The sequence below is a fragment of the Hippopotamus amphibius genome, chromosome 4 (genome assembly GCF_030028045.1).
Source record: "Hippopotamus amphibius kiboko isolate mHipAmp2 chromosome 4, mHipAmp2.hap2, whole genome shotgun sequence".
Taxonomy (NCBI): domain Eukaryota; kingdom Metazoa; phylum Chordata; class Mammalia; order Artiodactyla; family Hippopotamidae; genus Hippopotamus; species Hippopotamus amphibius.
Genome location: NC_080189.1, coordinates 176,548,200 through 176,692,378, shown reverse-complemented (window position 1 = coordinate 176,692,378; position 144,179 = coordinate 176,548,200). Strand labels below are relative to the sequence as shown.

Here is a 144,179-nt window from a genome sequence, read left to right as displayed (position 1 = left end):
GCTCCTCCCCTTGTAAGATGCAGTCATGTAACTGTGCCCAGCAGTCATCCCTTGAGGGAATTTTAATTTTAAACTAAGATCACTGGGTTTGGGGGAGCAATTAAAATGATGATTCTAAAACTCTTTTATTTAGCCTTGAATAAAATTAAAATTCCAATCAGAAGCCATTGTTAATAGCAACTTAAGAAAAAGGGACATTTTGAACTATGAATGCAAGTATTTCAAAATACAAAGCACTGCGCCAGCCATTATATTTAGTTATCTAAATAAAGGTGAAAATTGTTGGATGCTTGCGTAAAAAAAAAAAAAAGAACAAATATCAAGAAAAGGTGTTTCTGAGTAACCCAAGATAGTCTATGGACAACAAAGAAGCTGCCCATTATGATACACACAGTAGCCAAGTTTCATGAACGCTGGTGAAAATGTTCATAAAATGTTAGTGATTTGGCTGTTTAGGATGTATACACAACTGGACTGTGTCACCTCAGTGACTGACACATTGGTCTGGCTAAGCAAGCTGATCATCCTAGGCTCTTGTTCATTCCCAAAAACAGGTCCCCAAGAGAAGCTCCAAGCTTCAAAGATCGCTGATGACGTTAAGAATGATACTCAAGAGCTAATTTCAAGTGAAAAATTGGAATCATTCTGAAAGAAAATATGGATATAATAAAAATTTCTGAGAAGATGACAAACATTTTGTGTGAATAAAAGAAAACAATGATTAATTCAGAAATTTCTGGGAGGCTGGACGCTTTGATAAAGAAAACAATAATTGAATTTTTTTTTAAAGCAGTATTCTGGATAACCCAGAAACAAAGTAACAAACTATGTTACTCTCTCTTGGCCTGCTTTACTAACCCTGCTATTTGTCATCAATTAAACCTTCTACTGCCCCATTGAGAAAGTATAATATTATTAATGGGAATGGACTCAGGAGTTAGATAGCCTGGGTTTGAATTCCAGCTCTGCCTGGGGTGACCTTGAACAAGTTACTTCACTATGTCTCAATTTCCTCACCTGCAAAATGCACAGAACGTAGCTATATCAAACGCTGTTGTCAGGATTAAATGAACGCATGTAAAGAATCTAGAACAGAAAAAACTATAATTCACACAGATACATGCACCCCTATGTTCATAGCAGCACTATTTTATAATAGGCAAGAAATGGAAACAAGAAATGTCCATCGGCAGAGGAAAGGATAAAGAAGACGTAGTATATATACGTAAAATGGACTATCACTCAGCCATTAAAAAGAATGAAATAATGCCATTTGCAGCAACATGGATGGACCTAGAGATTATCATACTGAGCAAAGTAAGTCAGAAAGAGAAAGACAAATAACATATGATATCACTTATACGTGGAATCTAAAATATGATACAAATGAACATATCTACAAAACAAAAACAGGCTCACATATAGAGAACAGACTTGTGGTTGCTAAGTAGCAGGGTGGAGAGGGAAGGATTGGGAGTTTGGGATTAGCAGATGCAAATTATTATATATAGGATGGATAAACAACAAGGTCCTACTGTATAACACAGGGAACTATATTCAATATCCTATGATAAACTATAATGAAAAAGAATATATATAAGAATATATAGTACAGTGGCTGAGTTATATATAACTCAGCCACTGTACTATACAGCAGAAATTAAACACAATATTGTAAATCAACTATACTCCAATAAGATTAAAAAAAAAAAAAGAATTTAGAACAATCCCTGGCATGTGTTAAATGACATGAGAATCTAGAATAATCCCTGGCATAATGAGTGTTTGCTTTTGTTAGCATTACTGCCCAAGCCACTCAAATGCACTCATTCCATTAAGATTAGTTCTGACTGTTTTAAACCCTTCAAAGCCTGAAATCATCCATATTATTGATACCCTAATTATCAACCTAGGCTCTTACAACTTCAACCTCCTAACTTGTCCATTGAGCTAATTCGCTAACCTGAACCATGTCCATTATCCAGTTTCTGCACCCCAACAGATGGCCTGATTTACTGCTTCAAAGAAACAAATAGGAACTCCCTCACCTTTCCTTCTCTTTGTCTCCACCAATCTGTATCAACCTTTCTCTTTCTTTTCTTCTATTTCAGAAGTAGTGCCTGTCTATATTGCCAAGTGAAAGTGCCCTTTTCTTCTTAATCTATGCCTCTAATTATAAATGCTCCCATTAATTGCCCTCTCTTTCCAGCATTTTAAGTCTCTGTCTTTTCAATGGATTATTCCATTCTGCTCACAAACATGAATAAATTTTCCATCCTGGAAAAGCTCTACTTGTCATCACACTGAATAAGTGATCTCCATTTCTCTACCTACTGCCTCCATTTCCTCACCATCCTACCTATTATCATCTCCTTGCTGAAATAGCTTCTTTCAATAGTCACTAATAATTTCCTAATAGTCAATTACAATTATCTTATCTCTTGCTGACTAATTCCACATTTCAAATATCTCCCTATTCATTTTTTAAACTCCCTCTTCCCTTAAGTTCAATGCTATAATGTTCTGAAAAATCTTCTCCAAACTTTTTGGTGTTTGTATTGTATTTCCAACATACAAATATTAAAATAATGTCATAAACACTAATTTTGGGGGAGAGAGGAAATGAGGAAGGATTTCTGAACAACAGTGGAGAGTTCCTCTTTAACAACCAGCTTGAATCGATAGGCATCCCACAGTTTCACAGTCCAGTTGGGTCACCACTTAAGTCAATACAGGCCACATTAACACCTTCTGCTATGAAATCTTCCCCTCAGATTCCTCATAAAACATACAGCAGCATTCTGAAACATCTGAACTAAAACACTCAGCAGACATTTCTTTTTGTATTCTTCATGAAATGTGTTTTGTCTTTTTTATTACTAGTGTTTAAGTCATTTTTTTTTACTTGAATCAGATGGTGTCATTTAGAAAGGATTTTTTTCTTGGTTTTTAAAATCCAGAATTTTTTTCTACACGTGAGATGGTTTTCATTTTAACTGGCATGTCTTTTGCACACAGAAGTAAAGAATAGAGCAAAATAATGCAATGCAGGAGGAGACAAAAGAAATGCACTAAGACAAGTAAAAAACATTCTCTCATAGAACAGTGATCTGTTTTACAGGAAACAAAAATCTTGCCCTGATATTTACACAGTGAGACTGTACATAATTGCATGAAAATATCTATTTTTTGCCTAAAACATTTTTCATTCATGAGTATTTTCAAGTTTTTCATACTGTACACATTTCTTAAAAACACATGATACCAGCAGCAACTGAAAATGAATGCCGAATTTGGTACACATGTGTTATCTACCTCAAGGTAACAAAAGTATGTGGCGAAACATATACCACCCATAGTGCTTCACAATATGCACTTCTATTTAGCCAGCATTTATTGTAGTAAACTATTCTTAATAAGATTCACTCACTGTTTATAAATGTTCTGGTATGCATTCTTTATAGTGAAGTGTTACTACATCACATCTTATTTATTTTAGCAAATCAGTATATTTTCTGTATTTAATTATAAAAAGTTAACTTAGTTTTTGAAATTTATTTGCAGATACACTTTTTCCATTTGGCACTATGGTTTGTTGCCTACTTAGCTGAGATATAATGTCATCTTATCCTAAGGCTGTCCACGTACTTAATTTACTTAAGTATTCATTTTAAGTAAAGCACTCACTGTGTATAGGAATTTGTATTTTGGAGGTGCTTGATCTATCTACAAAGAAAAATTAGGAATTACTTTATTATACAATGCTCCTAGAAGTCTTAATTGTGTTTATTTTAAAAAAAAAACTGTAATGTTAGACTTGTGTGCATGGAAGTAATTAAGGTACATCATTATTGTAGTTTAAAAGTTGTACATGATAAGACATATTTTGTTTTTACTGTATGTTTTTACTGAATGATCTGTTCCCCATCCCAAGGCAAGCATGAATAAAATTAGGTTAAATGTTTAAAAAAAAAAAAAAAAACACTAATTTTGCCTCTAATCAGTGCCATCAGATCTTGATACTTTGTCATATTTACAACAGATACTTTAAGAAATAAAACATCTTAGATTCACTAGAAGCCCCCAAAAAACTTACCTAATTTGTAGTTAATCAAACCCTGATATTTTTATACTTTTATTTATTCATTCAGCAAATACTTATTGAGTACCTATTATATGCCAAACACTGTTCTAGGCACTGGGGATACTGTCGCGAACAAAGAAGACACAAATCTCTGTTTTTCATGTCTTCTAATGGGGAAGACAATCCAAAAAAAATTAAACAAGTTAAACATACAGTACATTAAGTACTGGTAATTACATAAAAGAAAAAATACTAAACCAGGGAAAAGAGATAGGAAATGTTGAAAGAGGTTGCGATTTTGGATAGGGTACATTTTAAACAGGGTAGATATATACACTATATATATCTATATCCAAAACAATATGTATTGTTTCACATATTATGTAACTTTATATAATTAATACTATACATATATTTCTGAAACAAATTTTTTAATTCAACACTGCATTTTGGCTTAATCATATTGATACATATATCACTAACTTATTCATCTTTACTACTGTATAGTATTTCATTTTATAAATATCTCACTGTCTATTTACCTACTGTCTTGTTGATGAATATTTAGGTTATTTGAAATTTTTCCCTAGTACAAAAAAATGGCCGTGATCATTCTTATACATTTGTACTTCTGCAAAAAATTCTCTAAGATAGTCTCAACTTCAACTTTTACTAGATATTGCCAAGTTCCTTACCGAAATGATTGTTATCAACTTCTATTCCCTCCAGTTTCCACTTCCAATGTGGCCAAATAATACTTGGAAGAAGTGAATGGCATAGGAATATGTTTCCACTTTTTATGGCTTTTAGCTTGAGGGATGGTTTTAGTTGGTGCTGCACAGGGTGGCTAAAACTCCAATAGCATACTCACAGCCTTTTTGGTCTGAATTACCAAAACACATAGTTTAGAACCACCATATCTACTGGAAAGGGAAAGGGTGACTTCTAGAAAGAGAGAGCCTGAAAGAAGGAAATGTAAATTATGTGTTTCTGCACCATCTCTAGCTGATCCCTGAACCATACATATGCAGGGTATGTGCAAACAACAATCTAGCTAGGGATAAAAGAACTAAATTCAGATTTAAGTTACCACCCAAGAGTTAGTTTGTAGTTTAAATAGAATTAAATTAGTTATCTGCTAAAATAAAAAAATCAACACCTTTCAGAGGAAAACATCAAAATTCAGAGTCTTTACAACATAACATTCACAATGTCCAAAATACAATTCAAACTTATGTGACACATGAAGAAATATCACCTATTTTTAAGAAAAAAGACAATCAACAGAAAAAAACTCAAGATGACCCAGATGTTGGAATTAACAGACGAGCATTTTTTTTAATAAATTTATTTATTTAGTCATTTATTTATTTATTTATTGGTTGCGTTGGGTCTTTGTTGCTGCACGCGGGCTTTCTCTAGTTGTGGTGAGTGGGGCCTACTCTTCATTGCAGTGCACAGGCTTCTCATTGCGGTGGCTTCTCTTGTTGTGGAGTACAGGCTCTAGGTGTGTGGGCTTGAGTAGTTGCAGCACACAGGCTCAATAGTTGTGGCTCATGGGCTTAAAGTGCACGCTCAGTAGTTGTGGCACACAGGCTTAGCTGCTCCACGGCATGGGGGATCTTCCTGGAGCAGGGATCAAACCTGTGTCTCCTGCATTGGCAGACAGATTCTTAACCACTGCACCACCGGGGAAGTCTCCAGACAAGGATTTTAAAGCTTAATTCTGCTCATTTTGGTAAAAGAAAATATGGTCATAATGAGTGAAAAGATAGGCAGGTCAGCAGAAAATAGAAAGTATTTTTTTTTAAAGCCAACTGGAAATTTTAGAACATAAAAATACAGTATTTTAAATTAAACATTCACTGGATGGACTTAATAGAAGAAATAGTAAAGTTGGATATAAATCCATGGAAATTATCCAAAATGAAGAATGGTGGAGGCAGGGGAACTTGGAACAAATTCCAAAGCCTTAGGCCTGAGAGTCAAATAGCACAAGGTCTAACATATACGTGATGTTAGTCACAGAAGGAAAGGATAGAAAAAAAAAGATAGAAAAAAATTTTAAGAAATAATGGCTGAAAAAATCCCAAATTTGGTGAAATAAAATTTACAGATTTAAGAAGCCCTGCAAACCTCTAAGCAGGAGAAATACAAAGAAAATCACGTCCAGACACATCAGATTCCAACTGCTAAAAAAAAAAAAAAAGATAAAAAAAGAAATCTTAGGAGCAACCAGAGAAAAATGACAAATTACATACAAGGGAATATCAATTCTCAGCCACTAATAATGGAGATCAGAAGATAATGAATCAACATCTTTAAAGTGCTGAAAGGAAAACGAAAACTGTCAGTGAAGTATATCTATAGCCAGCAAAAATATCCATCAGAATGAAAACAACATAAAAACATTTCAGAAGAAAATGAAGAGAATTTGTCACCAGCAGACTTGCACTGTAAGAAATGCTAAACAGAATCTTCAGGCTGAAGGACAATGACGCCAAATGAAAACTCATATGTTCACCCAAGCTCTAGTTTGTTTTTTTCTCTTTCTTTTTAAAGTTTTTATTGAACAGAAGTTTTAAAGTGTAAATGTAACCAAATTTATCAACATTTTGCTTTATAATTTGTGCTTTCTATATTTTAACAAATTCTTTCCTGTCCTCAAGGTTGTAAAGATAATCTTATATTTCATTCTAAAAGTTACACGGTTTTACTTTTTATATTTAAGTGTAAATAAAATTAATTTTTGTGTATAGTGTGAGGTAGGGTTTACTTTTTCCCATATGGATAAGTATCATCCTAAACCATTTATTAAATTCTTCTCCAACAATTTCTAATACCATGCCAACTTTGTCATAAAACAACATTTTATATATGCTTGGGGCTGTTTGCTAACAGTTTTCTCCTTTACTCCCATACAATTTTTTTTTCACTTTAAGGTTTTTTTTAACTTTAAAATTTAAAACATTCTCTGAGGTAATGCATCTTTTCTTTAACTTTTTATTTCATATTGGAGTATAATTGATTAACCATGTTGTGTTAGTTTCAGTTGTACAGCAAAGTGATTCAGTTATACATACATATGAATCTATTCTTTTTCAAATTCTTTTCCCATTTAGGTTGTTACATAATATTGAGCAGAGTTCCCTGTGTTATACAGTAGGTCCTTGTTGGTTATCCATTTTAAATACAACAGTGTATACATGTCAATCCCAAACTCCCTAACTATCCCTTCCCTCCACCCTTCCTCTCTGGAAACCATAAGTTCATTCTCTAAGTCTGTGAGTCTGTTTCTGCCACATAAATAAGTTCATCTGTATCATTTTTTTTAGATTCCACATATAAGTGATATCATATGATATTTCTCTTTCTCTGTCTGACTTACTTCACTCAGTATGACAATCTCTAGGTCCATCCATGTTGCTGCAAATGGCATTGTTTCATTCTTTTTAATGGCTGAGTAATATTATACTGTATATATGAACCACATCTTCTTTATCCATTCCTAAATGTTGATGGACATTTAGGTTGCTTCCATGTCTTAGCTACTGTAAATACTGCTGCATGAACATTGGAGTGCATGTATCCTTTTGGACCATGTTTTTCTCTGGATATATGCCCAGGAGTGGGATTGCAGGATCACATGGTAGCTCTATTTTTGGTTTTTTTAAGGAAGCTCCATACTGTTCTCCAACAGTGGCTGTACCAATTTACATTCCCACCAACAGTGTAGGAGGGTTTCCTTCTCCCCACACCCTCTCCAGCATATATCATTTGTGGATTTTTTGATGATAGCCATTCTGACTGGTGTGAGGTGATATTTCATTGTAGTCTTGATTTGCATTTCTCTAATAATTAACGATGTTGAATATCTTTTCACGTGTCTCTTAGCCATCTATATGTCTTCTTTGGAGAAATGTCTATTTAGGTCTTCTGCCCATTTTTTGATTGGGTTGTTTGTTTAGACGATATTAAGCCACATGAGCTGTTTGTAAATTTTGGAGACTAATCCCTTGTCAGTCACATCATTTGTAAATATTTTCTCCCATTCTGTGGGTTGTCTTCTCATTTTGTCTATGGTTTCTTATGCTGTACAAAAGCTTTTGAGTTTTATCAGGTCCCATTTGTTTATTTTTGCTTTTATTTCCATTACTCTGGGAAATGGATCGAAAAAGATCCTGCAATATATGTCAGAGAGTTCTCTCCCTTTGTTTTCCTCTAAGAGTTTTATAGTGTTCAGTCTCACATTTAGGTCTTTAATCCATTTTATTTTTGAGTATAGTGCTAAAAAATGTTCTAATTTCATTTTTTCACATGTAGCTGTCCAGTTTTCCCAGCACCATTTATTGAAGAGTCTTTCCTCCATTGTATAGTCTTGCCTCCCTTGTCGTAGATTAATTGAGCATAGGTGCGTGGGTTTAAATTTCAGGGCTTTCTATCCTGTTCCATTGACCTATATTTCTATTTTTGTGCCAGTACCATACTGTTTTGGTGATATAGCTTTGTAGTATAGTCTGAAGTCAGGAAGCCTGATTCCTCCAGCTTCATTTTTCTTTCTCAAGATTGTTTGGTTAAAAAATATATTACTAAGTCATCTTTGAAATACAAAAAAAAAAGAAAAAAGAAAGAAAGAAAAAGAAAAGAAAAAAAGAAAAAGATTGGTTATTCAGGGTGCTTTGTGTCTCCATACAAATTTGAAGGTTTTTTTGTTCCAGTTTGTGAAAAATGCCACTGGTAATTTGATAGGGATTGCATTGAATCTGTAGATTGCCTTGGGTAGTATAGTCATTTTCACAAAATTCTTCCTGGCCTAGAACATGGTATATGTTTCCATCTATTTATGTTGTCTTCAATTTCTTTCATCACCATCTTACAGTTTTCAGCATTCAGGTCTTTTTTCTCCTTAGGTAGGTTTACTCCTAGGTATTTTATTCTTTTTGATGTGATGGTAAATGGGATTGTTTCTTGAGTTTCTCTTTCTGATCTTTCATTGTTGATGTGTAGAAACACAACAGATTTCTGTGTACTAATTTCATAACCTGCAACTTTACCAAATTCACTGATTAGCTCTAGTAGTTTTCTGGTGGCATCTTTAGGATTTTCTACATATAGTATCATGTCATCTGCAAATAATGACAGTTTGACTTTTTTTCCAATTTGGATTCCTTTTATTTCTTTTTCTTCTCTGATTGCCATGGCTAGGACTTTCAAAACTATGTTGAATAAAATTGGTGAGAGTGGATATCCTTGTCTTGTTCCTGATTTTAGAGGAAATGCTTTCAGCTTTTCACCATTCAGTATGATGTTAGCTGTAGGTTTGTCATATGTCACCTTTATTATGTTGAGGTATGTTCCCTCTATGCCCACTTTCTAGAGAGTTTTTATCATAAATGGGTGTTGAATTTTGTCAAAACGTTTTCTGCATCTATTGAGATGATTATATGGTTTTTATTCTTCAATCTGTTGATGTGGTGTATCACACTGATTGATTTGCAGATATTGAAAAATCCTTGCATCCCTGGGATAAAGCCCACTTGATCATGGTGTATGATCTTTTTAATGTATTGTTGGATTCAGATTGCGTGTATTTTGTTGAGGATTTTTGCATCTATGTTCATCAGTGATATTGGCCTGTAATTTTCTTTTTTGTGGTATCTTTGTCTGGTTTTGGTATCAGAGTGATGGTGGCCTCATAGAATGAATTTGGGAATTCTCCCTCCTCTGCAATTTTTTGGAAGAGTTTCAGAACAATTGTTGATAGCTCTTCTCTAAATGTTTGACAGAATTTGCCTGCAAAGCCATCTGGTCCTGGACTTTTGTTTGTTGGGAGTTTTTTCATCACAGTTTCAATTTCAGTCTGTTCATATTTTCTATTTCTTCCTGGTTCAGTCTTGAGAGAGTGTACCTTTCTAAGAATTTGTCCATTTCTTCCAGGTTGTCTATTTTATTGGCATACAGTTGCTTGTAGTAGTCTCTTATGACCCTTTGTATTTCTGCAGTGTCAGTTGTAACTTCTCCTTTCTCATTTCTAATTTTATTGAGTCCTCTCCCTTTTTTTCTTGATGAAGCTGGTTAAAGATTTGTCAATTTTGTCTTCTCAAAGAACTAACTTTCAGTTTCATTGATCTTTGCTATTGTTTTCTTCATCTCTATTTCATTTATTTTTTCTCTGATCTTTATGATTTCTTTCCTTCTACTAACTTTAGGTTTTGCTTGTTCTTCTTTCTCTAGTTGCTTTAAGTATAAGGTTGGGTTGTTTATTTGAGATTTTTCTTGTTTCCTGAGGTAAGATTGTATTGCTATAAACCACCCTCTTTGCTGCATTCCATAGGTTTTGGATCGTTGTGCTTTCATTGCCATTTGTTTCTAGGTATTTTTTTATTTCCTCTTTGATTTCTTCAGCGATCCGTTGGTTGTTCAGTAGCATATTGTTTAGCCTCCACATATTTGTTTTTCACAGTTTTTTTTCCCTTGTAGTTGATTTCTAATCTCATAGTGTTGTTGTCAGAAAAGATGCTTGATATGATATCAATTTTCTTAAATTTACCAAGGCTCGCTTTGTGGCCCAGCACATGGTCAATCCTGGAGAATGTTCCACATGCACATAAGAATGTGTATTCTGCTGCTTTTTTGATGGAATGCTCTATAAATATCAATTAAGTCCATCTGATCTAATGTGTCATTTAAGACCTGTGTTTCTTTACTGATTTTCTGTTTGGAAAATCTGTCCACTGGTGAAAGTGGGGTGTTAAAGTTCCCCACTATTATTGTGTTACTGTCAATTTCTCCCTTTATGGCTGTTAGTATTTGCCTTATATATTGAGGTGCTCCAATGTTGGATGCATATATATTTACAATTGTTACATCTTCCTGGATTGATCCCTTGATTACCATGCAGTGTCCTTCTTTGTCTCTTACAACAGTCCTTATTTTAAAGCTTATTTTGTCTCATATAAGTATTGCTACTCCATCTTTCTTTTGATTTCCATTTGCATGGAATACCTTTTTCAATCCCCTCACTTTCAGTCTCTATGTGTCCCTAGGTCTGAAGTGGGTCTCTTGTAAACAGCACACATATGGGTCTTGTTTTTGTATCCATTCAGCCAGTCTATGTCTTTTGGTTGGTGCATTTAATTAATTGTCGTTTGATGACCATCTTTAGTGTTGTGTTTCAGTTGCTTTTTCTTTTCTGTGTGTGTACCTATTGTAGTTTTGGGGTTTGCTGTTCCCATGAAGTTTTGATATAGCAGTCTATATATGTACAAGGTTGTTTTGAGTCGCTGGTCCTTTAACATCTGTTGCAAAGCTGGTCTGGTTGTGCTGAATTCTCTTAGCTTTTCTTCATCTGTAAAGCTTTTGATTTCTCCATCAAATATGAATGAGAGCCTTGCTGGGTTGAGTATTCTTAGTTGTAGGTTTTTCCCTTTGATCACTTTAGATATATTGTGCCACTCCTTTCTGGCCTGAAGAATTTCTGCTGAGAAATCAGCTGAGAACCTTATAGGAGTTCTCTTGTATGTTGTCATTTTCCCTTGCTGCTTTTAATATTTTTTCTGTTTTTAATTTTTGTCAGTTTGATTACTATGTGTCTTGGCATGTTCCTCCTTAGGTTTATCCTGTTAGGACTCTCTGTGCTTTCTGGACTTTTGTGACTGTTTTTCTTTCCCATGTTAGGGAAGTTTACAGCAGTTCTCTCTTCAAATATTTTCTCAGGTCCTTTCTCTCTTCTCCTTCTGGGACCCCTATAATGCAAATGTTGGTGCATTTGATGTTGTCCCAGAGGTCTTTTAGACTGTCTTCATTTCTTTTCACTCTTTTTTCTTTATTGTTTCTGCAGCAGTGATTTCCACCGTTTTGTCTTCTATCTGTCCTTCTGCCTCAGTTATTCTGCTATTGATTCCTTGTAGTGTATTTTTCATTTCAGTTATTGTATTGTTCATCTCTGTTTGATTGTTCTTTAGTTCTTCTAGGTCTTTGTTAAACATTTCTTGCATCTTCTTGATCCTTGTCTCCATTCTTTTTCTTATATCCTGGATCATCTTCACTATCATTATTCTGAATTCTTTTCCTGGAAGGTTGCCTATCTCCACTTCACTTAGTTGTTTTTCTGGGATTTTATTTTGTCCCTTCATCTGGGACATATTCCTCTGCCATTTCTTTTTGTCTAACTTTCTGTGATTGTGGTTTTCATTCTGCAGGCTGCAGGATTATAGTTCTTGTTTCTGCTGTCTGCCCTCTTGGTGGATGAGGCCAACTAAGAGGTTTGTGCAAGCTTCCTGATGAAAGGAACTGGTGGTGGGTGAAGCTGGGACTTTTCCCTCTGGTGGGCAGGTCTATGCTCAATAAAACTTTAATCTGCTTGTCTTCTGATGGGTATGGCTGTGTTCCCACTCTGTTGGTTGTTTGGCCATGCTCCCACCCTTTTGGTTGTTTGGACTGAGGTGACCCAGGGTGAAAACACAACTATCAGCAGAGCTTCATTACCTCATGGGAACGTGCTGCCCTTGGTGATGCCAAGGTTTGGCTTTTAATAGCTGGAAAGAGCATAAATGAACAACATGGAGACAGGTTCTTGGGGAAGGAAAGCTACACTCAGAACTGTGGCTGGGGTCACAAGAGAGAAGGAGCTCAGGAAAAAGGCCAGTGCAGCCCTTTCATGTGCTAACCAAGAGCAACACCTCAGCTTTCCCCTCATACACAGCAGAGCCCCCTGTGCCATCTCCTCCTGCATGGCTCAGCCTGGGCATCCTCCTCAGACAGAGCATCCATCCTGCTGTCTCCTCACAGAACAGCAACCTGATTCTCATACATGGAACTGCTGTTCATTGACTTCCTCCTCATACATTGTGCAATCCCTGGACATTTTCCTCATGGAACATCCTCTCACAAGTAAAACATCTCAAGAAATTGAAACAACACTGAAAGATATAACATGGTTTCACACTTTCTCACATGAATTCTTTAAAAGCCAAATCCATAGATGGAAAAAAACAAAAACCTACAGGCTGTCTGGTGGGGCTAATGGAGGCCTCCTGGAGGGGCTCACACCAATGAGTACTTCCCAGAACTGCTGCTGCCAGTGTCCTTGTCCCTGCAGTTAGCCACAGCCACCCCCATATCTGCAGGAGACCCTCCAATACTGGCAGGTAGGTCTGCCCCTGTCTCTTATGGGGTCACTGCTTTTTTCCCCTGGGTCCTGGTGCTCATGACACTGCACCCTCAAAGAGTGGAGTTTCTTCCCCCCCCCCCCACCCCAGTCCTGTGGAAGTCCTCTGACCAAATCCCATTTGTCTTCAAAGCCAGATTCTCTGGGGACTCCTCCTCCCATTGCCAGACCCCCAGGCTAGGAAGCCCAACATGGGGCTCAGAACTTTCACTCCTATGGGATAAACTCTGTGGTACAATTGTTCTCCAGTTTGTGGGTTGCCCACCTGGCAGGTATGAGATTTGATTCGATTGCAGTTGCACCCCTCCTACCATCTCATTGTGCCTTCCTCTTTGTCTTTGGATGTAGGGTATCCCTTTTTGGTAGGTTTCAGCATTTTTTTGTTGATGGGCATTCAGCAAGAAGGGAGTGAGTTCATGTCCTTCTACTCTGCCATCTTGAGCTTCCCATATTACTTTAATAAAAAAAATTTCTGTAATTCTCTTTTTCCCTCTGCTTATTTGAAAGATATAGATTGTGTTTCTAGTCTTCACTGATTACTTTTGCAGATTTTTAAGTAAAATGTTTAATTATGAATTTTTCTAACAAATTCAAACTATTCAGTATTTCTATCCTCCTTGCAATTGGACATGATTCCCTATTTTGTTATTGTTGTCTAGAGTTTCAGTTTGCCTTTACAAATAAAGCATCATTCACTGCATCAATAATTAAGTAAGTTTAACAATATATTTTGTCCATTTCTGTGTTCACAATTATTTCTTGTATATCATACCTTTCCCTTCTGGGTTCACTTTTCTTTCTTACTGAAGTACATCCTCTATTATTTCTTCTAGAAAAGCTATGTAAGTGGAGAATTCTCATATGCTGAAATGTTTCTATTTTGCCCCAGACTGTCATGTGGTAGTTAGCTGAGTGTAAGATTCTAGTCCAAAATCATTTTCCACTCAATATTTTGAAGATACAATTTCATTGTCTTCTGGAATCCTTTATTGATAAGAAGTATGATATCACTCTAATTGCCTTTTATTAAGTAATACATTTTTTCTTCTCTGGTAGCATTGAAGACATTATTTTGATCATCAGTGTGCTGCAGATCCATGATGATGTATCTACATGTAGACTTATTTTATCCTGTTTGATATTGAGAGTGTACTTTCTATCTAAGAAGTCATGACATTTCTTAATTATGGAAAACTGTCTGCATTTTCTCTTAAATATTCCTTTTCTACCATCTCTTCCCTTTTCTTGTTGTGGAACTTCTATTTGCTATTTCATAACCTCTCATTCTATTCATATCTCTTAACTGCTTATTCATTTTGCTTAGCTTTTTACCTCTCACAGTATATTCTGAGTGAATTCCTCAGAGTTGTCTTTTAATTCACTGATTCTCTTTGTGTTCAATCTGGTGTGTGTCTCAACAATTGAATTTTTATTTCAAAGATGTAAATATTTCATTTTCATATATCTAGTTGCATTATTCATTTCCTACTGTTCTCATTTCATGTATGCTTGATTTTTGTTCATAGTTTTTTCCTCTTTATGGATTTCATTCCTTCATTCAATCCCAAACATCTTGTTTTAAGATTTTTGACAGCTTGTTCCATAAAAACTAATTTTATTTATGTTGAATTCACATTATCATAATTTATTTCCCTGGCCATGTTTCTTGTGGATTCTTTGTTTGGATGCATCTTGTATAAAAGGCTTTTGTTCTTATCTTTACTTTTCTCTGCCTTCTTTTCCTCTGTATTCAACCCTCTCTATCTAGCAATTTGTGATTTGTTTGTTTGTTTCTACTTAACTCCCTGGAGAGTGAGTCCTAACCAGATTCTATTCTATGAGCAGATTAAGACTGTTAAATAGAGGTGTCACAAATCTGGTCAGAAGTCTTTGGGCAGTTTGATTCAGTCTCAAGTCTCAAGGCTATATCAATATCTTTCTGAATCTCTAGGCTTACAGCATGCCCTAAACTGTATGTATCCCAAGTAAGAGCCGACAATTTTTTTCAGACTCTTTTCTGGAGATGGAGTAGGGCTAGGGAAAGCATGAGACTTTAAGCAGTACGTGTGGTTCTACTTCCTGTCTTACATGGCACACTTTAACCCCTACTACCCTGTAGGAGCTAAATTCAAAATACCATTGCTTACTTTCAGCCTGGAGTCAAGCAGGCTTGTGACATCAACACTACTCAAAAATTTGCATTTCTATTCAGTTTCCAGTATGAATTGATATTTATCTTGTTTTGAACTTAGCCACATTCTACCTGCCATTACTATGAGTTTAAGCCCAATACATGTACATACTACCATCTTGGACAAGTAGTTATCTGTCTACTCCATTTGACCCTTCCTTCATTTCTGATTCTACTCCCCCAAAATATGAGTTGTTTCTCAAAGCTTTGGCCTTGGAATTCTTATCTTTTCTCTAAGTCTCTCTTCTTGGGATATGCTATTTATTCTCATGCTTCAACTACAACTCACACATCAAAGATTCTCAAATCTTTAATTTTTTTGTAGCAACCAGTCTACCAAGATTCAAGCTCATATTTTTAACTATTTGATAGATGTTTATTTCTGGATGTCCCATTAGTACTTTAAACTCAATATACATAAATCATGTACTGTTTTCCTACCCCCACAACATCTCTTCCTGAAGCCATTATTCTCACTGTTACCCAGACTTGAAATCTCAATGTTGTCTTACTCTTCACTATATCTTATCTATATAATCTAATCACAGGCTTTGCTACAGACTGGACTGTGTCTCCTTCCGTCCCCATATGCATATGCTGAAGCCCTAACCCCCAATATGATGGTATTGGGAAGTGGGGCCTTTGGGAGATAACTGGGATTAGATGAGGCCATAAGGCAGAGGCTCTTATAACGGTATTATTAGTGTCCTTACAAGAACAGGAAGAGAGACCAGAGCTCATACTCTCTTTCACTCTTGCTCTCACACTCTCTGTCTCCCCCATGTAAGGACATCGTGAGAAGGTGGCCCAGGAAGAGAGCCCTCACCAGGGAAATGAATCTGCCAGCACCTTGATCTTGGACTTCCCAGCCTCTGGAACTGTAAGAAATAAACACCTGTTGTTTAAGGCACCCTATTTATGGTATTCTATAATATTAGCAGACTAATATGAGCTTCAAATCTCACCATTCCTCTTTCAGAATTGTCCTTGAATTCAATTCTTTCTTTCCATATTTTTTGCCAGAACACTAATTCATTTCTTCTTGATCACACATCTGAATTATTGGAACTCCTTCCTTAGTAGTTCCCCTAGTGTTAATCTCACTCCACTCTAATCTATCCTTCATGCTGCTCCCAGATTAATCATCCTAAAGCAGGTTGTACCATAAATTCCAGTACCCTACCCTATAGTCAGAATTTATCCTCGCAACCTCCTCGTCATCAAGCCTTTACTTATGTCATTCCTTTTGCCTGAAATTCATTTCCCTACATTCCCACCTTTAAAAATCTACCTTTCTTCTGCTCAATTGTTACTTCAGTCATGAATCCTCAGCATTCAATGAGGAGAAATTTCTCCTTCATCTGACTCCCAGAACGCTCTGCCTGTATCATTCACATGGCACTTATCAGCTAACTTATACCACATTTATCTACTTACTGTCAGCTCCTTGTGAACAGGGGTTATTTACATAGCCACATCAAGCCTAAAACAAAGTTTTGCCCACAGGAACAGTAAAAAAGAATATAACCTTTGAGACAGATTGTCATTCAAATCCTGGCTCTGCCACTGCTTGACCTTGGGCATACTAAATTTCTCTAAGTATTAAACCTGTCAAATACTGTGCCTGATACTCCCACAGTTTCTTCTCAGTTAAATTGACCCAAAACAGCCCCTGCTGAAAGAGTATAAGAAGTTCCTCCCCAAAAGCTCTCCCCTCACAGAAATGTAAATAAGAAAGTAAAAGAATCAGCCAGTTAGTCATAAGAAGAGAAGAGCAAAGATACATTAAATAGGCAAGTAGGGCTACCTGAGTTAGATCAATGATAGACAACCACACAAAGACTCACAGACTGCTTCTAAGGTCCCTAAAACTCCCAAGGACTACGAATGACCTCACTCCAGGCTCCATCTCAGCCTGTCATGGTTCCCATTCTTCCTGAGGACTACTAATTCAGCTTTTCCCAGATAACCATTAAGGATAACCGCTTTACCATGATTCCTGTTTCCTACACACACACACACACACACACACATACTTCCTCTATTTAATGTAATAATATTTGCACATCTTGAAATATGTGTGTAAATATTATTACAATATACTATACTATTATTAATATCATTACTAATATTAACATCATACTGTACTACTAACATTAATATATTATGTCATAATATGTTATTATATTTTATTTCAAAAACTGGAGACAAAACTTCTCTTAGAAGGTCCATTCTATTGCTCTGGTAAATATGCTGACAAGTGCTTGGGGAAAGAAGGTCCTATAAATTTGGATATGGAGAGAACTATTCTGCCAAGGATAAGGAAAATTTTCCTGTTATTCCTGATAAATAGAGGGAAAGGAGAATAAAAAGATAGAGACAGAAAAATGATAGAGGTTTGTCCAGTGTTTGACCTGACCCCTTTCTGTCCTTCCTTAAATCTTCAAGAAAATTATCTAAATGATAAAAGTCTTGGTGCAAGTGGATATTTTGTGGAAAGAAGAGTCTGGGCTTTGCGCCCATGATGATATGAGGTGGAACCAAGATAATATCAGAGATGTGGGAGTAGAGACAATGAGAAACATGATAAAATATGCCAAAGAAACTAGTGATATCAAAGAAAGTAATAACTTTCTTTTAAACTACTAATATTAAATCCCATGTATAAATAGGATTTGGGCAATTTAACCAAATCTTTAATGCAAAGAAAGACTCTAATATCTGTGTGACCCTCACAATAAGCCCACTACTTCTTGTGGTGAATTTTGGTTCCACAGAAACAAGAAGGCCCAGCCAAAATACCAAATTTCTTTTCTGTATAAAATGGAGTAAGTGATGACTACCTCAAAAGTTCAGATGTGAGGATTAAATGAAATACACACATAAAGTGCTCAGCAATGGATATCAGGTACACAGAGCTCTGGTCCAGTCTGCTACTCATAGTCTTAGTCTTGAACTAATCACCTGGGCCTGCTTATGTGATTAGGCTCTATTAATTACTCAATACATTCTTCTACTTCTACTCACATTTCCAAGTTTATGTGCAAAATTTATGTGCCCTCCCAAATTTATGTGCAATATTATCACCCAGGCTCCAACTCTGGCTCTTCCCCATAATGTTGCTGCTCCTCTATCCTGGGTGCCTTACCTCAAATTGTCTTCACTTACAGCCCTCCTGGTTACATTCAGTCTGTGCCCAGCACAACATCCCACCTGACTGGCTTACCTTGATCCTGTAGATAGGGTCAAATCACAAGATTCTTGTGGCACAAAAAATAATCCCTTATGCTTCTAAATGCCCACATTATGTAAAACAAAGCAGCTAAGCTCCTAACAGTTACTGAGATATCAATGAAAAGGGAGAGTAAGGACTTCTGAAAATTATTCTCCACAAAAGCAAAGAGAAAACTGGCAAAAATTACCAGAATCAACTTTTTCCAAACTCTGGAAATTAACTAAAGTCTTGCAGCAACCCAGGAAGCATTAACTAAAAAAATAAAAGCAAAAACAAAAAAACTGAACCTCAAAAGATCAGAAAGCTTTATAGCATTTTAATTTGCCCTAGTGCCATCCCCCACTCTCCTCCTCTGAAGCAGCCTTAAAAACTAACAGACTACATTTGCAGCAAAAACTAGCAGCTGGCAGCCAATGGATGTGGCAGAAATAGGTTGAGGTTTCTTCAACACTCTGTTCTCAAAGGATTTTCATTATTTCATCTGTCAGATGGTTTCCTACAAGATCCTACTTACAAGGTTGTCTGTATTTGACCTGACTGGGAGCTTGCCCCAGTGCAAATTTGAAAAGGCTTTTCCTGAGGCATTTGTCAAAAACAATTGCAGGCATCACACATGCCTGCAGGGGTGGATAACAGTTGGGACAAACAGTAGACTAATCAAAAAGCTTAAAAGGAGAAGATAGAGAATGAGATATCGCAGGGGCTTGGCAAAGCTCCAACATATTCCTAGGAATCCAGAAGACTATCCACACATATAGGACTGTGCACATGCCTGACGTATGCACATTCTCAGGAAAAACCCAAGAAGGCCCTAAGCTCTCACCTCTGGCTGACCTTAAGACATGGTGTAGGAAGTGAAGGCTAAGACAGAGTTGTCCACTGCTCAGCTGAGAATTGAAGGCATACCCCCAAGGCACACAGACACACACAGACACACACACACACACCCAGCAAAGACTGGGAGACTTATTGGTTCTAGGCAGTTAAGAAAATCTCCACCCAATAATTAGCTGAACACTAAGCTAACTAAGTACAGATGTCAATGGCCACACACAACAAAGAATATAGACTTTATGTAATTAATTCAGAAAACTCACTAAACAAACAAATTATAAAAAACAACAATTAACCCCAGGGAAGGAGCAAAATCTGATTTCCAGAGTTACATTATATTAAATGTCCAGTTTTCAACAAAAATCTATGATACAAGAAAGTATCTCACACACACACACACACAGAGAGAGAGAGAGAGAGAGAGAGAGAGAGATGGAAAAAAGCAACCAATAGAAACTGGCCATGAGAAAGCCAGAAAAAAAGAAAGTAAGAAAGGCTTTCTTACTGGAGAAAAACAAATCAGCTATTTTAAATATATTCAAAGAACTAAAGGAAACCATACCTAAAGGATAAAGGAAAGTATGAGAGCAGTATCTCACTAATTAGAAAACAGCAATAAAAAGACTGAAAATTTTTAAAGTACCAAAGAGAAATTCTGGAGTTGAAAATGACAATAACTGAAATGAAACATTCAGTAGACAGTCTTAAACAGAAGATTCAAGCAGACAGAAGAAAAACATCAGTGAACATGAAGACAAGTTCATTGAGAGTGTCCAAGTCTGAGGAACCAAAATAAAATTTTTTAAGTGAACAGAACCACAGAGACACGTGAGACATCATCAAGCACATCAACATGTGTATAATGGAAGTCCCAAAAGGAGAGGAGAGAAAGGTACAGAAATATCTAATGAAATAATGGCTGAAAACTTCCCAAATAGGATGTAAAACATTAATCTACCTATCCAAGAAGCTCAACAAACTCCTAGTGGAATAAACTCAAAAAGATCCACACAGATACATAACAATCAAACTGTCAAAAGCCAAAGATAAAGAGAATCTTGAAAGTACTAAAAGAGAAGCAACTCATCACTCATATGTGAAACTCAGCAAGTTTAACAGCTGATTTCCCAACAGAAACCATGGATACCAGAAAAAGTGGGATGATATATTCAAAGTGCTGAAAGAAAAATAACCTATCAACCAAGAATTCTACACCCAGAAGAGCTATCTTCAAAATGAAGGTGAAATTAAGATATTCACAGATAAACAAAAACCTAGAGAATTTATTACTAGCAGATCATCCTTAAAAGAAGTATTAAAGAGAGTCCTTGAGAATGAAATAAAAGTACTCAAATCCACAAGAAGTACAGGACATTGAAAAGGTAATTACACAGATAAATATAAAAGACACTAAAAATGTATTTTTTTGTTTTTAACTCCTTTTTCCCCTCTACAATTTAAAAATACAACTGCATAAAACAACAGTTGAAAATCTGTATTGCTGTGAGGGTAAAATGAGTTAATACAAATGAAAGTCTTAGAAAAGTTCCTGGCACCTAGTAAGTACTTAATATTGTAAGGTATCATTATCATTATTTATTATTCCAATGTGTGTGAAACTTCAGTGGAGATAACCACTTAGCAAAATAAGGCAAAACAAACCTGATGATAAATGGGATAGTAGATTTCACAGCCAATCAATGGGATAATAGACTTCATGGCCAAACAGCCTTAATTTCCCCTTTAAAGCATGGCAGAACTAACTACTGATAGAAACTGTGAGTTTAAGAGAAGTTAGTCATGGGTTCCAAGAATTCTGCTAGATGTTTAGCTTGAAGTAATGGTGCATCATTCAAACATCCTAAAGGAATCTACCAAAATTGGACTGAAGTTTCAGTAGGAGATAAAGCCTGGAAATTATCATCATAAAAGTGATGGTTGAAGTAAAAGGACAACAGTAGCTCCCTAAATGAAATAACATACATAGAGAATAGCAGAGGACCAAGGACTGATACTTTAAAGAAAACAGAAGAATGGGGGAAAGGCCAATCAAAATATAAATATTTTCTAGGGGAAAAATAGCCAATCATACAACTAGGGAAAAAAAAGAATTATTTAATTTCTGATAATAATGTGACTTTAAAAAATTGGTTCAACTTGTTTCTATAAAAAGAATTTTCTAAGGAAAATGCAAAAATAAAGGATTCTATCCAGTCTACCCAGAAGAGTTTATGCATACATATTTCATGTGACTGCTCCTGAAATGTAATTTCACCTAGAAAAAATAGCAAGCATACTTAAGTAATGCTTTAATGTCTTTATCTCTAAATTACTCTAGTCAGCTAAAAATTTTGGAAATAAGCCTATGTCATTTGGCTCACTTTGATAAAGAAGAGAATCCTATTTCCTATGTTAATTATGAAGAACTATAACCTTTATTCTCAACAAAACATTAATGGAGGAACAGTTTCTGAAAAAAATCCCATTTAATGAGTGACTCCTGGGTTAATTCAAGAAATATTTACTGAATCCTACTATATGCAATAGATTCTGCTCCTCATTCTCTGGAAGATCAAAGACTTTGTCTGCTATCCCATATGTAGATATCTAACCACAAGCTGCTATGCTACTTATTATCTTTCTTCAAAGAATGCTCATATTTCAAGAATACCAACCATTCTACCTCTTTACCCTTGATGAAACTCATTCTAATAAATCAAATTTGCCAAAGGTCTAGAGGACCAATCTAATTTGTATCTAAGAAGGTAACATATAAAAATAAACTACAATTATTTTCTCCCAGGTTATTTAAGGCCATTTATATTGTGAAAAAATGCACATACAGGAAAGTATGTAAAACATAAATGTGCTGCTTAATGAACTGTTATATAAACAAACACCCATTTAATCACCACCTAGGTCAAGAAACAGGATATTGCCAACATTACAAAAGCCTTTAACTTGCGCCTCTCACTCAGAACTCTCTCTCCCACCCCAAAAGGTTACATTAATTACCTGCCTTTTGGGATAACTGCCTTTGCAATCCTTATACAGGATAATTTTAAAGGAATAAAAAACTACCAAAATTTTATTTAGTATATATATATTTAGTGTATATATATATATATACTTACTATATATATTTACTACACATATATGAACATATAGTCAAAACCAATTTTTAAAGGAATTATCACAATATTTTTTATAATTTTACTAATCTTCAAAATTATCCCCGCAACATATATCAATCCTGAGGTCTAATTTATCCCAAACCCTTTGTAGCCTATCACCAGTGACGAAATGGTAGCCATAATGCAGTGCTTCATTTCTCTGGGGATTTGAGTAATAGGTGGTACAAACACAAAATTCTCAGTATATCCCAAGAGATTAGGGTGATCATTCATCCACATTCAATTTTTCAAACAAAACACTCAATTCCAATCCAAGGAAGATGCTTATTAAGGAACGTGTGATGGAAATGAAGTAGAAAATGAAGTTGTTAGAGACTTCCTGGGCTACGGGGGGAAAAACTCACTTCCTTAGCTTTTTGAATATGGGATCACTGTCATTATAGTTTCCATAAAAAAGAATGGGCTGAAGATTCATCATGGTCAGCCCTCTGTATCCACAGGTTCCATATCCAAGGATTCAACCAACCACTGACCATAATTTTTTTTTAATTCCAGAAAGAAAACTTGAATTTGCCGTGCACTGGTAACTATTTATGAGGGTGAGTCAAAAACTATCCGTACTCTGGCTGTAGAATTTATTTCAATTAACTTTTAGAAAAGACAAATACATCATTTTTTGACATAATCTCCTTGCTTTTCAATACACTTTGTCCACCGGTCAACTTTCACGTTCCCTCATTAAAAAAATGTTTTAGGCTGAGCTGCGAGCCACGAATGCACCACTGTCTTTACTTCTTCATCAGAAGTGAATCTTCATCCTTGTAGGGCTACTTTTAGCAGACCAAACAGGTGGAAGTCCGATGGAGCAAAATCAGGACTATAGGTGAACTTCTTTGTGACAAAACATACTGTGCACAAAGTCTTTGATAAATAATGGCACCAGGTACACCCTCAGACCACAAAAAATGAATTACTGCACTCTGCTCTTCTTTTGTGCAAATCACAAGTGAGGCATCCATTTTTGCTCACACCACAGTTACAAATAAACTGATGTAACACATTCACATGTGCACAGTAGTGACTGGGGAGACAGTAGCCTTGAACGGAAAGTGCTGATAAGACAGTGAGGCCAACAGAAGTTTTAATATAACCAGAGTGTGGATAATTTTTGACTCACTCTGTACACAGCATTTACATTGTGTTAGGATATCCACTTGTCCATACAATTTATTGGAAAAAACTATCCTTAATCCACCACTATGCAGTAGCACCATTGCCTAATCAAGTGTCTATGTATTGACAGCTCTATTTCTCAACTCTATCTTGTTGTGTCAATTTATTGTCTCTTCTTGTGCAGAGAACAGTTACTTTCCCATGGTCAGAGGTGGAAGTTTACCTTTAATTTTATTTTTGTCACCTCAACCAACTTGTTTTAGCTTCCTCAGTATCTTTCCCAATTTTTTTTTAGTTACAGCACCTTGATTTTAATTTGGGGAGGCAACCTATCCCTCTTTTCATGTAGTCTTACTGGGACTGTTAATTGAGGTGCTCACCCTTTCCTGATAAAGAAACAATCACATAACTCAAAATGTTTTTCAGACTCTCTCTCTACTGAGAATCTGAATCATAAGCTCAGCGATACAAGGATAAAAAGCCTGAGCTGATTCATTCCAAACCATTCCTAAAGAGCTTATCCATTAGTCCTTATACCCCACAAATATTAGCCAGTGAATTTTATTAGAAAACGCCAATCTGGACACGCTGAAACACAAAATAATTGATCAAGTCTTCTCTGAATTTAAGATGTAAAGATATATTATCTCCAACAGCCCACTAAAAAGCTGTAGATGAAAAAGGAAGAAGATCAGGTTCCTTTTAAGAAAGAAGATTAAGATTTCTTCAATATTTTTCAAACGAAGTGCAGCCATCTAGGTACTAGGATGCAATACTGGAAAAGGAAAAAAAGACTGCTTTACTTAGGAGGTAGTCTCAATCTGAAAGTGTTCACCCATCAAACTGGCAAAAAAACCAAAACCAAAACCAAAAACAAAAAAAACTTTTTAAGCAGTGCTATCCATTGTTGATGAAGGTACAGAATAATGTGCATTTTCATGCATTGCTGATTGGAATATGAACTTCTGCAACCCCTTTTGGAAACTAATCAGGTAATACCTACTAAGATTAAAAATACATATTCTCTCCACCAGAAATCCTCTGTTGGAGAAATGTATCCTTTAGAATATAAGCACCACTATATAAAAGCCACATATACAAAGATGTTCCTTTCAGCTTTGTCTGAAGTAACCAAATAGAGAAGTAAAGAAGGAAGGAAGAGAGGGAAGAAGGGGGGGAGGTAAGGAAGAATGATGGAAGGAAGGATCTGCATGTCTATCAAAAGGAGAATGATTGAATATATTGTGGTATATTTATGCTATGGAATAGTAGCTTTTAAATAGAATAAGTTGACACTACTGAACTGTACACTTAAAATGGTTAAGATGGTAAAATTTGCATTACGTGGTTTTTAACATTAAAAGGAAAGAAAAAAAAAAAAAGAATGAGTCATATCCACATATAATGATCTAGAGAAATGGTTAGTTGACCTGGAAGCATAGAAAAAGGAGTACCACATCACTAGCAGAACCCTAGCCCTGGGACTCAAACTTCCTGGTCTTAGTGAATCCTTTTATGGAAGCAGCTATATCAGATTATCTCAGCTTGATGGCAGCAAGCATTCCAATTACATGATACTGCCCAATGTTTTTATTTTTATGGTTACCAAAAAAAAAACCAAAACCAAAAAAACCCACTTCTTTTTATAACTTGCCTATAAATGTTGTGGCCAAAGGATGCCAATATTCAATTCCTTTGACAGCCATATTTCTCACTATAAATTAATAAATTGGCTTTTTTGGTTTTAAAACAAATACCAAAAAATGGACTCTGTCTAAAGGCAGAGTTTCCTCCCCACCAACCCTCCCCAATCATCACCCATACATAACCCCCACAGATCTTCCTGCTTTCTCCTTCTCAACATTCTAAAACTCCTCATAAACCTTCTAAAATTCAGATTCTTCTCATGTGTGGCGGAAGAACTTGGAATTGCGCAAGGCAGAAAGAGAATCCTTTGTAACAAAGCAAACACATGAAACTGGTCAGTACTAATTTAAAAGAGAAAAAGACAATTTGGGACTCAGATCAGAACCTTGATTTCTGCTCTTTCTACAATGAATTAAAAATCAGCTCTTTGGCCTCGGCTGCCCACATGCCATCCAGACTAAGGAAGACCTGGAAACTTAGGGGCCACGTGAGCCGGGGCCACGTGAGCCACCGCCAGGGCCGCACCGGCAAACACCGGAAGCACCCGGGAGGCCTTGGTAATGCTGGTGGCATGCATCACCACAGGATACACTTCGACAAATATCACCCAGGATACTTTGGGAAAGTTGGTGTGAGGCATTACCACTTAAAGGGGGACCAAAGCTTCTGCCCAACTGTCAACCTTGATAAATTGTGGACCTTGGTCAGTAAGCAGCCATGGGTAAATGCTGCCAAGAATAAGACTGGAGCTGCTCCTATCATTGATGTGGTGCGATCGGGTTACTACAAAGTTCTGCGGAAGGGAAAGCTCCCAAAGCAGCCTGTCATTGTGAAGGCCAAATTCTTTAGAGAAGAGCTACAGAGAAGATTAAGGGTGTAGGTGGGGTTTCTGTCCTGGTAGCTTGAAGCCACGTGGTAGGAGATTCATTAAATAACAAGTGCTTTAAAAAAAAATCAATTATGTTAGACATTTTCTACCCTACTTACCTACACACAACTATTTCCCTCAACAATCCCACCTCTCCCCATCCTCTCACAGAAGAAAGGAAACTGAAACTACATTTCAGAAGCAAAGTAGACAATGGTGAATGCTAAGCCTAGAAGGAAATTATTATAGTTAATTCTCCCCTTTACATCATACAATATAAGCAAGACCTCACTGGTTGAGCCTTCTTCAGAATGTATCCTACGTAATCACTCCTATTCTGCGACTCTTGTCTTCTCTCCAACACTTTCCCTCTTCCCCTTGCACCTGTGCTTTTTAAGTCCTCATCCTTCAGTATACCTACCACCTCATCTGTGCAACAACTGTGCTCACCCCACTCCTTTCTTGCATCTTGCAAACTCCACTGCCTCAGCTACAGCGAATGTCAATGGAGTCTCTACTTAGTCCTGTATGGATCCCACAAACAGAAATGGAAAGCTCTCATTATTTGTATGCTCACTCGTGTGTGTATGTGATTGCATGAGAGAAAGGTAGAGAAAATGAGAGGGAACAAAAATAGTAGCAGTTGAAGAAGGAGGAAGAGGAGGAGGAAGAGGAGGAAGAAGAGAGAGAGAGAGGTCGATCTTGAGTTCAAACTGTCTCCACCATCCAAGGCTGCTGGGCCTGGGGTTTGTTCTAAACAATCAAACATAAATATATCTAAATGCAATGTGGTACCCTGGATTGGATCCTAGACCAGAAAAAGGTCTTTATTAAAAAAACAAAAACAAAAAAACCCTGCTGAAATCCAAAAAAATTTAGAGTTCAGTTAATAGTAATGTACCAATTTTTATCTGTTAGTTTTGACAAGTGTCCCATGGTTATATAAGGTATTACCATGAAGGAAAACTGGGTAAGAGTACATGGAAACTCTCTGCATCATCTTTGCAACTTTTCTGTAAATCGAAAATAACTCTAAACTAAAAGTTTACTTAAATATATATACACATATATATGTATATATAACATACACATATCGCTATACATGTACATATAAGATTAGATAGATAAACATTGTGAGAATTTTTTTTTCCTTCAGCAAACCAACTCTAGTTCACTCCAGAATGTGTTAGTGAATTATGACAATTTCCCAGAAGATTGTGAGGAAAGATGAGGAAAAGATTTTACATCATGACACAGCACATGAAAAAACTTAAATCTCTGTAAGATTATTCTGTACTTCCCCCAGAATCTCTCTAGCTGCCTCAATACTCTTTTTTTCCTAATACTATTAAGTGTTCTGGTTATCATTACTGCAAAACAAACTACCCTAAAACTTAATGACTTAAACAGTCAATTATTATAACTCACAATTTTGTTGGTCAGGAATACAGGCAGAACTCAGCTGGGTGATTTTTTCTGTTCCACGGCATTAACTGAGATCACTGGGTCTCTCAGCTAGCAGCTGGAATGGTATGGAGGGTCCAAGATGGCATCCCAAACATGCCTGGCACCTTGGCAGGAATGACTAGAAGGCAGGGCACAGCTTTGGTTTTGAACTCATGTGCATACACATACCCTCTCCACCAGGGTGGCCTCCAAGTAGTTGGACTTTTTACATGGCAACTGAGGTATCCTAGAATGTTCCAAAAATTGGAAGTGTAAACTGCCAGTCTCTTAAGACCTGTACCAAGAAGCTAGCATAGCATCACTTCTGCCATAGTGTAATCATCACTGTAGTCACAGAATCTGCCGAGATTCAAAAGGAAGAGGCATAGACTGCCCCTCTCAATGGAAGGAGTGTCAAAGAATTTGTGGCTGTCCTTAATCTGCCACACTAAGCATTCAATACACATTTAGACTTATTTTTCTAATGAATGGGAAAATTAAAAGTCTCTACCTTCTGGGCTTCCTAGGTAGCACAGTGGTTGAGAATCTGCCTGCCAATGCAGGGGACACGGGTTCAATTCCTGCTCCAGGAAGATCCCACATGCCGCGGAGCAACTAAGCCCGTGCGCCACAACTATGGAGCCTGCGCTTTAGAGCCCGTGAGCCACAACTACTGAGCCCATGTGCTGCAACTACTGAAGCCCACGCACATAGAGCTCGTGCTTGGCAACAAGAGAAGCCACGGTAATGAGGAGCCTGCGCACCACAACAAACAGTAGCCCCCACTCACCGCAACTTAAAAAAAGAAAACCCACACGCAGCAAAAAAGACCCAACACAGCCAATAAAATAAATAATAAATAAATTAAAAAAAAAAAAGTCTCTACCTTCAAAAAGCTAGTTCAGTATGTAGGCCAAATGGCAGAGTATAGATAATTACTAAGTTACAGAGATACATTTTATTGCATGAAAGTGATTGTTTTTTGTTTTCATTTCCTGGGAATGATTAAAAATAGAATTATCATTGACTTGTGGGAGTTTATCTCATTCTTTCATTCAAGTTGGAATATTGTTTCAATTTGAAAACATTTTCTAAATTAGCACTAGTAAATTAAAATAAGGTAGTTTTTTTCTTTTTAAGAGTTAAGATGATAGGTTAAAAGGTACTGAGTGTGGGACTTCCCTGGTGGCACAGGGGTTACGAATCTGCCTGCCAATGCAGGGGACACGGGTTCGAACCCTGGTCTGGGAAGATCCAACATGCCTTGGAGCAACTAAGCCCATATGCCACAACTACTGAGCCTGTGCTCTAGAGTCCTTGAGCCACAACTACTGAGCCTGAGTGCCACAACTACTGAAGCCTGTGTGCCTAGAGCCCACACTCCGCAACAAGAGAAGTCACTGCAATGAGAAGCCCTCGCACCACGCAGAAGAGTAGCCCCCGCTCGCTGCAACTAGCCAAAGCCCATCTGCAGCAATGAAGACCCAATGCAGCCAAAAAGAAAGAAATTTATTTAAAAAAAAAAAAGGTACTGAGTGTGCCAAATTTTCTTTCAAAGGATATATGAACATCTATTAAAATGGCAAAAAAAAAATTAAATAACAAGTCCTGACAAGGATACAGAGCAACTGGAACATTCATACATTACTGGTGGGAATACAAATGGTACAGACAGTCTGGAAAAACAGTTGAGAAGTGTCTTATAAAGTTAAACAAACACCAGCAAACTCTCACTCCTAGAGCAGAGGTTGGCAAACTATTTCTGTAAAGGCCAGGTAGGAAATATTATAGGTTTTGTGAGACAAACAGTCTCTGTTGCAAGTACTCAATTTTGTCATTGCAGCATGAAAGTCACCACTGACAATTTGTAAATGAATGAGCATGGCTGTGTTTCAATAAAACTCTATTTACAAAAACAGGGAGTGGGCTGGATTTAGCCCTTGGGCCTAGAGAAATTAAAATATATTCACACAAAAAATTGCACACAAATGTTTACAGCAGCTCTTTTCATAACTGACAAAAACTGGAAACAACCCAAATGTCCTTCAATAGATTAATACATAAACAAAATGTGGTACATCCATAAAATGGAATTCTACTCAACAATTAAAATGAACTATTGATACACACAACAAAATAGATGAATCTCAAAGGCATTACGTTAAGTGAAAGAAGCCAGTCTCAAAAGGCTGTTTACCAGTATGAGTCTATTTATATGAAATTCTAAAAAATACAAAACCATAGGGACAGAGAGCAGGTTAGTGATTGACAAGGGTTAGGAGTAGGGGAGAAATGTACCTACAAAGGGACAGCACAGGGAGTTTTTTGAGGTAAAAGAATAGTTATGTATTCTGATTGTGGAAACGGTTACACAAATTTATACATGTGTTAAAATTAAGAACTGTCACACCTCCCAAAAAATTAATTTTAACATGTTTTAAATTCATCAAACAAAAAGACTATTTCTGTAAACAGAGAACTGGAGTGAAGAGATTATGATTGGAATCATATTTAAATTGCCATTCAAATTTTTAAATAATTTATAATAATATAACAAATATAATTATATAATACTATATATAATATAAAAGAGTTTATTTATATGTGCCTTGCTTTTTTCTGCCTTTATCCTTGAAGTTCAGAAACTTCTCAACTATCTTAGCTACTATATGCCTGAATGTATTTTCAGCAGTGTCTACTTTCTGTTGCTTCTCATGTGGTTCTCTTTTCATCATTTTACATTCTTCTTTCATTTCTTCACTGTACTCTTCCAGCCCATTTCTCACCTCCTTCTGTTGACTTTCTTTGAGACTTTTGTTAAATCTCTTCTCCCCATAAAGAAATGGGGAACAGGTTTTCTGTAATTTTTTTGAAAGTATGTAGAACAACTGTCTAAACTCTTCCTGTTTTCCCATGCTTCCTTTGAGGCATTTTCTTAATCTGTCTTTTGTTGGGGTTCTTTTCTGAACACCTCCTGCAAAGAGTTTAGTTAATTCGAAGTCAACAAGCACAGCCCACATCAGACTGTCCTCACTTCTGACACCCTGCAAGTTCGGAGGGTTCCCAAAACCACCCTTAGTCCCAATGATGGAGGAGGAAGACTCACAGAACTCACCGAAAGCTGTTATACTCATAGTTATGGTTTATTACAGCTAAAGGCTACAGATTAAAATCAGCCAAGGGACAGAGACCAAGAGGGCTCCAAATACAGGTATTCCAGTTGACCCTTCCCCCATGGAGCCATGCAGTCAGGATGGCATTACTCTCCTGGCACTGATGTGTAACAATATACAAAGAATACTGCCAACCAGGAAAGTTCACATAAACCCCAATGTTCGTAGTTTTTACTGAGGTCCTATCACATAGGTATAATTGGTTGCTCACATCTCAGTCTCCAGTCCCCAGCCTCTTCAAGAGGTGAGCTGATACTGCATGATACAAAGCCCCCACCATAAATCACATTATTATCTGGTGTGGCCAGCCTCTAACCTAAGATTATGCAGTGTGGCAAGCCCCCACCCTAATCACATTAACTATCTAGTGCGATCCAAGGCCCCATGCAAATAAGACACTCATATTAGACATGATTTTCCAAAGGCTTAGATACCTTTCCAAGCTGTGGACAAAGGTCAGACCTCTTTGGGGGTAAGGTTAAATTCTTTACTATACAGCCTCCAATATATTTTAATTTTTAGGAAAGGTTTCATGTACAGTCTAGTCTTCAAAGTGGGCTAAGTACATGTTGAAGAAAAGTATAAGTAGGAGTAATGGGAATCAAGCTGGAGAATTTCATACAGATTTGATGTCTGCTGCAACCTTCCATGTAACTTACTTTCTTTGCTGCCACCAGTTTTTTGCAGAGGATCACAGCAACATCCTTTGGGCTAAGGTATTCTGTGCTGTGACTTACTGATCACTGCTTCCTCTCCTTCCTCTACTTCACTTCACTTCTAGCAATCTCCTCTTTAGTAGGAGGCAAGATCATAGAAATATCAAGTAAACTAATACCCCTGCAATCATCAGTTTTCTAACGAGATATTTGTCAGTTCTCCTGTGACTCATTCCAAGCAGCTCTAATTAAAGAATCAATGCATATTTACATGTCAAAACTTTTAATGAGATTTCAATTCTGCTTAGAGAATAAAAAGACAGCTCCCTTGTTTCAGTCTTTGTTTCAGGATCCCTTGTTGGTAAGGTACGCTATTTTATAGTTTGTGTCTTAAGGTTATGTATTTTATAATTTATCAAAAATGGCACTTTTTCTCTACATTCTCGTGTTTGTCATTTTCAATGAGTTTCAAAGAAGAGAGATTTTTTACATCATCTTTTGCATAAGACCTATCACTTATTTTCAGTTTTGGGGGGGTGTGTCTCTAGTAATATAGGTGGATTAAAAAAAAAATCTGAATACTCTAATAGAGGAATTTGATTCATTAAAATTTTGACTTGGTGAGTAAAATAAAATATAAATGTCTCAGTGTATCAGAAACACTTATCCTTGAGCAGAATGCACATATAAATGAAAAATTATCAAAGAAAAATGTGGATATAATGTAAAGGTAATATCTAACTCATTTTATGACTGCAAAATGAACAAAACTAGAAGAATGGACCTAAAGTGATTCCAGGGTGAGTGGTACAGTAGAATCACTCTGATAAAGTATTAAACAGAAACAAAGGAGGGAGTCTGGATATTGCATAAATACGTAAATCCAAACCTGTGTCAGGAATGCTGTGTCCCTACTGCTTTTCATATTGACTCTGATCAGGGCGTTGTAATAAATCATGTAGCTATTGTGTTCAAATTAATTTCTTTAATTATTTCCATCCCTGGAAGAAATCATAGACTAGAAAAACACAAATGGTCACTCTTCTGCTGCTGTGAGTAAGAGCTGACTAGGGCAAATTGTGCAGCCTGATACTTAGATTGGTCTGCCTACCCTTCCCACCCACAGGACAGCTGAGCTTACCCAACAAGGGACTAACGCAGAGAGTCAACACATTTATTGTAACTACTAATATTTTTAAACTTATTTCTGCCCTCTTATGCCATTTTTCCAATTTGTCATTCTTAATTGTTGTTGTTTTCTCTTTCTTACCTCTATTCAGATTCATTTTCTTTTCCATTTTATCCTCTAGAACTTTGGGAAATATATAGCCTATTTCTATTCTTTTTATAACTACCCTTAAATTTTGAAAGAATAAACTTTCATTTAAATATTACCGCCATGGCCAATATAATTCTCCATCAGTTTCAGTATCTAGAGCCTTCCCTGCTGGTCACCATCACCCTTACCCCAACACATACCCTAGCATCTAAGGCAATCACCTGAGGGTCCAGTTGCAGATTATTAAGTTTTTTAACTTTACAAATAAAAAATTACTAGACTTACCTATTTTGTTCGACTGGTCTTTTTCAGCACTATTTTATCAACCCATCTCTTCCTCTTACCAGGATTCATTTTGCAGGAATAAAGCTTCTAATAACTATTTCATAGGAGAAAGTTGGAGAAATGGATTCAAAATAGTCTTCAAATCAAAATCAGTATGAAAGGCACCCTGGTTAAGAGTCAGGTTAAGAGTCAGAGGTGAGGGCTATAGAAAAAAAAAAGATTTCAATGAAACGAGAGGCTCAGGAACACTGGACACCAGCTGGAGAGAAGCCCAAACCAGGAGCAGTCAAGATGGGGGTCACCCTTCCTCTCACTGCCTCCCCCAAGGGCCTATGGGGGCCATGGAAGGGGACGCAGTTAGCAGGGGTGGAGGAAAGGGAGAAGGACATTAGGCTTGGGCTTTCCCCTCCTGAATAAACCACTGATCACTCAAAAACAAAAACAAAAACCACTTTCTCTTCCCAGAGGAAGAAGCATCTTTGGTAATGCTGTCTTTTGATTAAGAATCAAGAGAGAAGAGTATTTGTTCCCACTAATGGAAGCATACACATTAAGTTATATCTGAATGGTGACCTCAGTCCCAGGTACAAATGGGCAAAAGCATACCAAGACTTTGGTTTCCCAGATCCAAAAATACATTTTTCTGCCTAAACATCATCTCCAGCACCTACACATCCCATTAAGATTCTGAGGGCCATGAAAAGATGAAATAAGATATGCTATATCTGATCTGCTCTGTGCCATCACCTCATTTGTAATAATATATTATATCCTTAGTTAATTAAATCAGAAACAAAAAAATATATATTTTCATGGGCAAGAAAGACAAGGATCATTTTCCACAATCCACCTGAAATACCCCAAACAGTAAACTTTGAGGCCTTGAACATCTAAAAATTATCTTTATTTTTCTCTTCCACTGAAATGCCTCTTTGGCTAGGTACAGTAGTCTAATCGGTTAAAGAAAATCATTTTCCCTCCTATCTTTGAAAGTGTTGTTTCATTGCCTTCAAATATTGCATTACAATAAGAAATCTGATTCTTTTTTGTAGACAACTTTTTTCTGTCTCAAAGCTTTTTAGAAATTCTCTTTATCCTTTGTCTTCTCAGATTTTACCATAATGTATCTAGGTATAGGCCTTTTATAATCTATCCTGTTATTTGTTTATTTAGGCTTTATTTATTTGAGTTTTTCTCCAGATTTATTTGGAGGTGGAACATGTGTGATGTGTACCATGTCCACCTTCTTCATCAAATCTCACCCCACATACAATAAATCTATTAAGATAAAACTTAACTTACAATATGGATAAATCTCATATACGTAACATCATTGGGCCAAAGGTAATTATACATTCTCTACTATTCCATTTACATAAAGTTCAAACAGGCAAAACTCATCTATGCTGTTAGAAGTCAGAATAAGGGTTATGTTTCGGTCGCTAATGACTGGACGGGGGCACAAGATGGGCTTCTTGGACCTTGGTAATATTCTGTTTCTTTGTCTGGGTGCTGGTTACATAGCTGTATTAACTTTGTGAAATTAATTGAGCCACATACTTATGACTTACACAATTTTATGTATGCTGTACCTCAATTAAAAGTTTTTTTAAAAAGCGGATTTAGATTATTTTGAATTCTCCATTTTTATATAACTTTTCACTTGCTTTAATCATAATTTTTAAAACAGATTAATAAATATGTCAAAATCTGGAGAATTAGGTTACTTAGTTGTATACGGCAAAGTACATGCTAGGGACTTCCACCTCTAGAATCAGCAGAACAGTAGGTCAGACCAATTTTTCTGCTAAACAACTTGACAAGTGGAACGAAACAAAAAAAACATCTGCTTTAAGGTACTGAAGAACCCATAAGACATTGAAGACTTACCAGGCCAGAAACAGAGAAATATAAAGGTTAAGAGAGGTAAGCCTTGCATTTGCCAACTCAGAAAGAAGTAGTTGAGAAGTGATTTTGACAGCCTCTCAGAGCTAGGGGGATAGGGACTGAAGTTCAGAGTCAACTAACTTGGCGGAATGCAGAAGGAGGAAAAGAATCAGGTGAGTGGGTAAACCTTCCTTGACTTGGTTTGGGACCTCAAAGGACTGCAACCTAGAAGTAAGACTGAACCAAAAGTAGACAGGTTCATAAAGAGACTGTATCTTTTTTAACAGTAAGCTGAGGATGTCATAGGAACATGGAAGCTGCACAAGTTTCCCAAAGGACACATTAAATCTGAGACTTGAAAAAGAAAGAGAAGTGAGTAAAAATTTTCCAAGCCAAAATGGAAATTGGAAAAGTAAAGGTTAGAAGAAGGGGGAAAGCATTCTATAGAGAGTAGCTGTCTATGCAAAGGCTGGAGACAATCTGAAAACTCATGTATTGGTGGGATAGGGATATGAAAATACGGGCAGTTGAATATAACTAGAACACAGTTAAGACAGAGTTGTTAAGAGGTGAAGCTGGAGCTGGATGAAAAGAAGGTCAAATGTAAGAAAAGTTAAAAATGTACAGTTAGTAAGACTTTGTAAGATTAGAACTATAGTAAAGAAAAAGACTGTCAAGGAGGGTTCCTACATTTACTTCTAGGCAGCTGAAAGATGGACCAAAGTACTCACTTTTCAGATTAAAGGCAAACGTTCACTTCTTATTACATTTACTTTCATAAGCCTAAATTGCTTGTGTTATCTTCCTAAAACCAGTTCCTATCACTTTCCTGGTCAAAACACTTTTTTTTTAATACCTTTAATACCTTTCCTGTACATATGGTAAAAAAAATTTTTTTAATTCAAACATGGTCTATAATGCCATCTATGATGTGGCTCCCACCTACTTTCTCATTTTCTAACAACAATTTCCTTCTCACCTACAGCACTTAGAACTATATAGCTTTCCTCAGTTCTATAAAATATCAAAATCTTGGTCTCCTCAGGGTCTCATACATGACTTCCATCTAAATTTTTAATTTCCTTCCCCACTCTTCACCTCTTTATCTTTAGGTATCAGCTTAAACATCATTCCAGCAAACACACCATCAATGACTCCCCTTCCCCCAACTTAAGTTAGGTCCCTTGGTTATTCTTCATATCCTATTTGTGATTATGTATTTAAGTTTACATGTTTGTCTACCTCCCCCTCTGGACTAAGTTACAGCAGCAACTTTATCTATTTGATTCTCCTGTATACCTCCAGTACCTAGCACAGTGTACAGTGGTATACAGGAAGTGTTCAAACACTGAATAAATGAATGCACACAGGATGAACAGCAGACTAGAGGGGAGAAAGATTTCAGGTTTGTGTATTTTTAATCGGAAATGTCTATGCACTATCAAAGAGGAAATAACTACCTGGATTTCAGGAGAAAGATACAGGACAGAAAGACTGATTTGGGAGTAATCAACAAGTAGCTGAAGCCATCCAAAGGCTAAGAATATACAGAGAGAAGAAATTTTAAACAGAAGGGGAAGGAGGTTAAGACTAAGAAAGCATAATCAAATTGATGAGAGAGAAATAAGAAGTTTGTGATACTGTAAGTGTGATACCATTGAAGATATTATTTCAAAACCAGAGTACATGATGCCAAATACTGCAAAAAGGACTAAAAACTACTAGTTTTAGTGACAAAGCTACTGATGACCTTGGATATCACATCAATGGAACCATGAGTAGAAATAAGTATTCAGTTAATTGAAAAAATTAGTGGGGCAGAAGTTGAGAAAACTACCAAAAACTTGGATGCTTATGTTAGAGATGGAAAGGCTTTTTTCCCTTTTTTAAAGAATGAAAGCTGAGCATACTTAAATTATCATGAAATGGAATCAATAAAGAGAAATCTAAGACAATTGCTAGAGCTTTGTATCCCACAGGGTAAAAAGATGTAGGACCCAGAGCACAGAAAAGGGGAACAGCTTTAGAATGGTAATTCGTTTCACTGCAGTTAAAAGGAAAGATGGGTTGGATTCAGTTACGTTTGTAGATGGGGGGCAATAATTAAGGAATAGTTTCAACTTTCTCTGTGAAGTAGGAGATAAGGTAGTCTGCTAAGATTAAGTAGAGGGCTTATATAATAAATCAAGATAACAGAATTAAAATGGCCACTATCACGAAAAGTAAAGGAAAAGAGAAAGGAATTTCAAGAAGCACTGCAGGCTTATGAGTTTGGAGATGAATTTCTTTTTTTTTTTTTTGGGCACACGGGCTTAGTTGCTCCGCGGCATGTGGGATCTTCCTGGAGCTGGGATCGAACCCGTGACCTCTGCATTGGCAGGCGGATTCTTAACCACTGCGCCACCTAGGAAGCCCTGGAGATGAATTTCTAATAGCAGTAATAGTGTGATTCTTTGATTTCCTTTGCAGCTCTTGCCCAAGCCAAAATCAGGGGACTAAGACTGATACAGGGTTTGTATTTTGAAGGGCACATGAACAAAAAGATAAAAGGGCAAAGAGGTTAAAGGTATTGGCAATAGAACACTTAAACGCGAGTGGGTAAGGTAGAAAAGCTGGATGAAGAAAAAAGGAAAAACAGCAGGTTCCTCACAAAACAGAATGGAGAAGCCCAAATGATGCCAAGCAAAGATGTGGTAAGAACAAATGAGTAATAAAGCCAAGAGAAGTGTAGGCTGACAAAATGAATATTACATTAGAGTAGTGATTTTCCCCATGATGGGCCTACCCAAGTATCATATTGAATGTATATGTGTATGCATATGTGCATTAAATTATAGGATCAATTTTAATCAGTACTTGATTTATAAACTTTAATTCTGACTAACTTCAGGCTACTGTTTACAAAAAATTTTTAATGCCCTGCTTACCCGGTAGGCCACAAAATCTTTCAGTGATGACATACTGATCTGAATAAAGCAAGAAGTTAAAAATCACTGGTCTAGGTCAACCTGCTCATTTTACAGAAAAGTAAACAGCCTCCCAGAAGTAAAGTGATTTGTCCAAATTCAGTAACCTGCCATAGCAACAGAACTTTAAAAATAAATGGAACTTTGAAGAAAAATTTTTTCTGCATTGAAAAATGGCTTACCCCTGATATTTCTAAATAAAAGTATTTCATAATTATCAACCTTTCTTAAAATCTTTGCCACAAATACTGTATTTATCGTGCTTACAAATTAAATACTGCATTCATCATGCTTATAACTCAAACGTTACAAATGATTTATAAGTCCTTGTCTAAAGACCTGAATTTATGATTTCTATAAATTTCTTTGCCAAAAATTATCAAGGAAACATTGACAAGTTTAGTCAATATAAATGCTACACTTTATTCATACTGTTGATTAAAATTATTCCATTTCTTCTATAATCTTCCTCAACACAGCATTACCACAGCCACTACTAGAAAAGACTGAAATTGGCAAGAGATGAACCCTATGTGTCTTATCAGCAGTTTAACCACTCAAGATATATTTTTAAAAAAAAAAGCTCAAAATATGTACCAGACATTGAGATAAATGTCAGAAAAACAATAAGATAGGAACTATCTGTTTACCCATCTACAGACCACATAATAGAGGCTCACTAAATGCTTGTTCATATGAAGAAGCAATTTCAGTCTTATGATCAAAGAGTAAATACTTTATCTACTATGCTACACCTAAGGGTTAAAAAATTATCATACCTCACAGTTCCTGAAGGAATTTTAAATCTGGCTATGGAGATGCGATAGATTGGCATTATATCTACATGCTGAGGATTACCTGTTTTATCAGATACCAGAACTTTATACCCACTGGATGTTGGCCAATAAAGTACTCATCCAGGAATTAGTGAAAGTTCTACCAATGATATCACTGTCAAAATATTTTATAATTGGCAGTTTCACCAAGAAAATCATTAGTTTATTGTCAGATCTCACTTTTAAACCAAGAGTTAAACTACTTCATTTATTCCCCAAAGTCAAATTCACATTTTAAAACTATTCCACAAAAATTTAACCTGAAGAAATAAGTCTCTACACACTAACTCTTCCCCAAAGAACATCCTGTAAATTCTTAAGATTTCAAAATAAAAACTCCCAAAACGCCTCACAAATAAGAGCAAGACCTCCTCCAAGAAATTCCACTTGATCCTCATTATTTGTAGAGCCCATATTTACAAATTCTCCTACTTACTAAAATTGATTTGCAATCACCAAATCAATACTCACACCACTTTCACAGCATTCACAGACATGCAGGGGTGGTAGAAACATTTGAATTGCCCAATGCTATGGTCAAACAAGGCTATGTTCTGCCTTCTTGTTTCAGTTCCCATACCCTAAACAAGTGTGCTTTCCATGGTCTATTTAGTGTCACATTTTTTACATTTTTATACTTTTTGTTAGAGATTTCACTGTTTAAAATGGCCCCCAAGCAAACTACTGTATACAGAATGGATAAACAACAAGGTCCTACTGTACAGCACAGGGAACTACATTCAATATTCTGTGATAAACCACAATGGAAATGAATATGAAAAAGAATGTATATATGTATAACTGAGTCACTTTGCTGTACAGCAGAAATTAACACATTGTAGATCAACTATACTTGAATAAAATAAACTTTAAAAAATAAAATTGAATTAAAATTAAAGAATAAAGGACTTCCCTGGTGGTCCCGTGGTTAAGACTCTGTGCTCCCAATGCAGGGGGCTCGGGTTCAATACCTGATCAGGGAACTGGATACCATATGCCACAACTACAAGTTCACATGCCACAACTAAGGAGACCAAGTGCCACAACTAAGATCTGCCACAACCAAATAAACTTAAAAAATAAAAATAAATTTTAAAAAATTAAAGAATAAAATGGCCCCCAAGCATAGTGCTAAAGTGCTGTCTACAGTATCTAAGCACAAGACTGTGATGTGCCTTAGAGAGAAAATATACATATTAGATAAGCTTCAATCAGACACGAGTTATAGTGCTTTAGGCCACAGTACAATACTAATGAATCAATAATGCATAATAAATAAGGCGTCCTTAAACAGAAACACACATAAAAAAGGCTATATATTGGTAGGTTGAGAAATATACTGTAACCAGAGACTCACAGGAACCTAAGCCTATATTTCCCTTAAGAACAGTGGTTCAGTATTTACTAATCAAGCATTCCCAGTGACTACAGAATAAAACTACCCCAAATAACAAGAATCAACTGTATTTGAAAGTGACACCTTTATGCATGGAAAATTAACTAACAAGACAGGGCAACAGAGTTTGTTCACCAAAATGAGCTACCATTTCCCAACATATAGCATTATTCCATAAGACTACTCAGTAAATATGTCAAGTAAATGGTTCAGAAAATTAAGTGCTCCAATTTTGTGGAAAAGACTCCTATACTTCAATATTCTTTCCGAGCCAGCACAAAGGTAGACCAGTCCTTTGTCATTAGTTGGAACACATGGCGGCAGACATTAGCAGCTTAAGCACACAATCACCAGAGTCAGAGAAGAAAAAGTTCAGTAAGTCTGATCTCTCACTGCAGTTCTCACTATTGTACAACTGACCCCTGAACAACAGAGGTTCACTTACACGGGGATTTTTTTTCAATAAATATGTACTACAAGATCCGAGGTTGGTTGACTCCTTGGATGTGTAAGCTCAGATACTGGAGGGAAGCCTGTGAAATTACACACGGAATTTCAACTGCAGGGAGAGTCAGCACTCCTAATTTCGGCGCTCCCTTCCGCCCCCAGGCCCCCACCCTCCCAGCCCGCACCTCCCCACCTTTCAAGGGTCAACTGTGTATTTTCATCAGTAGATTCCACCAGCTTTCATGACGTTTAGAAAATAACCTGTGATCACACTTAATACCAAGCATGAACAAGTGCCTCAACTTTATTAAACATTTTTAAATGAGTATACAACTCTTCACATAATGCACGATACTAAAAAAAAGTGCAAAATGTTTACCATAAGCATATGGTTATGAAAGCGAATACCCACAATGGTTGCGTCATCAACCCAACTAAGCATTTTAATTCATTTAAAGAAGCCACAGCATTTTCTGAAAATCTGTTGGACGTTAACAGCTGCTCTGCATCTTCTTCCACTACTCTCTTCTGAAGTGGTTCAGATTGGTCACCACATACCCACTGGGGGTTAAGAAGGCGGTAAAAAACACCACGAGTGCAATAGCCACCTCCTGGAAGAGAAGATGAAAAGCGCTGTTAGCGAGTGCGGCTTCCTGGGACAGTCACTCGTTGCCTAACGAAAACCTCCCTAAACGTTTGGTTTTTGGTTTTAATTTTTTTTAAGCTCTTTATTGGAGTGCTTTACACTGTTGTGCCCGTTTTTGCTGTACCACGTTTTGAGGAGTATGGCTGCTGTCCTTGAAAGCCGGCCCTGGTGAAACCTAAAAGGCGGCAACTCCCTGCCCAGGCGACCCAATCGAAAGTTCTGAGGAAAACTCACTTTCCTTCTCATGGTTCTGACCTTTGAACTCTGGAATCTAGCCGCTGCCCACGATTTCCAACGTTTTAGGGAAAAATGCTAGGTCTCTGGCAACTCAGAGGGCGACCGAAAGCGGCAGATATTCTGAGGTGTAAGGACGGCTCTTCGCGCCCATAAAGGCTACCGACGCCGGCGGCCCGGCCCTCAGGCCCGCGCGCTCCTCCGGGTCCCCGCTTCCCGCCGCCTCGGGCCCAACCCCGCCGCCCTCCCCGCTAGCGGCCCCCGGGCCCGCCAACCGCGGCCCGACCACCGAAGCCTCGCACCCGGGCGGCGGCCGCGTCCTCCCCGCCTCCCTCCACCCGTCGGGGTGCCCCGGCCTCGGCCACGCGCTCCCGCCTGCCGCGTCCCGCCCGCGCCTCCCCGGCCGGTGCGACCCAACTCACTATGGTCGACACGGGGCGCTGGCGCGGAGGCTCCGAGTGGGCCAGGCGCTGGGCAGGCTGCAGGACCAGCAGGGTCACGCGGCGGCGGGGCAGCAGGCAGAGAAGCGGCAGGCGCGGCATGACTCGTCGGATGAGGCGAAGCGAGGCGAAACCCCAGGCGAAGACGCTAGGCGCAGCGAGAAGAAGACACGAGGCCAGGCGCGGTGAGGCGAAGCACGATGAGGCGAAGCACGATGAGGCGAGGCGCGGCGTGGTGAAGTGACGCGAGGCGAGATTTGAGGGCGCGACCTCTAGAGCTGGGCGGGCAACTGATCTGCGCAGGCGCCGGGACAACAGGGCTGGGGGTCCTGCTCCCCTTACCCCAGCTAAGCCCCGCCCCTGTCACGCCCCTTCCGCTCAGCACCCTGCTATGCCCCGCCCTCACACACGTGCTGTCACACGCGTACCCCCACGCCCAATCCTCACGCACTTCTTCTCAGGCCTCACCTGAAGTAACCGCAGCTCTGTGCCCCAGACACTGCTTCCTACAGCGCCGGCACTGTCCTCTCCCCTACCCGACCTGCCCAGCCCACCCAACCCTAAGCATACAGTATTTTGATTTTTTTTAATTAATTAATTTATTTATTTATATTATTGGCTGTGTTGGGTCTTTTTTTTTTTGCTGTGTGCGGGCTTTCTTTTTAGTTGCGGTGAGTGAGGGCTACTCTTCGTTGTGGTGCATGGGCTCCTCATTGCCATGGCTTCTCTTTTTGCGGAGCATGGGCTCTAGGTGCATGGGCTTCAGTAGTTGCAGCACATGGGCTCAATAGTTGTGGCTCACGGGCTCTAAAGCGCAGGCTCAATAGTTGTGGTTCACGGGCTTAGTTGCTCTGCGGCATGTGGGCTCTTCCTGGAGCAGGGATGGAACCTGTGTCCCCTGCATTGGCAGGTGGATTCTCAACCACTGTGCCACCTAGGAAGCCCCCAGTATTTCGATTTTGTGCCACTTAAGATGAGGTACCAAATACCCCTATACTTGCTTCCTTTTATCTTTCATTCTTCCCTACCTATACCTCTCAAAGTGCCATTACTTGTGTTGGTGGAATGTTAATTACATTTTCCATACATTGCCTATGATTTAATTCCCAACATCGAAAACCAAGAACAAGTACCTGCTGTGTGGTGATGATATAAAAAAATATTCATGACAGGATCAGATAGAGTGTTTGCATGTGGTAAAGAAGATGATGTGATTATGTGTCACGAGACTTGAAGCTCTTGAAGGAAAAATGGAGTATATTGTGATTTTCAAAGTTAATACTATAATAAGCCTTTACTCTCTAAGATGATGTAGTTTCTTCAGACTATTTCATATTTAGGCTTATTGCACAACTAGCATACTAGGAGGTTTTTTGTTTTGTTTTGTTTTTAATTGCTTTGTGTCTACTATATGATATCATCCTCTTTTGGCTTCCTATTTCATTTTGCTGTAGTACATCCTTAAATAGTTCTTTTAGGAAGGGTCTGCAGGTGATAAATTTCCTCTGTCCTTGGAAGTCAAAAAAATATTTTGCTCCACTCTTAAATGCTAATTTGGCTAGGTACAGCTCAAAATCATTTTCCTTCAGGAATTTTAAAGGCGTTAGTTCCCTGTTTTCTAGCAGGTAGTGTAACTGATAAGAAGTGTGATCCAATATAATTCTCATTTCTTTGATGTAGCCTCTGTTTTTTTTCTTCTTGGAATATTTTTGTGTTTGGACTTGTGAAGTTTCTTGAAGTTATGGCTAAGTATGGTTCTTCATTCATACAGTTCAGCAGTGGGTGAGACTTCAATTTAAAGACTTAGGTCTTTCTTTAGCTCTGGGAGATCTTTGTATTATAGATGTCCTTCCCTCTATTTTCTCTAGTCTGTCTTCTCCTTGTGTCCTCACATGGGGTGGGAAGGAGCAAGGGAGCTCTCTGTGGTCTCTTTTATAAGACAGCAATACCATTCACCAGGGCTCTACTCTTGACCTAATCATTTCCCAGAGGCTATACCTCCTAATACCATCACATTGGGAGTTAGGATTTCAACATGTGAGTCTGGAGGAAACATAAACATTCAGTCCATTGCATTTAGTAAGAAAAAAAGAATGAAACATCTCATTAATAAAGTTTTAGTTCTTAAAAATTATCATTATAAGAAAAAAAGATTTTGAAACTGTGTATGGTAGCAGATGTTAACTAGAAAATCATTTCTCAATATGAAACCACACACCTCAGATGTGACTCAAACCCACAATCTTCCAACTGAAACCATACAACTTGTCTCAGGATTTACTGAAGCTCAGGTTATGTCTCGGCACAGAAGGAATGCAGCGAGAGGCAGAGTGATAAGTGAGAAGTAGATTTATTAATATCTTTTTTAAAGAGGTTGCAGGAAAATGGGGTGTGAGAGGATGGTCATGTCCCAGGTCTCAGGCAAGTTCCTGGTTCAGGCCACCAGGTGAGGGTCCTTGGCTTCCTGCAGGAAAGAATTCAAGAGTGAGCCATAGTAAAGTGAAAGCATAGATACATATTCCTTAGACAGAACACTGTCTGTCTCAGAAGGTGAGAGCAGCCCTGGTAGATACACACTCCATAGACAGTGTGTGGACCATCTCAGAAGATGAGAGCAGCCTTGAAATATGGGGTGGTTAGTTTGTATGGGCTGGCAAATTTCATGGACTGATGGGTGGAAGGATTATTCTAACTATTTCAGGGGAAAGGGCGGGAATTTCCAGGAACTGGGCCACCGCGCATTCTTTGGCCGTTTATGGTCTGCCTCAGAACTGTCATGGCAACTGTGAGTGTGCCATTTACCATGGTAATTTTTTTTTTTTTATTGGCTGTGTTGGGTCTTCATTGTTGCATGCGGGCTTCCTGTAGTTGCGGAGAGCAGGGGCTACTCTATTGCAGTGCAGAGGCTTCTTATTGCAGTGGCTTCTCTTTTTGTTGGAGCATAGGCTCTAGGCGCGTGGGCTTCAGTAGTTGTGGCTCGCGGGCTAAACAGACCGCAGGCTCAGCTGTGTCGCACGGGCTTAGTTGCTGCATGGCATGTAGGATCTTCCCTGACCAGGCCTCGAACCTGAGTCCCCTGCATTGGTAGGTGGATTCTTTACCCCTGCGCCACCAGAGAAGCCCTATGCTAATATATTACAGTGAGCGTATAATGAGGCTCAAGGTCTACTGGAAGCTGAATCTTCTGCCATCTTGAACCTAGTAGGTTCTAACCAGCTTTTGTTGTGTCCTCAATGGCTATGTCATTCTTTAATGGTTGTGCCCTGCCCCCTTCCCTCCTGTCTCATACACCTGAAACTCCTTCTGTCTTATACACTGCCTGTCTCATATACCTCCTGTCTTATACACTTGAAACGAAAATAGTTATATGTCAATTATACCTTATATAATTTTTTTTAAATTTTTACTTATTTTTTTATTGAGGTATACTTGATTTATAATATTAGCTTCAGGTATACGATATACTGATTCAAAATTTTTATAGGTTATACTCCATTTAAAGTTATTATAAAATATTGACCATATTCCCTGTGCCGTATAATATATCCTTGTAGCTTATTTATTTTATACATAGTGGTTTGTACCCCTTAATCCCCTAACCCCATTTTGCCCCTCCCCCTTTCCCTCTCCCCAATAGTAGATGCTAGTTTGTTCTCCATATCTGTGAGTCTGTTTCTGTTTTGTTATATTCACTAGTTTGTTTTTTGTTTAGATTCCACATGTACGTGATAGCATACAGAATTTGCCTTTCTCTATCTAACTTATTTCACTTAGCATAATACCCTCCAAGTCCATCCATGTTTTTGCAAATGGCAAAATTTCATTCTTTTGTATGGCTGAGTAGTATTCCATTACACACACACACACACACATATATATATATGCCATATCTTCTTTATCCATTCATCTGTTGATGGACACGTAGGTTGCTTCCACATCTTGGCAATTGTAAACAATGCTGCTGTGAATATTGGGGTGCATGTATCATTTTTAATTTAGTGTTTTCATTTTTGTTAGATATATACCCAGAAGTGGAATTGCTGGGTCACATGCTAGTTCTATTTTTAGTTTTTGAGAAACCTCTATACAGTTTTTCACAGTGGCTGCACCAATGTACACTCCCACCAACAGTATAAAAAGTTCCCTTTTCTCCATATCCTTCCCAACATTTGTTATTTGTGGTCTTTTTGTTGATAGCCTTTCTGACAGCTGTGAGGTAATATCTCTTTGTGGTTTTAATTTGCATTTCTCTAATGATTAGTGATGTTGAGCATTTTCTCACATGCCTGTTGGCCATCCATATGTCTTCTTAGGAAAAATGTCTGTTGAGATCTTCTGCCCATTTTTTAGTTTGTTTTTTGATGTTGAGTGGTATGAGCTATTTATATATAATATTTTGGATATTAATTCCTTAATGATCATATCATTTGCAAATATTTTCTCCCGTACAACAGGTTGTCCTTTGGTTTGGTTGATGGTTTCCTTCGCTATGCAAAAGCTTTTAAGTTTGATTAGCTCCCATTTGTTTATTTTTGCTTTTGTGTCCTTTGCCTTAGGAGACAGATCCAAAAAATGTTACTATGTCAAGGGGTGTTATGTCTGTGTTTTCTTCTAGGAGTTTTATGGTTTTCAGTCTTATATTTAGGTCTTTAATTCTTTTTGAGTTTATTTTTGTGTGTGTTGTGAGAAAATGTTCTAATTTCATTCTTTTACATGCAGATATCCAGTTTTCCCAGCACAACTTATTGAATGGACTTTTTCTCCATTGTATGTTTTTGCCTTCTTTGTCATAGATTAATTGACCATAAGTATGTGGGTTTATTTCTGGGCTCTCTATTCTGTTCCATTGATATATGTGTTTGTTTTTGTGCCAGTACCATATTGTTTTGATCACTGTAGCTCTGTAGTATAGTCTGAAGTCAAGGAGCATGATATCTCCAGCTCTATTCTTCTTCCTCAAGATTGTTTTGGCAAATTATACCTTGATTAAAAAATAAAATAAAATAAAAAAAAATAAAATAAAAAAAAAAAGAATATCTACTTCCTTAGTCTAGGAGACAGCAAACTATGGCCCACAGTCTGGTTTATTGAAACACACACAGTTTTTATATTGATTGCATATTAAAATGATACAATTTCAGTATATCTGGTTAAAAACAATACAGTATAAAAATTAATTGTACCCATTCCTTTTTAGTTCTTTTAACATAGTGATAGAAAGGTTTAAATTACACATATGGTTAATATTAACATTTCTCTTGGACAGTTCTGCTCTAGAATCTTATCCTGACCAATCAGATCCTGTATGAATGTGCCTAGCTACCTTCCTAACCCCATCTCCTTGTCTCCATTCTCCACTTTGTTCATCATGCTGAGTCACACCAGTATCTTGAATCCACCTGGTTTCATTCTGTCTCACTTTCTAGTCCCTGCCTGAGAAATCTCCTCTGGACATTCCCACAGCTCAGTCCGTTACATCATTCCGTTCTTGTACTACCCTGCAAAAATACAGCCCTCGCCCCATTCCCCCTTGCTCTCTTTTCCCTTGTCTGCATTATTTTCTTCATGGCTCTTAAGGACCATGTGAACATGGTAATTATGTGTTTCCTCACTAGGAGGAGAGCATTGCAAGAGCAGGAGTCTTGTCTGCCTTGTTCACCCTGAAGCACCGCAAGAAGCACCTCGTAGGTCACCTAATAAATATTTGTTAAATGAATGGATAATGAAGGCTCATATCTCTGTGCTCTCTTTTCCTTCCCAACTAAAGACACTGTCTGGAGAGAATACTCTCCCCGAAACAGCAGAAACTGACAACATAGGCAAGGGAGGTACACTAGATTGTGAAGAGAGGGAATGAATGCACAGTGGCACATTTAAATATTGGTCACCTGTTTGTAGCCATGAGATTATGGAAGAGCACAGCTGGACAAAAGGTATTAATGTATAATTGTTCCCAGACGTTTCTCTCCCTCTGTGGGCCAAAGAGTACTGAGCTTTGCCTATTCAGTTTCTTTCTCTCCCTCATCCTTCAAGATAAGGGAAGAGGGGTGTCAGAACTATCCCTTTGAACTCTTGTAATGCAGAATCAAGAGGAAACAGAAGGGGCAAAGAACAAGAAGCTCAAGATACCATTGGGTGCAATTTTCTAAAGAGTTGAAAAAAAAGAATTGCAAAGAATTGCACTGTGTGAGTAAAGCTGAAGGAAAAATGAAGGGAAATTTTTAGAAGGGTTGCTGTAGTCTATGCATGCCCTTTAGGATATCTGAAAAATTGGAATAAAAACTTGAAATTTTGAAACTGTTTGGGGGTGACAAACTATGTATCTCAATTGATATATCTGAGCCTGGACTACATGGTTGATGACTGTATGTTTAGACCACTTATGTTAAATGTAAGTAAATGTGAGTAATAAAAGGCAAATTTTGTCATATTAGATTTTTTTTAAGATCCAACTATATACTGCCTAAAGGAAAACCACTTAAAGATAAAGATGTAATAGACTAAAAGTAAAAAGATGGGGAAAAAATACATGCATATATTAACTACAGAAAGCTAGATTCACTATACTCTCAAAGTAAATGTCCTCACAAAGAATTTTCGTACAGATGAAGAGAGACATCATAATGATTAAGAGGTCAATTAGAGGACATTAAATTCCTAAGTGTTTATGCACTTAATAACAAAGCTTCAAAATACTTGAAGAAGAAACTGATAGAAGCAAAAAAAAAAAAATAAACAAATCTAAAATTATAGTTGGAGGATTTAAAACTCCTTTTTCAATAATGTTTGTTTTCAGTAAAACAAGTAGGCAGAAAATCAGTAAGGATATGGAAGATTTGAACACCATCACATTGAACTAATTGATGTTTATAGAATATTCTATTAACAATACCCAGCACACATTCTTTCCAAGTATGCACGCAATATTTACCAAGATAGAATATATTCTGTGCTAAAAAACAAGTCACAATAATTTGAAAGTATTGAACTCATACACAGTATATCCTTTGACAACAGTGGAATTAAATTAGAAATCAAAACCAGAAAGATATCTGAAAAAAAAAATCCTTGAGTATTTGGAATTTGAACAACACACTTCTAAGTAACCCATGGGTCAAAGAAATCACAAGGGAAATTAGAAAATATTTTCAACTGAATGAAAATTAAAACACAACACATCAAATTTTGTGGGATGCAGCTCTAGCAGTACTCAGAGGGAAATTTTTGGCATTAAACACATGTATTAGAAAAAAGGAGAGGTGTAATTAAGTCTTTCATCTCTAATTGTGAAATGAGAGACTTTGTTTATCATTAAAGACTTTCTTTCTTTCTCTCTAGATAGGAGACCAGAAGGAATGCTGGAAAGATGTTGGACTTCAAAATCCTACAAATCTAGGTTCAATTCCTGGCTTTGTTATTTTTTAACTGTGTCACATTGGGCCACTTATATCCTCTCTCAGCCTTAGTATCCTCACTTGTGAATTGAACTTATAACACCTATAGTTCAGGAATATTTTGAGGGTTAAATGTGCCTTTGGTACATAGAGGGTCACACATGATATCATGCTTTCCCATGCATCACCAACAGGGGAGGGCAAATTGTGGGTTGGGGCACAACAAAAAGTCAAAGTGGACCTAAAGAACCATGTACAATATAGGGGTAGAGGAGTAAGAGGTACAAACTAGTAGGTATAAAATAAGCTTCAAGGATATAAAGTACAACATGGGGAATATAGCCAATATTTTATTTATTTATTTATTGGCTATGTTGGGTCTTCATTGCTGCATATGGGCTTACTCTAGTTGCAGGAGCGGGGCTACTCTTTGTTGTGGTGCACGGGCTCCTCATTGCGGTGACTTCTCTTGTTGTGGTGCATCGGCCCTAGGCCTGTGGGCTTCAGTAGTTGCAGCACACGGGCTCAATAGTTGTGGCTCATGGGCTTAAAGTGCAGGCTCAATAGTTGTGGCACACGGGCTTAGTTGCTCCACGGCATGTGGGATCTTCCTGGAACAGGGAGCGAACCCGTGTCCCCTGCATTGGCAGGCGGATTCTTAACCACTGCGCCACTAGGAAGCCCAGCCAATATTTTATAATAACTATAAATGGAGTATAACCTTTAAAAATTGTGAATCACTGTATTATACACCTGTAACTTATATAATAGTGTACATCAACTACACTTCAATAAAAATTAAAAATTTTTTGAAAATAAAAAAAAAGGAGAACCATGTAGGAAAGTTGCTAACCCTGAGACACAGAATCAGCTATCATATTGTTAGAGAAACTCAAGCTACAGAATGACCTAAATCAAGATATATAAAGCTCAAGTAATGAGATAATTTCTACCCTTGCACTTTTTGTGTAGTACCTGCCTTAACATAAAGTCCTAGACATTTTCATACAGTTTTCTCTGATTGGTTATTTTTCTATTCCAGTATTGTTGACATCTGGCATAGTCTGTGAACGTCTCTTTTCTGGGAACTGCTTCTCCCTGATCTACATGATGGTGGTGGTAGTTGTTATTATTATAAGTAGTAGTTGTAGGTGTATATAATCCTTCTAAAGCACCTATTATGTGCCTGGAACTGCTCTAAGCACTTCCCAAAGTATTAACTCTCTTAATCCTCCCATACCCTTATAAGGTAGGCACTGGTATTATGCCCATTTACAGATGAAGAAACTGAGGCATGGAAAAATCAAGCAGGTGGCCCATAGTTATATTAGTCATTCAGAAACTTTTTTAATCTCAGAACTCCTTAGAGATTATGGATGCCTCTAAAGACCTTTTGTTTACGTAGGTTATAACTATTAATATTTACTATATTAGAAATACTTAAAATATTTATTTATTAATTCACTTAAAAATAACAGTAACAAACCCATCACATACTAACATAAATAAAATTTCTATGAAATATAAACATATTTTTTTAAATAGTGAGATGAGTGGCATTGTTTTACCTTTTTAAATCTCTTTACTGTCAGGTTTAATAGAAGATTAAACTACCTGAAAAAAATAAAAAATAAAAATAAACTACTTGGATTCCACATCTGTTTTTGTGTTCAATCTGTTGTGATGTCTCATGTCATGCAACCTCTGGAAAATTCCACCATACGCTCTCCAGAGAATGAGTGAAAAAGTCAAAAGTCAAATATCTTACTGTTACTATGAAAAGAGTTTTTATTTGAGTATTTTTAATGAAAATAACTGTGACATTGTGGGGCCCCTAAAAGGGTGTAGAGGACTCCTAAATGCCCATAGTTTGAGCTCTTGTGGGTTGCATGATTTCCGCAGGAACTGATTTAATACAGCTTATCCCCATTTCCTGGCCACTGTTGATGGAAGTTTCACTCCTGACTCAAATACTGGGCCAAAGCACCCCTCTCCAGGGATGTTATGCTTGGGATCAGCAGGCTGAAGCTCAGACTCTTTTATGCAATAAATGGTCTAACTTGGGAGCCATGTTTTTTTTCTACCCATGGAGAAAGCCCTTCCACAATGAATTAATAATGAAGCCAAGCTGTGGAAAGAAGCAGAGAGAAGTGACAGAGGAACATCCTGACCATGTTCAAATCCCTGGTTCCCACTGTTCCTAAAGCTCTGATACTTTCCTGTCCTTGAGTTCTGGACCACTCTTTATTTTCTTTATGATAAATCCTGCCTTTGGCTTTAACTAGTTGGAGCTGGATTTCTATCACTTGCGACCAAAAGAGTCTTAACGAAGACTATGTCAGGCAAGTCTTTTTTCCCTCAGGTTTTCCCCCACTTTTTAATAAAAAAAGGTAACAAAATGCTGAAGTAAATTAAGAAAGAGCTCTGTAAGAGACAAGCCTGGCTGAACTAATCTGAATTGTGAAAAGTTCAGACTGGTGTGCAGCTGATGTGAGAATCAAGCATTTTAGGTCTTTCTCTGTGACAAAAAACTTAAACTACTTTTGACAGTGTCAGTAAATCTGACTCCAAATTCAGCCACAACACCATTAAGCTCCCAGCCGCCCACCCCTACCCCAGGAGATGACACTTTTTGCTTCTCAAATTACAGGTACAAACAACCTTCCTCCATTTAATATCTCCAAGTCAAAAAAACTAACACTGTTAACTCAAACCTCTCCAATTTTCTATAAAGGGCTTAGTGGGCCCCAGATTCAATATATTCTCAGTGACCTACAATGCGGAACCTTCCTGCTACAGTTATATAAAAGGGAATAATTAGAGCTATAGCCTAGAGATCAGGTTTTTGAGCTCTATGTATACAATGAAAAAGAGGCATACTCGCCCACTTCTTTTTAATGTGATTTTTATAAGTGTTCGTGCTCTAAATAAACTGGTGTTAGGGTTCTAGAAAATTGTATAATGTACTAAGACTGCAGTACCTCAGGCTCAAACATCTTCAATTCTCTCCTCTCTAGAAAACACTTTTAATTGCTGTTCAAGGACCGAAGGTCTTTGAGGAATGCAGTGACTCTCTCTGGGTCTATTTGTGTCTATCTTTACAATTCCATGACCTCAAAGGGAGAAACTCAAGATAAGAAAGCAGTAAGAGCAAAGAGTTGCAAAGGTGGAAAAAACACTCAGTTATGCAACTGGTAACATCAGTAACACACTTTTGAACTGAAAGCACAACGCTAATATAAGAACAAAAAGCTGCCATCCATTATTACAAAGAATCCTGAAAAATAATTGCCCTTCTGCAGTTCAAAAGATAATCTTGATGTTCCAAGTTCACTTTTTAAAAATTGTACGTTATTTTTTGTCTTTCTTCAAAAAACAAAATATAGGCGATGAAAGCAGTTTTAGTTTTCTTAGATCACTTTTTCATTTTTAAATTTGACATTCCTCTTCCTCTCCTGAACTACTGCCAGATATTCTTCAATGGATTTCTTTTATGGTGGAGTGAAGAGAGATTGGCTTTTGGAGCCAACAGATCAAAGGTCAGACCTCAGCACTATCCTTTACTAGCTGCAGAGCTGTAGACAAGTAGAGTAAGTATAATATTTCTCTTAGAATGCTGATATAGAGACTAAATGAGATAGTATATGTATGCTTTAAGATTACTTTGGATAAACGTTCCTCATTCAATGTTACAGAAAACATAATAAATGAAATTGATTGGGTCACATAATTGGAAAGGCCAGAGGTAGAACTGATTTCAGGGGAAGCTTGATTAAACATCTCTAATAATACCACCAGGGACTCATTTTTTCTTAGGGTACAAGTTAGCTGTACCCTAAGGCAGGATCCCCTCTGGTAGCAAGATGGTTGCCAAGAGCTTCTGGGGCTACATCCTTTTTTGGTCATGTTTAATAGAAGAGGAGACTCTTCCAGCATCTTCTGCAGGAGAGATTTTCTTTTCCAATAGTGCTAGCAAATATTTTACCACATCCTGGCTCTTGATGGGGTTATGTATCTTCCCCTGAAGCAATCTTTAAAGCCAGGGGAGTAGCATTTGTTGAAAATCTTAATCAAATCAGGCAATCAGTTGTAAAATGTGGGATCCATCCCACCCAAACCACTTGATTGGGAAAGTGAGGAATTATGAGGACAAAGGAAAAAGGAAAATGGCTGAGGGACCATAACAGTGTGTGAGCATGAAGTCGGTGCTGTGTAAATGGAGTTGAATTTCATCTCTAGGTTTTGTGGAGGAAACATATCCTTCCAAAGGATTAAGGATTGGCTGGTACCCTTGCCAATTAGACCTCCAGAACATTCCATAGCATCTTAAATACTTAAGATTATATCACCATTACTTATCCTTGCTTTTCTATACAGTTTAGGGATTATATATCTGTAAAGCAAATGGTTTAGCTTTGCATGTTTTTGTATTTTGTAGAATTGAAGATGTCATTATTTGATGTCTCACTAGGAAAGAAAAAAAACATCTATTAACTAAATCATGACCCAATATTAAGAGGTCACCAACTGTCAGACAACAAAGGAAGAAATACAATACATGGAATGATCTTGTATGTTACTTTTGTGTCTTGCTTCTTTGGCCTAACATTGTGTTTATAAGATTCATCCATGTTTTTTTATAGCTCAAGTTCACTTAATGCATGAGTATACCTCATTTTTTATCCATACTATTGTCAATATTTGGGTTGTTATTGGTTGACTCATATAAACAATGCTGCTATGAACCTTTTTATTCATATCTCCTGGTGCACATGGGCATAAGTTTATATAGCCAATAGTGGATTTGCGCTGAGCTGTAGGACAAGCCAATTTTCATCTTTCCTAGGTGATGTAAAACTGCTTTCCCAAATGGTTCTTCCTATTTTTACCCCCAGGAGCCGTGTAGAGAGTTCCTATTAATCCACATCTTCATTAACACTTGGAATTGCCTCTTTATTTTTACCAATGAGATGAGTTAGTATTACTATCTTATGGTGACTCTATAATTTGTGCTTTCATTATAGTAACCTGGTTAAGCACTTTTAATTTGTCATACTGTATTTGGATTTCCTCGTTTGTTCACCTCTTTTGAAAGTTATTTTACAAATATCTTTACCCAATGTGTGGCCTTTTTTTTCTAATTAATTTTTATTGGAGTATTGTCACTTTACAATGTTGGCTTAGTTTCTGCTATTATAGCAAAGTGAATCAGTTATACATATACATATATCCCCTCTTTTTTAGATTTGCTTCCCATTTAGGTCACCTCAGAGCACTGAGTCGAGTTCCTACTGCTATACAGTAGGTTCTCATTAGTTATCTATTTTATATATAGTAGTGTGTATATGTCAATCCCAACCTCCCAATTCATTCCACTCCTCCTCCCCCCTTGGTACCCATAAATTTATTCTCTACATCTGTGTCTCTATTTCTGCTTTGCAAATAAGTTCATCTGTAGCATTTTTCTAGATTCCACATATAAGCGATTTTACATGATATTTTTTCTCATGGCTTGTCTTTTCACTCTCCTTATTGTGTATTTTGATGAACTGAAGTTCATGTTTTAAATGTAGTTGAATCCATGTCTAGGGGAGGCAAAACTTTTACCTCTACCCTCTTAGGGTCCCTGGCTGGGACTGAGAAGTCAGTTGACATAAACAGATTAACAAGGAAAGGCATACAGATTTTTACATATGCATGGGAGCCCCTGTTGGAAAGCAAAGACCCAAAGAAGCAGTTAGAGCTGAATGCTTATACACTAAGTTGCACAGAGTAGTAAATTGACAAGACAAAAGGGCTTGGGCCAGAGTAGTTAATAGTGAAGAAGTGATTAGGAAGATAAGGGTTAACAAGGTGTGTTTGTATAAATTCTCCTCATCCTTGATTCCTGTCTCTGGTGATGAGAATATCTGTTTCTTCCTGTCATAGGGAAGACATCTTTCACATCTTTCAAGATCACAGTCCTGGGCACACTGACACATGTGTTTTCATTCCTCGTCACTCTTTAGACTTCAGGAGATGCAGAAAAATGTTTAGAAACAGTTTCATTATTGCAAAGCATAGGAGGAAGTAGAATTTTCCTTTTCTTCACGATTTCAACAACTCAGCTTCTATACTGTATTTCCAGAAAGATGAGCCTAGGGAGGGGCTTTGGTGGATGGTTATGTGTGGTAGAAAAATCAAGGATCAGATTGGAGTAATACAAAATGGAATACACAGTTAAAGTAGGAAAGGATTCAGGTTTTCAGCTTAAGTGACCAGGTGGATGGGGTGACACTCACTGATGGAGGAAGCAGGGAGAGGAAGAACAGAACACTTGATTGCAAGTGACAGAAATGTACTGCTTTTATCCACCTCCAACCACTTTAAGATGAAAAAAGGGGAATTAGGGCAACTTAATAGCTCATAAAAACTAAAAGACCAGGGATGGATTGGTTTAGGGCACAGCTATGTCCAGGAATTCAAACAATGTCAGGGCTTCCCTTTTCCTCAATTTCTCTGCTTCTCTCTGCTTGTGGTCTCCATTCTGTCCTACGGCTTGTCTTTCTCCTTATAGCTAAGGAAGACAATTTACATTGTCCTTTAAGGTCATAAGTCCAGAGAAATAGATTAAGAAGAAACATCTCCTAGGATAGCTTGGCAGAAATTTCCAGAATAGGTTCTGATTACCTGACTTATGTCACATGCCCACCCAGATCTGTTTGACTCTAGAATCCATACTCTTCACCACTACTGAATATTGTCTTAGCACTATTTTTTTTAGCTTTAAAAATTTAACAATTATCCCTTATATCAAATATCCAGTCATAATTCAAATTTTCCTAATAGTCTCATGATTTGTTTCTAGTTTTTTAAAAAATCAGCTACAAATAAGGGGCACACTTATGGTGTCTTCTGATGAACAGAAGTTCTTAATTTAATGAAGTCCAATTTTAGCACTTAAAAAAAATTATTTTTTAGTTTGTCTTCCTATTAGAGTCTGAGCTCCTCAAGGGCAAAGAATCATTCATTTTTTACCCCAAGCATCTAGCACTGTGTTTGCCACATGGTATTGGATGCTTTACAAAAATGTGTGTAGGACTGAACTGAAATAGACAAATCTAAACTCAAACTTGGTGTAAACCAAGTTAATTCTGTATCTCATAAGTACAGCTAAACGATATGATAAGAAAACACAAGGTAGATGAATCAAAGGGTGGAAAAAAATCATGGAACACTTACACATGGTTTCTGTAAAAGTAAATCATACCCAACCAGTCTACTAGAGTTCTCCAAATGTGCAGATAGACAAAAGGTCGAGGTGAAATCAGCAGACCTTATCTGGCTTTTCAAAAAGCCTTTGATAGATTTCCACATCAAAAGCTTTTAGAAAAACAGCATTACTCTGGGATTTTAGAATGCTATTGTTGGTATTGCTTTCATTTTGTTTGTTACACTGTGTCTAGGAAACAGAATCAAAATCAAGCTATGAGGGTTAGGAATAAATGAGAAAATGTAAATAGTGGGGACTGATCTTGTTTAATGTTTCATTAATTATCAAGAGATGCTTTGGACAATGGAATTTTTAGTTTGCATATAATAGCTCTTTCAGTTAATGCAACATTTAGCTGAAGACGAAGGCAAGATAATAGAAAATAATGGTAGGTGTCTTGAATTTAGATAAGATTCAATTTTGCATTTAGGGGAAGTATAACAGTATATGGGAATAGGAGGTGGGCACCCAGAGCCAAACCTTTGCTTCAACTAGATGGGCCTATTTCCCTGTATTTTCTCACTTTTCCATGCACTTTTTGTCTCCTCTCCATGTGTGTGCTCAGTTAAAGAGACCCTTACCAGCTAGAAGGAATCCTCTTTTTGGACAAGAGAATACTGCAATCTCTACTACAATCTCTGCTACAATCTCCAGACCTTCGTGTATTGGGGTTGAGGGGAGATGTATGGGGTGAAAGGGGAAAAAATGAAATAATACAAATCGGAAAGATATATCTTTCCATGGAAGAAGGAATGAGCACAAGAAAGATACACCAAATCTGAAGGAAGTCCAGAAAAAAGCAACGATCATATTCAAAGAGATAAAATCCTTCCATTGAAGGATGAAAAAAAAAAAAGAGAGAGAAACTTAAATCTTCCAACCAAACTCAAAATGTATAAAATAATAAAGGTCCAAGGGATGGTTAAAAACATCACAAAATTGGAAACTGCTCTTAGTCTTTTCAGCTTAGAGGTGGTTTGAGAACAACGAAAAGACTTGGCGACATTACTCAGAAATCTTGCTTCTCAAAGGGTGGGTAGAGATTGAAAAGGCAAATGCTTTAAAGAGGGTTTTAAAAAAATTCCCAGAGGACAAATACATGCTGTATTGCTAAGGCCTGTCAGAGAACTGTGAGTGATAATGTGCCTGATGACCAGGGTCAGCATGTCTGGGTTCTAGTCTCGGCTTGCCTATTTACTACTTACTTGGCTTGCCCCGAGGCAAACGACTTAGTATTTTTGAGCCTATTTCCTTAGCTGTAAAAAGGCGATAATAATACCTGTCCCGACTACCTCAAAGGGCGGTTTGGGTGTTCAAAGGAAGCCAAATATTTACCAGTGTTCTGCGAACTGTAAGGTGCTCCATAAATATAAGTTTTTGTTCTTGCATCACTGAAATTACTGCAAACTCCCAGACAAGGGGCATGCAGAGAGAGCGATTTGGCTCTCCCACGTGGCATCTGCGTGTCCTCATTGATTCTTATCCCACGTTTATGGGGGTATCTTGCTGAGGAAAACTTTTCAGTGTCTGATTAAAAAAAAAAATCCACTATACAACTAGCAAGGCGGTGTCTGTAAAAGTACCATACAGACAGGGCATAAGATAAATTGCCCAGAAGCCACCGAAACGCCAAGACTGTCAAAAAAGGACTTTTCCGCGGAACCGCAGTCTTCGCTTTGAGAAAGATGCATCGCGAGCGATAGATCAGGATGCCGGCTGCCGAATAGAAACGTGAATTGGTACAATCGGTCGTCCGGTAACGTAGTTATTATAATTCCACTCTGACAGATTCAACGATGTGCCACAGTTCCCCGGAAAAAGCAGGATGCCGCCACGCGCTTCAAACTCCGAGCGGAGAGCCGGAATAATGCGCGCGCACTCGGCTCCGACCGCTCCCGGGCCCCGTGCACGCGCATCCCCGGCTAGCCGGGGCGCGCGCGCGCGCGCGCCGCCGGCGGCCCACGTGACCCCAGGCGCGGCGACGGCGGGGATGGGCGGGGGCTCGGGCCGGCTCTGCAGCGCCGCGCAGGCGCCCCAGGCCCGCGCCGAGCCGAGCCCCTCCTGCTCACTCCAGGCGTCAAAATGGCGGCGAGGGGAACCTGGAGAAGACCCGGAGCCTGAGCCAGTGACAGGAGCGGAGAGGGGGGCGGCGGCGGCGGCGACGGCAGGAGGAGGATGGCCGGGGGCGCTGGCGCCGGTGCGGACGGCGGTGCTGGTGGCGGCGGCGGGGGCGACGGCCGCGGTCCCAGCGGCGGCAGCAGCAGCAGCAGCAGCAGCGGCGGGAGGAGCCTCCGGGGTGAGTGTCCCTCGGTGTGTCTGAGGCTGTGAGCCGAAGCTGTGCCCGGCGCGGCGCTGGGCGTCCCGGTGAGGAAGGGGCTGTGTGGGGGCGGCGGGGGCGCAGGGCTGGGGCCCGGCCGCCGCGGGAGGCGCGGGGCCGCGGGCGGGGAAGGGGCACTGGTCGGTCTGACGCTGAGGCGGCGGCGGCGGCGGCGGGAGCAGACTGACCGGTCCCGGTGCGCTCCGAGGGGCAGGCTGGGCTGTGCGCCGCCGTCCCGGGGGCAGAGGCTCGAGGTGTGGCGCTCGGGGCGGGGAGAGCGGCCCGAGGTGGCGGTGGCGGCGGCCGGGCCGGCTCCCGGCTCGGGGCTCCGAGGGGCGGGACCCGCCGCTCCCGGGACGCCGGGAAACCGCTCCCGGGACTCGGGCGCGCTTTTACGCGGCTGTGAGGCTGCTGCCGCCCCGGGGTGGGCGTGAGAGCGGCCGGCTGGAATCGGGGGTCGGCGGGGGGAAGCAGGCCTGCGGACTGCTGGTTCCAGGGGGAGAAGTTAGATTGTCCGGGTAAGTTACTGTTGCGGGATCAGACTGGAATTGCGCTTTGACAGGTTGGGAGAGAGACAATGCCGAGTGTTTGTTAAAGGAGTCTGTGCTTGGAGTACTTGAAGGGCTAAAAGCGTGCCTTTTTCAGTGTCTCATCATTTGCAGAGCTGTTTACTAGCCTTACCCCGAAGATGAGAACTTTCTCACGGTTTGGGGGGAAGAAGCTCTGAGGAGTGGTGCCTCTGCTTTGAACTACAATAGCAAGTCTTCACATACCAGCACAGATACTAAGTACTCTGGATTAGGCCTAATTTGCAGAAGCAGTCTTGCTTTTACCAGAGAACTGTTCCCTCTGCTAAAACATCTTAACTATAATGAGGAAATGGGCATTTTTACAGAATTACTTCGTTTTTTCAAGTAACAGAATCTTTTGTCTCTGAATAGCATCCATTTCTTTTAGATTGTTGAAATCAATTACTTTCTTCCGGAAGAAGGATTTGAAATTGCAAGAATCATACGTGTTAATGGCAGCTGTGATTAAACTTGTCCTGGAATTTTGAAGTCAAAACCTTTAGCGATCTGGTGTGACTTGTTTTAGAGCCGGGAAACTAGGCCCGGGGAAATGAGTGACTAGCTGTGGGTCCTACAGCTGGCCAGGGATTGGACCAAAACTAGGATCTGGGCCTCTCTCCGCCCCATTTAGAGAGCTCTGTTCACTACACTCCTGAGCCTCGTATTCCTCACTGGTTGCAGGCTTCACCACCGTCTTCATCCCTGGATCTTTGTGCAGTAAAGTTGAAAGGAGAAATCAGAGAGAGCATCTCACTTGGATTCTTGATAGTTACAGTCAGTTACTACAGGTAACTGATAGAGGTTTTTTTTTTTACCCGACCTGAGTTTAATAAAAACCAACTGGCATGTCATTTAAGAGTTTTCAAAGGCCTGTGACTATATTTCTGTCCAATTATAGTATTGCTCATTTTTGCACGCATTCTGTAAAAGCAACGTCAATATTCTGTCCCACAAAACCTAATTATTATACTATGTTTGGTGCCTCAGTACCAGCATTTAAACAGGTTCTTTGTATCAGATGCTAGTTTTAGGATTTTAAACCCCTGTGTTCTGTTTGCAAGGTTATACCACCTCGTTTCCACATAGACTTGAGTCACAGCAATTTTCTGTGTTGTGTGTCACAGGTTAACCTTCAGAAATACAATCCTGTCAAATGATTCTGATTTCATATTTAGTCATGGAAACTCACACACCAAAGTTGTACCTTGTGTTCAGTTACACAGGTGATTATTGAAGATCTGCTTTGTATTTTGCAATACTAGGTGCTGCAAGAGAAAGAAACAAGTGTAATATATAGACTGCCCTCAGAAAAGATAAGATGTACCCCTCTGAGTCTAAAAAAACAATCTAGTAAGTTCTGTCAGTACAAAGAATGCTGTACGTATTCTTGTTAGAGGGAGATGAGTGAGGCCTTAGGAGGCTAAATAACTTCCTGGAACACTTGGGACTTCAGCTAGCTTCTGTGAGGGTTTAGATTTACAGAAAGATTGGAGCAGTTACTTAGCTAGGGAAAAGCAAGAGTATAATGTGGAGATTAGCTTTGGGGGAGGGGAATAGAAAGGGAAACTAGGATGAGCTGACAACTGAATTTCCTGGGGAAGACACTAGACAGTTGAAAGGATATCTGTTTGTAGAAGGGTTTGGGTACTGGATTGAGGAGATTTGGATTTTTATCCTCTTGTGTAAGATATGGGGAGCCTTTGAAAGTTTGGAGGCCACACATTAATGTGATAAAACTGCCAAGATGCACCTGTCAGTGATCTGTTGATTGAGTTACAATGAGGAGAGAGTGGAAGGAACCAGGGACAATAGTAGCTGTCGCAGTTACCTGGGTATGAAGAGATGAGATCCCACAGTGAGTCACTAGGAAAGATGCATAGCAGGTATTGTTTTTTTGTTGCTGTTTTTATTGTGATAAAATATACATAATATAAAGTTTGCCTTTTAAACCAGTTTTAAGTGTACAGTTCTGTGCCATTAGGTGTATTCACATTGTTGTGCAGCCATTACCACCATCCATCTCCAGAACTCTATCCATCTTCCCCAACTGAAACTCTGTACCCGGTAAACACAAACTCCCCACTTCTCTTTACTCCCAGCCCTTGACAACCACTATTCTGCTTTCTGTCTCTATGAATTTGTTTACTCTAGGTATTTCATGTAAGTAGAATCATACAATATTTGTCCTTTGGTGACTGGCTTATTTCACTTAGCATGTGTTCATCCTTGTAGCATTTGTCAGAATTTCCTTCATTTTTAAGGCTGAATAATACTCCGTTGTATGTACATACTGCATTTTGTTCATCCATTTATCTGTCAGTTGATACTTCCTATGCTTCCACTTTTTGGCTATTGGAATAATGTTGCCATGAACATAGGTGTGCAGATATCTGTTTGAGTCCCTGCTTTCGTTTCATTTGAGTATATATCCAGAAAATTTTACATTCCCACCATCATGCGTCAGGGTTCCAATGTCTCCACATCCTTACCAACACTTGTTATTTTTATTATTTTGATTACAGCCATGCTGATGGGTAGGAAGTGATAGCTCATTGTGGTTTTCACTTGCATTTCTCTAAGGATCAGTGATGTCAGCATCTCTTATGCTTATCAACCTTTTGTATATCTTCTTTGGAGAAATAATCTATTTGAGTTCTTTGCCTTTTTTTAATTGTTTGTTTTTTGTTGTTGAGTTGTAGGAGCTCTTTATACACTCTGGATACCAATCCCTTATCAGATACATGATTTGCAAATATTTTTGCCGTCCTATGCATTGCCTTTTCACTCTGTCGAGTGTACTTTGAGGCACAAAAGTTTTTAATTTTAACGAAGTCCAACTGATCTAGTTTTTCTTTTGTTGCATATACTTTTGGTGTTACTTCTGAGAAATCATTGCCAAATCCAATGTCATGAAACTTACCCACTTTAAAAATCTCCTAAGAGTTTTCCCCAAAAAATCTTACATTTAGGTCTTTGCATGTGGATGTACAGTTTTCCCAATACCATTTGTTGAAAAGACTATCTTTTTTTCGTTGAATGGTCTTGGCATCTTTGTTGAAAATCAGTCGATCACACATTCAGGGGTTTATTTCTGAAATCTATTGTAGTCCATCAGTTTCTAAGTCTCTCTTTGTGCTGTTACCACACTGTTGTGATTACTCTAGCTTTATAGTAAGTTTTGAAATCAGAATTGTGAGGGAGACCTCCAACATTGTTCTTTTTCAAAATTGTTTTGGCTCTTTGGGGTCCCTTGAGATTCCATATGAATTTAAGGATAGATTTTTCTATTTCTGCAAAAAATGTCATTGGGATTTTTTTTTTTATAGGGATTGCACTGAATCTATAGATTGGAGTAATGTTGACATCTCTTCCAGTCTTCCAGTCTAAACACCAGATGTCTTTCCTTTATTTGTGTTTAATTTCTTCTCACAACATTTTGTAGTTTTCAGTGTAAAAGTCTTTCATCTCTTTGGTTAAACTTACTCCTAAGTGTTTTATTCTTTTTGGTATTATTGTAAATCTGATTGATTTCTTAATTTCTTTTTTGGACTGTTTATTGTTACTGTATAGAACACAAATCATTTTTGTGTGTTGATTTTGTATCCTGCCACTTTACTGAATTCATTTATTCTAGCAGATTGTGTGTGGGTGAGAGAGAGTGAGTGATCTTTAGAGTTTTCTATGTATAAGACAGTATTGTCTTTGAACAAAGATAATTTTATTTCTTCCTTTCCAATCTGAATGCCTTTTCTTTCTTTTTCTTGCCTAATTGCTCTGGCTAGGACTTCTAGTACAATATTGAATAGAAATGGTGAAAATGCACATCCTTGTCTTGTTCTTCATCTTAGAGGGAAAGCTTTCAGTTTTTGACCATTGAGTATGATGTTAGCTGTGGATTTTTCATATATAACATTTATTATGTTGAGGTAGTTTTCCTTATATTCCTGGTTTCTTGAGTGTTTTAGCAGGTATGTTTTAAGAAAAAAATTCATTTATGGGTGCTGAGTTTCTACCTGGTGATAGAAAATTCTTCTGTCATTGGCAGAATAATATATTATTGTCAGGTTGATTTTTTTAGGCATCATCTTTGTACATTTGCAGTCATGTTTTGGCTAAAGAAAAAATAGTACTGTAGTTATTCAGTGAGGAAGACTGACACTAATCAAGTAATCATACAAATATATGCCTGAATGACTCTACAATTTTGCTTTCAGCTGTATTCCCAGCATCTGGCATAGTGCCAGGTACATAGATGCTCACTAAAGTTATCAATTGAATTTAAAAGCAGAAGACTAAGATTTAACCCAATAAGCTAAAAAATATATTGTTTATAATTTTTATGGAAAGTGTTTATTCTATTTTAAACCACCTTTCCTATTAACCCAGTCTTGGTACAATGGTAACAAAACAAAATCAGACATCTCCACTTTAAAAAGAAAAGGCAAGTGATTTTTTTCTAAAACAATTATATTTTTTAAAATGAGACAACATTTTTCTTTTTAAGTTGATGCTAATGGAAGTTGGTTATCAGAATCCAGAATTTCAGAGGGAGGCATAATTTAAAAGAAACTTTTCAAGTGCCTACTTCAGATTGATAATGAAATTAAAACATTCAGTACCTAGTTTATTTACAAAACAAGTTCAAAATTTTTTAATGCAAGCTTCAGTCATTTTAGTTTTTTAATTTTTAAAAATTTGGCAGTCTAAATTTGCCATTACAGATTGAATTCTTCACAACATCCTATTTTAAATAATATAGAAACTTCAAAAACATGTACCAAGTTTTATAAATTGACATTAAATCCATATAATGAACATTATGTTAAAGTTGGAATAAACAGAAGTCACTTTAATTTGATACACAGAACATCCTTTAAATCACAGGATTAAAAAAAATCTTTTTTGAGCATTGCTGGAGTTTTTAAATATAGTTGTGATGTATTAGAACACTGGACTGGGAATCAAACCTCCGTTCAGATTCTGGTTACTCTTTATAGTTTTGCCATCATAAACAATCCATTTACCTGCCTGAGACTTAATTTTCCTCATCAGTAAGGGGTGGGGGGGAGAGAGACACACACACACACACACACACACACACACACACACACACACACACACACACACACACACACACACACACACACGGTGTTTTACATAGCAGCTTTGCCACCTTGTATTTTTTATTCCATTCTTTCCCTCACTATTACCACTTCCTTCCTAGTCTGGATTATTTATTGAACAGCCTACCAATTGAGTTTCTGCCATTTGTTCTCCCACTTTTCTTCTCCTTCTGTGGCTGTTCTGTATATTGCTACCACACTTTTTAAAAAACCCAATTGGAGGATATTACTTCGGTACCTAAAAAACTTGCATTGACTTCGCATTGTCTATTGGGTAAAGTCCAAACTCACAGAGGTTTGTAGGCTGTGTCCAACCTTAGATTTCCCATCACTCCAGCCATACGAAGCTGTTTCTTATTCTCTGTACTTCTGTTTTCTCGTGTTTATCCCAGTGCTTGGAGTTCTCCTTATTCTTTGCCATCCAGGAGACTCTGAGAAGATCACCTATTTCAGCGGTAGATTTTGATTACTCCAAGCCAATCAGCTCAAGACATTTCCCTGTAAATTATTATTTGTCCCAGTTAGATTGAAAGGAAAGAGACATTCTATTTCTGGGGGAGAGCATATTTTCCCCTATTGTATGTGAGCAAGAGAACGTGTGGCCCCAGTCGCCACTGGCAGCTGTCTCGTGACCACAGTGGATGACGAAGCATGCCCTGAGGTTGGCAGAACAGAGAGGTAGAATGACTGTAGGTCCATGATAACATCATTTTAGAGGCATATTGTGCTGGACCTGTGGCTTTCCCTAGCATGGGATTTCTCCTCGTGAATGAATCACTATTGTTTAAGCCAATTCTTGGGTTATTTGCCATCAAAAATCTCCTGATTCTTACAGTCATCTTTATTCTTCAAGACCCAGTTCAAAAGTTACCTTTACCAGTAATCATAGAGTCACTCCCTTAGTACTTTGGGCCTTTCTTCCAGTCCTTATTTTACTATATTATCATCAGTTGCTTGTATGTCTGACTCCTCCACATAACTCTGTGTACTTTGAACCAAAGCCTACAGGATGCAGCACAGTGTCTGGTACATTATAGATACTTATTGAGTTGTTAGGATGAAATGATAACGTGAGAAAGTGCTTTGTAAACAATCTCTAAAATAAATATTGAGGTATGTTATTGTGTTTAAAACTAAAGTGAGATGGAAAAATCAATTAGGCCAGGCATGCCAAGTATTTTTTGCTTGTCGTTAATTGTTTTCTAAAAATATTCACTTAGATAAAAAGTTTGACAGTCTCCTCTGGCTATAATCCCTTCAATTTTATGAAAAGTCTTACTTATTAAAACAGGAATCATGGAAGGAGTAATAATGAATTTTGTTGTTAGTGTGCAGTTTCCTTCCTTCTTTAGGGGGAGACTGAATACCTAAAGAACTTCAAGCATAGTGTGTTTTTTCCTTATATTCTGAAACTATACTTATTTAGTTTCTGTTTTATCTGGAATTTACTTGTAAGTTGTTCTTTAGAGAAAAATTCCATAATATGCTTCATAAGACTTAATTATGCTTGTCAACAGACTTTCCCAAAATATTTCTTGCTTGCTTGAGACTAGAGATGAGAATTTTCTGGTTAGCAAAAAAGCTTTGTGGCTGAACTAAATGAGTTTGTAGTGAAGGTTAGTAATAGCTTATGAGAGAGAAATCTCATTATAGCCTTAATTACTAAGTCATAGTGTTGTCACATGCTTCAACAATAAAGTCTGACAAAGGACAAAGAACAGGGAAGGAGAGTAAAAATTCCCAACTTGGTGTACCTCACCATTTGTTGGCTTCAGTCAGAACTTTGACATAGTAATTTGTAGTTATTTTTAAAACAAGGTAAAGAGGAATACAGTACACATTAGAAATTGTAATATCATGTTGGGATGATTATGAAAAGACAGATTTGTCTATTAAGAACAGCCTTCTTGTTTTGATGTCTAGTAGTTTGTTCCCTTGGTACCTTAGTTTCCACATCTGTAAAATGAATGGTATCACCCTCCTTAAGGTTCTTCTTTCATTAATTAAGGTAATCTATGTGAAAACACAATATAGTGTTCTGAACCTAGATGCTCAGACGTTCCTTTTTTTTTTTTAAGCAGAGATTATTTCTTAAAAAATATTTATTTATTTATTTGTCTGTGCCAGGTCTTAGTTGTGGCATGCGGGATCCAGTTCCCCGACCAGGGATGGAACCTGGGCCCCCTACATTGGGAGCTCAGAGTCTTAACCGCTGGGCCTCAGGCATTTCTTTTTTCTCCATCAGCTTTTCTAGATTAAGTAAATGCCTTTAACGCTGTTTGGATTTCAACTTTTGAGAATTTAAACCAAGATCTCTCTTCTTTATGTGTGTGTTCTTTCTATCATGTGGGCTTATTAATTCTTGAATGAGAAAAAGTCTGTCAGTTCATGCAAAGGTGTGTGTGTGTGTGTGTGAGAGAGAGAGAGAGAGAGAGAGAGAGAGAGAGAGAGAAGTAGCAGAAAACTCTCTATGGATCATATGGTTGTTTGTTACCTAGCCTCTGCTGCTTCTCTGGGCTCGTACCTTACTGCTGCCAAACCCTTTCCCATAACACTTTGCATATAGAATTGCTTTAATTTCCTTAGTGAACAAGGTTTTGTTCTTTCCTTGGGCCTTCATGTAGTCAGTTTCCTCTGCTGTTTAGAGCGTTATTTTGGCATCCACCCCCTCCCCCATTACCTTCATAAAGAAAAGAGAAAAGTTCACACTTATTGTCAGTCTTAGATCTTATCTCAGATGTCACTTTTTCAACAACCCCATAAGGTAAATTCTTTTAAATATTATCATCAGACACAGAGAAGGTAAACGATTTGCCCAAGATCACAAAGCGTATAAATAGCAGATCTGCATCCAAACCTAGACAATTTGGCTCTAGAATTCATCTTCACTAATCTGTGCTTCCTCTACGTTGTAATTGCATATTTACCAACTTGTCCCTAAGTAGTTTAAAAGCAAAAATTATGTCTATCTTTGTTCATTGTTACATCTTTATGTGCCTATTATTAGGATATAGTAGGTGTTCAGAAAATGTTTACATGAATGACAGTCCTCTTATTTGAGGAATTTTTCATTAAATTCCTCTCAGTACCTTTCACATAATACATGTCAATGAATAGTTTTTTCATGCTTTATGATACAAAGTGAAATTTATATGATCAAGTTCATTGTGGCTTTGAAATATATTGTACTTTGTAACCAAAGATAGTTACAGCCCCATGTTTATAATCACTGTTAACTTGTTTTATAGCAGTGCTACTTGGCATCTTAAACTGGTGCTTTTGTAGGCCTCCTTTTCACATGGTATTCCTATGAACTGTTAAAATATAGATTATTTGTAACTGGTTTCTGAATGGTACATAGATTTTTACAGAATAAAATTACACTAGTATATGGACCCTGATCATTTATGTCTGTTAACCTTTTAATGGATATGATTGCTGTACATATATGGAACCTAGAAAAAAATAGAAGTAGCCATGTTTTAATTAAACCTTGATGGTATCCCAAAAGGTAAATGGTGTATCTATGTAGAATAGTCACAAGGTAAATAATGATTTAAGGCATATACATTGTCGTTCATGTTTATGGGAGAAATTGGAATGTTGTATTTCAATACACTTTTCAAATAAATAATGCCTTAAAGCTACTTCCAGCTTCATGCTCTAGACAGGGTCACTAGGTTAGAGAACCGAAAAAGTCTTCCTTCTCCATGAATGTTCTCACTTTACCAAAGATTTCGCTGCTTTGGTTAATCATTCTCTCTTCTGTATCTGCTATGCTGTGGTACAGGGTTTCTCAACTTTGACACTGCTGACCTGTTGGGCAGGTAATTTGTTGTGGGGCACTGTCCTGTGCATTGCAAAATGTTTAGCAGCATCGCCAGCTTCTACCCACTAGGTCCCGATAGTACCCTTCCTCATCCCTAGTTGTGGCAACCAAAAATGCCTGCAGGCATTGCCAAATATCTTCAGGGGAGCAAAGTCACCCAGTTGAAAACTGATGCTTTACTACATCATCCCTACTCATTTGTTATAATATCTTCCTCTCTTTCATACACACACCTTTTCCAGACTTTCGCATTCTCTACTACTGCCTCACTTCTCAGCACCTTTTTGCAGTCTTTTTTGAAAAAAGTTATAAAACATCTGCTCACTCCAAGTTTTTACTTCTGCTTCAGTTTCCTCTCTTCAGTTCTATGAAACCACATTTTTCTGGTTTTCCTTTACATCTCTGGCTGCTCCATTTTGGTCTCCTTTATCAGCTCAACTCACTTGGACAGTGGCGTAATTTTTGCTTCTTTCTTACTTTTTCTTGTCTAGTCAACTCCTGCCTTTCTTGCCTCATTTCTTTGTATGTTGTCCCTCATCTGCCTATCAATTCTTAAGCTGTTCTCTTTATTGAAATGCCCTTACCTATATTTCTCCCTATTTAAATTCTAACATCCTTCAAGAACCAAAGCAGATGTCATCTTTCCATGAAAGCCTTTTCTAATCAGCCTCCTCTAACTTCCATGCCATGCTCCGATTTTTTCTCTCTGTATTCCACTTGCAGCTTTGTGTTATTTATATACTGGAATACGTCCTGCAGTAGACAGTAAGTTCATTTTTGTATCTCTTGACAGTACCTGGCTAAGTGTCCTGCACATAGTTGGTGTTTAGATAGTTGTTGAAGCAATGATGAGGAGGTAGCAGTAGAGTGGAAAGGATTTAGTAAAAACAGTCATGACCTGAAAGGTTGCTTGAAAGTAGGAGAAGAAGAAGAAAAGTGAAAAAAATTTAAAACTGGCCATGGAATTCTTTACATTCTCTCCTTTCATGGTTTCTGTGATATGGGCCTTTCCTCGTTTTGTTCTCCATTTCTAAGCACCTTATTTACTGAGGACCCATTATGAGCCAGGCACTCTTCAGGGTACTTGGAATACATAGTTACTGGAAAAGGAAACAGTCCCAGTACTCTAGGAACTTAGTCTCTTTGAGGAGGTAGAAATCTTAACAGTTAATTGCCCCTACAGAGTGGTAAGTACTGAAATTGAAATGTATCCAAAAGTTTCCTGTAGCACAGATGAAAGGGGTGACTTCTCAATTTGAAGTAAACCTCATTCAGGTGCCGCTTCTTACATGCAACCTATTCTGGTCACTACCCAGCCTGATTAGTGTTTTCCATGCTTTCCTTTACTCTGTTCTCTTCCAGGTCCCAAATCATAAGCATTTCCTGTGCCTCAGTACCTAGCCTTCCGTTCATTCTTTTACATCCTTTTCTTTAGGAAATGGATTTAGTTTCAAGGCTTCAGCTGACAACTTTGAAATCTATACCAGCTACAACAAAACATTTGTTGTTGTTGTAAAATAATATACATACAAAGAAGCATATTAAACAAACAAGTTTAACTTATTTTTTGAACAAATTATTTCAAAGCTGGCACCATCAGGGTCATGAAGTAGAATACTGTAAACATGCTCAAAGCTCCATTTATGCCTCTTCTGAATTACAACCACCTTAAAGGTAGCCACTGTTCTGCTTTTTCTGGTAATTGCTTCTAAGATTAAACAAGAAGAAGATTTATACTTGAATACCAACTATATATTTATTCCAAAACAACATATATTTCATTTTGGGAGACTTGGAAGATAGAGGTGGAGGGAGACATCTCACAGTATTCCTTTTTGTTCTTGTGTTGAAATTCCCAAGAACATCCCCATGTTCACTAGGAGGACTCACCTAACTGAGCATATAGCCGTACTCATGGATATCATTTATTACAGCACAGGATACAAAACAAAATCAGCAAAGAAAAAAGGCCCATGAGGCGAAGTCCAAAGGAAAACAGGCACAAGTTTCCAAGAGCTCTCTTCCAGTGGAGTCACACAGGTCACTCCTAGTTCCTCCAGCATTGACTTGTGACAGCAAGTGAAATATTGTCTACTAGGGAAGCTCATTAGAGACTTAGCACCTAGGGTTTTTACTGATGGCTGGTCACGTAGGCATCCACTACCTAACATGTATCAGAATTCCAGACTCCTAGAAGGAAGACAAATATTTGGCATAAACCATACTGTTTGCACAAACAGATTAGGTACAGTGAGCTGTCCTTATCAGTTAAGGAATGGTACAAACACAGGGAAAGTCCAGGTTCCCCAAAGATCAGCCAGGGCCAGCCTTTCAATCAGACCTTTCTAAGGATAGCAGTTTCTTCTTTCTATGCTCTGCTAACTTTTTTCTGCTTGATACTTTTTAATTCAAAATTTAAATAAATAAAAAGCTCAGCTTTCATATTGTGTATTTTCTCACTCCCCCCAATATTTAATTAATTAATTTATTTATTTGACTGTGCCAGGTCTTAGTTGCAGTATGTGGGATCTTTTAGTTGCGTCATGCAAACTCTTAGATGTGTCATGTGGGATCTAGTTCCCTGACCAGGGATTGAACCCAGGCCCCCTGCATTGGGAGCGTGGAGTCTTAGCCAGTGGACCACCGGAAAGTCCTGGCATTTTCTCTTGCTCTTTTTTTTTTTTTTTAATGTATTTATTTACTGGCTGCGTTGGGTCTCCGTTGCTCCACACGGGCTTTCTCTATTTGTGGAGAGTGGGGGCTACTCTTCATTGTGGTGCACGGGCTCCTCTTGCAGTGGCCTCTCTTCATGCGGAGCACAGGCTCTAGGCAAGAGGGCTTCAGTAGTTGTGGCAAATGGGCTCCATAGTTGTGGCTCACGAGCTCTAGAGCCCAGGCTCAATAGTTGTGGCACACAGGCCTAGTTGCTCCACGGCATGTGGGATCCTCCTGGAGCAGGGATTTGAACCCACGTCCCCTGCATTGGCAGGCGGATTCTTAACCACTGTGCCACTTAGGAAGTCCCTGGGAAGTCCCCCGTCATTTTCTCTTAAAATGTATCAGCACTAGCCCAGTGCAGACCTTCACTTCATACCTCCACTGCTATCATGTGATTGAAAGTATATTCTATGGAACATTGTACATGGCCTGTTACTGGTTTTTCTTAGAAAGGTTTTCATGGTTAAAATTTAGGAAGACTGAATTAAGCAAAGTTAAACAGGTTACTTAGCTGCAGGACTCTCAGCCTTTTACAGTGGTGTGTGTGACCTGGCCTCTACCTACCTGTCCTGCCTCACCTTACATTATCTCCCTTCCTCGCTTCCCCACTTACTCTGCATCAGCCGCCTTGGCCTTCTTGGTCTTCCTATAATTTGCTAAACTGTTGACTCTGCCTTAACTCCCCAGCATCACATCACTGCTACCTCTGTCGATAAATAATCTCAGGCATTATTTACGTTTATGTAGTATTTATGTACGTGTTTAAGATCTCTCTTCTGTATGCTGTGTGTGTTATGTCTTGTGGGCTTATTAATGTCAGTAAATCAACTTATTCTTTCTCAGAGCATCTCATGGCATTTATCCCAGAGTATTTTATTCTTGTAATTATTTGTTTAAATGTCTGTTTCTCTCACTTGATTGTAAGCAACATGAGAACCAAGACTACTTTGTTCACAACTGTAAACTTCAACACTTAGCAAAGAGCACATAATTGGTACTCAAATACTTAATGAATAATATAAATAATTCTACAAACCTGGGCTATAGTAAATGGTGTTTCCCAAACTAACCAGGACTTTTTTAAGGCTCATTTCATTATATTTTGCAAAACTGATGTTCTGTAGGATACACTTTAGGAAATACTGATGTACTTTAAAGTGTAAAATACATAGGTAGGATTTGTGGCTAGGAGTTTGTATTTATTGTATATTCTTGATCAAACCTCTGTTGGGAAAATTAATTCAGTGTTGTTGTGCTGGATGAATTAGACTGGAAGCAGAGACCAAGATTGACTTTTGTGACAATTCAAGAAAGAGTTAATAAATAGTGATTTAGTCTAAGTGACTTGCCATGGAATTGATGAACCAGTTTGATATAGAGGAAAAGGATGAGGGAAAGATGCCTGAAGTTTTGACGCTGGATGCCCAGGATGTCTTCAGCAAACGACGTTTGAATAGATTGGATTAATTGAGTTTCTTCTCCCTGAAAGCATCCTCATGTTAATCTGGAAAATATATCCATCTTGTTTCCAAACAACACCAGATAAATTAACTATCTTCATATTTAGGAATTAATAATTTTTTTAAAATTAGCACACTGAATTAATAATAACTGTGCTATAAACTCTGTAACTAATGTCAGCTTTCTGCTGTAGTTGAAGAGTGTGTTTACCTACATAATCTAATTTGGAGATGAAAACAAAAATTAAGAGAACTTTTTTGTATATTGTCCTAACTACATATGTGTATATAAATTTGTTTTCTTAAGTAAAAATATTTAGAGCAAGGGGCATGAAACCCAGACATTACACAAAAGGAAAAGACTGGAAAAAGTGACTATATAAAAAATTTAAACATTTATGACAAAAGCCATCATAGTTTGAAAAGGCTAATATGAATATTCTCCCTTGATATTTTAATATTAATATAAAAAGTGTCACAAATGAATGAAAAGAACAGCCACATAGAAAAATGGGCAAAGATTATTTAAAAACTTAGAGGCTAATAAATATATTGAGATTCAGTTTCACCTATAATTTTTTAAAATGAAGATTAAAATAGAGATCATTTTTCCTCCATCAGATTGGCAAAGATTGATAATGACTAAAGTTTTGATGTTCTCATGCAAAGTCGGTTGCAATGTTTTTTTGGCCACGCCTAGCAACATATGGGATCTTAGTTCCCCAACCAGGGATTGAACCCGCGCCCCCTGCTTTAGGAGCATGGAGTCTTAACCACTGGACCTTCAGGGAAGTCCCAGTAATACTATTTCTTGATATTTATTCTACTGGCATAGTTTACAGTGGTTAAAGGTAGAGGTAAAAGGATTGCAGGACTATTTATAATATTGAAAAATTGGAAATGATTCTCAATATGCTTTGATGAAATTATGGCATATTTACACAATACAGTTCTATTTAGGGGTTTTTAAAAGATAAAGTTGGGACTTCCCTGGTGGCACAGTGGTTAAGAATCTGCCTGCCACTGCAGGGGACTAAGGATTCGATCCCTGGAAGATACCACGTGCCTCAGAGCAACTAAGGCCGTGCGCCACAACTACTGAGCCTGTGTTCTAGAGCCTGTGAGCGGCAACTACTGAAGCCCACGCAGCTAGAGCCTATGCTCCGAGACAGGAGAAGCCTGCACACTGCAACAAAGAGTAGCCCCCTGCTTGCTGCAACTAGAGAAAGCCTGCTTGCAGCAACAAAGATCCAGTGCAACCAATAAGTAAATAAATAAATAAATACATTTATTTTTTTTAAAAATAAAGTAAAATTTATATATGCCTGTGTTTCTGTATCCCTGATATATTTTGAAATGAAAATAGCTTTTTACAGCACTCTTTGTAAAATATTTATGTCAAAAAAGCTAGAAAAGTGGAAATCAAATTACTAGTTGTGTTTGTGGGAAGGAAGGCAGATTTTAGGGAAATGCCTTTTGTTATACTCTTCTGTGTGTGTGTGTGTGTGTGTTGTTGTTGTTAATTTAAACAACAAACGTATAATTCTCATAAGTGAATGGGGAAACAGAGTTTCTGAGGTGGGTAGATACAGAGAAGATTTAGCACGTATCTTGTTCTTTGTATATTATGATATGTTTTACAATCTTTAAAATTCTTTCAGAGTCAACAGTGTGAATCTCAACTTTTCAAACTCTAGTAATAGAAGGCAAAAACTTCTGGGGAGAGGAAGAAACAAAGTGTTAAAAATTACAGAGATGCTAAAAATTGCTTTTTCCTGTATTTTCAAGAAAGAAAATAAAATTATATTTTAATCTTGTAAAATAGCAAAACTAAGAGGGGAAGGGGATGTACATTTTTTGATGGTGGTGCATGTGTACTGTAACCGAATAGTGTGATTAGTTTTCTTTTCAAATTAGATACCCCATTTAAAAACGTTCTTAGGAGCACAATGACTTTTCATCAGAAATTTAATAATTAAACATACAAATGTTGAATAATTATTTAGGGATTTAAAATTCAACCAATCTAATGGTCTATTCTTTATGCAAAGGAAATATGTGGTTATGGAGAAAAATAATTAGGTTAATAATATGGAGTCCTATAGCTAATCATCAGATTTGGAGACAGCCGCCTAAAATATCGTACTTAAATTGAAACTAATTCACTTGCTCAGTGTCTAGCATTGAAACATCTGTAATGTGGTTCACTTTAACTTTTTGTTTTTATTGACTGTTTACACTGTTTGCCATTTCTATTCTTGGTTAACCTACTTAAATATTGATATTAATTTTATATTTTAATACACCTCTGAAACGTATAATAGTTTTCAAGTTGAAGATTAAATGTACATTTAACTTTCATAAATGAAAAAATTGCTACATTTAAAATTACTTCTAATAATTTAGTTACTCTTTTAATGATTCTTTCACTTGTTTTGGTTTTCCTATCCTGTTTAAAATGATGATCACTAGTTTTCCCTAGTGATTATTCCTAGGTTGTTTATGACTCCTTGAAGATTATCTTTTTAAAATCGTTTTAAAAGCTAAGAGAACATATTTCAGACCATGCTGAATATGCATTTATAAAGCAGGTATTTTATTTAAGAAGTATTTTATAACTAGAAATATTAAGACTACCAAGAGTGTATAGTATGAATCTGCACTATAGCCAGAGTTCTAAGAACCAGGCTTACCTCATTTATCTACATTTTTTCTCTTATTTTCTAGTTTTAAAAATTCTAATGGTTATCCTTAAAAGAATGTTGCATAGACTGGTGGAATGGGATGTACTTTTAAAATTATTCTTTTAAGAATGCATTTTTTAATAGGAAAAAAAAACGTAGCAGCAGAAGACTGACAGCTATTTTGAATTATAATAGGTTATATTAGAAAAAGCCCACACAGGCTTAATAAGATTCTCCTAAGCAAAACTCTAACAAGTAATCTCTATTTGCAGTAACACAACTTAATTTTATAGAAAAATACAATTTAAAAGATGACTTTATTTAACATGAATAAAAACTTTTTCTGACTTGCCGTTTATTGGTGGTGGGTAGGTAAGGAAAATACTATTCTTATACATGATCTTGATCTACTAACTGCAGGTCCGTAGTGTCTTATTTATAATTTGAAATTCTAAAAGTTCTGAAACCCATTTTTATAGGGAGACTCATTTGATGGCAAGCACTGATATGACCTGAATTCATTTGGTAGCAAAACCTAACCTGAACTAACATAGCTTAATTTAAATAGTAAATATATTTTATTGCAAAATATGGGGTAATATGGCTAACCTCACTGGGAGTGTTTACATAGTATACAGTAAATTTTACATATAGTATATTACTTCCTTTTCAAAGAGAGAGAGAGGGAGGGAGAGAAAAGAGTCTGAATTTTAGAATGTAGCTAGCTCCAAGGGTTTCTGCCTGATAAGGGATTGTGAACTTGTATTTTTTTTTTTTTTTACAATAAACTGCATATATTTAGAGTGTACAATTTGGTATCCCAATCTCCCAATTCATTCCCCCCACGACCCTCCCCTCTTACCCTACTTGGTGTCCATATGTTTTGAACTTGTATTCTGACTCACACTCTTAAACTGGTATTTTAAATTGGTGAAGAACATTAAATAAAATTTTTATTGGTAGAACTAAGATTGAGAGACAGTGTAGTATGTAATACTTTATCGTTTAATTCTGTAGATAGAGTTTAATTACCAAATATGTAGGAAGAATATATGAAAAGTAGAATAAGCTCACTGATTACTTTATAGATATCAACTGTAAATATGCGTAAAAACAAACTACTTAAAATTAGATACTGGAGGACTTCCCAGGTGGCACAGTGGTTAAGAATCTGCCTTCCAACACAGGAGACATGGGTTCGATCCCTGGTCCAGGAAGATTCCATGTGCTGCAGAGCAACTAAGCCCATGTGCCACAACTACTGAGCCCATGCACCACAACTACTAAAGGCCGCGCACCTAGAACCCATGCCCCACAACAAGAGAAGCCACTGCACTGAGAAGTCCATGCATTGCAACGAAGAGTAGCCCCCGCTCTCAGCAACTAGAGAAAGCCCGCACGCAGCAGCAAAGACCCAACGCAGGCAAAAATAAAAATAAATAACTAAATAAATTTATATAAAAAATTAGATAGTGGAGGAGAGAGATTGGAGGAAGAAGATACCAGCTAATTTCAGTGTTGCTCATAGTAGGGAGCCAGTGGGTAGTAGCCAGAAAACTTACATAAAAACATTAGTAAAGTGACCTGTGGATTAGGGAGAGACTAGGTTAAAGTAGACAGGGAGAGCAACTAGTCTTTGAACATAACTTATTTTGTGGTTTTGACTTTAGACTCATCTAAACATTTTACAGAATTATGTAACAAAGTTAATCAAAAGTGAGGTAAAAGTGTACTTCCAGTTAGTGATGTAATCACCCAGAGCAAACTGTTCCAAGTGACTTACATACACAGTAATATATAGGATATCTTCAGTTGGGTATATCCTAAGGGTAAAAAAGAATTGCAAAAAAAAAAAAGATTTTCATTTATCATATTGTTGATGATAGTGTTGACATTTTAATTCTTGGCTATTGTGTGTATATTGTGGGATAAAATAAATGAACAATTATGTAGGCAGCATGGAGAATAGGGTTTTGATATGTGAGAAAGGAGAAACAGGTGTAAAGTTAATGAGATTAAGTAAAAACCCTCTAAACCTGAGTTTGAATTGGAAGCGTCAGTATACATTCATGATTTATCTATATGTATCTAAATAGACGTGTATAAAACTTCCTAGCTCTGTGTACCAAAAAAGCAGTCAGCACCCTCTAGCTGTGGTTTCTAAATACCATTTGTCACTGAAAGAAATCAGGGCTCCTTTAAAGAGATGACTGATTACAGTCTAAGGCAAGAAAAATAGAAGATACACCTAGAATATGATGTAACCCTAGAAAGCAAAGAAGCTGATAGAAATGAGTAGGGTTTTGTCATAAGATCTCAGGAGCCAATGAGAATAAGCTTCTGCTGTCCAAATATGGGACAATCTGAGCCTCAATAGGGATAACTACAAATAATTGAAAAACCCATCCAATATGTTTAAATCCATGAACATAATTTTTTTAACTTGCTGATCATCTTTAAGGAATGCTAGGATGTTAACTTTTGAAAATTAGTAAATAAAGGTAAAGAATCATTTATTCTTACCTTTCAGACAACTGAATAGTTGATGAGTTTCTCTTACAGCAGTATTCCAGCTAATGAATAAAGAAGGAATGATAGAATATCACCATGTTTCAAACCCTGATGAATTATTGACTCTAGTTGGTGATTACTGGTAATTGTTAATATTAGAGAATGAGAAGTAGACGTTTGTTACCCATTGTTGGAAGTGCACATCACCACCTGTGAAGCAGTTTTGACAAAATAAACTTTAGAAGTACAAAAATGACCCTAAATCTGATTGTCATTAGGTCTATAAATTGCCGTATATACAGGGTTCAGAGAAACATATTAAGCTACATCAGTGACACATTTGGCAAAATTCAGATTATGGGAAACTACCAGATAACCTGATTTCTTCAACAGAAAAAATTGCAAGGCAGGAAGGGTTGGGGAGGGACATTTTACAGAAGCTACAAAAGTATCTCCTGCACAGGAGGAAAAAATGTGATAGATAGAAAGAAGTGAAAATAGAGAAGCATAGTCATAATTGTCTTTGGTGTTTGAATGCTAAGGGGTTTGATATTTATGGAATATAATCTACAATCCAGAAACTTTTTATTGTTCACCAACAATGTGGAGCACTAGAGATTAATTTAAGATCTATCCCTTACGTTTAGTTGGGTGATAAAGTGGAAACTTTACAGCTTAAGACTTGTAACAAAAACAACAGTGCAGTTAGACAAATAGAAGCATAAGGAAGACATGGTTGTTCTCATCAGAAAGGTTGCTATAGGACTGAGGACTTTTGAGATACTTCCTTGTTTAGGGGGAAAAAATGGATTAGGGATCAGAATGACTGGTATCTAGTTTTGGCTTTGCCATTTTACTATATATTAATATTTTACTTTGGATAAGTCACTTCATCTTTCTACCTTAACCACCTCATTCAGAGATTAGAGAATGAAGGCTGTCCTATCTACATTGAAGACTTGATGTGAGAATAAAATGACTTACTGTGTGGAAGAGCATTTTGTAAACTACTTATCCCTGTTAGAAGATACTCCTGCTACAGTCATTAAAAAAATGTAAAAACGGGGAACATGTCATTACTTTTCTGTCTGTTTTAGTGGGGCTTTTTTCCATTTACTTTCTAAAGGTTATGATTAAAGATATATATAGCATTTACCATTTTAACCAGTTTTAAGTGTTCATTCACACTGTTGTGCAACCATCACCACCATCCATCTCCAGAACTTTTCATTTTCTCCTGTGGAAACTCTGTACCCATTGAACACTAAGTCCCCAGTCCCTGGCAACTCCCATTATTCTTTCTGTCTCTGTGATTTTAACTGCTCTAGGTGCCTCATATAAGTAGTGTCATATAATATTAGTCCTTCTGTGCCTGGCTCATTTCACTTAACATAATATCCTCGAGGTTTATCCATGTTGTAGCATGTATGAGAATTTCCTTCATTCTTAAGGCTGAATGATATTCTGTTGTATGTATATACCACACTTTTTTCATCCATTATTCCGTCAGTGGACATTTAGTTTGCTTCTACCTTTTGGGTGTACCACCCTGTTTTGAGTACCTGTTTTCTTTTTGGGGGGTATAAGCCAGAGGTGGTATTGCTGGATCACTTAAATTAAATGTAATTCTACATTTAATTTTTTTTTTTTTACATTTAATTTTTTGAGGAATCGTGTTTTTTTTTTTTTAACAATACTGCTTATATATTTTGAACATCTCAACAGAGTCATATTTCAGGCTGTATGCACACTGTGATCTATATTTTGTTTCCAAGAAATGTTGTTTTCCTCCTAAGAACTAGGTAATATTTAAATCACACTCTTCTAAGAGGCTGAGACTGTCTATGTGGAATATGGATCCTGGGAAACAGTTTTTGGACTGAAATCCTTAAAGAATGATTACAAACAAGCCTTTCCTTATTAAATGGTTATTTTTAAAAAAACTGATTTCCTTCAGGTGTTTTCAGTTCAATACTTCCTATATGCCAGGCACTGTTTTATGTGCTGAGGATTTAGTGTTCAATAAATGAAGTTCTGGCTCAGTATATAGTGCCACTTACATTGTAGCATGAGACACTTAACAAGCAAATAAGTATATAATTTCAAGTGCTGAAAAGTGCTACAAAGAAAAATAAAGTGAAAAAAGAGGATAGAGAATGATGGGATGAGACGATGTTGTTTTTAGAGGATGATTAGGGAAGGCATCTTTGAGGAGATGGCATTTGAGCAAAGGCCTGAATAAAGTGAGAGAGTGAACCGTGTGAAGACTTTGTGGAAAAGTGTTCCAGATGAAGGGTATAGCAGGTCCCAAGGTAGGAGCTTTTAAAGGAGACAACTCAAGAGTTAAATGAAGATGTATCTCAACCAGTACCCATGTGAAGAAATGAATTGGTTTAAGATAACTCATTGGAAAGAAAAGTAAGAGAAAAATAAAGATGGAAAAAATGTTAGGGAAGTTTATTTGTATATTCTGTTAATGATTTTCAAAAATATTATACATCCATTTGTTTGTGGGGTGGGAGATACTGGCAAGATATTGCTGCTGACAAGACATTCCACTAATGATTACCACACAGAGGATGTACCCTCTTCCTCTGAGATGTTCCTCTGAGATTCTTGGCAGAGTGAACCCAAAGGCTGTTCTCTTCTATTCAGAGAAGGCAGAAATGAAACAACTGATAGAGTCTCAGTTTCAGGAAGTGGTCTCTAAAATGCTTAGCTAATAGGGACTTCCCTGGCGGTCCAATGGTTAAGACTCTGAGCTTCCGCTGCAGGGGGCATGGGTTCAATCCCTGGTTGGGAACTGAGATTCTGCATGCTGTGAAGTGTGGCAAAAAAAAAGAAAGAAAGAAATCTTAGCTAATAAAATACTTTAGGGACTTCCCTGCAGGGGACACAGGTTTGAGCCCTGGTCCAGGAAGATCCCACATGCCGCAGAGCAGCTAAGCCCATGTGCCACATCTACTACGCCTGTGTTCTAGAGCCCAAGAGCCACAACTACTGAGCCCATGCACTACAACTACTGAAGCCCACACACCTAGAGCCTGTGCTCCACAACAAGAGAAGCTACCACAATAAGTCCGAGCACCGCAACGAGGAGTAGCCCCTTCTTGCCACAACTAGAGAAAGCCCACACGCAGCAACGAAGACCCAACGCAGCCAAAAATAAATAAATAAAATAAAAAATAATCTTTAAAAACAAAAAATACTTTAATATCCAAGGTATCTTACTGATTGTGACAATAATACAAATACTATTGGGAGAACTCATAGGCTCATACATGTTAAGGATTGGAGGAAAGCTTGAATATCACCTTTGTTTCCCCATGTGCTGTGCAGTAGTGCCAAGTTATTCCAGAAACAGCTTTGGACCTCATGGAACAAGCATTGTTACTTCTGAGAATCTCCATTTATCTTTTGCAAACATTGATAGGACATTTATAAATAATATCCTCAGCCAGAAGTAGATGAATTATCATATTGAGATAATGTCATATTATATGTCTGAGTGTCACCTCTAGAATTAGGAAAATATTATAGTTATCCCTTGGTATCCAAGGGGAATTGGTTCCAGGATCCCCACAGATACCAAAATCTGTGGATGCTCAAGTCTCTTATGTAAAATGGCATAGTGTTTGCGTGTAACATACACATATCCTCCCATATACGTCACATCATCTCTGGATTACTGATAATACCTAATATAATGTAAATGCTATGTAAATAGTTGAGAGCATGCGTCAAATTCAAGTTTTGCTTTTTGGAACTTTCTGGAATTTTTTTTTCTTAATATTTTCTATCCATCCTTGGTCGAATCTACGGATGAAGAACCTGCAGATACAGAAGTGCAACTGTATTAGAAAACTCGTGTTTTTAGATTTCTTCTTTTATGTATTCTCTATTTGCATTTCTTCCTTGGTATGTCTTTCTGGGACCTCTAGCCCATTATCTTTATTACTCCCAACTCACCCACAGATTGCTTGTCCTGTGTTTCTTCTTGGTTCACAGCATTGCTAACCACCAGTCATGCAAAGTAGACCTCATCATCATTCCCTTCTTCCTCTCCATCACCACCCTTACCAGTTAGGTGAGCTAAGTGTTCTATGATAAAGACTTCATCTGGGTTATCTTAATTTTTTTGTTGTAGATGTCCTAAACAAATGCAAAGTAGTGTTTTAAGGTGTAGACTTGTACTGCATAAACAGGACCTAGAATATCTACTCCAGTCTAATGTATTTGGACTGTAATATCCTTGTCCAGTGTTTCTGCTACAACAAGTAGGTGCACAGGATAAGCAGTGGGGCTGAAGAAAGAGAGAGGAAGATATTTTATCGTAATTCCAAGAAAGGCCTCATAAAATCCCTACAAGGGGAAGAATTTTGTCTCATTTTCTACTTCTTGTTTTACCTAAGAGACATCGTTGTCTCTGTAAGAGGGTCCTTCATAATGGAAGTTTCTTAAAACTTGTTCACAATCGAACCCACAAGTACTTCTTTCACTAGGACGTCTGTCTACAAGATTCTAACCATGGACTTCAGGAGAATTTTAGGAGGAGAAACACATCTTCATTTGACATCCCAACAAGGTTCTGTAAGTATTAGAGATATTCTGATGGAAGGAAGCCTATTAGAAGGGAGTGAGCGGCCATTATTAAGCCAAATGCGACGTTAGATGTAGAGCTTACTCTTTGCTGAAAATTTAAACTAGTGGGTTCCCCACCACCACCACCACCATATTGATTTAGACTCTCTTACTCTAAGTGATGTGAGGAAAAATAGAATTTTAGTACAGAATTATCTCCAGCTCCTAAACCATTATTATCTTCCCATTTATAAGAACTTGAATAATTCATGGGACTGTTCACATGACTATTCCCTTGATGATCCTGTAGTTTTAGTTTAGCATTTGATGTCCTTATGAAGACTGCCCTGGATGAAGATACCTTTGAGTGTTCGTACTCATGTTTCTATTTTGTTCTTTATTCTTTTCTCCATGTGCAGCCGTAGTCTCAGGCTTACTATCAGGTTCACCAGCATGTTTTCTTTCTTCTCCAACTTTTGCAGTGGAGCCCACAGAAACTCATCAACAAGAAATACGCTCTTGTGTTTTTTTGTTTTTTTTTAACATTTGCTAAGTTGGTGTCAGAAAATCTGAACTTTTTGTCTTTTTGTCTTGTCTTTTTTGAGTGAAGTTTATGAGAAATTCCATGTTTTTCTTTTAAATTCAGTTGCTTTGAATATGTCCTCTGATTTCAGCTGTAGTTCTCTTTGCAGATTCTCTGTAGATTCAAATCTAGACTCAGATTTGTCATTGCCTTCTCCATATCATCCAGAGCTGCTTTTCTGTGCACCGCTAAACCAGCAGTAAAAACGGTTGTCCCCGATTAGAACAGTGATTTAATTTATTCACTCAAATACTGTGTTCCTGGCTCAAAACTGGTATTCCTGTCATGAACGCAAAAGTTCCAAATGGCACCATTTTCCATAGCAGTTGATTGAGCAAGTTCTACAGTCTATCTTGGAGGGCCTCATAATAATTTTCCACCCTCTGTTTACAGGCCCTTTTCCCTACCTGTTAGAGAAAATTTATCCTGCTGTTTCTAGAGCTTCCTCAGTTTGGGGGAATATAGTTGCTAGGAGAAGACAGTAGAAGCTTTGATGTTGGGGATAGCTGGGCCAAGCAGCTCCTGCGCCAGCTGCTGTGGGTGTCGCTGCTGTGGCCCAGGCTGCCCCGTCAGGTCTCACTTAACCTCTGCCAGAGACCCAGACAAGGGGATAAGCAAGACCCAGGGACTGAGGACCAGGCTTTCCCCTGGGAGCAACCTTTTCAGCCCTCTATTCTCATTTTCCACTGGTCACTTCAGGAGGATCTTATTCTGAGGTTTTAGGTCCAGGTGAAGCATTTTGAGTATGAGCTCTGAGGTAAAGGTGCTGGATTAAGAGGTCCATTCACATCTTCACAGTATAGCCACATAGGTCCTTTATTCACCAGTTTCCAGGAATTGATCATCAGCTTTAAATGTCTAGAGACTGAGTTTTTCAGAATACCTTAACCTCTGTAAGATGTGTTGCAATCCAGGCCAGATCAGTCTTGGCATAAGACCAGGCCCCTCACATGAAACCCCTTCTCTTGTGATGGGCTACTTCTGCTTTCCAGTGTCAGTCCATATTATTTAATTCTTAAAATAACCTTGTGATATTATCCTCATTTTAGAGATAAGAAAAGCCAGATCCTTATTAACACTTTCCTGGATTATGGCAAGAATCCACTAAAAAGTCTTCCTGCATCAGGTGTCTTCTGCGTTCAGGCCATCTGGTAATCTTCCAGAAACACAATGTAATGGTGCTTCTCTCCTTCTATGCTTTGCTCCAGTAGTTCCTCTACAGGGCCATACCTTAGTATGGGATTTGAGGCTTTTTGATCCAACTGCTACTCATACATTCAAACATATGTACTCCCTAGTTCTTAAACACATTATTTAATCAACATTCATGATAATAGCTAATATTTATTCACTCAAATGTGTGTATACCAGCTGATTCACTTTGGTGTACCTCAAAAACTGACATAACAGTGTAAAGTAATTATATTCCAATAAAGAGCTTTAAAAAGAAAAAAAATGTGTGTATACTTTGTGTTCTGTGGTGGATGGTAAGGATCTTAATAAGATAAATAAGCTGAAGACCTACCCTGGGAAACTTACAGTTCAGAGGAAATGTAAGTAATTGTGCTGCAGAATTGATAGATAATCAAGGATTGGGGTTATGAGAACTGAGAGTCGGGTGCTGACTGAAATAGGAGGTATTCCTATTTATTCATTCTTTTTCTTCTACCTTGAATGACCTTTCCTTTTTTTAGTTGATGCATTCTTATTAATTCTTGAAGGTCTGGGTCTAAACTAGGAAGCCAGAACAGTAGTCTTTTCAATTTCATAAGAAATCCTACTCAGGATGCAATCACTGCTCTACTCCTAGGCTTATGAAAGTGCTTAGCACGTGGCATGTGCTCAGTATTGGATGGGGGGATGAGGGGTTGGGGGGGGGGATGGATGGATGATCAAGCATGAAAAATGTTCCTCGTCTTGCTGTCAAGGAACATATGGATATCCAGAAAGGCACTCTTGCTGTGATTTCATAAGGTATCCTTTCAGTTAAGTCATTTTTTGCTTTATGTGAGAGATCCTTTTAAGTGCCAAAAGTAACACTGTCAGATGTGTGTACTCGCTTCCTATTTCTGGAATGGAACTGTATTTGCTCTGGAAATTTTTCCTTCAAACATTTAAGAGAAAAAAAATTAAAAGATAACATTGTTCATAGATATTGATACATAAGAGCCTGAATGCCAAGCCTGATTATGCAACTTACTAGCTCTGTGACCTTGGGTAAGTCAGCCTTCCATGCTTTCTTTACCTGACCTCCCAAATCTCTGCTTATGTAAAGTGGGGATAATAATAGACCTCACATTATGGGCAATAATGTACCTCACATTATGGAGAATATTAAAGAAGTGCACATAAACTGCTGCAGTACTCAACAACTGATGAGTGTTGTGATAATTGTCACAATTTACATGTATCTCTTCAGATTTTTCTTTCTATAAGAAGCTAACAAACATTTAAATTCTAGCTGTAAGCTTTACGCATCACATTTAAGCATTTAATATAAACTAAAATGACTTCGCTAATTCTGGAATCAGGGTGGGTGATGGAGGCTTGAGGGCTCATATGCTATTCCCTTATGTGTATTTTTGAAATTTTTCCTGATACAATCTAAAATCAGAAATACGTAAATATGAAAGAGCAAATAACATTTTTTCTAAATATGAAAATTAAAATGTACTACATTATTTCTGGCAAATGTTATAATTTTATAAAATAATGCTTATTTCATTTGACGTTAAATATTTATGTATATATTATTAATGGGTGGTAAAATGAAACATTCCTGAAATGGAAGGATTTTGCCTGTCAGTGTTTTTTCAAATGAGCTCTGTGATGCTTGAAGAGAAATATAGTAATAACTAATCCATTTTACTTTACCTGGAAGAGATTTCCTTAGGTAAGTGAATTTTTAACCTAAGCCATAAAGTTTTACAAATACATGTTTTTTGATGACAGTGGTTTTTTTGATGGCAATGTGTGTAATTTTGCCAGACTTTAAATTGTGGTAAAATATACATCACACAGAATTTACCATCTTAACCATTTGTAAGCGTACAGTTCAGTGATATTACATATAGTCATACTGTTGTGCGTCTGTCACCACAACCATCTCCAGAACTCTTCGTCTTTCAAAACTGAAACTCTCTACCTATTGAACACTAACTCCCATTCCCTTCCTCCCGCCTTCAGCCGGTGGAAACTACCATTGTATTTTCTTTCACTATGATTTTTACTGCTGTAAGTGCCTCATGTAAGTGGAATCATACAATATTTGTCTTTTTGTAACTTATTTCACAGCATAATGTCTTCAGAGTTCATCCATGCTGTAAAGTACGTATCAGAATTTACTTCCTTTTTAAGCCTGCATAATATTCCATTGTATGTACATACCACATTTTACTTTTCATCACTTGATGGACACTTGGGTTGCTTCCACTTTTTAGCTGCTGTGAATATTGCTACTGTGAACATGGGTGTACAAATATATCTTTGAGACTCTGCTTTCAATTCTTTTGGGTATAGCCAGAAGTTAAATTGCTGGATCATACGGTAAATCTATTTTTAATGTTTTGAGGAACTTCTGTGCTGTTTTCCACAGTAGCCATTTCCAGAATGTACCATTTTATATTCACAACAGTGCATGAAGGTTCCTGTTCTCCACATTCTAGCCCAACATTTGTTACTTTCTGTTTCATTGATAATAGCCATCCTAATAGGTTTGAGATGGTATCTCACTGTAGTTCTGATTTGCGTTTCTCTAATGATTAGTGATGTTGTCTTTTTGTGTGCTTATTTGGCCATTCATATATTTTCTTTGGAGAAATGTCTATTAAAGTCCTTTCCCCATTTTTGAATCAGGTTTTTTTGTTGTTGAGCTGTAGGAAATCTCTATATATTCTGGATATTAATCCCTTATCAGATACATGATTTGCAAATATTTTCTCCCATTCTGTGGGTTTATAATTCACTTACAAAAACATGGTTGATCAAAATAAAATTGAAGTCCCTTTCAGCTCCATGAGTCTAACTTCTCTGCCTTAGTAAATATATTTAATGGAACATAATTTTGCCTTTTCTTTAACGACTTGCTGCTATCATAAATATTCTTGTTTTGTGTCACTGGAATGAATAGGGTTTGTGATGCTGGATGGAGGTCAGCTGCTTTTACGTTAGATGGCCCTAGAGAGACATATGAGCCTAGTTGTTGGTGGCTTTCTAAACTCGCTTTCACTCTGATCTCATCTATTTGAAGATGCCTTCAAAAGACAAAGGTCTCTTGCTGACTGCTTCTAACTTACTATTCAGTCTCTTTTTGTATCCAAGGATAGAGCTGAAGATTACAATATCTGTGACTTTGGGCGAGTTACTTACCCCTCAGCCTCCTCAGTTTAAAAAAAAAGCACGGCTGGGGGGTGGTTTTTGGAGAATTAAATGAGTTTAATACATATAAAGGCTCTAACAGCAGAGTCTGGCATATAGTAAACCCTCAATAAATGTTAGTTGTTATGTTAGGTAAAACATGCTTGGGGAATGAGAATGGGTATAGGAAGTCATATTCTTTTTTTCTATATATTTAAATTTATTTATTTATTGGCTGCATTGGGTCTTTGTTGCTGCACACGGGCTTTTTCTAGTTGCGGCCAGTGGGGGCTACTCTTCATTGTGTGTGGGCTCTTCATTGCGGTGGCTTCTCTTGCTGTGGAGCAAGGGCTCTCGATGAGTGGGCTTTAGTAGTTGCAGCACACGGGCTAAATAGTCGTGACTTACTAGCTCTAGAGTGTAGGCTCAATAGTTGTGGCACCCAGGCTCAGTTGCTCTGCGGCATGTGGGATCTTCCTGGAGCAGGGATCAAACCTGTGTCCCCTGCCTTGTCAGGTGGATTCTTAACCACTGCGCTACGTAGGAAGTCCATGGAAGTCATATTCTTTTAACTTAGGTGTTTTGTTTTGGTTTTTGTTGTTGTTTTCTTTTTAAGCTTTATTTCTAGCTGCTCTGGGAATGTGAGACTTGGTAATAGAAGTGATCATTCATCCCACTTTGCCTTATTAGGCCTGGGCTGTACCCCTTTTCACTCTCAAGGATCCTGATTTGAATGATATGATTTGAATGATGTGGTCACCTTAGATTTGACAGGAGTGAAATATTACTATACTTCTGCATTTCTTTTTAATTATGAATTTTTCATGTTCACATGTGCCCCACATTCCTGTTCTATAATTATCCCTAATAATCAGATTAAGTGGAAAGTATGTTTAAAATCCAAAGTCCAATTGCCTTTTTCTCTCTGTACGCTAACATTAATATAGAAGTAACTCCCTTCACCATCCTCTCTTTCCAAATCAATAAGTATTACAGCTTCAATGAATTTTAAGAACCCTATTTTGACTTATTTTATAGATGTTGCAACCCATACATCTCAGTTTGGGTTTATAAAAACTGAGACTCAGGACTTCCCTGGTGGCACAGTAGTTAAGAACTGAGCCCACCTGCCACAACTACTGATCCCAGGTGCCACAACTACTGAAGCTGTGGCGCCTAGAGTCCATGCTCCGCAACAAGAGAAGCCACCGCACTGAGAAGCCCACGCACCACAATGAAGAGTAGCCCCCACTCGCCACCACTTGAAAAAGCCCGTGTGCAGCAACAAAGACCCAATGCAGCCAAAAAATAAAAATAAATAAAAACTGAGACTCATAGAAATTAAATGTAACTTATGCCTTGTAAGTGGTAAATTAGTGACAAGAGATAACTTACCCAGATACCTTACACTCATCATTCTCTCTGTTGCCTAAAGGGTAAAAATTATTTTTATGGCAAAGGTCAGAGTTTTCCAAAGTGTATTATGTAGATCCATTCCTTTGATGCTCAGTGGGGCAAAGGGGCTCTTTTAAATTATGCTGAATACTTCCTTTTGGAGGTGCACAGTGCACCTTAGTACTTTAAAGATACTAAGAAAGTGATGAAGTAAAGCTAAGCTTTGTTTAATACTGCATTTTCCAAACATTGGGAAAACTCTTTGAAAATGCTCGCCTATAGGTTTTGGGGGGAGAGGGAGGTTGGGTTTTGGTTTTGAAATTTTTTTCATAGGGTTATTAATTCTCTCTGTTGCATTCAGCATGACTTTTCCCCCTTGGTTGGGTCTGCTGCAATCACTGAAGCTTATTTTAAGCCAGTTGGAGCTTCTGATTGAGATTGGTCCTGTCAGCTGTTCACAGAAGGAGCTCCCCCAGAAAGGTGATTCTAGGAAAAGGATCTATCAGCTTCCTGGGGCTATTTGTGGGCCTCTCCCAGTCCCATAGGCCCTCTCTTTCCCTTTCCTTTCCTGTCACATCATCCAAAGATTAGATTTCATCCTGTTTTATGTAGGAGACAGACAAAGCTTGCCTGGAATGAAAAGATCCCTGGAGAGAGAAGACTGTGACGAACTCTCACTTCCAGCATTTAAAGGCAGCAATTCGATTAAGAAATAAATAATACTGTGTTACATTTGGCATGGAATTTTGGTTACCTAAGAAATAAATTGTTCCCTGAGAATTTTGAGAAATATGGCTTTAGTAACTTAATCAAGTTTCCCCCAGGAGTTGGAATTGAGGACACAGGTGCACTTAAGGAAAATCTCTCCAGAAAAATCTCTCCCACCAAGTCTTTCCAAGGCCTATATTTACTTTAGTATTAGAGCTCTAGTAGGAGACATGAGTGTCACCCAGATCAGTTCATCTTGAAGGGGATTTCCATTGACGAGGAGCTACCAGGAAGAAACTCTGTCCCTCAGTCCCAAAGACGTTTTTATTTCAAACCACTTCACCAGTGTGAGACCCCAGCTGTCCCTGTGGTGCTAATTATAATGGCAAATGGCCAAGTATCTATGTCTCAGCTGTAACTTCTCTAGTGCTTGCTAGGTGTTCTTGTGTCTTCAGTGGGGCTGGTGATGCCTTCTAACCCTTCTGTGGTTGCTTTAGAATGTCTAATTGTGCTCATCATAAAATTGAGCTTTTTTTAAAAAGGCATTTTTGGCATGGTTTAAATCTCAGACCAATCTAATAATGTTTTGTGTCCCTGCAAACCTTGCAGAGTTCTCAGATGAAGATAATTCTCGTGTATGTGTGTGCACGCATTTATGTGATGAAGTGAGAACAGTTAACTCTGTCCACTTCTGTGGACACTGACTTTCCGTCTAGAACCAAGGCTCCATTCTTCCTTGGTTTGTTTTCACAGCATACTTTGTGCTATGTTAGTGAGTTTACAGTCATTGGAAATCAAAAAGCAAAATAGAACAACAACAAAAAGTGAAGCAGTATGGAACTTCAAGGGTGAGTAAAGAAGGAAGTGAGAAGAGGACTACCATGAGAGTGACACTTTACAAATACTTTATCAGCACTTCCCACCATCCACCATTACTTCCAGATTTAAAGCTTATCTTTTTAATCTTTTTTTTTTTTCTTATTTTGGTAAAAGCTTTTATTTTGTATGTTTTTATTCAGGATTTTTCTTAATATATTTCAAATTTTTTTGAGAAAGGATTGGTTATGCCTTTTTTATCTTTTAAATACAAATCTTCAGTGACTGAGGATAGGATTTGATCTGTAAATGACACCACAAACTTGGCTTCCAGGATCCTAGTTTTTTCCCTCCTTCTTTCCTTCCTTCCTTCCTTTTAATATTTGGCTATAGTTGATTTACAATATTGTGTTAGCTTCAGGTGTACACGTTCAGATTCTTTTCCATTATAGCTTATTACAAGATATTGAATATAGTTCCCTGTGCTATACAGTAAATCTGTGTTATTTTATATATAGTGGTGTGTATCTATTAATCCCTATCCTTCTCCTTCCGTTTTCCCCTTTGGTGACCATAAGTTTGTTTTCTGTATCTGTGAGTCTGTTTCTGGTTCGTAAATAAGTTGATTTGTATTATTTTTTAGCGACCCTGTTTTCTTTTAAAGAACCAGTAAAAATGCCTGATAGAACCTCGAAACTTTTAAGGAACTCAGTTTGAAACCTAAGATTTATTAATTAGATCTACTGTTCTTTAAAGTTTGAACTAAAGTTAACACAGGCAGATTTAGTTTCCGTTTTATAAAAATTTACAACATTAAAAATGAATTACCGGGGCTTCCTAGGTGGTGCAGTGGTTGAGAGTCCGCCTGCCAATGCAGGGGACATGGGTTCGATCCCTGCTCCAGGAAGATCCCACATGCCGCGGAGCAGCTAAGCCCGTGCGCCACAACTATTGAGCCCATGTGCTGCAGCTACTGAAGCCCACGTGCCTAGAGCCCGTGCTCCACAACAAAAAGAAGCCATGGCAATGAGGAGCCCGTGCACCACAACGAAGACCGCAACTAAAAAGAAAGCCCGCGCACAGCCAAAAAGACCCAACACAGCCAATAAAATTAATTAAAAAAAAAAAATGAATTACCAAAAAAATTGCTTTTTCTACGTTTTTAAAGTTTAAGAATAGAAAACTGAATTTATGTACACTAAGCATCAACCTTTAAGAAGTCATTTTCTTGACCACTTAACATTTACAAAACAGTATATTAAACCCTCTGGATTCTTTGCTGGGGAGTTGTTAGCAGAACAACATACTGTCACATTTCTGGCTACCATGCATCAGTGTGCACTGAAATAAAAAGTCTAATGTGCTGTGTTCTCCTTGGGTAAGTGGGTAAATTTCAGACAGGAAATTAAATTTGCTCATGTGAGCATATGATTTGATTGAAGTTACTGCTACTTTGCATGATATCTAATTAGTAGAAAGTTTCCCAGTCTTCTCTTGAACACTATAGGTAGATAATTCAATGCTTCGGTAAAAAATTTCCACATATTTATAGTGGGAAAAGATTGAAGGAAAGCACAAATATTGAGTGATGTTCTAAAACTTGAATTCCTAAGGTTACACTCTGTAACAGAGGTGAAGATAAATTCCAAGAATCTAGACATAGTTCTGTTTTCCAGCAGGTTTTTTGTTGTTTGTATTTTGGGTTTTTTTTGTGACTTGTGTGTATTTAACTCTTGTTAAAACATTTCATCCTTCATTATGAAGCCAGATTAACTGCATACTGGTTGGTTTCCTAACAGTTCCAGTAATAGATTTTAAATTGTGTTTTCTCTTAAACCATTATTGCTTTTGGTCAAATAAATTTTATATATCTGGATAGTATAAAGATTTAGAAGTACTCCTATTAACACTCTTCTCTCTTAGGGAATTTATTCTCTTTGTGCTTATACCTTCTGCTTACAGCTCTAAGAGTTAAGGTTCCGTGATGTGGAATTTATTCTGTAATTGTTAAAAATATCTTGTACCGGTACTGCCCTATCCCTGTTAAGTCATAATATCGGGTAAAAGAAAGTAGTGTTTTTATTTCAGGATTTTATGGAGAGGAAAGATAAAAGTTTTTGTTTTTCCTTGTGTCTCCTCACTGTATTTATTATAACTTCTCTCAAAATTGCTATAGAACAAGTAACCTAAAGATAATTTTGTTTGAACTGTCCACCTTTCCTTCCCCCTCTTTCAGTAAAATGCCTCATTAACACAGATTAAGGATCAATTTAAACAATTTTATCTAAGGTAGAAAAACAACAAACCATTCAATTATCTGCTCTTTGTCTGCATCAACATACAAGTATTTGCAGTACAGGTGTCAGACACCTCTTAAGTGTTTGTAAATTGCTTAGAATGTTAGATTATATTGACAGGTGGTTGCCTTTAAGGATTAAAAAAAATTTTTGAAAAGTTTCCTTTTAGTCTAAATACTTTACCCTGTGATTTGAAATATTCTTTCTATAACTGTATTTAAATAAGTCTGGTATGTTACTTTTTGCTTTCTTAGAAAGTATATAATTGGTACATTTTATGGCTCAAGATTTCAGATAGTACTGATTCATAATTCAGATTTAACTATTTGTTTACATTTTCTAAAATGTATACATGTGAATTTGACAGCATGTCATTATTTGCAAATAAAATCAGTTTTCAGTAGCTTGCTTTTTTTTGTAACTGCAACTTGAGATACATTTTTTTAAAATGAATAAAAAATTATTTTTGTTTCATATCAAGAAATGGATGAAAAGAGGCTTCTGGATCCAGGGTTGAAAGTTCGTAAAGGCCTCTGGGATTATACTCTGAAGAACCAGCAGCTGGAATGCCTGAGTGACTGAAGAAAATGGGTGCTAATGCATCTAACTATCCTCATTCATGTTCCCCGAGGGTAGGGGGAAGTTCTCAAGCCCAACAGACTTTTATAGGTAACTATTTCTGTTTTTCTAACTTCATTTTCTTTTGTGAATATAAATAGAATTGTGTTTTCAGTGGTCTTTTTGGATGAAAAAAGGATTAAGCTATGGTAAAAGTTATTATAGATAATAATTCTGTAGCATCCAGATTTTTTCCCATCAAATGTAAATCTGGCTTATATGATTTTTATCCTAACCAAGCTGCTATAGCACAGTTGATCTTTTCTTTGGTTGTCTTAACCATAATTGCCAATTACCCTAGGAAAACTAGGAATCTCCATTGGTGTGGAAATAGCAAAATATATGTTTCTTGTGTCTTGGTCCATTTATTTTGCCCATACAAATGCAGCATTTTTTACAATTATTAATCTTTGTCCCTGTTCCTTATTTAATATAAAAATGAATTATTTGAACTCTTGAATCTTCCTTTATAAAAACAGAAATCAGTTTTATTTGAATGGTTCAGAAATGTCTGTAAAAATTTTTAGCACAAAATGTGTGTCGAATGTTGAAAATGACTATTAAGAAAAAAAGAGACAAATTTTCTTTTGTTTAATTTCCTTCTTAGGGACATCATCCTATTCTCAGCAAGGCTATGGTTGTGAATCAAAATTATATAGCCTTGACCATGGCCATGAGAAACCACAAGACAAAAAAAAGAGAACCTCTGGCCTTGCCACCCTCAAGAAGAAGTTTATCAAGCGTCGAAAATCTAATAGGTCGGCTGATCATGCCAAGCAGATGCGAGAACTCCTCTCTGGGTGGGATGTTCGCGATGTCAATGCATTAGTGGAGGAATATGAGGGAACTTCAGCCTTAAAGGAGCTTTCTCTACAAGCCAGTTTGGCTAGACCAGAAGCCCGGACATTGCAGAAAGATATGGCAGATCTTTATGAGTACAAGTATTGTACTGATGTAGACTTAATATTTCAAGAAACTTGTTTTCCTGTTCATCGTGCCATTTTGGCAGCAAGGTGTCCATTTTTTAAAACACTACTTTCTTCCTCACCCGAATATGGGGCAGAGATCATAATGGACATCAATACAGCTGGTATAGATATGCCCATGTTTTCTGCGCTATTACACTACCTTTATACAGGAGAATTTGGAATGGAGGACTCAAGGTTTCAAAATGTTGATATCCTCGTTCAGCTTAGTGAAGAGTTTGGAACACCAAATTCCCTTGATGTAGATATGCGTGGACTCTTTGATTACATGTGTTATTATGATGTCGTCCTTAGTTTTTCTTCAGACTCTGAACTGGTTGAAGCTTTTGGTGGAAATCAGAACTGTTTAGATGAAGAGCTCAAAGCTCACAAGGCTATTATTTCAGCACGGTCCCCATTTTTTCGAAATTTATTACAGAGGAGGATACGGACTGGTGAAGAAATCACAGACCGAACTTTGAGGACTCCCACAAGAATTATATTAGATGAGTCCATTATACCAAAAAAATATGCGAAAGTTATATTACACTGTATGTATACCGACATGGTGGACCTCTCCGTTCTGCACTGTAGCCCCTCTGTGGGGAGTCTCAGTGAAGTTCAGGCTCTCGTCGCAGGGAAGCCAAACATGACCAGGGCAGAAGAAGCCATGGAACTTTACCACATAGCACTGTTCTTGGAATTTAACATGCTTGCACAAGGTATGAAATCCTGATTTTTAATCTTGATTTCTAGAGTTACACATTTATCTTCCAAATTGAAAACATGACCAGTATGTTCCATGATTTTAATTTTGGGGATGTGACAGGGTCAGTGTTTTCAAATCTGTAGTTATGACATCTGACACAGAATGAGGGTTAGTATTAATGTGGCTCTTCATTTGGTATTATAACCAAGCATTCAAAACTAATGACCGAGCAATAGATGAGAGGGACTTGAGGCTCTTTTTTCCCTAATGTAAGATGATAGGTGTGGGAATATATAATTACCCAGCTACCACCCACCTACACCCTGTCTGCTCTTGAGCTTTGAGCTAGCCCTGTTTCCCAGGTTTCAAGGTTATTCTTGATCTAAGACTCTTTGGGTAACTTAGATTCTCATATTTACACTCAGTGCCTTATTGATTCTTAAATATTTAGAATAAGAATGAAAGTTCATTACAAAAATGAAGATATTTGAATCAAAGAATTGGGCAAGGTTTTTGACTTAAATTTTAAAATATTCTATATCTTTTTAAGTTCAGCTTGTACATCAAGCAACAGCTTATAGGGTATAAGGCACAGTTAGTGCTTAGACTCATGTGGCTTCCTTTAATTTAAACTAAAATTTTTGAGTTAAAATGGCACATTTTTTGTGTTAAAGGCCAATAAATACATGAAAGCTACCTTAAAAGAATTGTGTATCTGTTGGTAAACATTAGGATGTTAACATTTAAGAGCTGGAAAGAGACCTTCCGTGGGAGAGCAACGGAATTTGCTGGCTTCACAGAATGTACTCTTAGCTTTCTATGGCCGTATATTAAAAGAAAACACTATATGACATGAAATTACTTGAGAAATTTAGCTGATGAGTGTTTGCCAAAAGAACACGAGAAGTTGCCAATTAGAAGATAATGTTAATTATTCGGGTAAATAAGGAAAGCTAAGCACATTTTTCTAACTTGAAAAATGTGTACCGTATGGCTAAATCAACAAATTGATAGGAATTGACTTGAGAAATAAAAATAAAAGCCCCAGTTAAATAACAATGTCATTAATAAACTGGGAGAGGTTATCAGAAGACATGGATAAACATGAGTGAAACAGGTTGAGATTTCTGTTACACAAAGAATCTTTTAAAATCTTATTTTGCCATTACCTGTGTAGTAATAGTACTGATTTTGTTTTCTTACCATAATCAAAATGTCATTAAAATATTTTCTTACTAGTTGAAACAAAAATTATTAGTAATAGTAAACTATTAGATATCAGACTATAGGAAAATATGTTACAAAATAACCCAACAGCTTGACCTACCGTTCTTTCATTCTGTAAAACCAAATTTGTCAGAAGATGTCTCTACAGAAAAATTTAAAGGTTGCAACATTACCAAAAAATAATCTCTATTTTCTCAAAATGGTTTTATTTTTTGAGAAGTTTAAATAGTAAGAAATCAAAGCGTATTGCATATACTTTACTGGTTTTAAAAATGGGAAAGCATCCCTTAATGTAGTTTTTTTGTTTTGCTGTTAAGTTTTTAATGGAAAGTGAAATGGTGAGCCAGTTCTTGGATCTTGAATAATATTTGATCTAGAGTTCTTTTATGTTAAGTGAGTTAAATTTTTTATATATATAATTTAGCTAGAAATTGTACTTTTTGGAGCACATTTAAAGCTATAAAACAACACTCCTTGCAGAACCTTAATTTTGGTTACTTAAAACAAGCAAACAAATATTCCCTTAAATTTAGGTGTAGATGACTCTCTGTTTCCTTTCATTATTCAAAATATAGAGTTTGGGTAATTTGGTGTTTTGTTTTTCACAGACTGTGTAGGCCTTACCTTTTTCCCATACCCATCATATTGTTCATACTAGGGTTTATAATAGACCATAACTTCAACATAATTTTGCCTACTCCCATGGGAAGGAGAGTATTTAGTCACTTGGAGAGGGATTTTATACCATAAAGCTTAAGATCTCAGGCTCTGGAACCAGACAAACTGGATTTGAATATGATCATGTTTTAACTTGTTTGACCTTAAAGTAAGTCATCTCTCTAAGCTGCTGTTTTCTCATTTGTAAAATAAGAATAGTGACGCTGTAAAGTAGGGTTATGAGGATTAAAGGAACTAATATATGTTAAGTGATCTGAATAATGCCCAGTACATAGTAAGCATTCAATAAATGTTAGCTGCTAAATGGTAATCATCACGACATATGTTGTCACTACTACAGTCTTTTCTAAAACTATCTTTTTAAGTTTTAAAAAATAATTTTATAATTACATTGACTAAACCCTATATTGAGAATAGTGTACAGATTTTTTTTAACTAATTACTGTTTTTAAGATTTTCTTATAATTTTATCAGTAGTGAGTTGGTGCATACCATTCATCAAACTATTGTATCTGGCTATTTTTCACTCAACCAGAGTTCTGCAAGCAGATTAAACCTATAATACTCTGAGGCATCTATTATGTGTAGTGAATTAGCATCTCTCCCCTGCATCCAGCATGGTACTAGTTACATACCATTTTGGAGAGAATTAAGAAAATAGTCACCTAAATAATTGTGTTCTATGATTCAGACAAGGACTCTCAGTTAAGAAAGGCTGTGAGACTAGACTGGCAACTTGAGGATACAACCATATTGTTCTCATCTTTGTGTCCCCAGTGCCTGGGGCATAGTAGGCACTCAGTAAATGTTTATGAATTAATGACTGTTACCTTTTATTCCAAATTAGATTTAACTTTAAAAGTTAAAGCCCAGTTTTAAAAGGAGACAAATTCTTTCACGGGAGGCTAGGACCTTGAGACAGCATATGCCCTTCAAGGTGGAGAGGTGATTTAATAGTTTTAAGAACTAAAAAGAGGCAGTATAGGCAGACAGACAATCAGAATGGTTTGACAAGTGAATGAAAGGGAGGCTTCCTGGCCTACATTGAGAATGTGTTTTATTCAGACAAGTAGGCAATCACTGTTAGGGAGGTGAATTAACCAGGTAATGAGGCCTCAACTTACTAATGTGTGCCACCCTTTATTAAGCTCCCTTGAATACATGGGTTAGTACTTTTTCATTTTGTTTAAATGGTCTATCTATCCGTTCTTGCATTAATACCACTTGCAGCCGGGTGGCAAATCCTGACCTGCCCCCTCAATACCATTTTAAACACAAGAAACCTGAGGTTTATTTTCAAACAAAGTGAACTGGAGAGATTCCAGATCTGGAAATAGCTATAAAGAAGGGTGTGGGTAAGGCACAAGGTTGAAATCTGGAATTATGTGAAAGCCTGCAAACTAAATGGTGCAGTCATTCCTTGACCTTCCCCTGCTCTGCTCCAAGCCTGGACAGATACAAGACAATAAATTAGAGTTCCAGAAGTGGTGAACAGCCCAAGGGCGTATAGACCTGTTTTGGGGTTTCATGATGAAATTATGCTTAGGAGTTATACAGTGAAAAAGCCAGTTTGCCTTCCAGTTGTTCTACAGAGAAGACTACAGTCAGCAAGCCTGCTTGTGCAAATAGCTGTTTACTGCCTCAGTCTTAAATATAAAAACCCATCCAGGGCTCACTGGACATTTGAGGAAAGCTTCCAAATTGAGACAGAAATAACAACAAATGCTAGAAGAAACAGACAATGAAGGGAGCAGAAGAAAACTTCAATAGAATCAAAATATTCTTATATAAAGGAACATTTTGTTGAACAATGAGACATAAATAGGATGCTATGAAAGTAAAAACAGGAGCTTTTGGAAATGAAAACTGTAATAGAAGGATTGAAAGGGAAAGGTGAAGAAACCTAGAAAGTAAAACAAAAACAAAGGGATGGACAACAGTGGAGACAAATAAGAAAACTAGAGTATTCATCCAGAAAGTATAACATATTAAATAATGGCTTCAGGGGAATTCGCTGGTGGTCCAGTGGTTAGGACTCCGCATTTTAACTGCCAGGGGCCTGGGTTCAATCCCTGGTCAGGGAACTAAGATCCCCAAGCAGCCAAAAAAAATTTTTTTTAATAAAAAAAATAATAATGGCTTTAGAAATATATTCTAAAGAAAATGGAAGAGAAGACAGTATCTAAGGAATAATATACTAAATATTGCCAAAACTAAAGGAATTCCCATATTAAAAGTTCCATCCCTTGCACTAGGAAGCACCAGGGAAAAAGAGAAGATTCTAAAATGATTTAGAGAGGAAAGGATTAGGTTCCATATAGGAAATGGGAATCAGAATGGTATTGCACTTTTCAGTAGCAACAACTGAATTACATAGTGCCTTTAAAAAGTTGATGGAAGATTGTTTTAAACACAAAATTCTATGCTTAGCTAAACTATCAGTCAAGTGTCAGACTAAATAAATGCATTTTTCAGGCTTCCTGCTTCAAAAAACTTACTTCCCCCATACCCCTCCTCAGGAAGTTACTAAGAATGGGTTCTACTAAATGATGAGGTAAACCAAGAACAAGGAAGTGTGGGATCCAGTAAATGGGGCCTAACCCCAGAAAGAAGAAAAAATCCTCGGTACTAGCTGTGCATTAGGTGTAGTTGCATCTACTCTAGACTGGACGGGGAGGAGGAGGAAAGGCTCCAAGTAGATATCTGGAAAGAAGTCAGTTACCTGAATGTTTGAACATTAGGTGACAAGTGACATAGAAAGAGGTGTTACAGATCTTTTGGTACATTTATGAGGAATTAGTTATTGCTAATTTATAAAAAAATGAAGCAAATGAGAAAAGAGGAAATTAGTATTTCCAAGAAAATTTTGTTACATATGGAAGAAAATATACTTCTAGTACACAGCTTGGCTCAGCAGTAAGTAATAAATAGTCATCATAATTTGAACACTGAATGCTGGTTTAATAAAATTTCTAAAATTTTATTTTCATAAAATTTTATAAAAATTATAGATAAATATCAGAAGATACTAAAATACTAAAAAATTGAGAGTAGTTTGAGAGTCGTTGCCTCTGGGAAGCAGAACTAGAGTGGAAGAGAGGGCAGGAGGTTTTGTCTTTAGGGTAAGCTTTTTTTTTTATTCTTTTTGGTAGAGATTTTATTTTTATTTTTTTAATTTAGTTTTGGCTGCGTTGGGTGTTTGTTGCTGCTCACGGGCTTTCTCTAGTTGCGGCCAACAGAGGGGCTACTCTTTGTTCATGCGTGGGCTTCTCAGTGTGGTGGCTTCTTTTGTTGTGGAGCACTGGCTCTAGGTGCATGGGCTGAGTTGCTCCGCAGCATGTGCGATCTTCCTGGACCCGGGATCAAACCCGTGTCCCCTGTATTAGCAGGTGATTCTTAACCACTGCATCACTAGGGGAGTCCCTAGGGTAAGCTTTTTATTGCTACTAAGTGCAAAGCTTTCTAAATTATGAGCATATACTGCTTTGATTACAAATTAATTTTTTATAATAAAGATATGACACAAGTACTGAGGAGAACCAAAGAGATCTAGATTGGCCACATCGTGAAGAACTGGGGAATTTATCATATCTATCAGGACTGTTAACTAATGAGATCATGCTTTTGGTCTACACAGAGCCTTTACTATCCTCTCATTTGGTTATCTTGACAACCTATGAGTATGGTAGGGCTCAGAAATTACTAACTAGCCTTTTCCCAAGCTTGTAAGTGATGAAATTGTGAGCCATACCAGCTCTTCCAACCCCACGCCCAGGAATTTGGGCATGGTGAGGCAGGGCAGCAGTATGACAGCCAGTTCCCAAGGATGATGGTGGGAGGCCACTGTGGCCTAGTTGCAGGAACAGATCAGCCGACGAGTGATTGAAGGATGAACTCAGAGGAGTCTCAGCTGTGAGTCTGGAACTGAACCACTTGGGGCTGGGGCTAAGCACATGTGTGGGGGAATTGTGGGCCAGCTAGAGGTTTAAATACCCTGGGAGGTCACCACTCAGCTTCAGAGCACTTAGCCAGGGAACAGAGGGCTCTGTACTGAGTGGGCCACTCTTTATTGAATAGACAAGTAGTCCAATATAAGTTATTTGACTTTTTCAGCTGCCCAGAGTAAGGAACTCCTTCCCAGTGTTGGGATTCCTCACCGTATAGGTCTTCACAGAAGGCAGAGCCCATCTCCCATTGTAAAAACCTAAAAGGTCCGAAACTTGCTTTCTCAGCCTTCTCTGTGGTTAAGGCTTCAGCACATGACCTAGGCTTTTTTAATCTAGAGCTGATGGCACAGAGAATCCGAGACTAGAGAGAATTATTTCTGGAAGCAGAGTGGGAACAGCAACACCTAGTGGAAAAGGAGAGAAGTCAGTGCCAGTGGTGCCAGTGATGGTATTCACTGCCCAGGAGCGGCCTTGGCCAAGGTCCCAAGGCTGCACAAGGCCCTCTCTGGGCTGGTTCTGTGGTGTAGTACTTGCAGCCTGCCTTTGTTGCTTCATGAGCCTGCTCTCCAGCTTTCCCAGTGACTCTGAACTAACAGTATCCTTTCAAATAAATTCCTTTTCTGTTTCTTTAAGCAGACTAGAGTTTTCTGTGGTTGCAGCTTAGAAGCCTAGTTCATAACAGTACCTATATTAAAAAGACTAGTGTATAAAATTCCAGAATAGATGACTAGATTGGAAGAGCCGCAAAAGAAAGACCAGGTGTTTGATCACTGGCTTGGCAAAATGACCTCAGTGTACACTGCATAAACAGCTCTGAAAATGTGAGAACAGTGGGAATATACTATTGATTCATAATTTTTTTTTGTAAAAATCCACTCTTTAGGAGAACTATAGGTATATTCATGAACTTTAACAATCCACAGGCCTATAGTGAGAACTTATGTTTCCTTGTCAGAAATCCTTTTGACCTCAGAACAAAATAGCCCAGAATCAGCACCAGCATCTACATGCATGTTCCAGGACGTGTCACAGTAGTATGCATTAAACGGCAAATTTATTTTGTTACACTGATCAAAAATGTATTTTTCAATCTTTGGAATATGAAATTTATTTGTAACTTTAGTTCCAAAGTAGCCTCTGAAATGCATTGCCCATATTTTTAGTCATAATGCATGTGATTATATTTTATTGAATTAAAAATCTAAGAGAGAAACAACTGAAAGCAATGACCTAATTTTTTCCCTTAGCAACTTGGTCAGATTCCAAGAGTGTGTGACTTGAAACAAATGCAAAATAGCAAAGACTAACTGTCCCCACCCTAATCCACTTCTCCCTCCTCCCATCCTCTCCATTGTCCCCATGTTGACACTCTTCCTTCTGTCTCAGTTTGGTTGAGCTGCCAGTTCATTTTGCTTCTGTTTGTAATTGTTTCCTCTTCAGCAAATTAGTCTGGATATACTTCCTAAAGAACAATGGTGCTAAGTTAAAGACCATTATCAACAGATCAGAGTAGTAAATATAGGTTTCAGTTAAACGTGTGACATAGATGAAGAATTAATGTTTCAGGAATGGCAGTTCAAAAGACTCAAGTTATACATCTCTAATCACAATGAAATTTAGCACTTAAACTTCTCAAAATTGTGAGTAGAGTTCTAACATGTAATATTTAAAATATTTAATTGCACATTTTATTTTAGAACTTAAACCATTTTTCATATAAACTATAAACTCTTCACCTCTGACCCTTTACTCATACTTTTCTTTGATTTTGTAATATCTTTGACTTTGTTCACTAAATGTCCAAATTCTACCCTGTCTTTAAGACCAAACTCACATGCTACTTCCCTTGTTTGGTCTTGTTTGGTCTCTAATTTGTCATTCCAAAGAAAAAATATTTTTTACTTCTTGCAAACTTCTTTTCATTATTCTTTTAGGTTTTTACATCTTCTGACTCGTTTTGAAATTAACCTATGTAACTGTTTCATTTCCTCTACCAACTAGTATCAACTATATTCTCTAAAGACAGGATCAAAATCTGGGTCCTCTTTTAATCACCCAAAGAACCTAGCACAGAGCTTTGCTCCTGGTAGACTCTCAGTTACATATTTTGAATTATCTTTAGTACCTATGAAAACCGAGTAACTTTTTCTTTTAAAAAGGGAGACGGGGATAATAAATGTTTAACCCTAGAAATTGCAGATAAAATGAAAACAATCAGCCTCAATCGAGGAGATATATATAAAATATTATTTATAAAAGTAAATTTAGATGTGTTCTAAATGATGTATAACTCTCTACTGTTAAACTCAGTTTTAAGTTAAATTTCAAATAAAATTGTCTCATCAGCTTTTGCTTTGTTGGTCCATTGATGTGAAATAGAATATTAGTTGAATTTAGAATATTCTTGGAAGCTACCCAAGGCTATTAATCTTTCAAGCCAAAAAAGTTTAATCCAAGGATAATCTTACCTTTTGTGCTAATTATAATTTAGATCAAAGAACTAATTATGTATCTAAAATTTCACTAATAAAAATATATTTACAGTAATAATGCAAATACTCAAAATGTTAAAGTAACTTGGAAATTCTTATTCTAAATTAGGCATCTTTTTACTTCTTATTTATCCTGTTTTATTAAGGGAAAATAAAATTGTAAAGGAGTTGCCGTTTTCTTGTCTATTGAAAGTGGAGTATTTACTCACCCTTATTTTATATACTTAAAAGACAATGAGTGTAGATTAATATTATGGTTTGTTATATGACTTTTTGAATGTGAATGTATACCAGGCACTTTATAGCCATAGCAAGAAGTGTTATTTTAAAATACAGAGTTTATTTGAAGTAAAGTCTATCCAATGTCTTCTGTTCCTTTTTATTTAAAATTATGCGGAATTTAATTAGAAGGCTTTTCTCAACAGTAAAACCTTTTTTCTGTAATACTGAAATTCCAAGGATGCCACAGTGGAGGGAAATGAAATAGAGGAAGATTGGTTTGGTTTGGTTTGGTTTGGTTTGGTTGGTTTGGTTTTTTCCCCACCCAAATTGTGTGTTTATTATACTCAGGCTCTGAGCAGTTGGATTTAATTTGAAGTTTAGAGACATTAATCAGATAAAAGATGAGATGCTATACTCAGGTCAGTGTGGATATGAATACAGAACTTTGAACAACATAGTACTACTTCTCTGGGATAAGAAAAAGCTGAGCATTTATATTATTTAAAGAGTGTGTTGAACTCTGGTCACCATGAGGATAGCAGATAGCATCTGCAGTGATGCTGCTGGATGCAGATGCAATGTATTCCTTTTTTTTTTATATATTTTTATTTATTCATTTAGGCTGCAGCAGGTCTTAGTTGCGGCCCATTTAGTTGCAGCATATGAACTCTTAGTTGCAGCATGCATGCGGGATCTAGTTCCCCGACCAGGGATCAAACACAGGCCCCTTGCCTTGGAGGCATGGGGTCTTACCCACTGGACCACTAGGGAAGTCCCGATGCAGTGTATTCTGAAACAGAGATACTTGATTTCAGGTTAACATTTTTTGAACACTGTTGCTATACAAGATGCAGTACCAGGGAGAAGAGCATTAAACAGTTTTCGAATGCCGCTGTGTACCTAGTAGGCACTTTGCATATGCTGTTTCATGTCATTTTCACAACAGCCCTGTGAAGCTTGGAGAATGAGATTTGCTCAGAGAGATTCAGAGATAAATAACAGTGCCCAAATTTAATGGTATTTTATAAACATGAAGTCTGGGGTTAGATCTGCCTCTGCCACATACTGACCGTATAAATTCTGTCTTGGTTCCTCAACTTGTGCTCATTTATTCCTCTTCATAGAAGTACAGGCACCAAACACTATGTCTGGCTCACAGTTGGGCTTTAACAAATGGTTTTAAAACTGAATTACATTAACTCTTCAGTAGACAGTTTCTAAAGATAAGAATTGACTAAAAAAAAAAAAAAAAGAATTGACTTATTTTCCTTACACATCATTTGACAGCACAGTTCCAAGTTTCCAAAGTCTAAAAAAAATTACCAGATTCAGATTTTTTTTGAAGTCTGATACAATTGCAAGAAACATCCAAAAAAAATGGTCCATAGAACTTTTCCTGTGGTGGTGGGCTGTTTGATGTAAACTCCCATTTTGCTTTGATTCAGCTATGGTCCCATTTTCTCTTAGAAACACTATGAAAAATGGCCTCAGTTGTTGCCTTTTCCTAAAGCTCCAGCTTATTTTTATTTTTCTGACTCTGCTATCATCAAATTTTGACTATTCCTCTTATACCTTTTATTGCCAAGGAGTGCAGAAACTAATGCAGGTTATACCAATACAAGGAAAAGAGGATTGGGGAGGGCATTAGTGAGTGAGGAGGGAAAATGATAGTAGGAAGAACCTCTGTATTGTACAAGTATCCTGGCTTTTCAAACTCAGTGTTGAGATACAGAGTTGACGTTTCTGCCTTAAAACCAAATATTGCACTTAGCTCCTAAAATATCCAAAGTAGAACAACTCTGGCCAGACACAAACATTCTGTCTGCTTCTGGTTTTGAAAGTGACTGGAGGAAACTATTCCAAGAATTATGATAGATTAGATTATTTAGCTGTTGCTGGTGCAAAACACTGAGTCAAGCTCTTTTTGTGTAGGACCTCCCTTAATCTTTACAGTAGTTTGTATGGTAGCTGCTATCATCCTGCCTGTTTTAGAGATGAGATGAGTAGCTTAAGTGGTTACTTCCCCAAGGCCACTTCTACTGATAAAAAGATGGACTTCAAAACAATAATTTACCGAGAAGAGGGAGCTGGGATGAAGTGAGAGAGTAACATTGACATATATACACTACCAAATGTAAAGTAGATAGCTAGTAGGAAGCTACTGCATAACACAGGGAGATCAACTCGATGACTGGTGATGACCTAGAGGAGTGGGATAGGGAGGGTGGGAAGGAGTCAAGAGAGGGAGGGGATATGGGGATATATGTATAAATACAGCTGATTCACTTTGTTATACAGCAGAAACTGGCACAACAGTGTAAAGCAATTATACTCCAGTAAAGATCTGGAAAAAAAAAAAGTTTACTGAGTACCAACTCTATACGCAGTAGCTAAGCTTCCTATATACTTTCTACTTTTTTCTTTTGTTTTCTTTTTTTTTTCTTTTTTTTGCCGCGCCACACGCATGGCATGCGGGATCTTAGTTCCCCAACAAGGGATCAGATCCGTGCCCCCTGCAGTGGAAGGGCGGAGTCCTAACCACTGGACCGCCAGGGAATTCCCCATACTTTGTACTTTAAAACACTTTAGACGGTGTGTTCAGTAACATTCATAAATAAACTGTTCCTTGTAACAACTTTAAATTTGAATGAATTTATTTCAAAAGCAGTGCATGCTCATTGTTTAAGAAAAAAGGGAATAGTACAGAAACATAGCCTAAAGTGTATTTTCACCTACTGCCACTCCTTTCCCCAAATCCTTATTGATGACATACTTTGAACAGTTTAATGAGTTTCCTTACAAACCTTTGAATGTGGATGGGCGTGTGTGTGTATTTCACATGCATATCTTGTTCTTTTGTAATATAATAGTACCACAGTATACATCTTATTTTACATACTTAACCTTTGGGAAAATTATATCAGTACATAATAGTTATTTTAATACTTATATTTTTGTTTGTTTCCAAAAATATAAGGGATGTCCTAATTGCATATTCAGATAATGCAAATAATACAAAAGCTGTTGAAGAACCCTTCAGACTCACTCCCCAGTGAAAAAACACTGTGAACGAATAGTACCTTTCTATATATATCTCCCAAAAACTGAATCTTAGTTTAGCGTGTTAATTTATGAGCCTGCTAAAACATTCAGTGAATATAAACTGACTAGAAAGTTCTTCCCTCCAATTATTTTTTCATATATTTAGATGAAAAGCAGTATCAATTCCTGTTATAAATTAACATGGCTAGCCACACTGAATACGTCTCCACGAAGGGGGTAGCTTTAATATATTAAGACTTTGAGCTCTTTTTTTGTTCTCTCCACTAAAACATTTTTATATGCCTCATGCTTAGCATTGATGTGTCCATAAGACTTCCAGTAAATATTTTTACGTGTCAGGGCACTTGAAGGTGAAATATCCACACATATGAAAGTCATGCCAGAAAACTGAAAACACTGTTTGCACACTTAAATGGCTTTGTTTTTAACCATGTTCCTCTTCAGTCATAATAGTTAGGCACCTGAAGTGGGTTTGTTTTAGTTTTAATTTTTCACTGTCAGAGTTCCTTCCTGATGAAGTTTACATTAAAGAACAATGCTGGGACTTCCCTGGCGGTCCAGTGGTTAAGACTGTGTTTCTGCTACAGGGGGTGCAGGTTCAATCCCTGGTCAGGGAACTAAGGTCCCACACGTCTCGAGGCATGGTCGGAAAAAAAAAAAGAATGATGCTGAATTTTGGAACCTGATTCACTAAACTATTTGTAGAAAACACATGGGCATCACATTGGTTTTCTAAACCTTGATATCTGTCTGAGCTTATATCTAATTATGAGAGGTTTAAATTATTAGAGCTTGTAGCTAATTGTGAGAGGATTAAATAATTTCTTTGTTATTTTTATGCCTCATCTTTTTTGTTTTTGTTTTAACAGAAGTGTTTTTTTGTTTGTTTTAATTTATTTTTTGGCTGTGTTGGGTCTTCATTGCTGCCAGTGGGCTTTCTCTCTAGTTCTGGTGAGCAGGGGCTACTCTTCATTGAGGTATGCTGGCTTCTCATTGCAGTGGCTTCTCGTTGTGGAGCACGGGCTTCAGTAGTTGCATCATGAGGCTCAGTGGTTGTGGTATGCGGGCCCTATATCGTGCTGGCTTCAGTAGTTGCACTGCGTGGACTCAGTAGTTGTGGCTAGTGGGCTTAGTTGCTTCGCAGCATGTGGGATCTTCCCAGATCATGGCTTGAACCGTATCCCCTACATTGGCAGGCAGATTCTTAACCATTGTACCATCAGGAAAGTCCCTATGCCTCATCTTAAATTCTAGATTGATACTGTTTTGTTTATAAGTGTAAATACAAATATTAAGTATCTACAGTGTTCAGTGGTGTGAACCCCCCTCCTAACCTACATTTTGATTATCAAATTTTTAGAAATACTAAATTAAATATAAATAGATACAATGTTGTAAATCTGGTCATCATAATAGGTCTGTAAACCTGAGAGAATAGCAGCTGCCTGAGTTTTAAAGCAAATAAAGGGCTTCCTAGGTGGCGCAGTGGTTAAGAATCCGCCTGCCAATGCAGGGGATATAGGTTCGATCCCTGCTCCAGGAGATCCCACGTGCCACAGAGCAACTAAGCCCATGTGGCAAAAAATAAATAAATAAAGCAAATAAAGGTAAAAATGGGACAATGAGGGGAAGGAGAAAGGAATATAACCTGTTGATTCAAACGGACCCTTGGTGTAGAATTAGCACTATTCATGTAGCAAACACTTATTGAGCTCTTACTGTATGCCAGACCCTGAGAGTAAAGTAATGAATAAGATAGTCTAGTGGTGAGTGCCCATGGGCAGTTCCAGTGTAAGTGCCCTAATAGAGTAAAGCACTGAATGGTAGGGAGCACATAGGAAGAAGAGGAGCCCCAAACCTCAATTTAGGGAATTAGGGAAGGAGAGACAGTTGGGGAAGGAAGGATAGTATCACAAAAAACAAAGAAGTTGTGACCTGGAGAGTGAAAGGAGTTAAGTAATGATCGGAGATAAAGAGGCGCTTATCAGGCAGAAGGAACTGCAGGTAGCGAGGCCTAGAGATAAATGAGAGCAGGGCACTTTGGGTTGGTGGGGAGAGTAGGGGTTGCAGAGATAAGAGAGGTATGGTATGGAGAGAAATGAGGCTATAGCAGCCAGCAGGGCTGTGTAATAAAGCACTTGGTATACCATGCTGAGAATGGTATACCATTTGGCTTTATCCTGAGCATGTGGCCTGATTAAATTTACAATTCTGAAAGATCTCTTTGGTTACAGCATGCAGAGACCATAAAAAATGTTCCAGAAATAGTGTTTTTATTTTAAATGCATACATTTTTTAAGCAGGTAAAAGCTATGTTATCCATCAAAAATTAAAAGTTCCTTACTCTATTTATTCATTTATTCAGTAGAATTTTTTGAGCACCTATTTTTTGCCAGGCACTGTGTAAGTTCTTAGCTCACATTATCCTCTGTGACAGGTATTGCCTCCATCTTACAGATGAACTGAGGCTTGAAAATATTGTCGGCTGGGGTTACAACTAGAAAGTGTTAAGGCTGAGATTTGAATCCTAGTTTTTCCAACTCTAGACCTACTTTTTCCCATTTGAGGGGGAGAGGGAGTATGATCTCTGTAAGAAGAAATCATCTGTGCGGTGCATTGTTTCAAAGGGAGCACATGACTGTGTTGAAAAGAGAACTAACCAGTAGATATCAAAAAGTTTTCTGAAAATCAGAATTACATGGCTCTACCCCAAAAGCTTTGGAATTTTCCTTTATTATGATAATAGAATTAAGGATACTAACTTACTGTTTAGTTACTAGTTGGAAAGTGCTTTAAAAATAATAAACAAGGTATTTAGGTATAAATGGGTATTTTTTTGTTTTTAGATAAAGAGGCATGAGCCTCAAGTTTTTCACATACTAAGTGGCAGGGTTGTTTTTATGTAACATTCTAATAAATGATCTGTGAGAGGAAAGTGCACAATACATTTAGGTTGTCACTGACCATTTCTGTTCCCTTTATGACCTTTGACTTGGTCTGCTCTTTTAGGATTATGCTCCCTTTGTACCCTCTCCCACCCCTACAAATCCCCGTGCTTGCCTTTGAATTAGAATACACCAGTACAGTGGGTGCCCTCTTCAAGGAAACTTAATTACAGTAATAGCTGCCACTTATTTAATGTTTATTATAAGTTAATGTGTTAGGTGCTGTGTGTATATTTTCTTATTTAATCTTCAAAATAACCTGATGAGGTAGATTTTTAGGATTAGGAAACATTTTTCAGATGAGGAAACAGGCAAAATTTCACACCTCACACAGCTAAAGGAGGTTGCGATTGGGTTTCAGATCAGTCCGATTCTAGTGGCGTATCTTGCACCTCTCTCCCAGTAAGATGCCTGCACATAAGAACATGTGTTCAATTTCAAGGCGTTCAGGCATCCTGTAAGCCCCAAAATTAGATCCCCTTGCATTTTAGTTTCGCAGAGCCTTATATATAGTGTCTGTGTCCAGAGAATGGACATCCCCGTGCATGCTTTTCCCTTTCATTGTGCTGTTCTCACCCCCAAAACACTTAAGCATAAATATTAAAATGTCATATTAGAAACATTAATTTATAAGAAACATTAAAGAAATATAAATCTGTATTCAACTAAGTATCTTAGGGATTCTTAGTCTTTTTTCCGTTCCCTTTCACGGTGTAAAGAGAAATCTTCAATCTTTTATCAGTTGTTGTCTGTGCACTTTAGCTGCCTCTTTTCGTTGCTAAAGTTGTTCCTTAGACGTTTTCAGCTTCTTTCCCATCTTTGTCTGTTTTTCCCTCTCACACAGCTTGGCAGAGCTGTAAAAGTAAAGGGTACAAGCACTCTTTGTACATTTTCACACACAAGCAACATGAATCTCAGTGATTGTGTCCTTCCCAGCAGAAGGGAATAATGTTCTCAAAGCAGTGAACCTTCTCATTTCCTTCCCAAAATTTGCTTGGATTTTGTGGTCAGTGATTGATTTTATATTGAGCACTCAGGGAGGGAATTCCTGGCACATTCCATAGCCTGGTGTTTTATTATTTAATTTTTTGAATAGATAATACATTCAAATGGAACAGGAATTCAAAAGGTACAAAAGAGTACTCAGCGAAAGGTCTCCTGCCCTCTCAACTTGTTGTCCCCCAGCCCCTCGTTCCCCTTCATAGAGGCAATCAGTGTTATCAGTTTTTGTATATCCATCCAGATAGACAATTCAGAGATTGTATTAGAACATAAGTATTTAAATATATTGAAAGGGAATTTTAAAAGATGTTTGGAATGGATCTATAGTATTAGTAATGCTTTCTGGCATTTAGCTGTTACAGGAAAATCTTACAAGGCTATTAAAAGGGGCAGAAATTTGAAAGATATACTTCCAAGTAGATAACTATATTACACTTTAAGGCTCTGCCTCTATGTTATGCCCTTCTACCCAACAGGGACAACCAGGTTCTAAACATTAGCCAAAAGAGTATAAGAAATAAAACCCAGAAAAACTCAGCCTACTTTTTTTTTATAGTGAAAATAGATTTTAATCCAGAGTTATTTCTCCCCCCTCAGCTTTATTGAGCCAAAATTGACATATAGCATTGTGTAAATTTAAGGTATACAATACAATGATTTGATACATGTGTATACTGCAAAATGTTTACCACAATAAGATTAGTTAGCATATTCTTTATCTCACATAATTAACATGTTGTTGCTGTTACAGTGAGAACGTTAAAGCTGTGCTCTCACAGCAGCTTTCAAGTATACAGTACAATATTGTTAACTAGTCACTATGCTATACATTAGCTCCCTGAACCTTATTCATCTTATAACTGAACATTTGTACCCTTTGGCCAACATGTTATTTTCCCTGCTACTCAGCCTCTAGAAACCACCATTCTATTCTCTGTTTATCAGATTGTTTTTTTTAGATTCCACATGTAAGTGATATCATCATATTTTTCTTTCTCTGACTCATTTCACTTAGCATAATGCTCTCAGGGTCCATCCATGTTGTTGCAAATGGCAGGATTTCTTTTTATGGCTGGATATTAGATATAGATATATAGATATAGGTATAGATTAGATATAGATACCTCACGTTTTCTCTATCCATTCAACTTAGGCTGTTTCTGTGTCTTGGTTATTGTGAATATTGATGCAGTGAACATGGGAGTGCAGATATCTCTTCAAGATGGTGATTTCATCATCTTCAGGTATATATACCCAGAAGTGGGATTACTGGATCATATGATAGTTTTATTTATAATTTTGTGATAAACCTCTATACTGTTCTCTGTGGCTGTACCAATGCACGTCCCCACCAACAGTGCACAAGAGTTCCCTTTTTTCTCCAGCCTTGCCAACATTTGTTGTCTCTTTTCTTTTTGATAGTTACCATTATAACAACTATGAGGTGAATGTCTCATTGTGCTTTCGATTTGCATTTCCGTGATGATTAATGATGTTGAGCACCTTTTCATGTACTTGTTGGCCATTTGTATATCTTTGGAAAAATGTCTATTCAAGTCTTTTTGCCCAGTTTTTACTCAGATTGCTAGCTGTTGAGTTGTATGAGTTCCTTATTTTAGATATTAACTTCTTATTAGATTTATGGCTTGCAAATATTTTCTCCCATTCCATAAGTTGCCTTTTTATTTTGTCGATTGTTGCTTTTGCTATGCAGACACTTTTTAGTTTGTTGTAGTCCCGCTTGTTGATTTTTGTTCTTGTTGCTTATGTTTTGGTGTCATATCCAAAAATACTTGCCAAGACTGATGTCAAGTAGCTTTTTCCCAGTGTTTTCTTCTAGGAGTTTTACAGTCTAAAGTCTTTAAGTCCTTAATCCATTTTGAGTTAATTTTTTGAGTGGTATAAGATAGGGGTCCAGTTTCATTCTTTTGCATGTAGATATCTAGTTTTCCCAGTACCATTTATTGAAGAAGGTATCCTTTCCATCACTGAGTATTCTTGGCTTTCTTTTCAATGAGTCTTTGTTTTTGTTTGTTTGTTTGTTTTTTGGCCAAACTGTGATGCATCTTAACCTAAAATATTGATTGCAGTTCTTAGTACTGTTCAGAAATGTAGTAATGTTAGACATGTTCTGAGAAAAGGCAGCTAAAGTAGATCAAAGAAGTGAGTGCTGTGGGCAGACTAAAATTGTTAGGATTGTCCAGTATGTCAGAAAGGATGTTGATAAGATGCTTATAAAGTAGTGTGACAAGTAGGCTCTAAGGTGACCCCTAATGATCCTCATCTTCTATTTTAACAATATTTATTTATGTATTTATTTGTGCCAGGTCTTAGTTGTGGCATGTGAACTCTTAATTGCAGCATGCACATGGGATCTAGTTCCCTGACCAGCAATCAAACTCAAGCCCCCTGCATTGGGAGCTCAGAGTCTTAACCACTGTGCCACCAGGGGAGTCCCTGTCCTCATCTTCTGGTATTCATACCATTATGTAACCCACTCCCCTTAAGTGTGAGTGCAACGTATGACTTGTTTCTAACTAACACAATATGGCAAAGATGGTGGGATATCACTCCCATGGTTACATTATTTTGTATAAGACTTACACTAGAGACTTTTTACTTTGCCAGCTTTGAAGGAGTAAGCTACTGTATTGTGAGATGGCCTGTTGAGTGGACTGCGTGGCAAGAACTGCAGGCAGCCTGTTGGAGCTGAGTGTGAACCCCCCAGCTAATAACCAGCAAGAAGCTGGGCCTTTAGATATATGGCCTCAGGGAAATGATTTCTGCCAACAACCCGAATGAACTTGGAAGCAAATTCTTCCCCAGTTGAGCCTTCATATGAGAATGTAAACCTAGTTGACACCTTGATTGCAGCCTTAGTAAACGCTGACTAAGGACCCAGGAGACCAGTGCCCAGACTCCTGACCCACAGAAAATATGAGATGATTTGTTTGTTGTTTTAACCTATTAGGTTTGTGATAATTTGTTATATAGCAACAGAAAACAAATACATTATTTAATCATCTGATTTTCATAGGTTAGAATGGTTTAATAACAATTTCATGTGATTTAACTTAATTAGGGGAAAGCAATAATTTAAATCCAGTTTATCACAGAGCTTTCAAGGTGATAACCAGTGACACCTCTATAAAAGACTCAATTCAAGAAAGATGGTGCAGTTAGCCACAGTCCCAGCTACTGCAATTGGCTGGAGGCTATAATTGATATTCTTATCATAACTGTATCACTCAGAGCTCAGTCAGGGAAGCTGAGCAACTCTGACTTATGGGGTAGGGGGATTATTATAGGAATTGGACCTTACACAAATGTGGGAGAAGCTTGGGAGTGAAGGTCTGAAAGGGGGAGGAGTTGGACCCAAAGGAGTTAACAGCCAGTCAACCTGGAAAGCCAAGGACATCGAGCCACTAAGGTGGAGCTGCAGAGGGGGAGCACGCGAATAGTGGCGGTTGGATCTGCAGCCAAGCATCTGGTGGTGGCCTTGGGCCACTGTTGTCACCAGGGATACAATTGGGAGGCAGAGCTAGATGCAGAGCTGTGGAGAGCAAGGACAGGCTAGAATCCACAGGCACCTCTATGTCTGTCTGTCACCAAATCAAGCTACAGTGACTTTTCGAGAGTAATGGCTGCTGCTGCTTCCTTTCAAATCGCACGTTTCTATGTTGGCCAGCTTTATCTTAGAACCAGACAGGGGTGGAGATTGTGGGAAAGAGTTTCAGCTTAAGCAAGTTTAAGCAGTACAGATCAGCACAGTCTCCCTCTTCCATCACCCAACCTAGATTTTCTTCATGTTTTGCCAACATTTCAGCAGCTCTAGATAGTCTGCCATGTGAGATGACCCAGACCTTCATCCCAGAAGTATCTGCAGTTGCCCAGCCTCCATTATCACTGAGCAAAGAAACACCAAAAGGTACTTCAGTTGAGCCCCTCAGATTCTGGAAGAACACGTTCCTACCCCTGCTGTACTGCCCCACACCCGGCATCCTGACCCAGCGCGCTCCATATCCACTCCCACAGTATTTATATCCAGCTCTTGCAATTCTTTGGGTGTGTATGCCCTTTCTTCCCAGAGTAGGGACTGGGCTTTCTCCCTCACACTGTGATTCAACAGATTCTGATGATTGGTTTGGAGCTAGTGAGAGGCGGCAGGGGCAGATCTTGAAGTGGACAAATGTTGTCTTTTGAGGTACCATCGGGATCTTCTGGCAAGAGAAGGCTGCTGTCCTTTGGTAAGGAGTTGGAGGGTGCTGCTTCCCCCAGCCTGGAAAGTTCAAGTGAATCTTGGGATTTAGCATTCCTAGCTCATCCACCCAAATATCCCCCTTTCAGGTTTGTGTGTCCAGCTGTTCCTCTCAGGGCCCAGATTTTGTCATAGATTTGTCCAGACTTTGCTCAGGTCTTCTTTGTAGTCCTGATATCCTTAAAATTAAATCTTGAGCCTGAGTTTTGGCAGTCTTTTCTGCAGCTGCAGGAAATAAGGGTCTCTTTGATCACCGATCTAGGAGTTTCCTGATTTTGACAGAATTCTTAGGCTTGAGAGGTGACTGTCATTTTCTTTTTTCATGACTTCTAAGCTAGACAACATCAGGTCCTTAGAATTACTGATGTTTCCATTCAAGTGCAGCCACTACTACTGTTGTCATGCTGCTACAGGCAGGGGTTATCACCACCCTACTTCCTTTAGGAATGGGGTCCTCTTTGCCACGTTACCAGTGAGTGATGTAGTTCCAGAATCTCACTCAAGAATCTTATTTCCTTGGGCCCCTTATCTCTCTATCATAGTCTGGGTGTCTCCTCCCGTTCCCCCATAACCTGTGCTGACACAGCTTAGAACAAAGGCTTGCTTTCAGGTAGTTTATTTGGTAAGGAATCCCATGAATGAGAGTGAGAATTGGGGGCAGTGAAACAGGGAAGGAGGGAAATCAGCGTTAAGAGTGGGCCATTGTGTTGGTCACCGCTGGAGGCTGCTGAGCTTCAAGCCTGCCAGGATCCTTGAGGAGTTTGGTAGAATTGTCTTCAGAATGGTCCTCCTGAAGGATAGCAGAGAGGAGCATTTATCCAGCCATCTCTCAGATGTTGTAGAGTCCAGGGACTGGCAATGAAAAATCCTAAGGCATAGATTTGACTTGTCTTCTAACCCACATGTCTGATGCTCATTTTCTGCCTCGGATCTGGAATTCTGGTTGCCTTTTTAAAATAGATGTGCAGGGATGATGTGTTGATAGTGGTGTTTTAGAAAGCAGACCTTTCAATGGTGTGATCATTATGGATTAGAATACTGAAGGGACAGAGATAGTAGGAAGCTTTTCTATAATTAATGTGGAAGTACTGACGATTTGAACCAAGGTGGTGTTAATGGGAATGGAAAACATAGCTAATCAAAGAGCATTTTGAAGGAAGAATCAGTAAGAAACATTAACTAGTTTGTGTGTGTGTGTGTGTGTGTGTGTGTGTGGGAGAGGGAGAGGCAGAGAAAGGAGGGTGAGTTAGCATAGCTGATTTAAGATTTCTTGCCTAGAAAAAGCATAGTGTTCATGGACATATTGGCTCCCCAGTATTATTAAACATGATCCTCAGAACTCTGACGGGATTATTTCATCCTGGATGTGAGGAAATGAAACTAAGAGGGTGGTGTGCTTTGATCCAGTACAGGGTGATAAGTGAGAGCCAAGAGTTAGTGATATAATTACCTGAATTCAGAGCCTTATATACTCTTTCTACTACTTCATGCTGCCCTCACTTCCCTCATTTCATAATTCCTTTCCTTAGGATTTGGAATCAGTCACGTACAGATTAGTAGGAAAGAATTGAAGCAACTTTTCTCTCAAGCCTATTAGCACTTGAAATCTTAATTCTAACTCTGGAGCCACTGAAGTCACTATCCCTCTCTAAGGCAAGCCTTCCTCTGACCTTATTATATTGTTTTATATCACGTGGCAAGCCGTAATCGCCTCCATAATCCCTTTTGTTTCTTCCCCCTTGTCTGTCTCTTTCTTTCTCTTCCCACCTCAAACCCAATATGAAATTTTAAGTCTGGAAGCAACTTATACATTTCCTGATGGATATGAGCCAGTGAAGAGGTTTTCCGGTGATACTGGTGAAACATGTATGAGGGTATACCTAGGAATAACGAAGAATATGAGGGTGGCAGTAAAGACAGCTCCTGACAGTGTGTTCAGGAAATCTGTCAATGTTGAAGTGTATTTTAGTTATCAGAGGAACATGAAGAGGAGAAAAAAATGTTCATAATAAAAACAGAAAGTGGTCCTGTTTAACATCTAGCAGTAATAATCACTTTGTATTTCTAAATGTCAAATTAGTTTTGCTTCTTTGTATTTCTCTCTTGATCATTCATGTTTTATATAGCTCAAATTTTTGAAAAAAGGCATTTTTGCCACCGTTAAGGATTAGAAAGAAAATACTCTGGTGAAAGAGAATAGAAGAAAGGAATTAAAAAGTAGGAGATGGATCTGTAAAATGGGGTTTTCACACAAGCAAAAAGAATTGTAAAATGTTTACTTCACACTGTCTGCCAACCTCACAACAGCATTGTTGAAAATCTGCTACCTGAGCAGAATACATGGGCATCTTTGAGCCATTAAATGGCTAGGCGAGTTTTTCCGTTACAGGGAAATTGTTAAAAGCTTTTGATTCATCTAGAAAATTGTATTGGTTTATTATGCAACCATTGCTGTGTAACAACAACCAGAGAATCTCAGTGGCATTTAACAAAAAACATGTATTTCTCACAAATTTCCAGGTCAGCTGAAATCACAAATTTAACTTTGCAGCACTGGGGTCACTCTGATTGCCAGTGTGGTTGAGTAGGGCTGGTGGCTCTGTCCCACTGCTGCTCATTTTCCTCCTGGGACCAGCAAACTAGCCACAGTATGTTCTTCCCATGGCAGTGTGGAAGGTGAGGGGGCAAGCCTAGTTCCCAAAAGTACTTTTGAAGCCTTTTGTCACATCACATTGACTAACATTTAATTAGTCAAAGCAGATCTCATGGCCAGTTCCAGAGTCTTGGGACAGGGAAATACACTGCCCATGGCGGGCTGGTGGGGGGAGAGGATGCGAAGGCTGGTAGTAGTGAATATGTCTAAACAGTAATCTAGTGTATGTGGGTAATAGTTTAATACGCTCTAAAATTCTAGCTTAAAAAGATAAAGTAGTCATTCTGACTGTGTCATTTAGTTGTCTTTAAAGAAATATATGTACTGTCTCATCTGTAGTTAGGAAATGGAATCAGTAAGCTCTGTAGGGAAAAAAAGAGAGCATGCCCGCTGGAAGTTGATTAGTACCAAATGGGAGGAAATGAATTTGACTTCCATATATCCTGAAACTGGCAAAGGGGAAGGGATTTTAGACAGAACAGTGCTACTCAAAGTGTGTCTACAATGAGATAAGTACAGAAATTGAGAGTATGCATTTAAAAACTTTTGCAGCAATTCGATATTGCAAAAGTATTCAAGCAGTGTTTATACTGAATTTTACTAAAGTAATGGTCATGGCAGATTGGAAACTTAAAAAAGAAGCAAAAACAAAAACTGTTCCTTGACCAAAGATAGTTTGAGAAGAGCTAAGATAGATTATGACTTTCAGCACGTGAATACCTGCACTGCACATGAATGGACCCTCTGATTTATACATCAGTCTTTTGGGATTTGGGTTATTACCATTTTGTCACCAAGAAGCTGACCATATTTGAGTGTGCTAATAATGTTTTTGGACTTACAAGACTGGTCCAGACCTTACCAAGGAAATGGCATGGTATGAAGCCTCTTTGTATCTTACTTGCTAGCCATTCCCTGCCAGCATCCCTTTGGCCTTGCTGCTATAGTATTTACATTTTTATTCCATTATTGACAAGCGTGACAAAAGGCAAATTACCACTATTTGAAATTCTTTACCTTAAAATGAAAATATTAATTTTGACAAAATTAGGTAAATCTCTTTAAAATATACCTTCCAACTTTTTTTTGGCCTAATCGTCTTTCTTTTTACATTTGTGAATTAATAGCACCATGTTTGGTGAATTTATAAGGTGCTTTTCTGTTCATGAGGGAGGCAGTTCTAAGTGAGGAAGTTCTGATGAGTATTGATTAGTGGAAAACCTAAGTATAGAGGCATAAAAAGGAGATGGAAAGAGATTTTTAGGATAAAGGGGAAGGGAAGGATGTGTTTCATTAAGTATGACTTGTCTTCTTCCTAGCTGTATGACCTTGGGTAGGTTAATTAATCTTTATAAGGCTTAGTTTTCTCATCCGTAAAATGGGAATCATAATACTACCTTCTTTGAGAAGTACTAGGATTAAATATTATGTAAAGTAAGCACAGGGCTTGGTACATAATAAATTTCAAAAATGTTAGCTATTATGTTTGTTTTAAATTAATTATCTACCAGGTGTTGGGTACTATAGAATCAGAGATAAGGTGGGGCCACTACCCCAAAGGAGCACTCAAGTCTGGTAGAGGATTCAAACAAATATATCAGAAAAATAAACTAGTATGAGAGTTTAATGCTGTTAGAGAAATACAGAGAACCATGGAAACCTTTAGGTAGGAGGGACACCTGACTTTTGACTTAGGCTTTGGAGAGCAGGCTCAAGGTAGGCTTTTGACAGAGGCAATCTCTAAGATGAGTCTAAAAGATGTGGAAGAGTTATGAAGAAAAATTACGAGCATTTCAGAAGAGTGGAACAACATATGTAAAGGTCTAGAGGCGAGAGTGTTTGGTGGAATTCTAGGAAATTGTAAGTAATGCAGTATGACTAGAGTGCAGAATATGAGCCAGGATGGGGCTGGAGAAGTTGGCAGAAGCCAGACCATCCCAAAAAATGCAGTTTGGAGTTTATCTTGAAGTCATTTGAAAGCTACTGAATAATTTGTTACATATATAACAAAGTTGTGTGTGTGTGTACACATACACACACACACTTGTTATATGTATATATATGTATGAGGAAGGAAATGGGGAAGGGCTAGATTTCCCAAAGGAAACAAAGTGACTTTTGAATTTAAGATGTCTGCAGAATATTCATGTGAACTCTGGGAAGTTTAAGGAATGAGTTTGGGAAGTTTAAGGAATGAGTGGATATCAGGAGAGACCTCTAGGTTGAAACTGTAGACATGAAACACGTAAGCATACAATGGGAGTTAAGGCCATGGGGACAGATGACATTACCCAGGAAAGTGTGCAGTAAAAAGAGCTTTGTATTTATAAGACTTGTCAGGTAGGTACCCCGGAACATTTGAATGAAGGGAGAGTATCAAGGATACAGTCTCATTTAAGTTTCATATAATAACCCTGAGTTAGGAATATAATCCCAATTTTACAGTGAAAGCATTTCAGGCTCAGGGAGGTTAAGTGATTTGCTCGAAGTGACTTTTCTGCTAAACGGAGTTGGGATTTCAAGTTGATCTGATTTCAGAGTTCATTTTTCCTGTCATGTCTAGCTTCTTTGTAAACCTCAGAAGTTTGAACATATGATGTTATCTTTAATTCTCTTTCTTTCCTCTGCCAATATCCTGGTTTTTAGTAAGACAGACAGAAGAAGTCCTCCACTGGCTACCGGGCGAGGCCTGTCCTCCTCAGCTTGGCATTCAAGGCTTACTGAAAAATCAGGAGAACTGCTCATCCATATTTCCCACTTCTCCATATTTCCTACTTCTTATCAGCATATATTCATGCCTTTGATGTCATTTACATGCAAATTTCACCTATAAAGATCTCATTTTAATGATTCGATCAAATTAATCTTTAGATTTAATTACTCGTATGCTTACTCTGTTATTTCTAAAAATGATATTATCTTTGTGCTTAAAAAGCTTGGAATGTCATCTTACCTTAGTTCCGTACCCAATGTAAGTGTTCTTGGTACTCTACCCCTAATGTGATGAGCTAGTCTCTTACATTTTTCTAGAGGGATCCTTTTTTTGAGGGGAAGTAAGGAGAGCAGTTCTAATTATTAGAAATTTCTAAATAGTGAGTCAGAATCTCTCCTCTTTTACCATCCATTTGTTTCCCAGGACTTGGCCTTGGAAACACAGAGAATCGGTCATTTCTTTTCTGCCTCATGAAGTTCCATCATACATTGAAAGATAGCTCTTATGTCTCCCCTCTGGTTTCTCTTAGATAAATCAATAATAATCTTGTTTGTTCAGTGCTTTTCTTCAGTAACAGGTTTCAAACTCTCCACTGTACTTTTGCTCTCCTCTGAGAATTCTGGAGTTTTGTCATTATCTGTCTAAAACCCAGGGCTCAGAACAGAACATGGCACCCCACAGGAGAGCAGTGCAACATTATTCCTTTGATTATGAGTCTATGCTTATATCTTAAAAGCCTGAGATTGCTTTAGTTTTATAGCAGCCATGTCACATTTTGCGTTCATTCAGTTAACATACCCAGATATTATCTTTAGATAGGTGATTATAGTTAAGCTAGCTCTCCCCTGTCATCTACTGTGCAGCTGATTTTCTTTAAATATAGAAATTTCTGATCTTTTAGTTACATTTCATCTTCATTTCAGTCCTTCTTATTAGCTAATTATGATCATTTTATCCAGCATATTTTTAACTGTGTTTCCCAGCTTTAGGTCATCTCGAGACTTTGAAGCATACTTTCCACAACTTAATTCCAGTTTTCGATAAACATTGGAAAGACAGAGACTCTCTACTCCATCACAGGAGTTAATCAATGCTACTTACAAATGGTTCTATTAGTCGCCATTCCCTCCACATCTTTTCGTCTTATGTTCAAAGATCTCATTTGTACATTCAACAAATTTTTGTTTAATGCCTACCAGTGTGGTAGAAGGTGCTAGAGATACAGTGAAGACAATGGTCCCCGTCTTCTGGAGCTAACAATCTAGAGACATGATGAAGTGTTTTGTTAAATGCTTTGCAGAAATCAGGTTACACAATTCTCTATGATATTCTGCTTATCTGGTACCAATATCAAAAAAGGGGAGGAAACATCACTTTTTACAAACTCTATATTGGCTTCTAATGATCTTGTATCACCTGAAAATGGGACTCTTATCTTTCTCTTTTCACTTTTCATGGATTCACAAGAACTTTGAGCTTTGGAAGTTTGCAGAGTTCATTGCTGCCCTTTCTGTCTTTTACTATATCTTTCAAACCTCTGAGCTCATTAGAGAGCAGCCTGTTGAGCCACATTTTTTGGTGGCGGTGGTGGGGTTTAAACACCCCCCCATTATTGGGGTTCTTTTCATTTTATAGTAATCTTAGTTGTGAAGAATTTCTGTCCAACTTTAGCTATTTTCCCTTATACAATCTTTGTCGCTTCAATTTTACTTATATTTTATCTTTGTATTTTGAAATTATCTTTCCTGAGGAAAATAGCTGACTATCCTCAGCTGACTATCTCCTTCTGTTCTTTGAGCACCTAAGATGCCATAGTCACTTTCTCCAGGATCCTGGTCCTTTTCACTTAAACCACATATTTCTTTTTAGTTCACCAGATGAACAAAAAACTACAGTAGTATTCTGAGGAATGAAACTATCAACAGTGCAAAGTTGTTTATTTACTAGAATAATACAAAAAACAGATGTCCTCATAGTTTCTAGAAGATAGCCCACCTGTCTTATCCCCAAGTGTGGATTCTCTTATCAGTCAGATGTCATCTAAGCCTTCCTCTTGTTAGTTCCCATAACTGTATCATTTCTACCTGTTCATCTTCTTTCCCCTTTGGTCCAGTGCTCTCCACTATAATGTCTTATACAAATTGTTGAGTTGCACATAGATGTTTATTTTCTTGAACAATTATGAGGATTCCCTGCCTTTTTCTATGGATCTGTCTTCATGGAACAGCAGATTTCCTGTAGATGTCATAATCTATTATAGTTACCAATTGTTACCCCATCCCACCAAGTCTTGGTGATTCCCATGAGATTTTATCTCCTTGTTCTATTTTTTTTTTTTTTTTTTTTTTACTATTGCTACTTTTAAGATTGGTGTCTAACACACTAATGTTCAATAAGTAATGTTTATGATTAATCTCAAGAAGTGTTTGCCTTCTCTTTTAGGCTGTGAGGATATCATTGCTGAAAGCATCTCATTAGATACCTTAATTGCCATCCTCAAGTGGAGCTCTCATCCCTATGGCTCTAACTGGGTGCACCGACAAGCTTTACATTTCCTCTGTGAGGAGTTTTCCCAGGTCATGACTTCGGATGTTTTTTATGAACTCAGCAAAGACCATCTGCTTACTGCTATCCAGTCTGACTACCTACAGGTAATCATTTATACACCTCTCAAATTCATTGTCATTCATATGTGCACCAAGAAACCCATCTGTACTCTGTTATTCTCCCATCTAGGGAGATCAGCCCAACTAGGAATGCCCTCTTCATATTTGTGCAACCAAAGCCTGCTAGCTCTCTGTGCACACTGCCGCCATGACTCAGCACTGTGAGCCAGCCCAGGTCCTAACCAGCCACACCAGAGGGGTTCTGGCAGTAGGCAAGGTCAGAAGCATGTCCCAGTGGTGATACTCTTGGCTTCTGTTAATAGTAGATTCAGTGTTTCTTTTACTTTTGGAGAAGTATCAGAAGATACTTAGACTTAAGCAGCACGAAGTAAGAATATTCAATTTCTGACCTACTCAAATGCTTATAAAAATTCAGTGTGTGTGTCTTGCTGAAGTATAATAGTGTTTTCAACTACTTATTTTTAGTCAGAAGTACTTTAAAGCAAATTCCTGTGTCCTCGACTTATATGTCATCTAGAGTTAGGTAATTTAAACTAACAATAGATTTAAGATAGTGTAAAAAAATACTTTCACATAGAGTATGTTCAAGCTTTTTTCTTTTTTCTTTTTTTCTTTTTTTGCATTGGCTTGATGAATTTTATGCTAGAAATTGTACAACAGTTTTAATGTTATGAAGTTACAATCTCATTGATTCATTTCCTGTTTCTTTGTATTTGTACTAGAAGAATTATGAAATGCTTCCATCTCAGTCAAAAATTCAGGGAAGAGTTAATCCACTTAGCATTTGTGTTTTTCCTTCATACATTGCTTTGATTGCAGTACAAATGTTGTCGTGATTGGTTTTGATTGTTTAGGATCTGTATTCATTAACTTTATTTCACTGTCCTGATGCAGACATTGTGGGAGTTAGGATTTGCCAGTTCTCTCAATTACTTTTTTTAGAACCTTTGCATTTCTTCTTGGAAAGTAAAAAACTTGGAGAACAGCCTAGATTTTGCCCTGAGATTTTAAAGTACAAAGAAATGAGGGACACAATGCCGTTTCACACACTGTTTGAAGGGTCCTTCACCAGTCAGTAGCATACTTTGTGGAGATTGTAGTGTCTTCTGCCAAAACAATTTGCCATTCTTTTTTTTTTTTTTTCTGCTCCTGCAGGAGATAGCAGTCACAATGTATCTCTACACTTTTAGTTTCATCTCCATCTTGTCGCAAAAAGAATTTAAGGCAGTTGTATAGAAATCATATAATAAGATAAATTTAAAAACAGGGAAAGAAAACAGGAAAAAGAAAAAATAAAGATGGAAATAAGAATAAAAATTTAATTAGAGCCAAGAGTGAGGTTACTGGACAAAACACGTGTAATTCAGTCTTGTGTATTTGCTGCTGATGCACCACAGGTTTAGCTCAGACGTTGGAAACAGCCAGTGTAAAGAGTGGCAAGTTGCACATTGTATTGACTTTATGACCTAGGAAGAGTCGTTAAAGAGATTAACCATCTATCTGATTGCACTAAAATAAATATAAACCATTTTTTATTATAGGCAAGTGAACAAGATATCCTTAAGTATCTGATTAAATGGGGTGAGCATCAATTAATGAAGAGAATAGCAGACAGAGGTAAGCTCAGAAAACTAGCTTGCGACTGTAAGTTTTTTCCGAAAGTCACTGAGGTGCCTGCTGCACCTCAATCTTGACAGTTGCCACTGTTGCCCAGTGAAGATAGAAGTTTTACAACCTGTAAAATCCTTTAGTGGAAAGGGTATACTTTGTTAGAAATCAATATAGCAGAAACTTTGATTTTGCAACTTTAAAGTGATACTCTTAATGTTATCTTTGTGTTTAATAATATATGTTGACTGATTTATGAAAGTATTAGAATGAAATTTTTCATTTAATGACTAGAGGATTACAAAAGCATGTTATTGATGAAAATGTTCTAGAATTAGATAGTGGGGATAGGTGCACAACATTCTAAATGTACTTAAAAGCCACTAAGTTGTACACACTTTAAAATGGTTAAAATGGTGAGTTTTATGTTATGTGAATTTTACCTCAAGGAAGAAAAATATATATGCCTGCCCAAAGAGAGTATATTTGTTGTTTGTTTTAAAATTTTGTAGAAGGTAAAGGAAAAATGATACTTTTGAATGGCCTCCAGCTGGGGATACTGCACAAGAGATAGAAGCATCATATGTAGCTTATGATTTTAACTGACTTTGGAAGCTTATGATTCTGTCGCAGTCTTATACTTATATCTAGGGTTACCCCACCCACCCGTGCTCTTTCTTTCATAGAGTATGGTGTTCCTCTATGTTGTGAACCGAAATCAAAGGATTTTAGTTAGAAAAGTTAAGTGCAGTTTCCCTTTCCTGTCATTTTTGGCAGCTTTATATAAATATAATTTACATACCATAAAGTTCACCTTTTTAAGTGTTCAAGTGAGTGTTTTTTAGTACACTTACAGAGTTGTTCTGTCCACATTTTAAAATATATTTAAAAAATTAGGCTAGACCCACCTTCAAATATTTTTATAGTGTCCCTTTAATATTACTGCTACCCAAGTGCTAGGGAACAAAACCAGTCCTCCTATCTGATTTCTTCTAATTTATTTGTGGCCTGCAAAAGCCTTTAGCAATTTCAAATTTGAAATTTTTAAAATATAAAAATCATTACTATTACTTTGGGACATTTTTGAAATGCAGGTATACAGTCTGTCCTTATTAGCAGATTCTATATTTGCAGATTCACCTACTTGCTAAAATTTATTTGTGATCCCCAAATCAGTACTCATGACACTTCCATGGTCATTTGCAGAGATGTGCAGAGTGACAAAAAATCTGAGTCCCCTCTTGCACATGTTTCCAGCTTAAGGTAGAACAGAGTGACACTTGGCCATCTTATTTCAGGTCTCAAACTGGTGTCCTTTTCATAATCTTTTTAGTGCTGTGTTCACATCTTTATGGGTTTTTCTGGTGATCCCACTGTCTGAAATGGCCTCCAGGTGTAATGCTTAGTACCGTCCAGTGTTCCTAAGTTCAAGAGGGCTGGGACGTGCCTTACGGAGAAAATATGTGCATTAGATTAGCATCGTTCGGGCATGAGTTACAGTGCTGTTGGCTGTGAATTCATTGTTAATGAACCAACAGTTTGCTAATAAGGTTTCTTTAAACAGAAACACACATAAAACAAGGTTATGTCTTGATTGGTTGACAAAAATACTGAGATCCAAAGCTCACAGGAACCTAATCCTGCGGCTCCCTAATTGCAGTGGCTTTATAGAACAAAACCACCCCAGATAACAAGAACTGATTGTATATAATGCTACATGATCATCATAGACTTGTTCGTTGATGTAAGGCTGGTAGTGATGACATGTCGTATTTATTCTGGGCAGATAATGAACATCCTTGATAAAATTCCTTTAAAACAGTGCTTTTCAGCCTGGGTTAGAATGGAAGGCTCTTCCACAGGGATGAGCAGGAAGCTACATGAGCCAGGCTGCACCTTGTTCCAGTCACCCTCACGCATAAGGTTTCTGCCTTTACCTGTTACATATTTGGGAATTTCATGTAATATTTTGTTTGAAAACAGAACATGACTACTTTGAGAAAAAATTTCTTTTGAAAAGTAGTGCCTTGTATAAGTATTGAAGCCAAAACATAGAAAGGCAAGGGAGAAAAAAACCCTTTTTCCACACATTTGTAATAATTTTATTTTGAATGACTCCAGAAAAAGCTTAGCCTCTCAAAAAACAATATTTTGGGACTTCCCTGGAGATCCAGTGGTTAAGACTTCGCCTTCCAATGCAGCACGTGTGGGTTCGATCCCTAGTGGGGGAGCTAAGATCCCACATGCCTTTCAGGCAAAAAAACAAAACATAAAACAGAAGCAATATTGTAACAAATTCAGTAAATATTTAAAAAATGGTCCACATCAAAAAAAATCTTTAAAAAACAAAACAAAAAATTTATCACCTGAGTTAAGGAAAATAGCAGTTTGCCTGTAGTGTTTGCAAAGAATCCAGCATTTATATTTATATATAAAGATCTTTTTTTAAAGAAAAAAAAAGTGCAGCCCCCTAATTTAAAGGTGTGATTAAAAATTCCCCAAACATGTAATTTTCCTTCCCACCTCAATATCAAAAGCATATATATACTTCATATCTTCCCCTTTCGCTGATACCCAATGAAGAAAACATTTTCTGCTCTGAACAGTGGAAATATATTACACGTCAGAGATCAAAAGGTTTAGTTGTATGCATTAACATTCCCATATTATGGAAATTTAGGACACTCATAAAATTGTTAAAGTTAAGTCGAGTATACATTAGGTTTTGCTGCTTTAAGGTACCAGGTGGTACTCGTTAAATTGCTGTTAAACATATATGGTAGCCTAATGAGCATACTGGTAACCTACAGTGATCAGAAGTAGCATTTGCCCTGCATTGCCCTTATTTTACTTTTTAGAAAACTGGTCACAAAAGTGAGAAACCTTAAGAAAAAGCCCTTAGTCAAACTAGATATTAATAGATTGTTTTTTCTCCTTTGAGTTAGTATTTAGAAAAGAATTCTATATTCTTTAATGCAGAACAATCATATTATTATTGTACTGTTGACACCATGCTTTTTCTTTGTCTGAGAATACCTCTATTAAGAAAATGTCTTAACACATAAAAATAATTTATAACAGTTTTTAAAGCCAATGTACTTAAGTGTACAAAGTGTAAGCCGAAAGTGTACTGGAGAAGAAAGAAAGCCTTTCTCTGAAAATTTGGATTTGGTTAGAGACTTCTCATTTTCTGTCTCTATTATAGAACCAAACTTATTGAGTGGCACTGCTCATAGTGTGAACAAGAGAGGTGTAAAAAGACGAGACCTGGACATCGAAGAGCTTAGAGAGATCCTTTCTTCTCTCTTACCTTTTGTGCGAATTGAACACATTTTACCTATAAACAGTGAAGTCCTAAGTGATGCAGTAAGTGTCTTTCTTCATTTATGCCTTTCATGAAAAGAAAAAAATTTTTTATCATTGTAAATAATTTCTACTAATCGAGTCTCATGAAACTAAATTCCATGAGGACAGAGACAGATGTATGTTTTGTACTATAATCGTGTCCCCAGTGTCTGGCACGTGGCACAGATAAATGTTTGGTGGGTGAGAGTTGAATGGGTATATCAGTCTTACTTTTACAAGAGGATAGTTTCTAGTGGAGTTAATCCAGCCGTTTATCAGTGTGGATCAAGTAGTCCTTATTAAAAAAAGGAAAGGGTAGAAGTTACCTTTGGAGACTTTTAAGAATAGCAATAAATGAGAGAGCAAGAGAGAAGGAGATTGGTTCACTGTAAAAGGGGGGAATGAATCTTATAATTGTATTTTAGGTAAAAATTAATGGAGCTGACTGATCATTTTACTTTTATTTTTTTAAGTGAATTTTTTAGACTATAAGAATTTCTGTAATGAATAGATGGGAAAAATAAATATTCTTCACATATTGATTTATAACTTTACGTGATGTTGTAAACATCATAATAGTTTTTCAACTGCACAGAAACATTGTAAAAGTCACCTGGAAAGAAATTGATAAGAATTTTTTTTAAGTTCTTTAAAAAGAACATAATTAAGGAAGGATACCTTTTCCAAAATGTAAAGTATATTTTAAAACTCTGTTAATCTGTGATGCTAACATAATGGAGAATACAGAATAGCCCAGAAAATGATCCTAATTAATGTAAGAAGTAAACATATAATAAGCAAGCTATCACATATCACTGCAGTGCTGTATTAACCCATCAGTGGGAGGGGGACGAAATGTGCTTAAAGTGAAACCCTCACTTCACTTGCACACTAAATTAATCCCTGCTAGATCGAAGAATTAAATATTGTTGAAATATGGAGGAAGTAGAAGAAAACAAATATTTATGGAATCTCTGATCAGAAAAATGTTCAGTCTCACTAGTAATCACACACACCAAAGAAAGCAAAATAAAACAGTAAGTTATCATTTTTTTACCTATTAGGTCACTAATTTTTGAAATAATATTACTGTCCCATAGGGGAAGTATAGCTGGTACACTGGTGGCATCATCATTAAATATTTGGAAATAGCCTAAATGTCTAATAACAGGGAAAATGACTTCTAGCACGACTACTTGACAGAATATTTTTCTGCCCTGGACAATGGTTGTAAAGACTAATATAGCAACATAATAATGGAATATAATTTTAGAAAGAAGGATAAAAATGTGTATTTTTATGTATTCTAAAATTTAGGTAAAAATTCGTTTGAGAAAGTCTGGAAGGAAATATATGAACATTATTACAGTTGTAACAGATTAGAGTTGTGGGTTTTTTCCCCTATTTTGAAAATATGTCTAATGCTATATTTTATTAGTTAAACATAATTTAAACTTAGCAATTAGATGTTTATTATATTTAACAAGAATAATAGTAGAGAAACAATGTTTGGTTTTGTTTGAAACCTGGGGCTCGGGGGCTTCCCTGGTGGCACAGTGGTTAAGAGTCCACCTGCCAATGCAGGGGACACAGGTTCAAGCCCTGGTCCAGGAAGATCCCACATGCCATTGAGCAGCTAAACCTGTGTGCCACAACTCCTGAGCCCATGCAGCACAACTACTGAAGCCTGCATGCCTAGAGCCCCTGCTCTGCAACAAGAGAAGCCACAGCAATGAGAACCCTGCACACCGCAACAAAGAGTAGCCCCTGCTCACCACAACTAGAGAAAGCCCACACGCAACAATGAAGACCCAATGCAGCCAAAAAAATAATAAATAAATTTAAAAAAAACAAAAACAAAAAAAACGCTGGGGCTCAAACCAAATTGATCCCTGAATTTGGTTTAGAAAAATATTTTAGAACTTTTGTTTAGTAGACTTAGAAAACATATATCTCTGCTCTTAGTCGCATGCCTAACAAATAATAAGTCCCCAGTAAAAGTTTGCTAATAAGGGCTGTTAACCATAATGCTCCTTTAGTATATGCTAAACAGTGTGCCAAGTGCTTTTTATCTTCCTTACCTTCATTTACTCCTCACAACCACCTCATGGGTTAGACGTACTTGATTTATATTCTCCTAGCACAGATGTGGAAACAACAGGGCCACCACATTAAGTTAGTTGTACAGTGTCCTGCCTCTACGGTTATTATCTAGGGGCCCTTAAGGTGAGGCCCAGGTAAAGGATGTTCATGGTCACGTGGCTGTTAAATGGGGAGTTAGGGTGTGAGCCAAGTTCTCTTCCCGTAGAGCCCTTGCCCCTAATCACCATGCAGATGGTCTATCTTTGTACTGACTGTAGATACAGACCCAAGAGTGCTTGTTTTGTCTTGTGGAGGGTGGGGTGGGGAGCAATCAGTTGGATGAGTAAGGAAGAAAACAAATTGGTTTTCATTAAGAGTTCTGAAAGTTAGCCTGACTCATTATAGTTTTTAATTAGTATAGCTCTTATTTTTAAAACATCATTCCTCTTTTTAGAGAATAATTGAAAATTATAATACCTTTTTATGGCTTGCTGAATCCTTTAAATATTTTTAAACATTTGAAGTATTTTTAAATTTCACATATATTCCTAAATTTGTGTTTAAATGCTTGAACATTGGAAATGTTTGAACATTTTGATTTATAGGTATAATTATTTTTATCTTAGTAGTATTGTGGTGCTACACAAATCTCTGTTTATCTAAAAAATATATATTTTTTCAAGATGAAAAGAGGCTTGATTAGTACTCCTCCATCAGATATGCTTCCTACAACAGAAGGTGGAAAGTCAAATGCCTGGTTACGGCAAAAAAATGCTGGAATATATGTTCGTCCTCGACTGTTCTCTCCCTACGTAGAAGAAGCAAAGGTAATAAAAGCCATTTTAAGATGTTAGGCTACTTTATTACAAATTATAATCACAAAGATATTTATTGTGCTGTTACTTAAATATTTGGATAATGTCCAGTAATAGTGAAAGTGAAAGTAAATTCTAGTTTGACTACTCACCAGAGTAGTTTTCCAAAATGTTGAATTATCAAGCATGTTTTTATTTTTATAACTTAGGTCATATTAAGCTGTATTTTACATTTTTCTCATCTCAATTTTTCTTACAAGCTGTTCACTTGGAAAAAATTTTTCATTTTACTGAAATGGTCGTCAGTATTTTGTGATCCTCAGGGTGGGAAAAAAATGTTTGAAAGAAGATTGAACACATTTTCTTCCTTTTGTAAACTAAAGAAATGCCATGACTTTTTGTAACATATTTCTATAGTGGCTGACTGTTGGAAATCGTGTTTAGTTTTAGAATAAGTATACAAACTAAGACAAAATTTTAGGCCTATTAAGTAAAAAGTTGGCATTATGTATATTATAACATAAAGAACTATCCACATAAATATGGTAGTGGAAAATGAAATACTGCAGTTTTTTTAGATACGTTCAGCTGTAAGAACTTTGAGGTGAACTTTTGAGGAGCTGAGTCTTTGAAAGTCAGAAATCACCAGTAAGCTTAATGAAATGAATTAACAGGTGAACAATGTGTTTGGGCATAGAAACATAGTTACCTTAAAATTTTTCTCATTGTTATTGTCAGAGTCCCTAGTTTAAGATACCTATATGAAAGGATTGCGAGAGGTTTATTTTATTGACTAGGTTGATAATCTACCCCTTATTGAGTATTGACACTTTAAATAGCTGTGAAACAGAGGAAAAAATGGTTGGGTCTGGTCTTTCTGAAATAGGTTCGATGATTAAAGTCACTCAAGCAGCTGAGGCCTCTAAAAGGTTGATTCTGGTGATAAAAAGTCCGTAGTAAACTAGATCCTACCCTTCCTTCTTGCTCTGTCTCAAAATCGAGTAGCAGTAAGCGGATCACATAGTCCTCCTGTACCCATGCATAAGCAGATAAATGCCGCCAGTAAATGTGGAAAATGTTTTTACGTTATGCCATTTTGATCATTCTGCAGTTTGTTGAGATAGATTCATGTGAACTTATTTAACAATTGAGTTTATGTATAGGTCTTTTGAATTTAATATCAGTCTTTAATATTTCATATTTTGAGCATTTCTTGTTGGCTCTGATATTTAGTCCATATACATTATTTTCTTTATAGTAACTTTATATATAATTTACTTCTGGTTGATTTTGTATCCCTTCTTCAAATTTCAAATACTTCAATTAAAAGCAGAGTATTCAGAAAATGATTATTTCTTTTCAAAGATGCTCCAAAAAGATCCTTTAAAACTTAAAGAGGTTAGGATAGGGACTTCCTAGGTGGCACAGTGGTAAAGAATCCACATGCCAATGCAGGGGACACGGGTTCAAGCACTGCTCCGGGAAGATTCCACATGCCGCGGAGCAACTAAGCCCATGCGCCACAACTATTGAGCCTATGCTCTAGAGCCCATGAGCCACAACTACTAAGCCCATGTGCTGCAACTGTTGAAGCCTACGCGCCTAGGGCCCATGCTCTACAACAAGAGAAGCCACTACAGTGAGGAGCCTGCGTACCACAATGAAGAGTAGCCCCTGCTCGCAGCGACTAGAGAATGCCCATGTGCAGCAACGAAGACAATAAATAAATAAAATAAACAAATAAATAAATTATTAAAAAAGAAGTTAGGGTGCTTTCTTCTTTCACCACCTATTTTAAACTTCATACACTGGAAGAATAAATTAATTCCCTTTTTATATGATGGTGGCAGTAATCTTTCTCTAAATGTGATTTAACAGAGGTGTATGGTTGACTAATTCTGTTCATACCAAATTGTTTTCAGTCAGTGCTAGACGAGATGATGGTGGAACAAACAGATCTTGTGCGTTTGCGAATGGTTAGAATGTCCAATGTGCCAGACACACTTTACATGGTCAATAACGCTGTGCCACAGTGCTGTCACATGATCAGCCACCAGCAGATCAGCAGTAACCAGTCAAGCCCTCCTTCAGTTGTAGCCAATGAAATCCCAGGTAAGGCAGTAACCGTGTGTCAGGCGTTTATATTTAAATGAATAATCTGATCATATTTTGTAACCCCTTTATCTGTGCTGATTCTTCCCACCTTCCAATACCCATTGTGCATTGTTCTCATTAAAGAATAAGTACTTATAAGCTAAGTTTTTTGTTTTGTATTTTATTTTGCGGTAACAGTGTATGTAAGTTTTTCAGTTTAGCCCAGGCTTTCTCAGCCTTGGCCCTCTTGACAGGGCTGGATAATTCTTTGTTGTGGAGGCTGTCCTGTGTATTGTAGGGTGTTCAGCAGCATCCTTGGCCTCTACTCACTAGATGCCAGTTGCATGTGCGTATACTCACGCATGCGCACGCAGATACACACACACACACCCCCATGCACACTCTCACTCCTTTGTGACAGCCTTGTGGAAACATTTTTATGTTTCTAGACATTGCCAGATGTGCCTTGTGGGGCAAAATTGCCTCCTGTTGAGAACCATTGGGTTAGAGGAATTCAGATTTTTCATCACCATAGGGTGTTTCTCACATTATAAGACCCTTTGGGGGAAAGTATTATAAACTTATATCTTCATGTCTAGATATGTCCCCCCAAAATGTGATTACCATTGGTTTCTTAGAGATTCAGTTTTCCGAGATCACTTTGTGAGTTGTCTTGTAGTGCAGGCTTACTCTTACACCTTTGAGGAGATTGGCCGTAGACAGAGCTGTAATTGTCATGTCCACACACATTTGAGCGTCGGTCAGTGCTGACCTTAACCAAAGGGTTGTCGTGTCAGTTTCTGAGGTGAGGAACTCCACTGGCACCTGGGGGCCAGAAATGTATAGCTCTTGCCAATTACCATTGCAAGAGTCCAAAAAAAAAAAAATCAGTGAACTCTGGCATACTGGAAGTGACGCCATGCACTTTTTGCTTGTAAATCGCTGTTTCAGTTGAGGATAAATAAAAGATACAATGACAGAACTTTTAATTGAACACGTTTGTTTTATTCTGGGACTAATGTCTGATCAACTGAACACATTTGTTTTATTCTGGGACTAATGTCTGATCAGTTGTTGCCTTATTAGCTTTGACTACTGTGTGTTTATTTAGTAAAGTATACATTGGGTAACAGAATGAAGAGAAATATTTCTGTAGCTGATTTGTGCAGCTTTTGAACCTTTGGTGATTAGCATGGATTTTATCGGCTTCAGTTAATACACTTGAGTAGCAGTATAATTTAATCTTAAAACTGAATCTCAAAAGCCCAAAGACATTCACAATTAAGTATGCTTAGGAAAATAGGACTTGTCTTTCTGTTGTTTAATGAGACATGGCCCTATGCTAGCATCATCCTGATTCTCTCTTCCTTGCCATCCACACTAATGTAAGATGTCTAGCTTATTGGAGAAGACTCTTGGCCTCATATCCTGGCTCTACCACTTTATTTGTGTGACTTTGGACAAGATACGTACCTCCCTGAGCATTAATTTCCTCATCTGTGAAATGAGGATACCTCCCTTCTAGGGTTATTGTGAAGATTTAAGGAAGCGCTGTGAGTAATACGCTTAGGAGTTTGCCTGGCACAAAGTAAGCACTCAATAAACAGTGGCTTCTCTTTCCCAAAAATAATAATCAGTGAGCACTCAAGTCAGTCTGTCTCATAGGTATCTATAGACTGTCCCCTCTTCCCCAACCCTCTGCTACAGCCGTGGTCTAGGTTCCTAACCTGTGTTGCTGCCTCGAACCTTGCCACTCCCACTCTGGCTTCTATACCAGGGCTTGGCACACATCTACTGTGAAGAGCTAGATAGTAAACATTTTGGGCTTTGTGGGACATGCAGTCTCTGTTACAACTGCTGACTCTGCTCAACGCTGCCATTGTAGTCCACAGGCAGCCACAGGCAATACCTAAACGAATGCGTGTGGCTGTGAGCCAGTAAAACTTTATTTACAAAAATAGGCGGCAGACTCGATTTAGCCTACAGGCCATGGTTTGCCAACCCCTCCTTTACAGTACTCTCAGAGTGCGCTTACCACACCACAGCTCTGGTCCTTTCCTTCCCCTGCGCAACTGCCTGTTGTACACAAGACACAAGGTAAATTCCTTACCATGACACATGGCCATTCACGCTCAGCCCCTACCCTGCTTTCTGGCCTCTCCTAATGCTCTTCCTGTTTTGAATTGGCAGGTCTACTAGCCGTGCCAGTGGATTGTGCCGTGCTGTCTCTCTCACTTGCATCTTTTACACATGCCTGGTCCCTCTGCTCGTATTTGCCTGCCTGGTTTTCTCTCATTCTTCAAGACTCCATTCAGGGTTCACCTCGTCTAGGAAGCCTTCCCTGCCTGCCTCCAGTCTGGATTGGGGGCTCCTTCCTCTAAATCCCTTCAGTATCCTTTACATACTTCTCTCTACAGTCATTTATGGCCCTCTGCTGTACTGGTTTACTTTTACTTCACTAAGTAAAGGGATGATGTCTTTTGTTCTGTGCACCCTAATACCTGAGTCAAATCCCTGTGCATAGTCAAGACTCAAAAAATTATTTGAATAAAAGAGTGAATATATTTAAAAGACTTTTGAAATATCCTGAGATTCAGAAGAGAATATATGCAAGTAAAGTTTTATTTAGGCTGTGAACTAATAATGCAATCCAGGAGCTGTTTGGTATTACCAAGAGCCTTTTGGGCACAGTGAAATTTTAAAATATAATTAGAAGTATATAAATTACTTGTCTTTCCAGGAAATTAGAATGTGTTTTTCTTGCACTCAACAGGTGGTCTTTTGTGTAGCTCAGGTATTGTACCTACAAACTGTTTCTCTTCTTCCAGTTCCTCGTCTCCTCATTATGAAAGACATGGTCAGACGCCTGCAGGAGCTGCGACACACTGAGCAGGTGCAGAGGGCCTACGCCCTTAACTGTGGGGAAGGCGCCACGGTCAGCTATGAGATTCAGATTCGAGTGTTGAGGGAGTTCGGGCTTGCGGACGCGGCTGCGGAGCTCCTGCAGGTGGGCAGCGGCACTAAACTGTTTGAAACAGGGAGCCTTGTGTTAGATTGTCAATTATTAATAATGAAAATATTATGGTATTCTTTTGGGTTTTGTGATGTTTGTGTTGTATGTCATATTTTAAAATTTGCAATTTGTGATTTCTAATTCTAGACAAATTTCAATGTTTTATACCTGAAAAAAGTAAAAAATAAAATACAGGGAGCCTCAACCATGACTCAGGCAGTATTTTAGACATCCCAAGGAGCCCTCCTAGCATGTATTTTTCTTTGTACATGCGCTTTCATTGTCTCTGGTGTCTTGGATGACCTGAAAGCACCCAGTGAGAGGCAGTGTGGTAGAATGGACGGCACACAGACTCTAGAGTGAGAACTGGATTTGTATCCTGGCTCTGCTACTTCCAGTTAGTTAACTTGGAGCAAGTTACTTAACCACGCTGAGCATCAGTTTCCTTACCTGCAAAATGAAGTGTTGTGAAGACAAGAGTTGCTGTATATAAAGCAACTATTTCTCTTGTACATATTAAGCACATAAATGATGACTGCTAAAAGTTCATGGTTTGTATACCCAATAGAGGTGGAAGAGAAAGTAGAAAATTCTGGCCTTTCGCTGCTTTCTCTCCCTGGTTTGGTCGCTAGGTCTCAGGTTTTAGCCTACTACATACTTAACAGACCTTCCAGATGCCCCTCTTTTTCCCCTCTCTCCTCTCCCTTGTTATAAGAATATTTTTTGTTTTTTGTGGGGTTTTTTTTGCATGATGGTTCAAACCCTATAAGCATGAGAATCAAGGAGTGAGTGCTTTTTTTTTTCCTTTAACTAGCAGGAAGAAACCTATTCCTAGTAATTATTTGGTACAAAAAACAGTAGTATTTTTGTAAAAAATGTGTAAAGTAGTCTTCACAGCAACTAAAGCAGAGCCTAAAATAAAATTTAATTTCATTTGGTCAAGTGATTGAATTGTTTTCTTGCCACTGACTGCAAACCACTTTAGCCTGAGTTTGAACATGGTATGGTGGCCTTAGGCAAGGAGCAGGCCATTTGTAGGTTTTTGATTTTCAGTTTTTACTGTGGTTTCCATCCCTAATATAGGCTTGTTTTCCGTTCATTTTTATTCTTTTTGCCATTCTAAATTGTATCTTAATTTAATCTCTTAAATTGTATAAGTTTTATAATTTAAGTATTCCCTTATAATGTTTAACTTATTCGTATGTAACAGGAAAGAAATAGTATTTTGTCGTTTTTATTTCGGGCTGAAAGTGTGCAGATGTTTTGTCTGAAAGTTGTTGGAGGACCCTCAGTTGTATGCCTTTTCCTTCTTTGGTTTTTAATGGTAATTTTATTTTCTTAGCAGAGACATATTTGAATTAGGTTTTATTTCCTGTTTTTGATTATCACATAATGTCGAAAAAGATCACTGACCTGCTTTCTGGAGTATTCAGTTAATCCGCTGTCCTTAACAGCTGTGTTTTAGGCTACAGAGGCTTCACTCTACCCTTTTATTTAGACTGTGTTTAAGGTAACTTTTCCTTGGGCTTCTGGCCTAGAAAAATGCGAGGTTGAGTCAAAAATTATCCGCACTTTGGCTGTAGAATTTATAGACGTATTAATGTAACTGGAGTGCGGATAACTTTTGACTCACCCTCCTATGTTGTACCTTTTACATTGCCGAATATGGTTTTCTTAGGTACTCACTTAACTCTCCCAGCCTATAAATTTCTGTCCAGGAAGTCTGCTAACAAATATCCTAACTTTCTTTTCCCCCCCATTCTTTCTTAGAATCCTCACAAGTTCTTTCCTGATGAACGTTTTGGGGATGAAAGTCCACTCTTGACAATGAGACAGTCTGGGAGATGTCGCGTTAACAGTACCCCCGCTGCAGAAACCATGTTTACAGATCTGGACTCTTTTGTGGCCTTCCATCCACCCTTGCCCCCTCCACCACCTCCATACCACCCCCCAGCTACCCCAATCCATAACCAACTCAGAGCAGGCTGGAAACAAAGACCTCCCAGTCAACATCCTTCACGTTCATTTTCTTATCCCTGTAATCATTCACTGTTTCACTCCAAAACAGCTCCTAAAGCTGCCCCCCCTCCAGTCTGTTTGCCGGGTGTTAAAGCAGCCGCGCCTGACTGTACCAACACCACAGGGCTGGGGAGACAGACGGTAGCTGCTGCTGCCGCCGCCGCTGCCTCAGCAGCAGTAGCATCTGAGAAACAAGTGGTAAGTTCGCACTTCAGTAGCTTACCTAAAGTGAAAAGTTTCTGCAATGTTAGAAGCAATTTCCTTGGCCCCCGGAGCCCTACTGGGACTCAGCGGTGCCCAGAAATGTTACTGACAAGCTGAAAGCATAGCCTTAAGAGGTATGGAAAAGAGAGAGAAAAAGAGAGTATAGGTGGGCAAGAAAGGATGGAAAGGAGAGACGAGGTGTGTGCAGTGGGAGTAGGCGAGGGCCTTCCCTCATGTTCGTGTGCAGGCATCCGCATGGGGTTGTGTTAGGGACAGTACAGATGATGTTATCGGTTTCATAGTGTGCCACTCAAGCATGTGTCTAGAATCTGTCCCTGACCTCTATTCTGGAGAGCCTACTATTCTGCCAAAGGCTTTGATGGGGCAGGAAGGGGAAGCTACTTATAGCTGAGTATGCTGTCGGGAACAATGTGGCGGAAGACTCCCCATTCATAAAATGGGCAAGAAATTAACCCTCATGCTGTCTCTGCCTCTAGCAAGCTGTTCCAGAACACTCATTTGATTGGAAATCGCAGTTGCTAGTGCTGGCAGGTAGTAATTAAGCGAGAACTCTTTGCTTGATCTTGCATTGCATTAGAGGTTGAATTTCTGTTTTATATAACACATTTGAAAGAAAACAGTAGTGATTTTAAGTCTTCCTGCTTAGTCACACACTATCAGTAGCATTCAGTATAGAGAAGAACAAAAGATACATATATTAGTTAAGGGAATCTTCGTTAAAAGATGGCCTTTTGGAATCTATGGACTAGTGTATGCCTTGGGTCAGATTATGGTCCTTCCTCACCTTATGCCCTTCTACCTACTCTCCCTGCCATCCCCCTTCAACCCCTCAAAAAAGAAGAAACAATAGAGTTTGATAGTGTTGGATAAACCAAATTCTCAACTTAACAGCCTGGCCCTCAGTTCTGCAATTACAAAAGTTCTAATACTTTATATATTTTAAATAAAACTTCCTTCAGAGGTAATTTATCTGTATGTTCATTACAGTCTTGACTATAATAATGAAAAATTGGAAACAACCTTAAGGTCCAACAGTGGAAGAATGGTTAAGAAGTCATGCCTCATCAGTACAGTGGAATAGTATGCAGTAATTTAAATAGTAATCTCAAAGAAAATTTAGTGACAGTTATATATGCACTAAATTTTACGAAAATTAATGTGTGCAAAATAAAAAAGGTGAGAGAACTGCTTCAAAATGCTAGTAACAGTGGTTATCTCAAGTAGGGAAGGTTAGGGTTTTCGTGGGGTTTTTCTTACGGTTTTCTATATTTTTATCAATCTTAAAAATAAGCAGGGGAATTCCCTGGCAGTCCAATGGTTAGGACTCTGTGCTTCCACTGCTGGGGGTCTGGGTTCAATCCCTGGTTGGGGAACTAAGATCTCACAAGCTGCATGGCACACCTCCCCCCCCGCCCCCCCCCCCCCAAAGAGAAAAACATGTGTTATTTTTATAATGAGGAAATGTCAGTGAACATCATTTGAAAAAAGAGAGTCTCAGGCCTTTTTGTTTTAACCCTCTCCCTGTTTTGTTTCTGTTTGCAGTGTACACAACCTGTACTAAATGATCTAATGCCAGATATCGCCATGGGTGTGTCCACACTGTCACTCAAGGACAGGAGGCTTCCGGAACTTGCCGTAGACACAGAATTAAGCCAGTCAGTTTCTGAAGTAGGACCAGGGCCTCCCCAGCATCTATCGTGTATTCCACAGAGGCACACACACACGTCTCGAAAGAAACACACACTGGAGCAAAAAACAGATGCTCGAGAAAATCAGCAGGAATATCCAGATTTCTATGACTTCTCAAATGCTGCTTGCAGACCGTCTACTCCTGCTCCTGGCAGACGCACCCCTTCCCCTTCTCAAGGTGGATATTTTGGTCCCGATTTGTATAGCCACAGTAAGGCATCACCAAGTGGCTTAAAGTCAGCCTACCTACCTGGCCAGATCTCCCCTAAAAAGCAGGAAGAAGCTAGGAGAGAATATCCACTTTCCCCTGACGGGCATCTACACAGACATAAGAATGAGCCGATACACCTCGATGTTGTTGAGCAGCCTCCCCAGCGGTCAGACTTTCCTTTGGCAGCCCCGGAAAATGCCGGCAGTGGTCCAGCCCATGTCAGGGGGCGAACAGCAGTGGAAACTGACTTGACTTTTGGGCTGACTCCTAACAGACCCTCGCATTCTGCATGTAGCTCTGAAGCTCCAGAAGAGAGATCTGGTAGAAGACTGGCAGACAGCGAGTCCCTGGGCCATGGAGCTCAGCGAAATACAGATTTGGAAAGGGAAGATTCAATCAGCAGAGGAAGGAGGTCACCGAGCAAGCCAGACTTCCTCTACAAAAAGTCTGCCCTTTGAGAGCAACCTCCAAGTCGTCTGTGCCTGAGATGTGAAACATCCCGTTTTATGATGTAACCTAACAACTTAGAGACCAGTTTATTGATGCCAGCTGATAACTCAGTTTCACATTATTTTATTCTAGTTTTTGTATATACATGTTTATTAGACATGGCATGCTAAGAGGGTTATTTTGAATGCTGCATCTGTCTATTTTGTGTTCAAACAGTTATGTGGGGAAGCTTTTCTAAGAGCAAGCAAGCTGGCACTTTTTTTTTTCTCTCTCTCTCTACAAATGATGGAATTTTTTTGCACTTGTACTTTTGTTTTATCTGTATTGGTTTTATATCAGTATGTTAAACTTTATTGCCGCATTTAAAGGACTGTATTTTCATACTTTTTTGCATTTTACCTTTCATCTACCAGTTTCCACGTGCATTGGATTGCACACTAAGATGTATTTTCCTATGAAATAGTTCTGTGTTTATTTTTTAATTATAGAAATTCCAAAGAACAGCACATCAAAATGCTCCTCTCTTTTCAGTAATTGTTTTAGTTCAGAAATCTTCCTGCTCAATCTTCATAAATCTAATGTCATACTTTTTAAATAAGTCTTGGGAGCTGGTCTTCATTCCTCCAGCAGGAGTACAATCAGGATCCTGAAGTTTCCTGGTTCAGTGAAGAACAAGAAGGAGAAAAGCCTTTTGTGTCCAGGCTAAAGCTGTTGCTTTATTCACCGTGCGGATGCTGTTAGAGTCACTGCAAATTCTGGTAAGATGGATTAGAGTTTGACTAGATGAGGTTCTAAAGAGATCGGCTTTCTTGGAATCCTGAAGCAGTGGAATTAGTGAAGTAACTTAAGCTTGTGCTACGGGATCGCTGGTTCTGAGCGGCAACTCTCCAGCTGAGGGGGAGTGACTGCTTGCTGCCTTCAGTTGTCTTGCTCTCTGTGGGAAAAAAAACAAAACAAAAGGGCTTCAGTCTTATGGATGTCATTTGGTGTTTGTAAGCATATGTTTTAAGTGTTTTTCAAAGTGTGTCTGAATTTTGGTGTCCTTTAAAAAGTTGTTGTAAAATGCATAATGCTTTGTCAGCAAAAGAGAAAAAGAAACTTTTTTTTTTCAGTGAAACACTACATACATGTCCTACTTGAACTCCACTGGGGACGCTGGTTTGGGATTTTACTGAACCACTGAGCACATGGGATCTTTTAAGATCCTCTCCCTTAGAAGGGCAATGTGTGAGCTAAGGACTGTTTTTTTCTTACTATCCAATGTAAATATATTAGTATTTGAGTTTTTAAATCACTTCAACATTATTTGAGCATTCACTTGGTATTTTTACACACGCACACACAGCCGTAGCACTTAGAAGAAAGGAGACTTTCTAAACACTCCCTCACACGGAGGGTGTTTGGGAGCCTCTTCTCTGTGTATGTATATATATAAAAACTCTGATCACTCACTCACTCTAAAACTATGCAGGGCTAGGGAGCCTTTACAAGCTACCATATAAATGAATGACGTGCACTTTTAAGTAAATAGGTTTCTATTGGGTGTCGACAACTCTGATTTCTCCCGAAACTGTAGTTTCTCTTACAGTCTTTCCCTACTTTACCCTGTGGATATACACTCAGGAATAATCTGACATTTTAAAAAATCCTGACAGTAGCTAGTCTCAAAGATGGGAACATATGAGTTTATCTGTCTACACTGGCAAACCGCTGCCACTCACTCTGCTGCCTGGCTAGTTCGCTGCTGCCCGTGTGTCCCGCGACGTCGGCCAAGCTGCACGCCAAGCTCCAGATCTCCCAGAGTCAACACCAGGCTGCTGTGAGGTCGGCTGCGCATCATTGCCTTTGAGGCTCCTTTTTTTAAAGATGAAAAACATTAGGACTCTGTTCTCGTTTTTAGAAGGTTTGACTCTTTGTAATAGATGACGGTGTCTTTTGAAGCCCATCTCGGTCTGTCTCTCCTCAGAGACAAAAAGTGTTCATTCCATCAGATCGCTTAAATGTGTATTTATACACATGTGTTGACATGAATTATTTTGATACAGTTTTAAATTTCTCTTCTGAATTCAGACTGTGCTGTGCTGGTACTGCAAATGAGAGTGAGTAGACATGGTGGGGGAAATCTTTCTCATCTCCGACCTGTTGTTTTTAAAACACTAGAAAAGAGCTATTGATGCCACACAAGCATTTTTCTGAAAATTTGTTGAATATTCTTTCATGTCCCTAAAATATAATTATAAAAAAAGTGGCCACTGTTCAAAGTTTTATTTAATTTATGAAGTTTGCTTTTAATAATTTAGTAGCATACCTGGCTAAACTCTTGTGTATAGAGAGAAATGTGCTGTGGGATTGTGGACTGCTGTGACCTGCAGAAGGTAAACACGTGGTTTTTGTGTTAGGGTTGGTGTTAGTGGACTTTTAATGTATCTTGTGAGGTATGATCATAGGGTAGGTTGAATAGCTGTGTGCCTCTGGCTTTTGAACCCATCTATTCAGTCTTTTAATGCTTACTAAGCATTGAAGTCTTAGGGCTGTACTAAGATAAATGTGAAGTCTGAGTGAGATTGCTCTCAGAAATAAACGTGTATAATATACAACTTAGGCCACAGGACCTAGCGTTTTACTCGGTGTAATTTCATGAGAACCAAATCTCAACATACCAGATCTCCTCTTGAGGCCACGGACAATCAGGCCATTAGACAATCGCCACCTTTGGTGCCGGCCGTGTGGAGGTTAGCGAATACCAGTTAGCTCCTGGAGCAGAAGAAGATCCACGTTTCCTCAAGATGCTGTTGGTCTTTTTCTTATATTTTTGTTGCATTTTTGTGATTTTGATGAATAATTTCAGTTCAAAGTCACCTGTGACTCCTAAGGGAAAAAGCAGCATGAAAGGCAAAAATTATTCCTGAAAAAGTAGGTGTTTGAATTTTCCATGTACTATACATGTCTTTCTCACGCCCCTGTAGCTTTTTCTAGGCACGTCCCTAGACCTAAGCACCTAAACTCTCCTGACATTTCAGTAACCAGGTAGATTTTTAAGGATTTTTAAATGAGTTCTTTTTATTTGAATGTTTTTGGTTGAGCTGTCTGTGAAACTTTACTGAATTCTTGTTTACCCTTCCTTAAAAGACTGTTCTTTATTGGGTTTTCTTTGGATTTGTTGTTCAAGTGCTAGTAGCAGTGGACAGTACTTGTCCATTTGAATTTAGGTGGTGATGGAAGGGAAACAGCACATGCAGCATTAGTGGGGTGGGGGGCGCAAAGATGATCCCCATGTGTCGGTCTCCAGAGGTGAAAGATGAATACTTCTCAGTAACTGCTCGGCAAAATATGTATTTTCATGTTTAAATCTGCCTTTTAGGGGAAAATGTGTTGTGTGAAACACTTGTAAGATACTTGCTTTGCAATTCTAAGGCATTTATGTTTTTATCTTAGGACTGAACTCAAAGGGAAATGTTTAACTTTTTTTTTTTTTAATTATTTGGTTGACCTTCAACTTACTGTTGAAAGTTACCATCAAAGCAGCAGTGATGGGTGCTATTCCCCGTTCTGCAATGGTTTACTTTGTCTACTAAGGAGTTTACTTTCAAACCTCATTACAGATAACCTTACTAAAAGAGCCACCGTCACACACTAAAAGGAATTGTGCTGTTTTGCATTAACCCTGTTGTACAAACAGTGTTTTATGAAATGTTGTCTTTTTGTCCTGTCGATTGCAATAGTTATGTAATTGTTGTATTGGCAAATCTTTCGATTTTTTTTTTTTTTTTTCCCTCTAGAAAACCCTCACACCATGAGTCAATCTTCCATATTCTGAGTATTACAATGCTGTGGCCGTTTCTGTAGAAAGATGACTTGCAAGTGTGTGTCTTGAAAATAACCTCTCGTGT

The 144,179-nt window shown here is 37.8% G+C and overlaps 2 protein-coding genes across 2 annotated transcripts; both read left to right on the top strand.

The window, feature by feature from the left end:
- Positions 1 to 25,912: 25,912 nt before the first annotated feature.
- Positions 25,913 to 26,347, top strand: LOC130852282 (60S ribosomal protein L27a-like). The gene has a single exon (XM_057733192.1). The coding sequence runs from the start codon at positions 25,913 to 25,915 to the stop codon at positions 26,345 to 26,347; it is 435 nt and encodes a 144-aa protein (XP_057589175.1).
- A 32,483-nt stretch (positions 26,348 to 58,830) lies between these two features.
- Positions 58,831 to 142,866, top strand: BTBD7 (BTB domain containing 7). Its single transcript, XM_057731514.1, has 11 exons — positions 58,831 to 58,968; positions 93,101 to 93,288; positions 93,845 to 94,924; positions 122,554 to 122,762; positions 124,280 to 124,355; positions 127,552 to 127,712; positions 130,457 to 130,600; positions 132,511 to 132,700; positions 135,511 to 135,689; positions 137,466 to 137,912; positions 139,482 to 142,866. The coding sequence occupies exons 2-11, from the start codon at positions 93,207 to 93,209 to the stop codon at positions 140,295 to 140,297; spliced, it is 3,384 nt and encodes a 1,127-aa protein (XP_057587497.1). The 5' UTR covers positions 58,831 to 58,968; positions 93,101 to 93,206; the 3' UTR covers positions 140,298 to 142,866.
- The last annotated feature ends 1,313 nt before the right edge of the window (positions 142,867 to 144,179 follow it).

Excerpts from the sequence above, each read along its gene's own strand:
- LOC130852282 (XM_057733192.1), top strand. The coding sequence starts at position 25,913 with ATGCCATCCAGACTAAGGAAGACCTGGAAACTTAGGGGCCACGTGAGC.
- BTBD7 (XM_057731514.1), top strand. The coding sequence starts at position 93,207 with ATGGGTGCTAATGCATCTAACTATCCTCATTCATGTTCCCCGAGGGTA. Across the intron at positions 94,925-122,553 it reads ATTTAACATGCTTGCACAAG|GCTGTGAGGATATCATTGCT; the intron begins GTATGAAATCCT and ends CTTCTCTTTTAG. Across the intron at positions 137,913-139,481 it reads TAGCATCTGAGAAACAAGTG|TGTACACAACCTGTACTAAA; the intron begins GTAAGTTCGCAC and ends TTCTGTTTGCAG.